Source organism: Schistocerca cancellata, chromosome 8 (assembly GCF_023864275.1).
Source record: "Schistocerca cancellata isolate TAMUIC-IGC-003103 chromosome 8, iqSchCanc2.1, whole genome shotgun sequence".
In the NCBI taxonomy this organism is placed as follows: Eukaryota; Metazoa; Arthropoda; class Insecta; order Orthoptera; family Acrididae; genus Schistocerca; species Schistocerca cancellata.
Window position 1 is genome coordinate 260,980,457 of NC_064633.1, and position 144,179 is coordinate 261,124,635.

A 144,179-nucleotide genomic window follows, 5' to 3' on the forward strand; every position below is an offset into this window, starting at 1 on the left:
GTAATATGTGGGTTATTTACTCTTCCTTTATTATACCAGCCCTAAGGAGCAGCTTGGGTTCTTGCCTGGATTAGCACCATCACTTTCTTATTGCAATGAACTCTGGTCCATGTGCAAATATTATACTTCAGGTGAAGTCACTGACAAGATTGCCTCCACATAATGCTCAAAGGCATGAATCACAAAGTAATAGAAACTACCTTAGTAGAGGTTACTGGTTATTTGTATGTTAACCTCTGCCAAATGGGCTTTAATGCATAAATAATCTCCTCTAGTAAACTATACCCACAACACCTGTTACACTGACATATTCTTAATTATTTCCATAACTGTCAGAGATTGATGGTACTAACATCCTCATTCATCCTCACATGCTTTACTATATGTAATCCATTCACTCTTATCTTATCTTTCACCTTGATTACGATTAACTATAGACACCATATTCTCTCACTTCCTCCTCAGAGTTAAATTATGCTTTTGAATTGAGAACGGCAATAATTCTGAATTCACTTCTTTTTATTTCTTACTTCCCTGCCTTTTTGGCATACTATTGGTTCCTCCTACCCTATTTCAGCTAACAGTTGGGATTAGCTGCTTAGCCGGCTGTATAGTTCCATGCTGGTACATGCAGACATCTCTCTCTAGACGTTTTTTAATTAGAGTCTGATTTCGCTAAAGGAATATACACCTATTTCTTCAACACTTGACATACTATTATTGGTCACAGTTTGGTATAACAGTACTTCTATGTGTGCATTCTATCAAACAAGATGATTCAGGAGGAAAGGTACATGCTTTGACGGATTATAGTATTTGTGATTCTGAACAAAAAGCTTCATATGAACATATGCCCTATTCCAAATGGTTTCTGAGATAGAGCACATTTAACGTACACTGATATTTATTTTCTGTATTATTTAAACATTGTCATTGTTTACAGTGTAACAGTATTATGAAAAGGAAAGCTGCTACTCACCATATAACAGAGATGCTGAGTCGAAGATAGGCACAACAAAAAGACTGTCACAAATAAATCTTTCGGCCATTACACACACACACACACACACACACACACACACACACACACACACACAAGGCAACTGAAACCATACTGCAATCAGCAGCACCAGTGCATGATTGATGGTAGTAGAGGCTGGGTGGGTGTAAGGAGGAGGCTGGGGTAGCGAGGGATAGTATGGTGGGGGTGGTCGACAGTGAAGTGCTGAAGGTTAGATGGGGGGCAGGGGAGAGGTGGGGAGGGGAGAGGAAGTGCGGAAAGGAGAGCAGTAAAGAGACTGAGTGTGACAGTGGAATGACAGCTATGTAGTGCTGCAATGGGAACAGAGCAAGGGGTGGATGGGAGAGTACAATGACTAATGAAGGCTGAGGCCAGGAGGGTTACAGGAATGTAGGATATATTGCAGGGGAAGTTCCCAACTGTGTAATTCACAAAAGCTGGTGTTGGTGGGAAGGACCCATATGGTACAGGCTGTGAAAGTGGCCATTCATACGGACACACAGCTTGTTGGTTGTCATACCCACACAGAATACAGCGCAATGGTTGCAATTAGCTTGTAGATAACATGACGCCAGCTTTTTTGAACTGCGCAAATGGGAACTTTCCCTGTACCAATAGTTCCAAACAATTTACTCACTCATTTTACATGATTTCAGTTTCCAATCAAGTTTCAATTTGCAACACCAATAAACAAGACTCAAAGGTTGAGGAGAATAATGACTGGAAGAGGGAGGAGGATGTGATCAACAGAGAATGGGGGAGATGGAGATTAGGACATACACCCATTTCGCATACACATGAAGCACTCCCAGGTTTGCTGGTAGAATGTAAGTACAACAGATCAAAATAACCATAACAAGTTCTAACAGATGTTAATACGAAATTTATGAAGGTTGCGTCACTCCAAAATATAATCCACTGAAACCAATGTTGATGACGGTTAGGTAAAAGTAAAAATCATCATAGACAGTATACCAAGAAATCCTAATTATTAAATGAGAAAAACCCATCAGTAGTCAGATTTTAATGCAAACAATGATTAAGTATGACCTATGCCATGAACGTTAATTTGTCACAATTGATCACAAATGTCAGCTATCAAGATTTGCTGAATGTGGAAAATCATTCATTCCAGAACAAATTTTCTTTAAACAAGAAAATCTTTTTCTCTTGTTTTGCACAAAAGCCCTCACACCCCCCCCCCCCCCCCACACACACACGATATGAATGTTTTTTACTGTCTCCACTGCCTCTCCCCCCCCCCCTCCCCCCCTCAGAAAAACCAAAGTGAATAATATGTTGCAAATTTTAGATATTTTCACATTTTCAGTTATTTTACAATGATTAAACAGTGCTAACAAATTTTGAGAATGCAAAATCCAAAATGTATCTGCAAGATAAATACTGTAAGTTCAAGTAAGAAAACGACAGTTGATAAATATGCTCATAGCATCCTGCCGCTGTCACCAGGTTGAATGGCATCAAACATCAGGCAGCAAGTGGTGTGTGGCCAGTAACTGGTAGCCACTCAATACAGGTAATGTTACCTTGTTTATCTCTGATAATTTGCCTCCAGTAGCAGTGCCTTTGTAGAATCTGACTGTAAAGTGACTTTTGAAAGTAGCCTATTTCAAATGATGCTGTCTACACCAGGCTACAGTTCAAAACACTTTAATTGTACTTCAATATTAAATAACCTACTGTTCATGTATATATTAAGTCTCATTTACTATTATTTATGTGTAGCTAATAGGTAAGCCACATACTACACTCAACTGATGTCCTGTAATTATTATAATTGTTCCCAGTGCTGTAAACTAATATACATGCAGATCTACAATGTGTGGCAAGTGAATCACTAATACATTTGCTAATTACATTGTCCTTCCAAGTAAACAGTCATATTGAAACATGAAAGAGCTGCACAATAAGCATAATTTGGAAATGACACCATTCAGAGTCCAATAACTATTGTCATAGTTTGAAGAATGAATTATTGAAGTTTGACACGGTTCTCAGGATTAATTGCAGTGCACAGTAAATCATTAAAAAAAAGTCAGTGGATTATAGAAAGATCTCTCAGACACAAAATTTAGATAAAACTTGACAAATTGTACAAGTAGTAATTTGTGCTAATTCAATATTTTTAAACAAAGACCTTGCTCATTTCATGACCGGCTGCAGACTGACTTAAAAGGCTCCCAGCAGCCTCTCTTTTATAATATTACAACAATTAATAATACTTTCAGCTACTGTTGCTTGGTGTCTTTAGCAAATTACAATTAAAGATTTATGCTTCTGACCAAATGAATCATAAGGGAAGATACTTCTAAGACCAGACTTCTCGCTAACACAATAATTGCTACTGAATTCTGCTGTCTTATTTGCCAAATGTTATATTCTATTTCAGTAGCAATGTTTTAATTATAAATGCTAATTACTCTGAAACTAAAAGACTGCAAAAGTCATGTACATATTTTCAGCATTGGCTGTATTAATATCATAATTACTGATCTGTGTTTTTCCTTTACTCTATCCAAAGGTTAATAACTGGTATATGTTTACATGTACACAATGATAACAAAGTTTTATATTACTGGTATCTTGCAGCTAGCACAGTTTTTAGGTAAACTAATTGCCTAAATGAATGTATTGGGTAATAAAGTCAAGTTGACTAAGCTCTGGGTTAATATTCAAGATTTCTGGTACTTGTTACATAAATGATATAATCTCAAAGATATTTGCAAAAAAATAAACAAACAAATAAATTAAACTGTTGTGGCCAAGAAAACATAACAATTGGAAAAATCCACCTGCTTTGTCAAACATGGTAGGACAAAGAAACTCATGAGCATATACTGATCTGATCTTGAGGCAGCCATGAGCTGTTTTGCACAATTGTTACTGGATTTTTTTTTATGATTACTGCTTGGCTAGAAAGTGAAGGATATTTGAGTTTCCATCACACTAATAACTTAAGCAGACAGCCAAAATGTAGTTGAAAAAATGTTAGAGTAGATACCAATTCACGACTTTTTGTTTACACTATGCAAGATTACAGCAAGCCCACAATGTAATGGGCTGTCTGTAGGGTAGGAGTGGGCAAGTGGTTTTCTGCTGAAGTTTGCCGATGGAGTGGGTGAAGGAGGCAGTCTATCAGTAAAAAGAACACTTTACCGATGAACACTAACAGATGTGGTTCAACACAACACAAACAGATCATGGGAGATGATTCTTAAACAGCAGCACAGTGGTGTGGATGTGCTAATGCAGGTGACCCCCATGGAAGGCACCCCCCCCCCCCCCCCCCCTTGGAGGCACCAGCACGGCCCGGCTATCACAGCATGTTGGCAGATGGATGGCAACATGTCAGCACGGTGGGCCTGTGTTAGATATTCAGGCAGCATCAGTGGTTTGTGCCCCAGCTGAAGCAGTATCACAGATGTGGTGATGACACACAGGCTGTGCATCATTGAAAACCCCAGCTCTGATGACTTGTTGTGGACTGGTCCTCGTGGCACAAACCCCTTTTCCACATGCTGACAGTTGTGTGATACCCCTGTATCAAGGTCATGTCAAAACATTTGGATCACAATCAATGGCCTGGCATCACGTAATCATTCAGTCAGTCAAATCATACACCAAGAGTCTGCTTGAACTCCTTCTTGCCAACGTGCAGAAAAGACAACTGCAGCTGTGTCTGCTGACCTGGCAGGGCATTAGCAGATGGATGCAAGCTGGGTTTGGTTCCTGGGATGTGGTCTCAGCTGCTGGTGTTTGAACCATTGCATTTCATCCCTCCTTAATTAATCCAGTCCTCCAGATTGCTTTGTGGTTGGTCTGACTGTAACAGAGACACTAACACATCTGTCAACATTCTACATTGCTCAAATAAGACTTCGGCATGTCTTCCTTTTCATTTTTATTTTATATTACATACAGTATCCCATTTCTACAATGATTAAGCACCGAGTTTTTCTGTGCACCTTTGCTTCCCAAAGCCCCCCTCCCTCCGTTTGTTTCTTTCACAACTTGTTTTTATTCAGTGAGATTGAGTCACTACTTCACTGGTGCCGTCAGGACTATTGTGGACACCCCGGTTGAAGGAAAGTAAGGGTGGGATTTGGTCAACTCTGTGTCTGAGATGGCTGTACACAATGCTTATTATCATCAAAATTACACGAATGACTGCTGTGCTCGCCCCTATGGTTATAAGTTGGCATAATTTGGTCTGACATTCTCTTATGGATTGAGTAGATGATCCATCAGTACACGACCATTTCATGCTGCTGTCATCTGGTTCCTGGTAGCCAGAAAAGTGGGGTCTATCCTGCAACTAGGAAAGTCAGGTTTTCCTTGAGCACATTTTTTACAGGTAGGCAAATTAACGAGTAGCTGATGTTCAGAGATGTGGTTCCGGTAATGGTGGCAGATAACCAGAAAATGGGACCTGAAACTTCACACACTGTACATTTCATTATCAATCCCTGAACTTATACCTCTATGTGCTAAGCACTGGTGAAATGTCCTTGGTCGTAGCAAGTGACAATGACTGCTATCAGTTTTGGTACAGAAAACAACCAGTATGACTCTATCTCCTAGAAAAATTAAGTTTCACTTCTAACAAAATCCAAGGGTGTGTGGGTGGGGAAGGGGGGCGGGTCTCAGAGCAATGCACAGTATATTCACATGACTCAGGTATGGCATGTATTCACTTTGTGGGACAGGAGACAACTTTCCCGGCTCAGCAGTGTAGTGACTCCAAAGTAGACATGTAGTACTTCCTCAAATCCCTCATCATCTTAAATGACTGACTTGACCAAGAAAACATACATCATACAGAATCTTCAACCTTGAAGCTACACAAAAAAGTGTCACATACACATACTCTCTCATTTTCACTTACTACCAACTTATTCCCTGTCTGCTTATCTAGTTCTATACCAACTACATGTAAACTAAAACAATTCATTTAAATTAGACATGCTAATGTTTTATTAACAGTTTTGTAATCTAGTACCTATAAGCAAATGTTCCCCGTGAGTCTTTCTCATGGAAAAACCCCAACATAGACATGACTATAAGACCAAATACCTAGTTAGTAAACACAAACTTTCAGCTCATGGAACTACTCATGGTGTTAAGGTATATCGGTGGGTTGGAACAATCTCTGATACACACTGTGTCACTGGCTTAGGTGGGAATAATCTTTTTTTCTTCTGTTTTCTCTACCCAATTCCCTTCCCCCTTTGGAAGAATTTGCTGGCAGTTGAGGCAGTACTTCCTGCTCAACTTGAAATGGGTGGGTTCTACTCTTATGGACAGCTGTGTTCTGGCTGGGGAGTTGTATTTTAACATTAACTGGGGATATCATTTCTACTGTCTGATAGAGTTCTTGATACAGTTGAATTAACTTCTTTGTCTTTTCCCTACAGAACATGAGGGTTATATAATATATTCCACTGCCTTGGATAATTTTGCTTTTCTTTATTGTGAGTGCTTTTCTGTCTTTCTAGAGCCTTTGTTTCACTTCTTTCACATGATGCCATATCCCTTGTAATGTAAAGTTCCGAATGTAGGTACATTCTCTCTTGGAGTAGTTTGACATAAATTCAGTTGTTGAGGGCATTTTCTAATCAAAAACAATCTCATAGAATGAAAGATCCACATTTTCATGGGATTGTGAATTTTACACCCTTATGACATACTGTAATAAGGCAGTTTACTCAATGTCCTGTGAACTCTTATCAGTTCTACTATTCACTTGAGAATGAAGACCACTTTTTTTTAACTTCCTAATGCATATGTTGACACAGCTGTTTAAACAATTCAGACATGAAGTTTGTGCCTTGTTCTGTTGTTATTGCTCACAGTGTGCCAAATTTCAATAGGAAACAATTAACAAAAGCTTGAGCCACTGTGCCTGCTTGTCATTTGGTATGGCAATCATGGCCACGAACATGAGAAATCATCAGTTATAATTAACTAACATCAGTTTTGGGCTGGTATTTGTGAAAAGAGTCAGGGATGTCAAGGCCGATCCTTTGAAAATGTTTCTCTGCCTTGGGTAGCCTTTCTTATGTGATTCACTGTTGATTTAGCTCAGCTCTAAGTGCAAGAGAAGCAGTTCTTCTTATAGCATTCAATGTACTGTTTCCTCTGTGGGTACCAGTAATTTTCCAAATCGTGGCAGTCTGTGGCTTGTCATCTGCTAGGTCCAGCTAACATGGTATCATAGGCTTGCATGAATGCTTCATCCTGTAAAAATGTTGGCACAATGATACAGTGACTACATAATGTTTGCTTTGAAAGCTCTCCATCATCAGAGGTTAACTGTCCTTGTTTCATGTGTTGCTGACAATCGGGCTCGGCAGCCTGAGTTCTGCACTGCTCTTCTGTGGTCATTCTAGTGTTATGGAGTATGTACTTTGTGAGTCAACCTGTCAGTGTTACCATTAGACTTCCCTAGACGATGCACAACCCAAATAAGGATTCACTAAACCTTAAGGCCCTGTGGGTTAGCCTACTTGTTGGACCCTTTAATCCCATAAGCCATTTTACTGTGGCACGATCTATTATGACCTTGGAATGCCTCCCATACAGATAGTAATGAAAACATGTGATACCAGAAATCGGAATCATCATTTCCTTTCCCATAGCTGAATAGTTGTTTTCTGCATTATTGAGCTGCCTCGAAACATAGGCTAAAGGGTGTTCCTTCTCCCATCCACATCTAGGATCAGAACACAGCTGACAGCACATTTTTTTTCAAATCATAAGACAGGCTCAACTGTTTTTTGATAGTCTGGAAAAATGAGAACATGACATGAAGTCAGTAAGTCCTTTAACTGTTGAAATGCTTCTTGATAGTCCGCAGTCCAGTTAAATTTTTCACCTTTTTTAGCAAATTCATAAGAGATCTTACCACCTTTGCAAATTTTGGAACATATGTTCTACAGAAATTTGCAATCCCAAGATATGATTGTACTTGTTTTACTGTGACAGGCATCGGAAAATGGTTCAAATGGCTCTGAGCACTATGGGACTCAACATCTATGGTCATCAGTCCCCTCATCCTAAAATCTTTCACAGCCTGCAGTAATGGTCAATTATGTGACCTAAATAGGGGACATCCGCGATAAAAAGTGATCTTTTTCTAAGCTGCGGGTGTTCTGCCAAAAGGCACACCATGTGCTCCTGGATTTCCTTTGGGTGCTCTGTTATACTGTCTAGAAGACTAGGCATTGCTTTGGTTTCAGGCTTCACAGGACTCTGCCTACTAAGCTTTGAAAAGTCAGTGACACCCTTCAGACTGAAAGACATCTGATAATAGTGGGTGTCCAAACGAGACCAAAAAAGCTGTCTTAGGTTGATCTTCCACTGCTACTTCAAACTGGTGATAGCCACTGCTAGATCTAAGGTCATCACATAATAGCATTGCCGCCGATTGTCTAATGTCACTGTGATATTATGCACAGGTACACATTGGTGACCGTTCATTGATTTAGTAATTGTTGTTATCGCAGAACCATCTGCAAACTTCTTGGGTATAATTACTACTGATACTGAACAGGGGCTAGTACTTCCTTCAATGATTCCATCCCGAAGCTGTTCATCTATGAACTCCATTACCAGTGGCAAATAGTAGGGGACATGGTATGGTATCTTGTACAAGAATACTGGCAACTTGTTCCCAGTGGGAATTTTGTGTTGTATCAGTGATGTAGCTGGTAGTGGTCCATGCGGGTTCAACAAACCTTTATATTCTCCCCCATATCTACATTATCATTTTCTTTCGAATTTGACATTTTACCCTCAGCGCAGTTAATTGACAAACTGTCTCGGCTTCTGGTATTCTGCATTGAAATCCCTTTCTAAGTAATCCTCTGAAACTTCTAAGTTAACTATCAGTATTCATTCTGACAGCCTCGCCTCCTCTGAACCAAAATTACCTATAGTGATGACACTACTCTGCTACTATCTGTCTTGCACATATGAACGAAGTATGTTGTACAAAACATTGCGCCCAGTCCAGAACCTCTTTCTCTAGCAAGCACTTACTACAAATACAGTATTAATCAGTGGATCAGATCCTATGTTCCTGTCCTCTTGGTACTGTATCTCAAGTCGGGTCTAAGAAACTATATACATCATTTAACTGGCGTACCCAGTGTCTCCGGTGCTCCATGAGTGTTTGGCTCTTTCAGCCATAAATTCAAGACTGAACAACATCCCATCCAGCTCTACCATTCACTGCTGCAGATTGACTTTGGTGTACATACCCAGAAGGACATAACTAACATCCACAGAAGGCAGAACTTCCACACATATTTGGAAGTCTCTCCTTCTCACTCAGAAACCCTATAACGTGGAACTGAGAAAATTCACACTTTTATTACCCACACCACTAAACCTAGATCATGGCAGGATCAAATTCAATGTATTCAATACACTCTGGTTAGCCACGAATACCTTGGTCCTGTATCCAACAGCAAACTACATGACTTTCCCTTTATGTAGCCAAAAAGACAAAGGTCTTCAACTGATTTTGCACTGAGGTGTTCATTACTCAAACTTACTGGAAGCATTGTACAATGGTCACACGGCTTCCTGTACCATTTAACACAGGGGAGCAAGTGTCACACTGATTACCCCAGCTAATGGTCATTTCTGAAGACAGTGCCCCACTTGCTCGCACCTCTGACATTGAGTTTCACACAAAAATGTTGAATGTGCCCCAGAGCACCATGCCTACATCACACAATCTCCGTATTAAACACTACCCACTTCTTTAGTCTAGTTTTTTTTTTTTTTTTTTTTTTGAGTTATCAGTCTTCTGACTGGTTTGATGCAGCCTGCCATGAATTCTTCTCCAGTGCCAACCTTTTCATCTCAGAGTAGCAACTGCTATTATTTGCTGGCTGTATTCCAGTCTCTGTCTTCCTCTACAGGTTTTATCCTCTACAGCTCCCTCTAGTACCATGGCAATTATTCCTGGATGTTCTATCAGCCTGTCCCTCCTTTTCCACGTTTTCCATATATTTCTTTTCTTACCGCTTCTCCGGAGAACCTACTCATTCCTTATCTTATCAGTCCACCTAATTTTCAACATTGTTCTGTAGCACAACATTTCAACTGCTTCTCTTGTCAAATCTTCCAAAGGTCCCTGTTCCACTATCAAACAATGCTGTGTTCCAAACGTAGTCTCAGAAATTTCTTTCTCAAATTAAGGCCCATGTTTGATACTAGAAGGCTTCTCCTTGCTAGGAATGCCTCTGCCTGTGCTAGTCTTCTTTTTATGTCCTCCTTGCTCCGTCCATCATGGATTAGTTTGCTGCCCAGGTAGCAGAATTCCTCACCTTCATGACCCCCAATTCTGACATCAAGTGTCTCGCTATTCACATTTCTTCTCATTACTTTTGGCTCCAATCTGCTCTCAACCCATATCCTGTAGTCGTTAGACTGTTTATTCCATTCAACAGCTCCTGTAACTATTCTTCACTTTCACTCAGGGTAGCAATATCAGCAGCAAATCTTAGCATTGATATCCTTTCACTCAGAATTTTAATCCCCCTCTTGAACCTTTCTTTTATATCCGTTATCGTTCTTCAGCGTAAGGTAGATCTGGTTACTGAACCAATCTCTGTAAAACTACTGCAGTTACAATTGCCTTGTCCAGGGTTCTTGTAAATTCCATGAGTACTTTCCGTGGGATTTTGGATGCCATACCCCACAAAAACCCATGAAGTGCCTATTGTTTTCTCTGGGAAATGGCTTTATTGGCATGATCATCATTTGTTAATTCATACATATTGTCACTGATTTGTCTGCTATTGTCCACAAAACCCTCTATTTATACTCCCTGCTAATGTGCTACATCATTAAGTTGTACTCGAAAATTCCATGAGGTGTTGTTCTTCCTGTACATGATGCATGTCCTGGCACCCCTACCAATATTAAATGAGCCACACTTAATTGTTCATCAAACCAATTCCCTAATTCTGCAGGTGTATGCAACTTATCCACGAATATAAAAATATCTTCCCCAGATTTACTGGAAAACAGTGCCACCAATGAGGCAGTACCAGCATCAAGGATAAGTGAAGATGCCTGAAGATACCCATTCTTTCATACTTGAAACTATTCACTTCCCTACACAAAACTTGTGTGTCATCTCTAACTTTAGTCACTTCATTTAATAGATGCTGAATTGTCTTCTGGGTTGCTGCTTTCTCCGGGATGGGACCGCCATTTTGCTGAGCACAACAACAACAACAAATGTATACTTTCTATTTGGGTATACTAAGGGGTGAACAGTGAGACAGGCCTGAAATAAAACACTTGTTGCTGGCACTTACTTGGAAACTAGTGCTGAATGCCACTGTTTCTGTACTGCCTTCTCTTCAAGGCTTCATTGGATGACTATTTCCAGCAGTTAGATGCCAATATTGAAATGTGTGTATACTGTAGGATAGGAGGGGGTGAGTGGTTCTCTGCTAAAGGCTGGTGGTGGAGCAGGAAATGCAGGCAAAGTTCAGTAGAAAGAACACTTTGTTGATGGACATGAATAGTTAAGGTTCAGCACATATGAAACAGGCAGACTACAAATGATGGGAGATTATTCTTGGACCCCAGTGTGCAGCTGCAGATGTGCCTGCACAAGCATTCCCTGTAGAACGTAGTGGCAGCTTAGTTACCACAGCATGTTAGTGGATGGTGGCTACATGATGGCACGGCAGGGAGGATATCTCAATATGCCCGAGTCAGACACTTGGACAGTGGTCACCAGTTTGTGGTCCAGCGGAGGCAGCGTCATAGATGTAGCAACGACTGACACAGGCTGTTGGCCATCAGATGGCCCAGCTGTGATGACTTACTGATCCCCTGGTCCTATTGGTGTAAATCCCATTTCCACATGCTAATAGTTGTGGAATACCCCTGTTTAAGAGACCATGTCATAAAATCTGGAGTGGGTTCAATGACACTGGGTGGTGTATCTGGTAGATTGGTCAAGCGTGATGTCCCTCTTGTCGACACACAGAAGCACTGGCTGTGAAATTTGTGTCTACTGAGCTACTGAGCACTGACCAATGTACTGCAGTATGGTTTCAGTGGCTGGGCTGTGGACACAGCTACCAGTGTCTTTACTGTTACAACAAGCTGAAGAAGAAGCCAACACTTTCTCCAGACACTACAGTGTTATGACATCGTTCCTATAGCCAGACTTTGAATTCTGAAGGGTGGCCAGTTTTTTTGGCTGCCATAGGTGAACAACTGATTTAGTCTTGTGGTGTCCAGGTTTTCTGACAGACTGTACCAATTAAGGTTCTGCGGGTTGGGAAAGGCACAATTGATTTTTTGTTTCTGAGGAGGCATTCTGGACAGACTCTCACAGTTACAGGCAAATATCATTGAAATTAGCATACTTACTTCATCATCAACATTAGCATGTTGCAGAATTTTACAACAAATTTCACACTCCTGTGTTATGACCAAAATCTCCACAAAAATATAAGTGAATTCCAAAAACTAAGCTTTCTCCAATAGTCCAGAAGATCCATAGGGGTTAGATATGATGCAGTCTTCCTACCAAATAGTCAAGAGGGAAGAGGGGGCCAAACTGCGATGTTATCATTGCCACATCCCAAGGTGGCAGAAACTAAGAGAGGAACAACACCAATAGCACAGTCCAGTTGATGGAAAAGGAAATGGGTGAACAAGAGACAGTAGAAATGTTGGGGCTGCAGGACAAATAAAAAACAGGAGGGGGGAGGAACGTAGATGGGGAGGGGCGAAAGCATAGGCTGCCACAGGAGCACTACACAAGATGTGGCAACAGCACTGCTGCCAACCCATTCCAATCCCCACACCATACCATGATCCTGCCAATGAGAACAACATCAGAGGAAGAAGACACAAGAGAAGGGACAACAGAATGGCATGAAAGACCAGACAAAACATAGGGAAGAGGAGGGACGGCACCTGGCTGATGTGGATGCATCTCCAAAGGCCTCCCCAAAGAATGCCAATGTTAACTGAGGGACTCTAATTCTGCAAGGAAATTCAGGTACTCAGATCCTGGAGGGTAAACCACTTTCATTGTGAAAGTAACAACATGAGAGCTGTCTGCTAACAATAGGCAAAAGGGAGTGGAAGGGCATATTTAATGTGAACGGTCTAAAGGCAGGGGCAGTCCAGCAAAATATGGATTACTGTCAGGGGAAGCAGCAGCTGCAAAGGTGGTGGTGGTGGTGGTGGTGGTGGTGGGGGGCGGGGGGGGGGGGGTTTGCTCATTATGAAGTAAACAACTATGGGTCACCTTGGCATGGCTGATACACAGACAGCAGAAGATTGTAGATCCCCACTGTGATAGGTGGAAAGAAGAATACAACACAGGATGACCCTTAATCACACACAGCTTATTAGACCCCTCCCAAGAGGGCACAAAACCAACTAGGGTCATACACACCCATGTCACAATTGTGGAATACTAAGAAAAAAGGAGTTAAAAAAGAGTACATGTGCATCCCAGTCGAGAAAAAAAAAACGAGAGAGAGAGAGATTAAAAAGGGACTTGGAGAAAGGACCTTAAAATATGCCACAGACAAACAGATGTCTTGAACTAAAGATTAAATGTCCTTTCCCCGTTGTTGTTGTTGTTGTGGTCTTCAGTCCTGAGACTGGTTTGATGCAGCTCTCCATGCTACTCTATCCTGTGCAAGCTTCTTTATCTCCCAGTACCTACTGCAACCTACACTCTTCTGAATCTGCTTCGTGTATTCATCTCTTGGTCTCCCTCTACGAGTTTTACCCTCCACGCTGCCCTCCAATACTAAATTGGTGATCCCTTGAGGCCTCAGAACAAGTCCTACCAACTGATCCCTTCTTCTAGTCTTTCCTGAAGGCAAGAGGGCTGAGAGGAGGTTATCTAAGCCGATGGAAGAAGGCTTAATTCCCCAGAGTTTGTTCCCATGATGGGAGGGCCAGTGGTGATGCCAAAGTTACACCACCTGCTGACAGGCAGCAACACAGAGATCATCAGAGGTAATGGAAGGACTAGTGGGCCGAGGTATGAGGAGTGCAGCCTCAGACGCAGTGTCAGCAGCCTCATTTCCCATCAGTCAGAGATAACCAGGAACCCACATAAACATCAGAGTGGCTCCATCGAGGGTGACCAAGTGACAGCTTTTCTGGACCCATTGCACTACGGGGTGGATGGCGTACAGGACACAGAGTGTCGACCAGATGATGTAACTGAAAAGCCTTTGTCTCCAGATGTGCAGCATGGCCTCATACAGGGTGAAGAGCTCTGCCGTAAATACTGAGCAGTACTCTGGAAGCCGATACTGAAACTTGTTGGTGTCAATGACTAATGCACACCCAACACCACGGTCAGTCTGAGAGCCATCGGTGTACACAAAGGTACTATCGCGAAGTTTCATGTGGAGGTCGTGAAACTGAAGGCAACAGAGCAAGGCTGGAGTAGTGTCCTTAGGAAGTGAATCAGGGCCAAGGTTAACATGGGCCACTTTACGAAGCCAAGGTGGTGAAGGGTTCAGACCCACCAGGAAAGTTGCACGTAGTGTGAAGTTAAGTTGCCGTAGCAAGTGCCGAAAGCGAACTCCAGCAGGTAACAGAGAAGAGGTATGCACCCCCATACTGGTGATCAAAGGAATCATCGAAGGAGGAGGCACAGGATGGGTGTCCATGCATGGTAGACAAATGGCATGCATACTTGCTGAGGAGAAAGTCACTGTAGTAGGTCAATGGTAGTTCAGCAGCTTCAGCATACAGACTCTCAACCGGGCTAGTGTAAAAGGTGCCAGTGGCCAAACAGATGTCACGATGGTGGAAAGCATTGAGATGGCATATGAGGAGTGGATGTGCAGACGCATAAACAAAGCATCCACAGTCGAGTTTCGAACCAACAAGGAACCGGTAGAAATGGAGGCAAGTGTTCCAATCACCTCCGCAGGAAGTACAGCAGAGGACACACAGAACACTGAGCGGCCACATACAGCTGGTGGCCACATACGGGAAGACCAACGAAGTTTCCTATCGAGCATGAGTCCCAGGAATTTTGTGGTTTCAACGAACAGAGGAGAAACTTGAGGAGAAACTTGATCAAGGAAACGGTGGAAGAAACCAGCTGTGCTGCTGGAAATTCACACAAACAGCTTTGTCAGTGGAAAATCGAAAGCCACTGTCAATGCTCCATGAGTAAAGATGATCAAGACATAGCTGAAGATGTCGCCCATGGAGACAAATCCGAGGAGAACTGCAATAGATGGCAAAATCATCAACAAAAAGGAAGCTGGAGATGCCTAGCGGAGGAGAGGACATTACATGGTTAATGGCGATATCAAAGAGGACAATGCTCAGGATGTAACACCAAGGTACACCGTTTTCCTAGATAAAGGTGTCTGACAAGGCAGAACCCACACATACCTTGAAAACTCGGTCTTTTAAAACTCCAAAAGGAAACAGGGCATGCAGCCTTGGAAGCCCCATGTGTAGAGAGTACAGAAGATGCCTGTCCTCCAGCAAGTGTCATAGGCTTTCTCCAAACTGAAAAAACATGGCCACAGTATGGTATTTCCACAGAAAACCATTCATGACAAGGTAATGAAATGGTCAACTGCAAAGCCACCACACCAGCCAGGCATGAATCACACGTTCCATCACCTTGCGAACAAAGCTGGTGAGACAAATGGGGCAATAACTAGAAGGAAGGCATTTGTCCTTACCAGGCTTGGTATGGATATGACAGCTTCCGGGAAACATGCCCTCTGACCAGATGCGATTGTGCGTGTGAAGGAGAAAGTGCTCGCACGTTAAGGGAAAGGTTCTTAAAAATCTGAATGTGAACATCGTCTTGCCCTGGATCAGAGCGTCAGGATGAAGTGAGAGCATGATCTAGCTTCCTCATAGTAAACACAGCGTTGTAGCACTCACAATTCTGAGAAGAGAAGGGTATCGCCTGAGTCTCCTCCATTCATTTCCGATGGAGGAAGGCAGGGTGATGGTGGGTGGAGCTCGAAATCTCTGCAAAATAGCGGTTCTAAGTGTTGGGGATAGCAGTAGGGGTCCACTACGACATCATCTGCTACTGTCAGGCAGGACCTTTGTCCCAGACAGCCAACAGAGATTGGCCAACATGACAGAAGAAAGAATGGAACAGTTATATGAAATGGTAAAGGAAATCCAGTTAGCTTTTCTGACATCCTGAAGAACGCAACAACACTGTGCATGCAACCGTTTGTAACTAATGCAGTTTGCCACAGTAGGATGATGTTTAAAAACATGGAGAGCACATCGTTGTGGCATGCCTCGGTCCGGCAAGGGACCAGAACATGGTTTGAGTGGAGTCTGGACAGAACGTGAGTGCTCCTGTGTTGAGGCAGATGAGGTTAAGGTACACTAAGAGGGCACCTCTCTGACAGGTTCCGGTTGAGCAGCAGAAAGGGGTGAGGGAGTTGCCCAACAAGCTGAAGGATATCTGTCCTGGTGACAACAAATGATGGAGAGATGTATACAGTACAACGGGAAAAGATCAAGTGAGGAAGGAAAATACAAACTGCAACAACTTGGAGCCAGGTAGTCAGCATGATAGGTTGACTACGATATCATCCCAGATGAGCAACATACTCCTCCATGACATGAAATGCCATCCTCAGGGGGTAGGTCAAAGCACAACGGTAGGAAATGCGCAAGCTCAAAGCGGTCATGAGGATGCAGTTTTGTTTCCTGGAGGCAGAGTACAAGCGGACGCTGAAATTCTAAGAGCAGCTGCAAGTCCTCTTTCTTGGACCAAAGACCATAAACATTCCATTGGAGGAGAGTCATGATGAGGAAAGAATGATAGGGTGTCACCTTTGTGGCTGCCGAGTGCCAGCCTTTGAAGACTCATTGCTACAGGGCGCAAAGGCTGCAGGATCGAGGTCTACAGAGGCATTGATATTCTCCTTCTGTTGGTCTATGGAGTCTAGGCCTGAAAACCTGTTGGTGGTGGGCACCAGTGATAAGAAGGTCATATGGGTGAGGGTATCACAGGACAACACCATCGAAGAGTTCTTCAAGTCGGTGAAGGGGAAGACCGTTTCCCATTGTTTGACTTCTTGTTTGCTGGCTGAAGGGATGTAGGAAGTCTTCACAGGAGTACTCCTCCTGTCCTTTCGGTTGTGTAACACATGACTTTGTCCCGTGAGGCAAAAATTTGATGGAGTGTTGCACAACTGGAGGAGGAGACGGGGATGCTAAATTTGAAGTCTCATGTCTACGTGGCCATGTCCTCTGTGGACTGAGATGTAGGAAGAACAGTACTGTAGGTGCCAAATGTAGAATGCACAGTTTTCCACTAGCCAACAACTTGCGAGCGACCGGGTAAGGCACTTTTTCCTTCACATGTATCTCCTAGGCAGCCCACTCATTGAGATATACAGGACAATCTACGGAGGGGGTGGCATAGTTGTCATTGCAGTTGATACAGCAGGGAGGAGGAGGCGGACAATCGCCCTCATGAGCATCCCTACAACATGTCAACACGACCTTCAAGTGTGATTGTCATGATGACACTGCTAGCAGCACATCAGGCTCGGCATGTATGGTCAGACTGTGATAACTTCATAGCCTGCTTTGATCTTTGACAGAAGCACCATATCAAACATGAGAAAAAGGGTGCTTGTAGGCACTAAGGATGCGTCTACTTTTTTCATCATCTGATGGATTGCAATGACACGCTGATCAGAGAGATACATTTGGATTTGTGCCTCAGTCAGAGCAATGAGCAGCCTAGTATAAATAACACCATGGGAAGAATTCAGTGTTTGATGGGCCTCGACATGAACAGAATAGCTGTGGAAGAGCGAAGCTGCAAGTAGTTGTTTTGCTTGAGAATCAGAAGTTTCCAAAAGCAAAGTGCCATTCCGTAAACGAGAGAAGGATTTCACAGGGCTGGCAATTGCATCAACACCTTTCTGAATAATAAACGGATTTACCGTGGCGAAGGACTGACTGTCTTCAGTATGTGAGACAAGGAACTGAGGTAGAGCGGGAAGGGTCTTTGAAACATTATCCTCATCACGTTTACAATTCATAGATACTGATTGTGAAGATGACTGGCTCATTACGAGAAATACCCCATGATGCCAGTGTCTCTGATGGTGTGCTCCTTCCAACTGCCCCCCCCCCCTCCCCCCGCCCCTCAAAAGGTGGTGCACCAGCATTAGGTGACCAGACAGAGGGACCAATCGGCAATTTAGGAAGGTGGCAACTCAGGCAATCACCCCTCCTTGGGCCTGGCCTGTACCACAGGCTATATGCAAACCCTACCTGTCAAACCAGGGCTGGGAATTTCGTGTTACCCAGTCAGCTGTTATGCATCAGGCGCATGGGCTGGCCTTTAAGAGCGCACAGGGAGGGAGAAGAAAAAGAGGAATCTCTAAAGTCAAAGCAGAGGAAGGATAGGAGAAAGGGAAAGAAAAAAAGAAAGAATGGACAAAAGAAATTGGAGAGACTGTTCTGATATCGGAGACTGATATGCACGACACATTTCCAACAACATCCCAGGAAATGTTCCCCAAGGGAGGGGGAAAAAGAATAGAATAGCAAGAGGATAGACATGCAGCATGGAAAGGAAAAGATGCTGCAAAGGCTGCATCCCTGTGGTAGCCAAGCACGAACCTACCAAAGAACGATGATCCCCCTGGGGGCAAGGACTTTGATGCTAAGTTGCAAATCCCCAGGAATTGGGGGTAGGTGGCAGTCCCCAGCTAGACTATTACCAAGCTCATTACCTGGGATTACCATGTGGCTGGGAACCCAAAAGAAATTGACTGAGCAAGCAGCACTTCAAGATCAGCGAGAAGCTCACGAAAGGCAGAGAACAATGGGTCACTCCGAGTCCATACATAACAAAATTTGGATAGGGGATGACCGTTTAATACAACAAAGGGCCCGGTAAATTGCCATCAGTTTCACAGTGAACAACCTACACGTGGCAGGCAAGAAATGGTATTCTGTGCCAACAGAAGACGTGATGGCATGCCCCAAGTGATTGGCAGATTAGAGCAATTGGTGCAAAAATCAACAGCATCCTGAAGCTCCCATAAAAGCAGGTCGAACAAGCAATGGATCATCATCATCATCATCATCATCATCATCATCATCATCATCATCATCATCGCAGAAGAGACTTTTGGACCCTATGAGAGATCCATCTGAATTCAGGCCAGACAACTAAACAAAGGGGTGGGGGTGGTCAGGAGAAAAATCTGGGAAACAGGACAAAGAGGGAAGATGGAAATCACAGCGAAGAGAGGTGAAGCAGAGCCCAACTGGTAAACCCACCCAAGGGAAGGCAGCAGGTGTGCAGTGTCCTGGAGCTGCAAAAAGAATACAGTAGGAGGGGTGAACAGGGAAAGAACAGATACCGATGGCATAGGATACTATAAGCTGGGAATGGCAAACTGAAAGCAGGGGGACGGGGAGGAGGAGGAGGAGGAGGAGGAGGAGGAGGAAGAGGAGGAGGAGGAGGAGGAGGAGGGGGGGGCGGGGGGTTCCAGCATCAGCCAGAAGACTATGGACAGGACTAGTGCGAAAGGCACTTTTGACCAAACTGAAATCTTGATGGTAGATGGGGTCCAAAAGGAAGTGTGGAAGAGGCAGGTGAGCTATAAATTTGACAACCATAGTCCACATGGCAGAAGAAGAATGGATAGCTTTGAGACATGAAATGGTGAAAGCAAAGAGGATCAAGTATGTAAAAGATGATGGCTAGTAGAAATCCTTGGTAACACAAGAGATACTGAATTTAATTGATAACAGTAGGAAATGTGAATATGCAGTAAATGAAGCAGCTGAAAGGGAATACAAATGTATAAAAAATGAGATTGACAGGAAGTGCACAATGGCTATGCACGAACAGCTGCAAGACAAATTTAAGGATTTAGAAGTATACCATTAACCAGGAAAATTAAACAGATCTTTGACAAAAAAAAGAATAACCAGTATGAATATCAAGATCAACCAGTCCTAAATGCAAAGAAGGGAAAGCTGAAAGGTGGAAGCAGTATATGGAGAGTCTATAGCAGGGAAATGTACTTGAGGGCAATACAGAAATGGAAGAGAGGAGAGATGAAGATGAAATGGGAAATACGATACTGCATAACGAATTTGACAGAGCACAAGAAGACCTAAGTCGAAACAAGGCCCCGGGAGTAGATGACATTCCTTTAGAAATACTGATAGCCTTCGGAGAGCCAGCCTTAAAAAAACTCTTCCATCTAGTGAGCAAGATTTATGGAATAGGAAAAATAGCCTCAGACATCACGAACAATATTGTAATTCCAATTTTAAAGAAAGCACATGCTGACAGGTGTGAATGTTACTAAACTATCAGTTTAATAAATCATTGTTGCAAAATACTAATCTGATTTCTTTACAGAAAAAGAATACACAAACTGTTAGAAGCCGACCTTGGGGAAGATCGGTTTGTTTTCCAGAGAAACGTAGGAACATACAAGGCAATACTGACCCTATGGCTTATCATAGAAGATACGTTAAGGTTCAAAATGGCTCCAAGCACTATGAGACCTAACATCTGAGGTCATCAGTCCCCTAGACTTAGAACTACTTAAACCTAACTAACCTAAGGACATCACACACATCCATGCCCAAGGCAGGATTTGAACCTGCGACCCTAGCAGCGGCGCAGTTCTGGACTGAAGTGCCTAGAACCACTCAGCCACAGAGGCTGGCATAGGTTAAGGATAGGCAAACTTATGTTTACAGCATTTGTATACTTAAGAGAAAGCTTTTGACAATGTTGACTGGAAATGTTAACTGGAATACACTGGAGATAGCAGGTGTAAAATACAGGGAGCAAAATCCCATTAAAAACTTGTGCAGAAACCAGATGGCAGTTCTAAGAGATGAGGGGCACGAAAAGGAAGCAGTTGTTGAGGAGGGAGCGAGACAGGGTTGTAGCCTATCCTCTACATTATTTAATCTGCACATTGAGCAAGAAGTAAAGGAAACAAAATAATAGTTTGGAGTAGGAATAAAAGTCAAAGGAGAAAAATAAAAACTTTGAGGTTTGCCGATGGCATTGCAATTCTGTCAGAGACAGCAAAGAACTTGGGAGAGCAGTTGAACAGAAAGGACTAGATCTTGAAAGGAAAATATAAGATGAACATCAACGAAAACAGAATGAGGATAATGGAATGCAGTCAAATTAAATCAAGTGGCGCTGAGGGCATTAGATTAGAAAACAAGTAGTGGGTGAGATTTGCTATTTGGAGACCAAAATAACTGATGATGACTGAAGTAGAGAGGATGTAAAATGTAGACTGGCAAGAAAAGCATTTCAGAAGAAAAGAAATCTGTTAACGTTGAGTGTAGACTGAAATATCAGGAAGGCCTTCCTGAAACTGTTTATATGGGCCGTAGCCATGTATGGAAGCGAAACATGGATGATAAACAGTTTAGACAAAAAGGGAATAGGAGTTTTTGAAATGTGGTGCCATAGAAGACTGCTGAAGATTAGATGGGTAGATCACATAACTTATGAGGAGGTACTGAACAGTCTTGGGGAGGAAAGAAATCTGTGGCAGAAACTGACTAAAAGAAGGGATCGGTTGATAGGACACATTCTGAAACATCAAGGCATCAACAATTTAGTACTGGAGGGAACTTTGGTGGGTAAAAATCGTAGAGGAAGACCAAGAGATGACTACGTAGATTCAGAAGGATGTAGGTTGCAGTAGTTACTCTGGGCAGAAGGGGCTTACATAGGATACAGTAGCATTACCAAGTGGTTCCTTGTAAACGGACTCTCACTGAATTTTGATAAGACCCAGTACATACAGTTCCGTACAGTGAATGGTATGACGCCATTAATAAATATAGACCTTAATCAGAAGCATATAGCTAAGGTAGAATATTCCAAATTTTTAGGTATGTCCATTGATGAGAGATTAAATTGGAAGAAACACATTGATGATCTGCTGAAACGTTTGAGTTCAGCTACTTATGCAATAAGGGTCATTGCAAATTTTGGTGATAAACATCTTAGTAAATTAGCTTACTACGCCTATTTTCACTCATTGCTTTCATATGGCATCATATTTTGGGGTAATTCATCACTGAGGAATAAAGTATTTATTGCACAAAAGCGTGTAATCAGAATAATAGCTGGAGTCCACCCAAGATCATCCTGCAGACATTTATTTAAGGATCTAGGGATATTCACAGTAGCTTCTCAGTATATATACTCTCTTATGAAATTTGTTATCAACAACCAAACCCAATTCAAAAGTAATAGCAGTGTGCATAACTACAATACTAGGAGAAAGGACGATCTTCACTATTCAAGATTAAATCTAACTTTGGCACAGAAAGGGGTGAATTATACTGGCACTAAAGTCTTTGGTCACTTACCAAATAGTATCAAAAGTCTGACAGATAACCAACAAGTATTTAAGAAGAAATTAAAAGAATTTCTGAATGACAACTCCTTCTACTCCACAGAGGAATTTTTAGATATAAATTAAGAAAAAAAATTATTTAAAAAAATAAAAATAATAAAAAAAATAAAAATAAAAAAACACACAAAAAAATAAAGTTGTTATATTAACTTAAGTATGTTGTTAAATTAGCCTAATTATGTCATGTATTGGAAAACTCGACTCGTTCCACATCATTACGAAATATCGTATTCATGATCCATGGAACTAGTATTAATCTAATCTAATCTAATCTAATCTAATCTGGAGAGCTGCATTGACTCAGTCTTTGGACAGAGCAGATCATCATCATCATCATCATCATCATCATAAACAACAACAACAACAACAACAGTAGTAGTAGGAGTAACAGTCCAGCCAGAACAGAACTAAGGTCAGATAAAGGCAGAGAGGAGTCTAACAGTCTGTGCTGTAAGGTTTGTGGGCATGCTATTAAATTTTAGGAAGCAGCCAATATTCAAATGGCAGATACAGAGCAACCAACAGGGTGTATACGGCCCGGGACATCCGGGAATTCCGGGAAAAACCCGGGAATTTTTTCATCCGGGACAAATCCGGGAAAAACCCGGGAATTTTTTAGAATTCCGGGATTTTTCGTTGTTTTAGATTGCAGTTAAAGTTTTGTAGGTGTGACGTGTAAGATCTGATACGCTGACAAAGAACTTTAGTCCACTACTGCTAAATAATATTGCAGCAATGAAACACAAATCAGAGAACAACACCAAAATAAAAGTTTAGTTGCGTAGAAAATGGGTAAATAGTGTCAAAGGATTTAGGTCGAAGATTATGCAGTACGTCCGTAACAACTAATATGAATTCGATGTGTGTGACGTCACAATTGTTTACATTTCTAACAGATCAGCAGAAAATATTACGAATAGTGGCTTGAGATGCGTTACTTTCGAAGTAAATTTCCACGCAAGATGATTTATGTTACGTGTGAGAATGTGCAGTGCATCTCTTAAATCACAGGGCGTTATAACTCTCATTCAAAACGTAACACTTTGAGGATCAGCCATTTGAAAAATGTCGGGCCCAGAAGATAAGTCATTTATTTAAAATTTTACCGGCACATTTGTATTTGATATGACTTAACGTGTAACACACGCTAAAAAAAGACCGAGCTTCAAGTTAGTTTTCATATTTAATGTTGTACTTTCATAGATAAAAAATTATGCAATCGATGGCAAAAAGTGTAATTGACCTTCAAAAAAATGTGCATAATGTGTTACTGAGCAATGTCACAAGTCCCTTCATGCCAGAACACTTCGACTTTTCTAAGCAACTGATAATCATTTTGGCACGATTTTAACTGCCAAATTAGAGCCTGTTAGTAGGCCTACGGACTTCCTATCATTGTAGGACTAATAACAGTGGATGCCAATAGAGGATGCAATTCTCGTTCGTACACACACATCTGCTTACGAGTTAACCGGTGTAGAAACGCACTTTGCTGAATTGAGCGAGCTCGGCCTACCTTCGTAACGTACGCGCCGCGAAATGGTTCAAATGGCTCTGAGCACTATGGGACTTAACATCTATGGTCATCAGTCCCCTAGAACTTAGAACTACTTAAACCTAACTAACCTAAGGACAACACACAACACCCAGCCATCACGAGGCAGAGAAAATCCCTGACCCCGCCGGGAATCGAACCCGGGAACCCGGGCGTGGGAAGCGAGAACACTACCGCACGACCACGAGAAGCGGGCGTACGCGCCGCGGCCTGTCTTTCTCGTAGGCCTCGTGCTCTGAATAACTGCCGTCATTCGCTGGCGAGGTCACGTGACATGAGCTATGACTGGCTGACAAAAGTGAATCGCTCAACGCAATCTTTATTTTAGCGTTGCGGAAGCTACCGTGCTGTAATTTGTGGAATTTGTGTATATACTTTAGCAATACGAAAATAAACTCTGTGCATATTGTCTCGCATCAAACAACTTTCCAAGCGCATTGTTTTCCTGGATTTCGTTTCCTAAAGTGCTGGGACATCCTCCGCCGGTATAAGACCTTTAAGATTCAGAGGACTGATAGGTTTTACAGCTCCGAGGGAAAGTATACTGTTACTTAACACAGATGTATTTTCACCCGCTTTATACGTAATTTCATCCGGGAGAAATTGTGTTTTTAACCGGGAAATCCGGGAATTTTTTTTTTTTTTTTGTCCACGTAGACACCCTGAACCAAGCAGGCTTTTAAGAACACCAAAGACACAAAACTGTGGGACCACGGTCAGGCATTGGGTATTGGTGTGGAGTTCTGGATTGAGAAGGACTGTAGTATTGTGACAAGAGCACCACCCACAATTAAGGGGAAAGAACTGAAAATTGTGTGAAAGAGTCCAAGCAGAACAGCACCAGATGACACCCTGGAACTGTCGCTCCATAGAGGCCATTCAGTGAAAACTAGCCCAGATACAGAAACCATCCACATACAGAGCAGGGGTGACCGACAGTCTGATTGAAGCCAAACTGTGGCCCCAACCAAAGCAGATGATTGATCAGAGACCATTCTTCCAGCAAACTGGACTGGTAAGTAAACAAAACGTCCCGAGATTTGACAAACCGGTACAGCCGAAGAGCCACCATAGTTTCAAATAACTTGCAGGGGACGCTGGTCAGACAGATCATCCAGTACATGAATCCTTAGCAGAATTAATGACAAGAACAAATAATCTGTCCTTCCATTGAGAGGAGAAAACATGTTGGAGCCAAACACAGTTAAATACCCAGGAGAGTACTATCACTGGGATGGAATGAGGTGTTGAAGCGATTGATTAAAGACTGAATTGGGCCAGGTGCTCAATAATGGAAAGAGGAGAGGCCAGAAGTGGTTTCAATTCAATGAAAGATCTGTTGTAGGATTCTGCCTGGCAAGGGTTAAAACGTAAGTGGGAAGCTTCCGTAGGAGAAAGGAGGCCAACACCGACGATGTTGCAAAATGGGTCACAAGGCGTTCTGTGAGAACTAACGCATCTGAAGAAAAGCCATCTGGGAAAGCAAGACCCGGGATATAAGACGGCTGTAGGCAATCCTGGAAGATGTGTAGTATAGCCCACACCCATGATGAAGGGACAGAAGAACAGAGGAAGGCGACAAAGCATTCCCAAGCCACCCACTTGCTCTGTTTGATTAAGTAAGGGACTTTGGCATAAAGATATTTAAAGGTAATGAGACCAGTATAGGATGGATGCTGCTTAGGGCGTTGCCAAGGCTCAACAGTGATCACATACGGCAATGGCAACTGCGAAGGTAATGGTAGTGGCTGTGCTCCACCACGGAACCAGCTGGTGGTGAAATGGGTCCGTCAAATGGGGAATGGTAATGCTGGCAGTGCAAGTAATCTTATTAGAGATATCATAGATGACTTCATATATACAACCTGACAAAGAAGGGGTAAACATGACCTGGTGTATAGAGGCCATCAGCAATCAGAAAGCCCAGCTAGGTAACCTGGCCCTCGGGAGGTGGGAAGGGGAAAAGAGAATCAGCTACTACAGAGGTCTCATGTGGTACCACTACAATGAACTGACCAGAAAATCAATAGCAAAGAAAGTGCCTTAAGCAGCATTAAATTAGGTAGGGGAATTGACATAAAGGCGGCAAAGGTTGTGGTCCACAAGAAACTGGTCTATGAGGTGAACCGCACAAGATAGAAAACCATTAACCCTCAAGGGGGAGGAAAGGGGCAGGGGTTCTGAATAACTGCAGTTAGGGCTGTAGGTGTAGTGGCCTGTCAGGAGAGAGACAGAAATTGCAACCATGATTGCATAGTCCAACAGGATCCCGACAGCTACTCTCTCCAATGTTGTACAAAGGGGGATCCATTTACTAATAATGTCCGTACAGAAAAATATGTGCACACTGCTGGAAGCCCTCAAACGGCTGTCCCAGTTCCGAAAGAAAGCACGGTACCATAAAGGGTCAGTAACTGAACATCAGTAAAATAAGAATCCTTTATTATGACACAAGCGGTGCAGGAAAAGGAAATGAGGGATTGCAACTACAGAAGCTGACTGTAGCATCCATTACAGTTCCACTGAATATGCACAGAAAGGGGGTCCAAATGGGAGGTGAACTGGCCAAAGCCAGTCACACTGTGGGTCATTGTCCATCACCAACAAGGTGGTGGTGATTGATTGATTAAGGAGGCATAGGACTAAATGGTGAGGTCACCAGTTCTGCAGTTCCAAAGTTATACACAGAAGAGAGAGGGGTCCACTAAAAGTGGAGAGGAGTCAAACTATAAAACGAGAAAGTTAAAACACACACACAGTAGAAGGGATAAAAGGGTAGCCCAAATCTAAAAAATGGGAAAAGAGAGGGATAAAAGAGCGGTCTTAGCAGGGAGTAGTCATCACGGGTCCCAGACCAAGAAAACATGACTAGTGTCCCCAGCCACAACCACCCTGTCCCTGATCCAGAAACAAAGCAAAGCTTTGTCTCTGAAAACAAAAACTACTTCCATGCAGGAAAATGAGGGCAAGTTCAACCATTCTTGAATCGTCTGCCAATATTAAATTTAAGGAATCTGGATGACGATACTTATGGCGAAGGACCAAAAGAAGAGGACATTCCACCAACATAAGAGATACCATCAGTCTGGTTCCACAACCACATCGTGGGGGGTGGTTCATCACGCAAGGGGGAAAACGTGTGAGCCTAGCATGAGCAATGAGTAAAAAGCGTAAGACAGTGGACTCCTTCTGAGAGAAGCGGAAGGAGTAGCACCAAACTGCCGTAGACACCTTGATTGTGCTGAGTTCATTACTGTGAGCAGCAGTGCACCACATGTCATTCAACTTTCGGGCGTAGAGAGATTTGATGTAAATCTGTGTATCTGCAGCTGGATTCATGAAAGGGAATAGGGGGTAAGTATTTGCTTCTCTAACCAGACAGTTAGTCAGTTCATTCCCTGGGATGCCCACATAGCTTGGGACCCAGAAAAAGACAACTGAGCAGGTGGCAGGCTCTAGGGCAGAGAGAAGGTTGGTTGGTTGGTTGGTTGGGGAAGGAGACCAGACAGCGTGGTCATCGGTCTCATCGGATTAGGGAAGGATGGGGAAGGAAGTCGGCCGTGCCCTTTCAGAGGAACCATCCCAGCATTTGCCTGAAGTGATTTAGGGAAATCACAGAAAACATAAATCAGGATGGCCGGACGCGGGATTGAACCGTCATCCTCCCGAATGCGAGTCCAGTGTCTAACTACTGCACCACCTCGCTCGGTAGAGAGAAGGTCACGAGTAGCAGAAACCAAAAGGTGCCAAGGACAGCATTGGTCAATAGCCTGCAGGCTGCTCACTGAGTCAGTACGAACTGAAACACTGTAGAGGGAGGCCTCAGAAACAAAATGTTGGGCTCTGTGAATGGTTAGCAGCTCTGCTGTGAACACACTACATGATCCCGGCAATAAATTGTGTTCTAAGCCAGTAGGAGACGTGAAAGAGTATCCCGCCTTATCTATCGTCTTAGAACCATCCATCAGTGTTGAAGATGGTACAACCCTGGAACTCTACAAGGATGGCACATACAAGTTGCTGAAAAACCATATGGGCGACAGCGACCTTAGGATTCTGGAATGGGTTGGTCCTAATCTGTGGTCTAGTTAACATCCAAGGGGAAGGGGGGTGGTGAGGGAGGAGATCCATGGGGCACGTTCCAAAGAGGGAAAATGGAGATCCCAACAGAGAGAAGTGTGATGCATTCCAACTGGCAATCCCACCCATGGGCAGTTATCAGGAGGGAGACATCCCTCGTTGGCAATGGGTACACGGGATGGTCAGACAAGTGGCAAATGGCAATTGCATAAGAAACCAGGACTTGGCTCCATCCTATTTCTAGAGGAAGAATCCCTGTTTCTGTGAGGAGACTGTCAACAGGACTAGTGAAAAATGCACCATTAGCCAGATGCACCCCACAATGGTGAACAGGGTCTAGTATTTGCAGAGTGAAAGGAGCCGCTGAGCCATAAACCTGACAACTATAATCTGATCTGGACAAGACCAGAGCACAGCACAGATGGAGAAAATAGCATGGTCTGCACCCCAGGACGTGTGTGTCAGGAGATGGAGAGCATCAGGCGAATATGGGGCAGCCACATCAACTTTTTATCAAAAATAAGGCCGAAGAAATGGGACTGCGCTACAACATCGAGGAACATGTTGCCTAAATAAAGTCCTGGATCAGGATGTACTGTGTGGCGAAGACAAAAATGCATAACCTGTGCTTTGGAGGGAGAAAACTAGAAGCCATGGGATGTGGCCCACACAAGAGGCCTGTCAGATGGTGCCTTGGAGCTGGTGATCAGCACATGCTACTGAGTGGGATCTGCACCAGATGCCAAAATTGACCACATACAATGCCAGGGTAACCACAGGCCCACAGAGGTTAGGAGCCCACCAATGGCTATGAGGAAGAGTGTTACACTTAACACAGAACCCTGTGGGATACCATTCTCCTGAATCCGATGGGTGCTGAGTGAAGTGCCAACTTCAACCCAGAAGACCTGGTGAGATGAAAACTTATGATAAAAATCAGAAGGGGGCCACGGAAGCCCCAGTCATGGAGGATAACTAAAATGTGATTACGCCAAGCCATGTTGTACGCCATATGTAGGTGAAATAAAACTGCGACAAGGTGCCGGCGGTTAGTAAAAACCTGTAGGATTGCTATTTCCTACCAGATTAAATCGTCAGTTGGAGATCGTCCTTCCCGGAAACCACACTGATACGGGGAAAAAGCCCCCAGAGATTCAAATACCCACCATAATCTGATGCTAACCATTGTCTCGAGCAGTTTACTAAGTACGTTCATCAGGCTAATTGGGCGGTAGCTGTTGAGAGATGTTGGGTTCTTCCCAGGTTTAAGGACAGGGATAACTATACTGTCTTGCCATTGCAATGGGAAAGCACCCATGAGCAAAATGTGGTTGAAGACCCTGAGGAGATATTGCTACCAGGTAACGTCCAAGTGTTGGATCATCTGGTTCTGGATGGAATCTGGGCCTGGGGCCGTGTCACGTGAAGAGCTAAGAGCCTGCAAGAATTCCAATTCAGTGAAGAGTTCATTATAAGGTTCAGCATGGTGTGGGCTGAAACAGAGGGGGGTCTGTGCAACTCGACATTTCTGCCGGAGAAAGGTAGTGGAATAGAAAGAGGATACCACTGCTGTTACAAAGTGTTTCACGATCAGTGCACAGAGCAACTTGGAGGTTAAGAACCTGGAGGGCTGACTTTCGCTGGTGGCCCAGAAGGCTACGGAGCTTGGACCAAACCTGCGATGAAGAGGCATACATTATCCAGGGAGGAAACATAGGGTTCCCAGTATTCCTTTTTACTCTGCTTAGTAAGGTAACGAGCCTTAGCATGGAGACACTTAAAAGCAAGGAGGGTAGTCTGTGAAGGGTGTCACTTAGATAGAAACACACGCCATTGATAAGCGTGTGGAATCATTAGATCTGAATGTATTGTCCTCAGTGCCCCAGTACACTTGATTTAGGGACTCCTAGTCTTAATAGGAGAGGTGCAAAATACAAACAAGAGTAACATGATTCATCACAATTTCTTTAAATGTGGAATAATTGGAGAGATCTGATGCTTCCCAATTACTGTTGACAAGCATAGGTGAGGAAACAAGAGACGTGAAGATGATAGCGATACCGAACCTACCCTCTGTCAGTAACTGCAAGGCAGCTTGTGAAGTGCTGATTTAGATGTACAGAGCGGCCCATTACATGTAACAGATGCGTCTAACATTTAAGATAGTAAAATATTAAAGATCTGACCCTACTATTGTGACAACGGATGTGGCAGCAATTCTCACATGAAATTGAGTGTGATTGCCACCTAACTGCAACGTCATTGCCTGGAAAGGAGAATTTACCATCCATTTTTCACCTTTCCGAGTCAGTGAAGAACAATGGTAGGTACCAGCAACCTCATTTTGGGGGAACATTAAGTGACAAGTGTGTGGATCCATGAACAGAAGCACAACAATGAATATACGAGACATGTGATCAATACATTTCACGAACAGTTCCGTGAAGAGCCATCAAGTTGTCAGACTTTGAGCATGTGGGAGAAGAAAGCTTTTCACCTACAATTTGCTTTTGATACCCCTTGCTCTTGTTGTCTATCAGCCAAAATGGAAACGTGCTGAAGTCAGTATGTCAATAACTCGTGTGAAGTACCTGCTGCATGTGATCAAAAAGTAAGTCCCAAATGTAGAAATAAATTCTATTTCCAATTTCTTGGCATAGTTAGTGCTGAAGTAGAGTACTGTAGGACCAGTAGGAGTCAAAGTTTACAATGAGAAAAATTTTCAAGCCTGGCAAAACTGAATTAAATGCAAACACTGAAATATTACAAATCTGCTGGTCGTTCGCTAGATTGCGGCCATGTCATCTTATGGATGGACCCATTGCTGGATCTAGGATGAGAATGTTGGCTCAGACAGCAGTGACAGCAGTATGCCGGAGGGAACTGATTGGAGAAATGCAAAATCACTCTGCCTGCTCCAGGGAGCTCACTCTGAGTGATTTGGCAGCTCACAGCGTGTACACCAGCCTAAGTACAGTTCTTGGTGCCACTATACAGTCAGTCGGTTTTCCTGTCACACGTCCAGCATAGAAAAGAAGTCTGCGGGACTCTGAATACCTGCTAGGGCTTTGGCCACCATCTGTTTGCTGTGTACAGCACGGCAGCTCTCTACTGTTGGCTGTAAGGAAGCTAGCTGCCCACGTACTGTGGAACTTCTATTTTACATCCTCTGATTTAATGTTTTTCACATTTCTATGCCATAAATTCGTAGCCCCTGTGAAAACCCATATAATCAATTCTAAGAATTACCTGATTTTAAGTTTCTTCCTCATAAGATTTACTCAATTCTACGTCCTTACTTGACATCTCATTCAATTTTGGCCCATTTTCTTCCTAATGACATTTGATGTGACTGAAAGAGTTGTAAGTGGCACTAAAGACAGATGGTTTGCACCATGGGTGGCAGCTGAGTTAAGGGAACATTTTAGGCTGTTGCGAAGAGGGGGGGGGGGGGGATGTGTGAGAGGAAATGCTATCTTAATCCATGAGTGACATTGCCAACAGACTGCAACATTTAGCTTCATCGTGCAAGTGTGATGGGTCGAGTAGGTTTCACACTACTTTTTGCAGGAACTGACATGATCATACCGTGGTGGTACTGTAAGGGCGACCAGGAACGAGGCTATCTATTTGTCGATCGCTACAGTGTGGAGTTGATGTTCATGGATGTCTTAGTCATAGGAAAATCACAGTTGCAGCAAGTACTCTTTAGGGGAATATGTGTCTGTATGCACAACATGTGAAATATTTGTGACATGGAAGTATGTCAATGAATTGCTCGTTGTTTACTGGCAGCAATTTAAGCTGTAATCTTTATTACTGCCCAACGACACACTGAAATCGCCACACATTTGGAAATAAACAGCCAAATATTTATTTCATCCTTTATCCTCTAATCAGACAGAAATGTTAAATAACATCAAATATTGCAGAACATACTGTATTACAACCACAACAAAGTTTCAGAATGTAAAAACAACATTGGTAACAGTGGAAGGAGAAAGAAAAAAGAAAAAAAAAATAGCATGCAGCAAGTTGTGAACATGTAATCTTCAACTCAGCTAACTACGACGTTATCCATTACATTGCATCTTACTCATCTGAATTTTGTATTGTGCATTAGCTGTCATAAAATCTCTTGAAGTCTTACGTCACGTATTTTATTAATTGATATTTAATGGTAAGAGTGACTTATCTATAATATAGTTCACTCCACCCATGGTCTAGGGGTAGTGTCTGATTAGTAATCAACATGTCCTCGGTTCAGGGTTCAAAGCCAGCCACCACTTAAATTTTGATTAATAATCAGCATTGGTGGCGGAAGACTTCCGGCATAAAAGGTCACCATCATTCTTGTCAGAGAGGGCAGAGGAGCAGACAGAGGTTCAGACCACTCTCTTGTCCTTTGGGTAGGAAACTGCCTCTAAAGGCAAAACAATCAGCAATGATCAACGGCGTGAGGATTCAGAAGGCAATGGAGACCACTGCAGGAAAGGAAAATATGTATCCACAGGACATGTGGCCCGTAATTGAGAAAGTGTGATGACGATCACTCCATTGGCAACCGATTCCAGAATAGTCCCCCATTTGGAACTCTGGGAGGGGACGGATAAAGGGGAAATGACCATGAGTAAAAGACTCAGTAACCAACTAAAAGATACTGTTCAAGTTCTCAGGAAGTGCAGGGAAGCTAAGATAAAATGGCTGCATGAAAAATGTGAAGAAATCGAAAAAGATGTAAGGGTGATAACATTAAGAGTGGAACAGTAATTCTACTATTAGATGCAGAGGACAGCAGATAGGTGGAAAGAGTACATAGAAGGCCCCTATGAGGAAGATTTGTCTGATGGGATAGTAGAAGAAACAGGAGTCGGTTGAGAGGAGATAGGGGATCCAAAGAGAGCTTTGGAAGACTTAAGATCTAAGTCAGAAGGGATACATAACATTCAATTAGAATTTCTAAAATTGTTGAGGGGAAGTGGTAACAAATTTACTATTCTTGTTGGTATGTAGAACGTACGAGTCTGGCGACATACCACCTGAGTTTTAGAGAAATATCATCCACACAATTCAGAAGACTGCAAGAGCTGACAAGTAAGAGAGTTATCACACAGTCAGCTTAACAGTTCATGGATCCAAGTTGATAACAATAATAATATACAGAAGAATGGAAAAGAAAATTGAGAATGTGTTAGTGATGATCAGTTTGGCTTCAGGATAGGTTAAGGCACCAGAGAGGCAATTCTGACATTGCAGTTGATAATGGAAGCAAGACCAAAGAAACATGAATACACTTTCATATGATTTGTCGACCTGGAAAAAGTGTTCGACAACCTAAAATTCTAAGGAAAATAGCAGTAAGATATAGGGAAAGATGGGTAATGTACGAGAGCCAATGGGAGCCAAGAGGGAATAACAAGAGTGGACAGCCAAGAACGGAGTGCTCAGATGAAAAAGGGTGCAAAACAGGGATGCAGTCTTTCGCCCCTACTTATTGTTCATTCTATATATCTAAGAAGCAATGATGGAAATAAAAGAAAGGTTCAGAAATGGAATTAAAATTCAAGTTGAAAGGGTATCAATGATACCATTTGCTGATGACATTGCTACCCTGAGAAAAGTTAAGAAGAATTACACGACATGCTGAAGGGAATGAACAGTCTAATGAGTACAGAATATGGATTGAGAGTAAATCAAAGAAAGATGAAGGTAATGATAGGTACTGAAATATCGACTGCCAATTACAGCTGTGTATGTTCATATTATGGAGTTTTTAATGTATTCCTTGATTTGGCATTGCCTTTGATGTTGCCTTGGTCTGGACCGCACAAAAACGTAAAATAGTGGTGCCACTGTAACTTGGATGAATTGTAGGTTTCAGGCAGAGTAAGCATAAGCCAATGATACTGCAGTGTTCACTCTCTAAGTCGATCGGAAAGTGTGCTGCAGAACTTAATTAAAAGCAGCACAATGGAACTCTGCACAAAAACAAATTTAGGCCTACCAGCATTCTGACCAATGGAAATCAGTGAACTAACGGATGATGACTTGAACACCCGGAGGTGTACCAAGCTGTGCAAGGATAATAATGATCAATATATGGACTTCTGGACAAATAACTGTAAGGGTTATTCAAGTTAAAATGAAATAATCGTACATGAAACGGGACTTTCTGTCCATCTTGTAGATGGAGGTTTTTGGTTCTTTGTGTGTGTGTGTGTGTGTGTGTGTGTGTGTGTGTGTGTGTGTGTGTGTGTTATTAAACCCCTGCACTATATACATGAGTTATTATCTAAGCTTGTCTCATTGCAAAAATTTACAACAGAATAACCGTTTGTCATAATAAGTTACATTCGATACCGTTATGTAGGTTAGTGTTACTAGATTTTTTAAGACCGCTTACATTATCAAACCTCAACTTGTGCTCTCTTTGTAGCTCTGAGAATGTTGAGGCGGTATTCCAGTTCCCACCACGTGTTTTGTGACATGCGTTCTTGCACAGTGCCCACAGCAGCTTGTATCCTATAGCCTTCAGTTTGTCAATGTCAGCAACTGGTGTGACAAAGACTCTGTCCTTGATATCGCCCCAGAAAAAAAAAAAGTCAAAATATCAACAGAAAGGTGAACGAAACACACTGACTGCATTATAAAAATTCCAAATTCAATATTATCAGGTTTCTTTTCAAGGGATCATCAATTATTTTCGTTTTCATTTAAAGGATTTAAAGCAATGTGTATGGGAAAAATTTCAACAGAAAATCATCTTTCCAAATCCCATTCCTTTTTTTCTATAACACTGAACTACTGAATTGTGAGCAAAAAATATAAATGATGTAAGTGTGAAGCATGTATCAGATCCATGTTGGGAATAAATATTGCTTCACAGTAACAGTTATCATAAAACATAAAAAGCTACTATTTCCTGGTTTATTACAATTAATTTGCTCCATCTGCAGTTTATGGAGAAATGCCTGCTTTAGGTAACTCAGTCTAGATCACATTCAGTGAACCTGAAATAGTGGGGATGATTATGGAAGTGACAGTAGTAACTTGTTAAGTTTATAATTTATGCGATTGTAACTTAGAATTACCAGTCATGGAGACAAAATGCACAAGACAGCATCATTATACTTAAATTTCTTCTTGTTTTATTGTCCAACTTGAAATGGGAACAGGCATTAAGCTAAAAAATTCAGTAACAACAAAAATTTTGACCATTGTATGCAACAAATAAAGTGAACACAACACAGCATATATTACAAAGTAGCAAACCCAACTTTTTTTTTATTCGTAGGTCATTAAGGTTTCAGTCCATTACCACACTTGTTCTATAGTTGTTAATAATGATTACATTCATAAATCCAGAGTGGACAAAATTACTACTCACTGCATCATGTAACGAATAGTTAAGCACCAGTGTTTGAAGAGTGGATGCACTGAAACTAGAATGCAGTCTTTTTAATAAAAAAAAACTGGATTGTACGGTCTGTGCTGTAGCATTTCTTTCTGGTAACTCTTGTCATCTCTGGAGCCAGACTCAGACAAGCAACACAATATGTTTATTATGTTTTGTTGTGTCACTGCCCAAATTCAACAACAAAAACTGTTCATGCAACACGATGTAGTCAGACAATCACAATCTGATATAATACAGAAAGCATATTGTTATTATTATTTTTTTTATTATTATTATTAATGTTGTTATGCTTGTTCAGACAGTCTCCTTCAAACTTTAGCATTACTTTCTTATGCTGAAACTTTAGTCTTGAATGAATTGTAGCACAATAGCAGAGTTTTATAATATTCAGTAGATCTTACTCATGTAGATACATATACATTATGACCATTATCTACAATGTATCCACAGAATGAACTGAAAATATGATCAATGGAATGAAATTAATTGAAATGTGTCAGTTAATATACATTCCTGCAACTACACACTACATTTCTGAGTACACCAACAGAAGGTATTACAAGACAAGACAATTCAAATTCACATATGATCAACAGAAAAGTTCACTATTACACACACATACTCATACACATGAGAATATTTATTTACAAAATATCTCTCCAAAACATAACTTTATATAATGATAGTTTAGTAGTACCGAATTACATAAAACTGAAAAAATAGGTGGAGAGGTACACGAGAAAACAGTAGTTTATGTTACATACATACACTTTGAGGATTCATACAGTAAGATTATACATACATAACGAAACTGTTAACTGAATAAAGAACATGCAGGAATTTCCACAGACTCCATCTTCACCTCAGCACCACTCTCAGGAGGTGGTGTTTCTTCAAGCGTGTCATTGAATGACAGGTAATGACGAGGTAGTCTTAAAGGATTGTAGCCTTGTAATTCTAGCAAAAAATCTTCCTGTTCATGTGATGCCTGCTGAGAAAAACATGAATAAGTACTTATAACACACTGCAATGTTTCCAAATAGAAATTGGATATTGTTTCTTACCATTTGTTTTTTACCCGGATACTTTCGAACTCTACCTGATGGTGGGTAATTAATTCTTGCTACATTCCGCAAGACATCAGATCTCTCTGCCATTGGTGATGTCATAACAAGTTTTGACAACTGATCTATTGTTTTGTTGAAGAACTCCACTGTTTCTTTATTAAGTTGCTTCCCAGGCAGACCACAAAACATATAATATAAGGTTTCATACAGACTTCTGGGAAAACAAAAACAACCAATAGAGAATGTTAGTGATACAATGCACAAAACAACTGTCACATTAACTATTAAGAATACTTTTCCATTAGCATGAAAACTCTAAAGCCATCAAGTACTGAAGCTGTAACATGATGCTACTTAAAGACACAGAACCAATGAACAAATTAATAATATTTATTTCTGCCTTTGTATTGCCAAAGTCAAGAACGTATTACGGCTCCAGTTAAACTGCGTATTTAACTGAATGTAGGGCTACAAAAGAATACAGGTGCCAAAGATACTGACAGCTACAAACCTCTGTTTCCAAAGCTTGCATAATCAACTGAGCTGCCATAACAATGTAATAACAGAGAAAAAAGCTATTATTATCAGAACTCAGGAAACAAAACTTTGAGCTCTAAGGCCAATTGGGAGGAATGTAACAGAAGTTGAATGGGTAAATTTGAGACATGGAATAGTGAAGCCAGCAGAGAACAAACTACACAGAAACTTGGGACCTGGTAGAAATCCTTGGATGACACACAATATACTGAGTTTGATCGATTAGAGAAGATGATATAAAAATGCAGCAAAAGAGCAGCAAAATCAGAAAGGTGGATCACAAGAAAGTGCAAAATAACATACCTATTTGGAACTGTTAAAGAGCTAATGCAAGTGATATGGTCCTACTCAAGTCTGAATTTATCATTAAGTAGGAATGGGAGTGGGAGGGCTAAGCCGAGTTCAGGGGGAGCGAGCAATACAGGCTCCAACAGTGATAGGGAAAGGCGCGCCTCAGAATAGGCAACTCACTCAACCCAAATACGCACCCAGCGTACAGGGTACAAGATCACGATTGGGTGAGGAACATTGGTTTCCAATGTCGGCCCTGATGATGATTATAAATACCGACATTACTTGTCTTCCCAAAACTTAAGTCTGAAGAATATATATGAAAGGATTATGGTCACTACATAATCAGTACCCAGAATTACTTTACCTTTTAAATGTTAACAGACATAGATAAAGGACTACAACAAAATAATCGTTGAAGCAACAAGTAGCAGGTGTTACCAACAACTGTAATACTTACGTCGCCAGACCTGCTGCAACCCAGCATACACACACATTAAAAATAAGGGAGTTTAAACAATACATAAAAGGGGCATCAAACAAAAAACTACAAAGAACGAAACTCGTCTAGCTTTAAGGGGGAAACAACATGGCGCTGCCATAGGTCAAATGGGTATCAACTGCGTTTTTTTAAATAGGAACCCCCATTTTTTTATTACATATTCCTGTAGTACGTAAAGAAATATGAATGTTTTAGTTGGACCACTTTTTTAGCTTTGTGATAGATGGCGCTGTAATAGTCACAAATGTATAAGTACATTGTATCATGTAACATTCCGTCAGTGCGAATGGTATTTGCTTCGTGATACATTACCCGTGTTAAAATGGACTGTTTACCAATTGCGGAAAAGATCGATATCGTGTTGACATATGGTTATTCTGATCAAAATGCCCAAAGGGCGTGTGCTATGTATGCTGCTCGGTATCCTGGACGACATTATCCAAGTGTCCGGACCGTTCGCCAGATAGTTACATTATTTAAGGAAACAGGAAGTGTTCACCCACATGTGAAATGTCAACCATGACCTGCAACAAATGATGATGCCCAAGTAGGTGTTTTAGCTGCTGTCGCGGCTGATCCGCACATCAGTAGCAGACAAATCGGGAATTTCAAAAACGTCTATGTTGAGAATGCTACATCAACATCGATTGCACCCATACCATATTTCTGTGCTCCAGGAATTGCATGGCGATGACTTTGAACGTCGTGTACAGTTCTGCCACTGGGCACAAGAGAAATTACGGGACGATGACAGATTTTTTGCACACGTTCTATTCAGCGATGAAGCATCATTCACCAACAACGGTAACGTAAACCGGCATAATATGCACTATTGGGCAACGGAAAATCCACGATGGCTGCACCAAGTTGAACATAAGCGACCTTGGCGGGTTAATGTATGGTGCGGCATTATGGGAGGAAGGATAATTGGCTCCCATTTTATCGATGGCAATCTAAATGGTGCAATGTATGTTGATTTCCTACGTAATGTTCTACCGATGTTACTACAAGATGTTTCCTGCATGACAGAATGGCGATGTACTTCCAACATGATGGATGTCCAGCCCACAACTCGCTTGCAGTTGAAGCGGTATTGAATAGCGTATTTCATGACAGGTGGATTGGTCGTCGAAGCACTATACCATGGCCCGCATATCCACCGGATCTGACTTCCCCGGATTTCTTTCTGTGGGGAAAGTTGAAGGACATTTGCTATCGTGATCCACCAACAACGCCTGACAACATGCGTCAGCACATTGTCAATGCATGTGCGAACATTATGGAAGACGAACTACTCGCTGTTGAGAGGAATGTCGTTACACATACTGCCAAATGCATTGAGGTTGACGGACATCACTTTGAGCATTTATTGCATTAATGTGGTATTTACAGGTAATCACGCTGTAACAGCATGCATTCTCAGAAATGATAAGTCCACAAAGGTACATGTATCACATTGGAACAACAGAAATGAAATGTTCAAACGTACCTACGTTCTGTATTTTAATTTAAAAACTTACCTGTTACCAACTGTTCGTCTAAAATTGTCAGCCGTATGTTTGTGACTATTACAGCATCATCAGTCACAAAGCAAAAAAAGTGGCCCAACTAGAACATTCATATTTCTTTATGTACTACACGAATATGTGATAAAAAATGGGGGTTCCTATTTTTTTAAAGTGCAGTTGATATCCGTCTGACATATGGCAGCGCCATCTGGCGGACCAACCATAGCACCATCTGGTTTCCCCCTTCAAGCTAGACATGTTTCATTATTTGTAGTTTTTTCATTTGACGCTTATTTCGTGACATATTTGACCCGGTCACGATCAATGGACCACCCAATAATCACAGAGCAATGACGTATTTGGTTATAACAGTAATTTCAACTGTATGCTCATTGAACACTCAATGTCACTCAGTCGAAAGGCTTCTCTCTTGTTGCTTGCCGTTAAACTGTCATTCAACAGTGCACGTTAACAACAACAGGAAAATTCGGGGGACACTACACGAAAGCCACGACATGAATCGGCAGATGCGAACTTACAAATCAAGCTGACAATATACTATTGAACGGTGAACACACACACGCGACCACAGGCAGATTCCAACTGTCCAACTGTGAGCATCGCTCTACCAGGAGGCAATCTCCTCCAGCGATTGCACGCTAAGCACTGTGACCCCCTCTGGCAATGCACCAGAGGAAGGAGAGCACGGCTCAACCTCCTCCTCCTCCTCCTCCTAAGATGAAGTGGTGTGGTGTGCAGGGAGGGGGGAGGTGACTTAACCCGATCCCCTACCTTTATTCGGACTGGGACCCTACAACAGTTAAGAGTGCTGAGCTTGCCGGAGGTGAGATCACTTAATATTGCATCTAGCATTCTCATAATTGCACTTAATTTGATGTCGATCCAAATTTGCTGGTATGAGTCTTTGATATTCCACAGATTGGCTAGGGGAGTATTAATTGGATAAGCAAGCATTAGGGAGGCAGGAGTCGCACTGGAAGTCTCATGCTGAGCAGTGTTAAAAGCAAGATTGAGGCACAGCAATGACGAATCCCACTTGTTCTGCACATTGGCATCATGAATAATTAAGGCTGCCTTTAGGTCCTGGTTAACACACTCAGCCAATGAAGGCTGGGGATAGTAACGTGTGGTGGTAACATGTTTGATGGCATTATTAAAGCAGAACCTGCGAAACCCTTTCAAAATAAAGCCGGGTGTATTGTCGCTAACCAGGGTCTTAGAGGGGGGGGGGGGGGGGGGGGGGGGGGGGGGGGGGCAAAAAGTGTGAAAACTTTAGTAAGATGGTTAATGGTGCTGCACATCGCAGTCTCCCTGCTAGGGAGGAGCCACGTGAAGAGGCTAAAGGCATCCACGATGACCAAAATATAGCAGTTCCCATTCTTGTTCCTGGGTAAGAGTCCCACGTGATCAATGAATATCTTATTCACGGGGGTAAACTGTTGGTCAGACTGCAATAATCCCTGACAAATGTTATTTCCCGGTTTCCCCAATTTTACAGGTCTCACATTGCATAACTAATCGACGGACATCCTTGTACATCGCGGGCCACATGACTTGCTGGCACATTCTGGTGACTGTTTTGGCCACCTCTAAATGTCTGCCTAGTAGGAAGTATGGAAGTACGTAAAGGTGGGCTGCACAAGGATCAGGGGCAAGCAAATCCTATCCTGATTGGACCTGCTGAACCGCCGACATAGGACTCCTCTGGGGCTGGCTAATATCCAGCTTAATGCCTATTTATCCGTCTCGAGGTCGAACTCCCTACGCTCAAGATAGAATTTAAACTTCTTGAGGGCGAACAAAACAGCGAGAGCTTCACATTCGTACATGGAGTACTTCAATTCGAGCTCTAACAGACACCTAGAGGCGAAGGCAACACAGCATGTATCCCCTTCAATTTGCTGCAGGAGGACGGCAGCAATGCCGGTATTTGACATGTCAGTCTGGACAATAAATCAGTGATTGAAGTCAAGGATGGCCAGGACCTGGGGGTTGGTGAGGGCAATGTTCAGGGCTTCAAAGGTGACTTGTTGGCTCTCCCCAAATAAAGCTCACCCCCTTTCTTGCATAAATTGTTAAATGGGGCAGCCTGCTGAGTGAAATTCGGGACAAACTTCCTGAAATAATTGGCCATCCCGATGAAACTTGCAACACCCTTCTTACTGGTGGGTAGGGGAAAATTTCTAAGACTGGTGGTCCTCTCCTGATTGATGCGGATTCCGTCATGAGAAACCAAATGCCTAAGGAAGTAAATTTTTCTCTGGCCAAGGAGATCTTGGATGGTTTAACTGTCAGTCCAGCACCCCACAATCTCTCCAGAACGGATTCCAAATGATTTAAATGTTCGTCAAAGGTCTTACTGTAGATGACTACGTCATCCAAATAATTATAAAGGAATTCATACTTGATATCATCACATACACTGTCCAACAGGCGAGGCAGAACAGCGGCTCCAGTCGACAATCTGAATGGGTCTCTTTTTGAATTTAACAGATTCCAGTTGGTACAAAATGCAGTAGCCTTTTAGGATTCTTCCACCAATGGAATCGGATTCAAGCCGAGGACGGTAAAATACCTAGTGCCAGCAAACCAGGTGAAGCAGTTATGAAAGTCAGGAAGGGGAACGGACTCCAGAACCACCTTCTGGTTAAGTTGCCGGTAGTTGGCAACAAGCTGGTAATCTCTTCCCTGAGCCTTTAGGACTAAGAACACTGGGGAAGCATAAGGCAGATGGTCTGATAACCCCATTGTGCAACATATCGTCGACCTTCTGGCGGAGGATCCACATTTTAGGAGTGGATAACTGATAGGGGGCTTGGCACACCGGGACATCATCAACCAAGCAAATTCTATACTCTAGCCTATCGGTTACTACCAATCTGTTGGTAAGAACGTCACGATAACATTGGAGCACCTCAAACAGTTTTCGAGCTTGGGGCCTATGGAGGCGACCATGCTGAAACTCAGATGTAACCTCATTGATGAGCAAGGGACGCCGCTGACCAATCTCACAGGAACAAAACTCCATTTTCTGGTCATGTCAAAATTTAAAGAAGAAGGTCCTGCTGTTGACTTCAAGCATAAGTCCAATGTGCTGAATAAAATCGCAGCCGAGCAACAGGGTAATGGCAAGTTTTCTCGCCAAGAGTAACTGTACCGGCCAGGAAAAACCCGCCATAGACAACTTGACCCATACCTCTCCTGCCAGGGGCAGCCTCTGTCCATTAACTGTTCAACACCTCTGAAAACTGGGGGATGGGTGTGGCAACTTACAAATCCTACAAAATTCAAGATACCAGTCCAGATCAAGCAGGGACACAGCGCTCCCTAAGTCAGGGAGAGAGCAAACGGGCTCCTGATTGAGTAGAGCACAGACAATGGGAAGTTTCGAGGAATTAGTTGTTCCGACATGAGCACAGGCATTCGGTAACCTAAAACGATAGCCCCCCCCCCCCCCCCTATTTCCTCTGGCGTCCTTGACCTCTTTTGGCCCCACGCTGCTCGGGGCAACTCCTGACGATATGGGTGTCAGATCCACACCTGAAACACCAGTCAGTTAACAACTGTTGAGGCAATTGTGCTAGCTCAGACGAAAATTCAGGTGCCCTGGTCGCAGTGCTACTAAGGCCTCTCTGCTCATCACCAACCCTAAGGGTCTTTATAGAGGTAGCCAACTCAGATAACTGTGCGAACTGTGCCCCTGATTGATCTTTAGGTCTCATTCCCTGCAGAATAACCTCCACACTAGCTGTTCGGCTACCTCCATACTTAAGGCGTTCAACAGTACGAACTCGGCCGATATATTGTACTAACAGTTCAGATGGTCCCTGAACGTGCCAATAATACCACGGCACTCCGATTCATTGCGGGCACGAGGTGAAGGCTTAGATGTAATAATAGTCCATTGGAGGTAGGCGAGGGTAGGTCGTTCTCACAGTACTTCCAAGGAGATCCCAGACAGGGTCCCCACACTGAGGGGACACAACCAACGCAAAATGATAGCTTCCGGCACCCCTAACACCTCAGCATGCAACTGGAGATGCACAAACAACCAGAGAAAATGTTGAATTTGGCCAATACTGTCAATGGCGCAAATGCACGACTGTGTTCGGCAAACCGCACAGTCACCTCTCCCTCCGGTACGCCAGCACCTTGCTGTTGGGGACTGCCTGGCTGGAGTGTTTGGTTATGCATAACTTCAAATTCTTCCTCTATCCCAATGGTGCTGGCTTTGGCTTTTAACTAAGTAATTCTACTAGCTAACTCTCCTATCTCTAACTTGGATTGTTTATCGGTTTGCACGGAGCTAACAGCACCTGATCAGGCCTGCCAGTGACAAAAGTTGGACCAGAATTATTGCCCTTTGTTCTGGAGTGACTTGAGTACTCTCCAAGAAAGTCAAGTTCTGCTCGAGCTGGTCATAAGCCTGCTCAATCACAGGTATAGCTTGGTCAACCTTTCCCAGGACATCAGGAGAAATAAAAATTGGTTCATGTAATGTAGCCCGCAATCTATTTACTAACTCTGTTACGGTCCCCGGAGTTGACTGGTGACAAATAGCAAGCTCATAACGCAGATGGCCATTTTTTAAGTATGATAACTCTGGACAGCTCCTAGTAGCCATGTTCGTATGATACCTGACATGCTCCGCTCGTAACCCAGAAACAACCAGGCTCTGCTATGTTTGCTATGGTCCTACTCAAGTCTGGATTTATCATTAAGTAGGAATCTGAGTGGGAGGGTTAGGCCAAGTTCCGGGGGATCAAGCAATACAGGCTCCGACAGAAATAGTGAGTGGCGTGCATCAGAATAGGCAACTCTCTCAACCCAAATATGCGCCAAAGATACAGGGTACAAGATCACGGATGGGTGCGGGAACATCGGAAACCAATGTCGGCCCTGCAATTATCACAAATACTGACGTTTCTTGTCTTCCCAAACCTTAAGTCGGAAAAATGTATATAAAAGGATTTACCAAAATTATGGTCACTATACAATCAAACCCAACCTTTTAAATAATAACAGACATACATAAGGGACTACAACAGGATAATCGTTGAAGCAACAAGTAGCAGGTGCTACTAACAACAGTAATACTTACTCACCAGGCACATAAAAGGGACTTAACCGCAACATATATTTCTATTTTAAAAAACTCAAACTACGTAATCAATCAAGTCACAAATACAGAGTACAACTACTAGTGGCTATAAAAAAATTGCTAATAACAGTATTTTCAACTATACACTGATTGAACACTCAATGGTACACGTTAACAACAACAGGAAAATTCGGGAAACACTACAAGAAAGCCACGACATGAATCCACAAGATGTGAGCTTGCAGATCAAGTTGACAATATACCTTTCATGGTGAACACACATAGGCGACCACAGGCAGATTCAAACTGTCCTATGGCGAGCATCGCTCTACCAGGAGGCAATCTTGCGGGCAGCAAAATAAATAGCAAACAACCGGCACATACTAGCAACCAATGCGGCCATCCATGGGGGGCCACCTCAGACGAACTGCCTGTACACTAGTACGTCCTCTCTCTCTGAAAGCCGCCAGCAATCACATGCTAAGCACCGTGACCCCCCTCTCGCGATGCGCCAGGGGAAGGAGAGCACAGTTCCACAAGGTTTTAAAAACTATCAAGAGGAAAGATGTATGCCATCTATATGAAAAATAAAGACAAATGTGAACATAAAGAAGTCAGATGGCAACCCAGTATGACACAAAAAAGGCTTAAATAATATAACAAGAACTATCAGTTATTGACAAAATTATTTAATTGGATAGATCAAAAATCTACTCACCAAGTGGCAGCAGAAGGCACACATAAAAGACGGTTGTATTTGCCTAGCTTTCAGAGCCACTTGCCGCTCCTTGAGACAGAAGGGTTGAAGGGGAAGGGGAAGGGCTGGAGAGGTCTAGGAAAGGGGGTAGATTTCAGAAAAGTCACCCAGAACTGCGGGTCAGGGGAGTATTACTGTATGGGATGAGGAGGAAAGATTGATTGTTGGGGACTGCATCAGACGAGATTTGAAAACCTGTGAGCTTAAATGTGGAAGACAAGGTAATATGCAGACAGAGATTATTGCTAAAACATCATGCACGAGTTAATAAGAGTGAAAAGCTAAGTGCATTGTACATAACAGAGGTGGGAGGGGGCAGTGAAAAATAGACGGGAAAGACAATGAAAGAGGTAGAAAACTAAAACAGAGTGAAGCAAGTAGTTGAACAGTGAAGAAATGTTGAGACAGAAGAAATTAACGTAAATTAAGGCCAGGTGGGTGGTGAGAACCAAGGACATGTTGTAGTGTTATATCCCACCTGCGGAGTTCTGAGAAACTAGTGTCTGGGGAAGAATCCAGACAATGTGTGGTGAAACAGCTGCGGAGGTCACAAATGTTATGTTGTAGAACATGCTCTGCAACAGGATAATGAGAGTTGCCAGTATACACCCTCTGCCTATACCCATTCAGCCTAACTGATATTTTGGTGGTAGTCATGCCGATATAGAAGGATGAACAGTATTTACATAACAGCTGGTATATGACGTGCCACTTCGCAGGTGGCTTTCCCTTTCATATTATATGTTTTGCCACTTACAGGGCTGTTATCGGTTGTGGTGGGAGGGTGCACAGGGTAAGACTTGCAGTGGGGAAGTCCATAGGGCTAGGAGCCATAGGGTAAGGGATGGGTGCAGGAGGAGCATAGGGTCTGACAAGAATACTGCGGAGATTGGGAAGGGCGACAGAAAGCTATTCTAGCTGTGATGAGCAAATTTCAGATAGAATGGATCTCATTTCAGAGGAAGATTTTACTAAGTCATGGCCTTGTCGAAGTAGCTGATTGACGCATTCCAGACCAGGATAACACTGAGTCATCAGTGGTGTGCTCCAAAGTTTTTTTGGAGGGATTTGCAGTACCAGGATTGGATGTGATGGCCCAGGAAATACGCTTTTTAAGTAGGCTGGTGGTGTAACTATGTGCAGTGAAGTCTGAAGTGACAATAGTGATTTACTGCTGTCACGAGTCTGCATCCAAACAAATACATTTGCCTCAAATGCCAAGGCTCTATGGGAGGGAACGTTTGATATGGAAAGGACGACAACTGTCAAAATGTAAGTACTGTTGTTTGTTGATAGGTTTAATGTGAACGGAAGTGTGTTGCTGGCCTTCGGTGAAGATGAGAGCAACATCAAGGAAAGCGGTATGGGATTCGGAATAGGACCATGTTAAATTTAATTGGGAGATATTCAGAGATTCCAGGAATTTTAGCAGGTCAGCCTCACCATGAGCCCATATGGTACATATGTTATCAATGTATCTAAACCAAACCAGGGTCTGAAGGCTTATGAATCCCAGGAAAGCCCCCTCCAAGTGACCCATGAAAAGGATGGCATAGGAAGGAGCCATCCTGGTTCCCACTGCCGTAACTCTGACCTGCTTGTATGTCTGCCACTCGAAGGTAAAGTAGTTGTTGGTAAGTATAAAGTTGATTAACGTGAGTACAAAGGTTGTTATAGGTTTGAAATCATGTGGATAGTGACTGAGGAAATGTTCAGCAGTAGACATACTATGTACTTGGGGGATGTTGGTATAGAGGGAGTTGGCATCAATAGTGACAAGCAAGGTGTGTGGTGGGAGTGGGACGGCCACAGATTTCAGATGATCTAGGAAACAGTTGGTATCTTTGATGCAGGGGAGGATTCTTTGTACTATGAGTTGTGTGTTTGTTGATCAACTAAGGCAAATACATGTTCGGTGGGTGCTTTGAAACCAGCAACTATGGGACGACCAGTATTAATGGGTTTGTAGATCTTAGCAAGAAGGTAAAAGATGGGGGTGCGTGGTTTGGGTGGGGTGAGATGTTTTACGGATTGAAGTGTTGGTCCTTGTGAGGGGCCTGAGGTTTTAAAAGGAGGGACTGCAGGTCAGTTTTAACCACAGGGATGGGATCTTTATGGCAGACACTGTATGTAGTGGCATAGACCTTCACTCACATACCCCTTTTGATCACGTACTATAGTGGTAGATCCTTTGTCTGCTGGGAGGATAATGATGGAGTCATCAGATTTTAGGGAACATAGTGCCTGGAGTTCTGCAGAAGACAGGTTGTAGGGACCTGAGGAAGGGTTGTGAAGCAATGCTGGATGTGAGCGATTCTTCGAAAGAATAATTTTGAGGTGGTAGTTGTGGATGAAGTTGGGATTGTGGTCTGAACTGTTAAATACAGGGTTCAATGTCAGGTTCGCTGTTAGAAAGGTTTTGGGATCGGGTTGCAAAGTGGTATTTCTAATGGATATTACATGAGAAGGAAAGTAGGTCCTTCACCAAAGCTACATGATCAAATGTAGGTTTAGGGCTGTAAATTGTTTGTTTTGTTTTGCTTTAGAGCACAAAAACATCTGGGGTCATAACAGTCCCAGTCCCAGTCAAGACTATACAACAGGAAGGCAGAGAGGAGTTAAACGACGACTATAGGTCAATCCCAATTGCCAAAAGAGAAGACAGCTAAAAACGGGCGTGGAGAAAGGGCTAAAAGAGACACCTTACAGAAATGGAGGTCCAAAACTAAAAATTAAATGGCCTTAGCCATGTTTCTTTGTCGGATAAAAAGTAAAACGCAGTTAACATCCTGCATGACATTTGCTAAAATTGCCAATAACTCAGATGGCAAACACGAGCAGGAACATAAACAGTTAAAAAATGGGCATTCCGTCAGGAACTGGCTGACAGTTAAAACTTGGGTGCAATGTGGACAAAGTGGTAGGGTAGCGCCACTTATCAAGTGACGATGGCTAAGAAGGCGGTGCCCAAAATGCAACCTAGTAAAAGTGACCTCCTCCCGGCGAGAGGGCCAAGCCGCTGGGAGAGGCTTAATGAACCAGAGCTTATTCCCATGAAGGGAGGACCATTGGCGATGCCAAAGAGATACCACCTCCTGACAGACAGCAACACAGATATCATTGGAGGGAATATAGGAACTAGCGGGCTGCGGTACAAGGACTGCAGCCTTGGCAGCAGCGTCAGCAACCTCGTTTCCTGGCAGACTTACATGACCAGGAACCCACATAAACAGCACAGTGACCCCACCAAGAGTGAGCAAGTGACAGTTTTCCTGGATCCGTTACACTAAGGGATGGGCGTGTACAGCGTACATAGACTTTAAAGGGTGATGAATGAGTCTGAGCAGAGGACACAATGGAAAAAACTGTGTCCCCCCATGTACCCCCATGCCCTGATACAGGGCGAAGAGCTCAGCTGTAAATACTGAGCAGTGTGCCGAAGTTGATAGCGAAAGACACAGGCACCAATGACGAAGGCACACCTGACCCCACAGTCTGCCCATGAGCCATCAGTGTACACAAAGGTATTATTACGAAGTTCCATGCAAAGGTTGTGAAACTGAAGGCAGCAGAGTGTGGCTGGAATTATGTCCTTAGGAAGTGAATGAAGGCCAAGGTTAACATGGGCCAGTTCAAGAAGCCAAGGTTGTGAAGGGTTCAGATCCACCAGGAAAGTTGCAGGTAGCATGAAGTTAAGTTGCCATAACAAGTGCCGAAAGCGGACTCCAGGAGGTAACAAAGAAGGACACGCCCCATACTGGTGATCAAAGGAATTATCGAAGAAGAAGGCATAAGATGGGTGGCCATGCATGGCAGACATACAGCATGCATACCTGCTGAGGAGAAAGTCACGGCGATAGGACAGTGGTAGTTCAGCAGCTTCAGCATACAGATTCTCAATCGGGCTAGTGTAAAAGGTGCCACTGGCCAAACGGTTACCACAATGGTGGATAGTGTTTAGACGGCGTAAGAGGGATGGATGTGCAGACGCATAAACAAAGGACCCATAGTCAAGTTTTGAATGAACAAGGGACCAGTGCAAATGGAGGAGTGTGTTTCGATCGGCACCCCAGGAAGCACCATTGAGGACACATAGGACATTCAAGAACAGTGTACAGCAGGCTTACAGGTAGACACATGGGAGGACAAAGAGAGTATCCTATTGAGCAGAGCCACAGGAATTTCGTAGTTTCAACGAATGGAAGGGCAACATGCCCAAGATGTAGAGATGGTGGGAGAAACCATTTGCACAGTCAGACATTCATACAGACAGTTTTGTCAGTGGAAAAATGAAAGATTGTCAATGCTCCAAGGGGAAAGACGATCAAGACATTGCTGACGACACTGTTCAGTGTGACATCTGCGGAGAACAGCAATAGACGGCAAAATTGTCAACAAAAAAGGAGCCGGATATGCCCGGTGGGAGACAGGCTAATATCAGGTTAATGGCAATAGCAAAGAGGACGACGCTCAGGACGGAATGCTGAGGCACAAGGCAGAACCCACACACACACACACACACACACACACACACACACACACACACACACACACACACACACACACCTTGAAAACTCTGTCTTTTAAAAATTCCTGAAGGAAACAGGGCAGGCGGCCATGGAAGCCCCACATCTAAAGAGTACAGACGATAGCAGTTCTCAAGCAGATGTCATAGGCCTACTTCAAACCGAAAAACATGGTCACAGTCTGGGATTTCCACAGAAAACCACTCATGACATGGTTGGACAAAGTAACAAGATGATCAACTGCAGAACGCCACGCTCAAAATCCACATTATGCATTTATTAGTAAACTGCGAGACTTGAGCCACCATACCAGTCGGAGCATGAATCATATGATCCATCACCTTGCACACACAGCTGGTGAGAGAGATGGGGCAGTAGCTAGAAGGAAGGTTTTTCTCCTTACCGAGTTTAGGTATGAGTATGACAGTGGCTTCACGCCAAAGTCCAGGAAATGTCCCTCTGCCCAGATACAGTTGTGTGTACTACGTAGAAAGAGCTTGCCCGCAAGAGAAAGGTGTTGCAACATCTGAATGTGGACAATGTCTGGCCCTGGGAAGGAGGATCGAGATCTACTGAGAGCATGGTCTAGTTTCCTTATAGTAAAGGAGGCATTGTAGCACTCAAGATTCTGAGAAGAGAAGGGTATCACCCGGGCCTCCTCTACTCGTTTACGATGAGGAAAGGCAGGGTGATAGTGAGAAGAGCTCGAAACTTCCACAAAACGGCGGCCCAATGTGTCGGAGACAGCAATAGGGTCTACGATGATATCTTCTGCTACTGTCAAGGCTGGAAATTGGCGAATGGATCTTGGTCCCTGAGAACCATCATAAATTGGCCCACACAACAGAGGAAGGGGTGGAACTGTTAAAAGAATTAGCGAATGAAACCAAGCTAGCTTGTTTGCTATCCCGAAGAACATGACAACACTTTGCATGCATCTGTTTCTAATGAATGCCATTTGCCATCGTAGGATGGTGGTTAAAAGCACAGAGAGCATGAGAGTGCGAATTGCGTCGCAGCATGCCTCAGTCCACCAAGTGACTGGGACACGGCGTGGTACAGACGAAGTGCGAGGAATGGAATGTTCTGCAGCGGTAAGGATAAAGTTTGTGATATATTACACCTGGTCATTACAACTGGAGAAATCTCATTCTTTGAAGGTCGCCAGGGAGAAGTAAAGCCATCAGACAGCCTTAGTAAGCTGCCATTTGGGTGTGTACGCAGGTGGAATAAGAGTCAGCATGTGGAAAATGGTCGCTCGTGTAGGCATCAGAAAGAATGGACCACTCAAGACGATGGGCAAGCTGGGCAGTGCAGAAGGATAGGTCCAAATGTGAATAGGTGTGCGAGGAGTCGGTAAGGAAAGTGGGTGCTCCAGTGCTAAGGCAGAAAAGGTTGAGTTGATTAAGAAGATCAGCCAAGAGTTTCTGGGAAAACCCCAAAGGGGAATGATGTGCATTAAAGTCACCGAGTAGCAGAAATGGGGGGGACGTAGCTGCCCATTAAGTTGAATTAAGTCTGCCCTAGTGACACTGAATGACGGAGTGACATAACTGGTAGAGAGGGAAAAAGTCAGGTGGGGAAGGAAAAGTCGAACTGCAACAGCTTGAAGATGGGTAGTCAGGGAGATGGGTTGACTATGAATGTCATCCTGTGTGAGCAGCATGACACCCCCATGAGATGGAATGCCGACCTCATTGGGAAGGCTAAAACGAACTGGGAAGAAATGTGAAAGCTCAAAGTGGTTGTGAAGGCGCAATTTTGTTTCCAGAAGAAGAGTCACTGCTACAGGGCACAGAAGCAGGAGGATCCTGCTCAACGGAGTCCACAGAAGCATCAGCTTGCTTGTGCGGTCAGTCTGTGGAGTCCAACGATGAAAAATGATTGGTGTTTCGTACTGCCGACACTGAGGCCGGCTAGGCTAAGGTATCATGCGGCAACACTGTCGAAGAGGATCTTCAAGTTAGCGAAGGAGAAGTCCGTTTGCCTTTGGTGGCCTTCTTCGAGCTTGTCCGGTTAGAGAAAGACTCAGGTGTCATTTGGCTGGAGGGGCGGAGGAAGCCTTCATGGGCGTACTCCTTGTGACCTTTCAGGCCTACCGGTTGTGCAGCTGGTGGCTTCGCCCCTTGAGGCAAGAGTCTGATGGCTTGTTGCACTGCTGGACGATGCTAACTTGGTATTGGGTGAGTTCACAACCTCAGAGCTGAATTTGAGGTCACATATCTGCATGGCCATGTCCTTCATGCAGCGAAGGGTAACAAGAACAGAACTAAAGGTGCCAGATGGAAGTATCAGGGTTTGTGACTACCCAATAACTTGCAAGAGACTGGGTAAGGCACCTTTTCCTTTATCCGGATCTCCTGGACAGCCCGCTCATCAAGTTACATGGGACAATCCCGAGAGGAGGGGGCATGGCAGGAGAAGGAGGCAGACAATCGTCATCGTGCACATCCCTGCCACAGTTTAAACATTTGGCTGGGTGTCAACAAGATATTCTAGTGTGGTTGAAGCGACGACACTGGTAGCTGTGCATCGGGTTTGGAATGTATGGCTGGATTGTGATAATTTCAAAGCCTGCTTTAATCTTGAACGGAAGTAACACTACCAAACGTGAGAAAAAGATTGCAGGTGGGCACTACGGAGGAATCTATCTTTTTCATCACCTGATGGACGCCAATGACAGAGAGGTAAGATAAGATTTCAGCCTCGGTTAGACCGTCAAGCAGCCTAGTGTAAGTAACACCATGGGAAGAATTCGAAGTTCTATGGGCCTTGAAACGAACGCGGTAGTCGTGGATAAGTGAGGCGCAAGCAGTTGTTGTGCTTGAGAATCAAAAGTAGTCTTCAAAAGCAAAGTGCCATTCCATAAATGAGAGCAGGATTTCACAGGATTGGCAATTGCATCAACACCTTTCTAAATAATAAACAGACTTCCCATGGTGAAGGACTGACCGTCTTCAGTACGTGAGACCACGAGGAACCAGGGTGCAGGGGGATGAATCTCTGAATCGTTAGCATCATTACATTTATGTTTCGTAGACGCTGATTGTGAAGATGATTGGCTCATTGCAAGAAAATCCCCCATGATTGCCAGCATTTCCAATGGTGAGCTCCTCCCAACTGGGGGACCCCTTCACAAGCGGGTGCACCCAAGTTAGGTGATAGTTCAGACCTCAGGTCACACCTCCCGAACACCTGACAGACGGACCAGTTGGCAATTTGGGAAGATTGCAGTGCAGGCAATCACCCCTCCCTGGGCCTAGCCTGTACCAGGGGTACATGCGAACCCTACCTGTCTATCCGAGGCTGGGAATTATGCGTTACCTTGTCACCTCTTATGTGTCAGACGCATGGGCCAGCCTTCAGGAGCACTCAGGGAGGAAGAAGAAAAAGAGGAACCTCAAACGTCGAAGTGGAGGAATGAGAGGAGGAAGAAAAGAAAAGAAAAGAAAAGAAAAGAAAAAGAAAAGAAAAGAAAAGAAAAGAAAAGAGAGCAAAAAACATTGGTGAGATTGTTCTTATGTCAGTGACAGACAATGCAGAACATTCCCAGTAACATCCTGGACATGTTCCCAAGGGAGAGGCAACAATAATAGCAAGAGGATAGATATACAGCACGGAAGGGAGAAAATGCTGCAAAGATGGGGGCCCCTGTGGGAGCCAAGCACGAACCCACCAAAGAGTGGTGAGCCCCCTGCGGGGGAGGGGGCTCATGATGAGGCTGACTTGCTAAAATTCCTGGAATCTCTGAATACCTTCTCCCCATTAAATTTCACATGGTCCTGTTCTGAATCCCAAGTCACTTTCCTTGATGGTTATCTCATCCTCACTGAAGGCCAGCAACAACCTTCCGTCCACGTTAAAGCTACCAACAAACAACAGTACTTACATTTTGACAGTTACTGTCCTTCCCGTGTCAAACATTCCCTCCCACACAGTCTTGGCATCCGAGGCAAACATATCTGCTTGGATGCAGACTCTTTGGAGCAATACACCACCATTCTCACTTCAGCCTTCACTGCACGAAAGTATCCCACCAGCCTAGTTGAAAAGCAGTTTTCCAGGGCCAACACATCCAATCCTGGTACTGCTAAACCCTCCAAATAACAACTTCGGAGCGCACCATTGGCGACTCCGTATTATCCTGGTCTGGAATGTGTTAATCAGCTACTTTGACAAGACCAAGACTTCCTAAAATCATGCCCCGAAATGAGATCCATTCTATCTGAAACTTTGCCCACCACACTTTGAACAGCTTGCCTCACCTTTCCATTCTCTGCAATATTCTTGTCAGACCCTACGCTCCTTCTGCACCAATTTCACTACCCTATGGCTCCCACCCCCGTGACTGTCCTCACTGAAAGACTTGCCCTATGCACCCTCATACCACCACCTTTAACAGCCCTGTAATTGGCAAAACATATACTACCAAACAAAGGGCCACCTGCGAAACAACACATCATTTGCCAGCTGGTGTGTAAACACTGTTCAGCCTTCTACAGTGACATGACTACCACCAAATTATCAGTTAGGATGAATGGGCATAGGCAAAGGGTGTATAATGCCAACTCTTAATATCCTATTGCAGAGCATGCTTTACAACATAAGATCTGTGACCTCTGCAGCTGTTTCACCACACACATCACCCCCAGGCACCAGTTTTACAGAACACAGATGGGAACTAGCACTACAACATGCCCTTGATTCTCACCATCCCCTTGGCTTTAATTTACGTTAATTTCTTCCATCTCAGCATTTCTTCACTGTAACTACTCTTTGCTTCATTCCATTTTAGTTTTCTACATCTTTCACTGTCTTTCCCATCTATTTTTCCACCACCACCCCTCCCACCTCTATTACAGCTTTTCACCCACCTCTGTTACAGCTTTTCACTCTTATGAACTCATGCTTTATGTTTAAGCAGTAATTTTTGTCTGCATGTCACCCTGTCTTCCCCCTTTAAGCTCTCAGATTTTCAAATCTCTTCCGATGTAGTCCCCAACACTCAGTCTTTCCTTCTCATTCCTACGTTAAGTCTCCTGTGACCTGAGGTCCTGGGTGACTTTACCACAATCTACACCTTTTTCCTAGTCCTCTTCAGTCCCTTCCTTCCCCTTCAACTCTCCTGCCCGAGGAAGGAGCCACTGGCTCTGAAAGCTTGGCAATTACAACTGTCTTTCGTGTGTGTTCCACCACCGTTTGGTGAGTAGATTTTTTTATCTATCCAATTAAATAAATAAGGCTGAAAGGTGGAAGAAATATACAAAAAAGCTATGAACAGGAAATGAAGACAATATTGTAGGTAAGGAAAAGGAATTAGATGAAGATGAGATGGAAGATACAATACCGTGAAAGTAATTTGATAAAGCACTGTATGTTGAAAAAGAGGACTGAGGTCCTTGGGCGAGTGGATGAACACACCCAATACATGAGCCATTTCTCAACTTATAGCTTATCTACGAAGCTTTTTAGCACTGCCATACAGGTTTCAGAAAACAGTTGGAATTTTTGGATTTTGTTATGTAGCTTTCTTTTTTTTATAATTAGACTCTGTAATTTGCAAAGTTAATGATATCCAGTAAATATACACAAATGCTTGGTGCATCAATGTTATAAGGAACAATGAGTTTTCATGTAAAAATAATGTTCATGGTAAAAACAAGCTGCGCACAGCAATGTGTAATGAATGATTGCTGAGCATGTGCAGATAATGTATGAAGCGTGGTATACCAATGGAATTTTTTAGAAGAAATACAATATTTCACCACATGAGAAACATCAAATATTTTCATCAGAAAAGTGGTAATTATGGCAGAATAAGAAGTTAATTTTACATGAAAATGTTAAAAAATATATGAAAGTCTCTTATAAAACTTTGTAACTACAATGAAACTTTCTGTACCTCAATTTTCAACAAAGTTAAATACTATAAATACAGGTAACAGCAACCAGTTGATTTATTGTAGTAAGTGTTTATTCCAAAACCAGTTTCCAAACCTTTTCTGTCTTGTCTTGCAGACTTGCTAGCGGACATACAAAGTAACAATCTTGAAAATAACACTCTTAGATCTCAAAATCCCTGTGAGATTAGTTGCTTTATTACAAATGCTTTGTTAACGACACTCTTATCCTGTTTAATGGAACAACAGAAGAAATAGAATGCCTAGCAGGAGAACTTAATTGATTACAACAAAGAATTGAATTCACTGTAAAACATGGAACTCGTTATTGATGGTAGGGGTGTAAGAAGATTTTAAAAAAGGCTGTAAAAGAAGCAGCAAAATGGGAATCCAGAGATCTAAAAAGTGAAATCAGAAAGAAAGTACAAAATGACAAATCAGGAATTGTTAGACAACTAATGCAAGGTTCTAAAAAATAAAAAGAGGAAAGATGGATGCCATACGAAATATACAAAAGTGCTATATAATGGAAATGAAGAGAATACTGTAGGAAAGCATGTTCATACATGAATCATTTACGGACAACAGACAGAATCTGGTTTCACTAATATTCCAGACCATGTTAATGTAAAGTTTATGTTCATATAAATATCTGCAATTCTCTGCGAATATTGTAACTTTAATTTGTTTTATTTTTGGGCATTCAAGCTAAAATCGGTTCTGATCGAAGTTTTGTCCAGACACTGACTGTATCATATGCTAACAAAAAACAGTATGTTATATCTTTGTGTCAAAATCTTTGTAACGAGCACCAGTTGTACACCACACGCTGAATGCTGGCTATGCTTTGTGGCAAGTCATATAACCAGCGAAAAGTGGGTTACTGAAACCAACTGGCAAGCACAGTGGAAGCTGCCAAGTGGATACTAATTTAAAAAATCCGAGCATACTATCACACTAAGTACAGAACTCATTTCTGGATAAAAACACCATCTAAACATAACTCATTGTGAAACATCAAAACATTTTTTTATCTTCTTGCCACTGAGCCAGTACCCAGCCCTATGCTATGGAATCATCATTTAATTTCCTGCACATTAACTGACCATTTCGATGAATGTTACAAAGCTTACATGAAGGCTTACAATAGAACACTAAAAGCTGCAAAATTTGTGGGTAACATAACTGCTCTGTTACTGAACAATGTCAGGAGCACATGGGAGATAACTGACAAAGAAACAGGAAAATCTTCAGGCAGTAATAGCATATGTCTAAAGATCAAAGTAAACAAAAAAATAATAGTTTCCACAGTAGTTAGTAGTACTTTAAACAAATATTTTACCAACCTATGCAGACACTGACACAAAATAACAAATGATCCTCTGCAAGCCCTGCACCTGCTTAAAAATGAGGAAGACCCCATCACTAATTCATGTTCTTTGTATCCTATAGCAGAGCAGGAGACAGAAAGTTATAAAGAAATTTGTTATATAAAACTCCCCAATCAAATGGGCTATCAAAATTTTAAAGTTAATCACAAATGAAATGGCCATACCACTTCACTACCCACTTAATTCATGTTCATCTAATAATATCTTTTCAGATAAAAAAACAACAGTCTTACAACAACACAAAATGAAGATCCAATGTGCTTTACCAACTACAAACCAGTTAACTTATGGCCCATTTTCTCAGTTCTTAAAAAAGTTACATTTATATCAAATATTGGAAAAATGGAGTATTAAATGGTTTGTTTTGTTTTAGGGCACAAAAACAGATAGGGTCATGTGTGTCCAAGTCAGAACTGTAGGACACACAGAGAAGATAGGAGCTAAAAAAGACTAGGCCTACTCATTGTGCCCAACTGACAGAAGGAAAGGCAGCTAAAGACAGGGACTTAGAGATGGGACCATAAAATACACCGTAGAGAAATAGAGGTCCTGAACTAAAGATTAAATTTCCTTCACCATATTGCTATGACAGATAAAAAGTAAAATGTGGTCGACAGCCCGCGCATCATTCGTTAAAACTGCCAGTAATTCAGATAGCGAACATAAATGAAAACATAAATGGCTAAAAAAAGGGCATTTTGCCAAGAAATGGTAAACATTCAGATGTTCAGGGCAATGAACACATAATGCAGGGGGAGCACCACTTAACAAATGGTGATGGCTAAAAAGACAGTGCCCAATATGCAACCTATCTAATACGATCTCCTTGCAGCGAGAGGGCCAAGAGGAGGTCGTCCAAACCAATGGGAGAGCCTCAATTCCTTGGAGCTTGTTCCCATGAAGGGAGGACCAGTGGTGATGCCAAAGTGACACTGCCTGCTGAGAGGAGGTGAAACAGATCATCAGAGGGGGTGGAAGAACTAGCAGGTCGAGGTATGAGGACTGCATCCTCGACAACAACATCAGCAGTCTCGTTTCCCATCAGACTGATGTGACCTGGAACCCACCTAAACATCACAGTGACTCCATCAAGAGTGAGCAAGTGACTGCTTTCCTGTACCCGTTGCACTAAGGGATGGACAGTGTACAGCACACAGAGGCTCTGATGGGCAACGAGAGAGCCACAGCAATTGATGCAAATGGAAAGCCTGTGTCGCCAGATGTACTGCGTGGCCTTGTGCAGGGTGAAGAGCTCTGCTATAAACACTAAGCAGTGTTCCAGAAGCTGATACTGATAAAAATTTGTGCCAATGATGAAGGCACCCCTGACACCACAGTCAGTCCGAGAGCCATCAGATACTATCGCAAAGTTCTGTGCAAAGGTCATGAAACGTACAGCAATAGGGTGTGGCAGGAGTAGTAGCTTTAGGAAGCTAATCAAGGCACAGGTGTACATGAGTTGCCGCACGAGGCCAAGGTGGTGAAGGGTTCACACCCATCGGGAAAGTGTCAGGAAACGTAAAGTTACCATATTTACTCGAATCTAAGCCACACTTTTTTTCCTGTTTTTGTAATCCAAAAAACCGCCTGCGGCTTAGAATCGAGTGCAAAGCAAGCGGAAGTTCTGAAAAATGTTGGTAGGTGCCGCCACAACTAACTGCTGCCGTCGAATATATGTAGCGCTACACAGGCATGCTTTGTAGGCACTGGCGCCAAAACCTCTGCGTCAATAAATACATTTTAAAAAAAGGGTGGAAGACGAGCTTTTTTTCTCCGCCCCGAGTTTCGACCATTTTCATACATTATCCAACGAAGTAAATACAAATTCCGAATTGTTCATCTTCGAATGTAGCAGAATTTCAATGTACTACGAAAATCCGACTGGCAAGACTGTTTGGGATGTTTGACAATGCGGCCAACTCTACGATCTGAATTTTTTCCTACCTGTGAGAAGAGATGGTTGCTAACAGGAACCTGATGAATTGTGAATCACATGCACTATTCTCTTCACCACAAGAATAATACGAATATAAACATTTTGCCATGTATTCTTTCGTGTTTGCTGCTATCTCATTTAAATCCTGTCTGCCTAATAAACTACGAAACTAGAGTGAGACAACAGCAAACGCAGAAGAATATACGTATCGTGTCATGTTTATATTCGTATTATTCTTATGCCTAATAGTGATACAGTCAGAAATGAAGCACGGCAACTGACTAGACTTTTAAATCTAAGATGACTAATTTCTGTACAGAATTTGATGTACTAAAGAAGCGGCCACAAAGATTTTCAAACGGAGAAAAATTTTCGCCTAACTCTCGTTCAAACATGTTCTGTCATACGCAGTCTATTATTTGGTTCCTGTTGATCATTATCAAAGAAAGAAGCAGTGTAAGTAACACCAAATAGCAGTCACTTGCCATTGTTTTGCTAATAAGACGATTCCTCTCTCTCTCTCTCTCTCTCTCTCTCTCTCTCTCTCTCTCTCTCTTTTTAAATTGTAAGCGGCGGCAGCGCGCACAAAAGCAAGCCATGCTGCGAGCGGTGACAGGCCGTAAACACTCATTATCAGAATGCGACAAACAATGCATGACACAGTACAGTAATGCATTTTCAGCTTAGAGTGGTGTGAACACCTATAACAAAGAAAACGGGACTTATCAAATCAAAGCAAAATAAGCAATCGATTCAAACCAGAAGAAGCACGTGAAAAAGGAAGGGACCCGTATAAATACGGACGGAGAGCCTGACACGTAGCAATGGCTACCTGGTAAAGCTTAATTGCTAAGCTCAAGACTCGAACCAAACTACTGTAGCTGTACCGTCATTCATTCGACCTAAATTGTGTCTCATATTACAATGGACCAACTTTGTTTCGATTTGGAGGTGCGGCCTAAAACTTTTCTCTCTCCTTGAATTTCGAGTCTCAAATTTCAGGTGTGGTTTAGATTCGAGTAAATACGGTAAGCTGCCAGAGCAAGAACTTCAGCAGGTAATGGAGAAGAGGGAGTGCCCCATACTGGAGATCAAAGAAGTCATCAAGGATGGAGGTGTAGGATGGGTAGCCAGGCATGGCAGACAAGCGGCGAGGAGAAAGTCATGGCTGTTTGACAGCGGTCCTTCGTCTGCAGGTGTCTTAGGCTTTCTCCAAACTGAAGAACAAGGCCACTGTATGGTATTTCTGCAGAAAATCATTCACGACATGGGCTGACAAGGTGATGGTCGGAGCATGGATCATACATTCCCACCACCTTGCACACACAGTTGGTCAAAGAAATTTGGAGGTAACTAAAAGAAACATGTCTGCCTTGCGAGGCTTAGGTATAGGAATGACAGTGGCTTCACACTACCGTTGGGGAAACGTGCCCTCTCCCCAGATGTGAGAGCATGATCTAGCTCCTTGATAGTAAACATGGTGTTGTAACACTCACGATTTTGAGAAGAGGAGGGTATTGCCGAAGTCTCCTCCACTCGTTTCTGATGGAGCAAGGCAGGGTGATAGTGGGTGGAGCATGAAATGCCTGCAAAGTAGTGGCCTCAGGTGTTGGAGGTATCAGTAGGGTCTACGGCACGATCTGCTACTGTCAAGCTGGAAATTGGGCAACAGACCTTGGTCCCAGACAGCCGTTGGAGGTTGGTCCACATGGCGGAAAATAGTGTGGAACAGTTACAAGAACTAGGAAAGGAAATCCAGCTAGCTTTTCTGCTAACCCGAAGAATGCGACAACACTAAGCATGCAACTATTTGTAACGAATGCAGTTTGCCACTGTAGATTATGGCTAAAAACGCGGAGAGCACTTCTCCACACACAAATTGCACCGCGGCATACTTCAGCCCACCAAAGGACCAGGACACAATGCAGCACATCAAAGAGGAAGTGCGAGGAATGCAATGTTCTGTGGTGGTAATCATAATGTTTGCAAGATATTCTATCTGGTCATCACAACTGGGGAAATGTTTTTCATCAAAGGCCTCCAAGGAAGGAGTAAAGCCTCCAGTCGGCATTAGAAAGCTGCCATTTGGGTGTGCACATAAGGGAGTAGGAATCGGCAATTGGGTAGCACACACGAAATGGTCACTTAAGTGCGTGTCAGAACGGACCATTCGAGATCATGGGCAAGTTGGGCAGTGCAAAAGTGGGTGCTCCCGTGTTAAGGCAGATGACATTAAGGTGATTGAGAATGTCAGTCAAGACGGCATCTCTCTGACAGGTTCTGGGGAAGTGTGTTGCCCAATAAGCTGGAGCAAGTCTGCTCTGATGACAGTGAATGACAGCGGGATGTGAGCGGTACAAAGGGAAAAGGTCAAGTGAGGAAGGAGAATGTCAACTGCAACAGATTTGAGCCCGGTAGTCAGGGAGATGGGTTGACTATTAACAGCATCCCGGAAGAGCAGCACGACTCCCTATGCTGGCCTCATGGGAAGGTCAAAGCAGACTGGGAATAAATGTGAGAGCTCAAAGCAGTCATGCAGCTCAGAGCAGTCATTAGTCCTCTTTGTGGACACTGGAGGAGAGTCCTAACGAGCAAAATGGAGGAGGGAAAAAATTAATGGGTGTCACCTCAGTGACTGCCGAGAGAGAGCCTTCGAAGACTCGCTGCTACAGGGTGCAGATGCTGGAGGATCTTGCTCCACAAGGTCTACAGTGGCGTCGGCATTCTCCTTGTGCCGATCTGCAGAGTCCAGGGCAGAAAAACGGTTGGCAGTGCGTGCCATTGACACAGAGGTCGGCTGAGCGAGGGGCTCACTTGGCGACACTGTCAAAGAGGGTCTCCAGGTCAGCAAAGCGGAAGAACGTTTGACTTCTTGGAGCCTTTCCAGCTGGCAGAGAAAGACTCAGATGTTTGTTGGCCAGAGGAAAGTAGGAAGTCTTCGTGGGAGATTCCTTCTGTCCATTCCGGCCCATCAGTTGTATAGCAGGTGACTTCGCCCCTTGAGGTGAAAGTGTGGTGGCTTGTTGCACAGCTGGAGAAGGATACGGGGATGAAAGCATGACACTGGGCGATTTCACAACCGCAGTGCTGAATTTGACATCTGTTTGACCACATCCTTCATCCTTCATGGAGTGAGATGTCACAAGAGCATTACTGTAAGTGCTAGATTGTAGAGAGTTTCTGACTAGCCAACAACTTGCAAGCGAACGGGTAAGGCACTTTTACCTTCACACACATCTGTACAGCCTGCTCATCGAGATACATGGTACAATCTCGGGAGACGGCGACATGCTCACCACTGGAGTTGATATAGCAGGGACAAGGAGCTGGACAATCGCCTTCATGGACAGGTTAAACATTTGACTTGGTGTTGACAGGACATTCGAGTGGGGTTGTAATGATGACACTGGTAATAGTGCATGAGGTTCAGAATGTACGATCGAACTGTGGTAGCTTCACTGCCTACTTGGATCTTCGACAGAAGCACCACTCTATCAAACATGAGAAAAAGAGTGCTTGTAAGCACTAAGGATGCACCTACTTTTTTTGTCACCCAATGGACTGCAATTACACACTTATCAGAGGGGTCCATTGAGCAGCCTAGTATAAATAACACCACGGGAAGAATTCAGTGTACAATGGGCCTTGACACGTACAGGATACCTGTGGAGAAGTGAAGCTGCAAGCAGTCGTCGTGCTTGAGAATCAGAAGTAAGAGTGTGGTTTGAAAAGTTCTCAGAATCACCACGAGAGGTCAGTGCTAGCGCAATGAGTTGTTCACGTGATATTCACTGGACTGTTGCCTGTAAACATGTGCCATGTCAGTGCTCTTGGAAGAGAGCTGTGGCGGTACAATGGCTCTGGTGTTGTTCGCATGTAGTTATTTGCAAAAGAAAAAAAAAAAAAAGAAAAAAAAAAAAAAAAAAAAAAAAACAACCACATATCGAGGTTCGAGCAAAAATTAAGTACTTCGTAAAGAACAGTATGAAAGAAAAGAACATTCATGCCGATTTCAGGAATACTAGACATTGATGGTGAAAAAGATGACTGGACCATTGTGAGAAAATTCCTCACGATTGCCAGCATCTCCGATGGCGGGTTCATTCAAACTGGGGTCCCCTATAAGAAGGTGGCACACCCGCCTTAGGGGACTGTTCACACCACAGGTCACACCTCCCTAACAGGTGACAGAGGGACCAATCAACAACTTGGGAAGGTTGCAGCTCAAGCAATCACCCCTCCCTGGGCCTGGCCTACACCAGGGGGTATGTGCAAACCCTACCTGTCGCCCCAGGACTGGGAATTACACCTTACCCTGTCACCACCTATTGTGCGTCAGATGTGTGGGCTGGCCTTTCAGATAGGGGAAAAAAAAGAGGAACGAAGAACAGTGAAGAGATGTTCTGATATCAGCAACTGAATATGCAGAGCATACTTCCAAAACAACCCAGACATGTTCCCGAAGGGAGGGGAAAAGACTAGCAAGAGGATAGACATGCAGCTTGGACGGCAAAAGATGCTGCAAAGGCTGGAGGCCCGTGGTAGCCACACACGAATCCACCAAAGAGTGGCGAGCCCCATTGGGGGTATTAAATGGTGAGCAATTTGGATTCCAGAAAATAAAATCAACAGTTTCAGCAGCATTTGGATGTATACGTATTATCTCAGAGGGATTAGATCAAAGCCCAAATCCTCTTGTCCCATTTTGCGACTTGCCGAAAATTTTTGACCTTTCTGACCATGACTTTTGATAAGGAAACTATCAACTATGGAATTAAGGGAACAGCTCTTGGTGTAATTAAATCGTACCAGCAAAACAGAGAACAACCAGCAGAAGTACAATTTGAAAGAAAGCAATATTTAATAGAATTTCAAGAAGTCACAGGATATTAGCAAAGCAATATGTTGGTGAGCCGTGCATGGCTCGTGTTTATGCCATTTATTGTTTGTCATCTTCTATTACAGTACTGCCTCCTCGTTTTCTTATTCCATTTACTGGAGTCACTAACTTCCTGCCTTACTTGCCCATGAGCGACAGCAGCAGCGCGTATCGATAAGTGCCCTGTTGCACCATCTCTGGAGATATCTATAGTATTTCCGGGTCCAGTTGGAGACAGACCAGCAGTGCAGTTGGGATGCAGCAGCAGAGAAGTCGGGGACAGAGCGACGGCGAGGCGCAGACAGCCAGTGCTCGCCAACTGCTGGTGACACACATGAACTGATGGAGGGAGGTTGGAGCGGGACGAACATTGGTTGGTCATCTCATGGGCCAACGTATATTTGCTCCTTTCACCGTTTGGGCCTGGGGAGTTGGTCAGTTGGCGTGAAGCAGCGAGGAAATCTCCATGGGGCAACTTTTGGCCGAGGCCACTGGCGACGTCCATGTGCGGTCAGAGTGTGTGGTGCTGTGCACGTTGCTACGAGGTCCGTAGCTCACCAGCCCTGGACACAAAACTTAAGTTTTGGCTTAATCTACCAGTAAGTCACAGCTGCTCACATTGTGTCATTCGGATTTCGTTGTTGGCTGTTGGTACATTCCCGGAGCAACAAGGTGTGTTTTCAAGTTGGCAAATTTTAGTTACCTTCTGGTGGAGTTTAACTGCAATTGGTAATTTTGAATTGAAGTGCATCAGCGGAATCTTCTGCCTTGTGGCCGTTAACGTTTCGGTTACCTGCCCTGGCCGTTGACGTAAATTTAAGCAGTGTACTTCGTCATCATGTTGTTGCCATCCAGCACGGTGTGTAGTTTGACAGCTCAATGTATAATTAGTTGTGGGCACCAATACTTTCAACGTTGTTCTATTGAACTCTCTGTTGTGTGCTGGTTGGATGAAGTGGAAGTTATCCTGTCAGTGGGTCCGCTGACTGTCTGTCTGTTGGGTTGTCATCGAATCGAGAATGGTTGGGCCGAGTGCGTGTCTCACCTAAGTGAGCATTAGTGTTTGAATTCCAGGCCGACCCTCGGAAACTTCTGAGTGCCATTGCATGTACTGCCTTGTCTTATTTGTTCTTGTTGTTTGTATTTGTATGGCTTTCACGATTTTTATATTAAGGTTGTTTTGTCCCTGAAGGCATAAGATTGATTGGGCCTTCAGCCTAATTTAAAGAACAGTTTTAACTGAGGACTTTGGACTTCTTCAAAATTTAATTTTATCAAGTCTTAAGCGATGGGCCTTCAGTCGATTTTGAATTAAAGTACTTTTGCTCTTAAGGTGTCAAATCGTTTGGGCCTTCAGCCTAATTAAAGAACTGATTTAAGATGAGGCCTCCTGAATTTTAAATTTCTGATTTTGGTTTGCATTTTAAGTTATTGGCTTTCAGCCGATTTTTAATTAAAGTGGTCTTGCCCTTAAGGCATGAGATTGTAGGGCGTATTCAGCCGGTTATTAAGTTCCAAAAATTAATGCTGGTTTTTTTTCCTCTTGTAATGTTTGGTCAAATGAATAAAGTTATATGTTCAAGTGTAACTAATAGCCGCTTATTTTGGCCCCTTCCAGAAAAACTACCTGTCCTGTTCTGCGGGTTTAGCAGGGCGTCTCATTTGGGACCCCCGTTGTTTTTGATGTACAGGGTGACTATAATTAAACTTTCAAACCAGTGTAGAAATAACACCACTGGTCAGAATGGTGTCAAATTGCAACGTAATATTGTCAGAGAAGGGGGAAAATGTACGGCAGAAGAAAAATAAATAGTTACTAAATGTAGCAACAGATGGCATTGTAAGCATCATAATTTAATAGTGGTCGACTACAAAAGACAAATAAATCATACAACAATGCCTAAGGTGTACGTCTGATGTTAAACTTTACTACTCAGAGAGCATGAGTGTACAGGTGTGATACTGTTAGTTACGTAAGCACATCTACCACAGCAAGTCATATATATCAGATGGGAAACATCAGTTTTTAACTGTCCTGAGGCCAAAAACCGCATAAAAGGCATCAATCACATTGGTTTTTAATTTTCCTGAGGCCAAAAACCACATAAAAAGTAACAATCGAAATCAGATTATTAATTTCCATGTGACTGGTGCAAAACAAGTTCAATATGCTGTCCACTGTTCACTGCAACAAGATGAAATCGAGAAACAGCATGTTCCGCAACTGACTGACGTGTTTCCGGGGTCACGTTCAGAATGTGTTGCACAACGTAGTTAAGTTTGCAGTCGAAACACTGAACAGAACATCTTTCAGATAGCCCCACAGCCAGAAGTCACACGGATTAAGATCAGGTGATCAGGATGGCCAGGCTGTAGGGAAATGGCAGCTGTTAATTCTAGCATTTCCGAAATAGCACTTCAGCAGCTGCTTAACTGTATTTGCAATGTGCGGAGGTGCACCATCTTGCATAAAAGTGCTGCTGGAGAGTTGGAATAACGTGCTTATCAGTGACAGTACAGATAACATGGCCAGAAGCACCTGTCTCTTCAAAAAATATCCCCTGTGATAAATGATGCCATAAACCCGCACCACACCGTGACCTTTTCATGATGAAGTTGTACTGGTTGATTTATGTGTGGATTTTCCTTTGCCCATATTCAACATTTCTGTATATTAACATATCTTGTCAGATGGAAGTGGTAACATATCTTGTCAGATGGAAGTGGGCTTCGTCTGTCCACAAAATTTTCCACAGCTGATCACTTTCCACTTCCATGTGAGCAAGAAATTATAAAGCAAAGGTCTATCTTGCTGGCAGGTGAACAGGAAGCAACAGGTGCACATGGGTAATTTTTAATGGATAGCAAAGAAGGATGTTTAGTAGGATTTTATGCACCATGCTCAGGTATGTCCAATGTTCAGGCAATTCTCCATGCACTACATGTTTGCAAACCACCACTTGTCTCCTCCAGCATTGCTGTGGCCACTGCTTCCACTGATCTCTAATCATTTCGTTCCCTCCCACTACCAGGCTGCACACCAAAAAACACATGTCTTTTAGAATTTCCAAAACATTTTCTCCAGACCTACAGCAGCCATCGGACAAACGGCTTTGTTCAAACCCTCCAATGTCTGGAACTTCTGCAGAGCGACGTGTGCAGTGATCATTCTCGTAACACAGCTTTACAAGCAGACCATGATCCTGCATTGAGACAGTTATGGCGAACATCGCAGACGCGAAAGGAGGAAAAGCCGTGGACCCGGCATGTTTGTACCAGCTTCAGTGGGTCATGGACATGATAGGTGTTTCCATTTACATATTCCGACACATACAGCGCCACCTATTGATCAATTTTCGAACTTTCTTTTCCTTTGGCCATACATTTCCCCCTTCTCCAATAATATTCCATTGCAATTTGATGTCATGCTGAACAGTGGTGGTATTTCTACAGCGTTTTGAAAGTTTTAACTTTCATCATAACCACCCTGTATGTAAATGACTTATCTCTTTACATTGAAAATGATTGATTGATTGCCTGACTGAGAGGGATTATGTGACCAAATGGCGAGGTCATCAGTTCCATGATTCCGAAGTGAGTCACAGAAGAAAGAGGGCCTGCCAAAAGTGGACGAATCCAGTCAGGGAGTCAAATTATAAAATAATGAGCATTAAACACACACAGCAAAAGCATAAAAGGTGAGACCAAATCTAAAAACTGGAAGAAAAGGGGGAGGGAGGCGGTCATGGGGTCACACACCGAGAAGACTGCGAAAGATGTCCCAACCACAACCAACCTGCCCCTGCTCCAAGACTAAAGGTGAACATTACATCTGTAAATAAAAACTACTTTCACAGAGGAAACCGAGAACCAGCTGAACCACTTGTGGATCATCTGCTAATATTAAATTTACGGAATTGTGAAGACTATACTTAACATGAAGGGCCGAAAGAAGGGGAAATTCCACCAATATGAGATATCGTCAGTGTGACTCCACATTGTGGGGGTGGGTCCTTCCTTAGGAGGAAACAATGGGTGAGGCAGGTATGACTAATGTGTAAACAGCGTACAACAGAGAACTCCTTACGAGAGAAGCAGAGGGAATAGTGCCAAACTGCAGTAGACTCCTGGATTGTGCAGAGCTGATTACTATGAGCAGTAGCACTCCAGATGCCATTTCACTTTTGGGCAAGGAGGGATTTGATGTTTATCTTCATATCCATAGCTGGAATAATGAAAAGAAATGGGGGGGGGGGGGGGGGCGCAAGTATCTGTTTCACTAGCCAAACGGTCAGCCAGTTCATTCCCTGGGATGCCCACATGGCTTGGGACCCAGAAAAAGACAACTGAGCATGCGGCACACTCTAGGGCAGAGAGAAGGTCATGAGAAGCAGAAACCAGAGGGTGCCGAGGATAGCATTGGTCAATAGCCTGCAGGCTGCTCACTGAGTCAGTACGAACTGAAACACTGTAGAGGGAGGCCTGAGAAAAAAAATGTTGGGCTCTGTGAATGGCTAGCAGCTCTGCTGTGAACACACTACATGATCCCGGCTATAAACTGTGTTCGAAGCCAGTAGGAGATGTGAAAGCGTATCCCACCTTATCGATAGTCTTAGAATCACCAGTGTGAAAGATGAAGGCACCCTGGAACTCTGCAAGGATGGCACACACAAGACGCCGGAAAACCATAGGAGGGACAGAGTCGCTAGGACCCTGGAATAGATCAGTCCTAATCTGTGGTCTAGGCACCATGGGGGGGGGGGGGGGGGTGTATGGAAGCAAAGACACGGGGTGCAGCCCAGTGAGTGGAGATGGAGATCTCGCCAGAGGGAAGTGAGACGCATGCCAACCGGCAATTCAAACTGTGGGCGGATGTTAGGAGGGAGACATCCCTCAATGGCAACGAGCACAGGGTACACAGGATGGTCATGGAATTGGCAATTGTGTAAGAAACAAGGAGTTGGCTCTGTCGGATGTGTAGAGGGGGAATCCATCCCTGGTTCTGTGAGGAGATTGTCAACAGGACTAGTGCGAAAGGCACAAATAGCCAGACGCACCCCATGATGATGGACATGGTCAAGGAGTTTCTAAGTGGGAAGAGCTGCTGAGCCACAGACCTGACTACCATAATCTAGTCTGGACAAGATGGAGCACGGTAAAGATGGAGAAGAGTGGAATGATCTGCACCCCAAGATGTGTGGGCCAGGAGGCGAAGAGCATTACGCTTGCGCACACATATAGTCTTCAGGTGGCAAATGTGGGGCAACGATGTCAGCTTCTTATCAAAAATAAGGCCCAAGAAATAGGACTGTGCTACAACATTGAGGAGCTGGTTAATTAAATGAAGTTCTGGATCAGGATGTACTGTGGATCGATGAAAAAACGCATAACCCACATTTTGGAGGGAGAAAACAAGAAGCCATGGGCAATAGCCCATGCAGAGGCCCATCAGATGGTGCCTTGGAGCTGGTGCTCAGCCGATGCCACTGAGTGGGAGCTGCACCACATGCACAAATCGTTGATGTACAATGCCGGGGTAACCATGGGACTAACAGAGGTCACAAGCCCATTGATGGCAACGAGGAAGAGTGTGACCCTTAACACGGAACCCTGTGGGATATCTTCTCCCGAATGTGAGGGGCGCTTAGTGAAGTGCCAACTCGAACACGTAAAAACTCGCGGATAAAAATCGAAAGGGGTCCACAGAAGTCCCAGTCACGGAGGGTAACTAAAATGTGATGGCACCAAGCCATGTCATATGCCTTATGTAGATCAAAGAAGACCATGACAAGGTGGCAGCGACGAGTAAAAGCCTGTCGGATGGCTGATTCTAATCGGAGTAAATGGTCAGTTGGAGAGTGTCTTGCCTGGAAGCCACACTAATTCGGGAATGAAAGGCCCCAAGATTGAGTACCCAACATAATCTGAGGCTGACCATCCTTTCGAGCAGTTTACAAAGTACATTTGTCAGGCTAAATGGGTGGTAGTTGTCTGGAGATGTTGGGTTTTTCCTGGGCTTAAGGATGGGAATAACTATAGGGTCATTCCATGTCAGTTCAACCAGGGGCTGCAGCTGTCTCAGATTTGATTGAAATTCAGTACACTAATTCTACCATGTGTGGAACACTTGTGTACAAATTATTAGCTTCCCCTGCCAATTAGTTCCAGAATTATGACTTGTGAAAGAAAGTGGCATGATCTGGAAATTGCAACCCGCATCTGGTAATCTATCTTCAGACCCAACTTCAGATCTTAATAACTTAGGACCTATTCTACACAGTCCAGTGAAATTTTTACAAACCAGTAACATCCATTTAGAGAACACACTCCATGAATCAAAACACCAACAACTTATTTCTGAGGAAAAATAAAAAATTCCAAAATGTGATTAAAAAATGTAATACGTTAAAAAATATTGTAGGTGCCCTCTACGCCAAATATAATTAACTCAAACGGGTATACATTTTTTTTTCTGGTAAGCTTAATGTGGTCTAAACACACACAGAACTCATAATACCCATATCATCACAAAAACAGAGTTACATGCACACGAAAAAACAAAAATTTGAAAAATTACCTGAAAAACATGGATTTTCGAAGTGTGGTAGCACAAAACTGACAAGTGGTATCCAAACCAAATATCACACACTGCATAAGTAGACCATAATGATATATCTCTCAAAATTTTAGCATGTTATTGCAAGACATTTGTGTACAATGGAAGTTAACAGATGTATTTAGTGATGTGGCCATTGTCCCACAACACAATTTTGTAGAAACATATCTTAAACTGTTCTGCCTCTTCTTATCCTCTCCCACAACTGTTTAATCACTAAGCAACAACATACAGACAGATTAACACAACCTATCATTAATGTTTACTGCACCTTAACTGCTAAAAACCAGTTGATTGTGCTTCAAACAGAAGTTCTCCCACACTTTAGCTACTGTACTCTGTACATTGAGTGACAAACTGTACTGTCTTCCTGACACTGTGGTAGGAACTGGAACTGTCATAAGAATATGTTCAAAAGGAATCCAACACCTGTCTGCCAAACATGGCCAATGAAATGATCTTGCTGGTCCGGAAATACGGAAGCGTCCGATCTAACCCGTCGGCTTTGACCCATGACGTCACAAATATAGCGGAAACGACAATTCCAATATGGCGGATATAGAAACGTTGCATACGTATCACAAAGACGAAAACACATAGAAAAAGAACACACACAAAGGTTTCACAAGAACAATCTGCTAACATTGATAGCAAACAAAGATAATAATAAACAAGTGGTACTCAAGGCCAGGCAGGGGGGGGCTGCGCCCCCCCCCTGACCCCCCCCCGCCAAAAAAAATCTCCCAACCTAACCTCGTATTCAGGGCTACGCTACAGATCAATGTGTAGGTCAATCAAAAGATAAAAAAAAAGAAACAAATAAAAAAAAAGAAAAAAACAATATTGATTCATTAGACATAACGAGTAGCGACAAAACATATAGACCATAAAGACTGAAATGACGTCACACACCACAACACCCTTACGTCACGGGTCAAAGCCGACGCGTGAGATCGGATGTTTCTGTTGACCCGCTGGTCCTGCTGGTGCCATGAAGTTCACAAATACACCACCTTCTGCTTCACAGAACTCTGCAACACATCCTAAGTACCATTTGTCGTCATAAACAGCAATAACATAGCAATCTGGTTGTATGTTGCTGCTTTTGCTTCTGAATCCTGAGTCAAGACACACCGTGAAGACACATGCTGTGCATGAACCTATAGTTATAACCAGACAGTCTGCTCATCTGCACATTGTCAGAGTCCGCTGGAGAGAAGTGATGATGGCTCCTTGTGCCTACAACAGTTTTAACGTGTTCTAGTCTGCTTTTTAGCAACTCTTCGACTGATTTCACCTCATCTTTCGAAACATAGAATGATTGTATGTCAGATATTTTTCTGTACCCACGTAAATAACTGAAGAGGTGTTAGAATGTGACCTCCTGTAGGGTGCTGCAGACTAGCTCGTGATGCCATGCGCTTAAAGGTAGCACCAATACCATCACATACATTTTTAACATGACTTGTTGCGAAAAAATTCCATTCTGCATGAATCTGAAAACCATGGTAATGCATGCATAAATTTTTGAGATTTTTACAGTTTTTGTACTGACTAGCTGCCCCATCACTGAAGTATTTCGCAAAGTGTATGTGAGGCAGCTCGTTTTTCACATATGCCACGACAGTGCGAATGTGAGCATGAATTGCAAAGGCATCATGAATTAAACAGTCACTAAAAATGCACAGGTTCATGACAGACACATCACCTGATTCACCTCTATAGTAAATTGCAAATGGTTGGAGAGTTGCTTGACAGTTGTCCCAATGATATCCTTGGATGGCATCTTGAACTATAAATGCACAATTTTCAGGAAAGTCTAGTATTACTATAATTTCACCTTGTTTCAAATTATCCATACAAAACTGGAGATAAGTCGATTGCGCTGTTGCTGTGAAACTGTGTGGGGTCAGTTTGTCCGTTTTTTGACAACACATTTCAACGAAATCTTCCACTGCACTTTGCTTTGTTTCAAGACTTGTGCGATCCATGTGTGTCCATTGTTTATAAGAAACAAGTTCATCGTCATCCATAAGGAGTTCACCATAGTTTGTTATTCATGTGTTCTGCAAGATCTGCCTTCCCGGGACACTTTTCACACGGGTGTATCATGCACTGGTAGGAACTGACATCACACACTAGCAGCTTCATTGCACCTTTGTAATCCAGACCAGAATCCTTTATAACAGCAAACATCAGCTTAGCATTCTGATGGGTCTCACATACACAAACATCGTGTGTGCCCCCTGCACTTACAGGCACAACCCATTTTAGCCAAAGATTGAAAAAAGATGATAAACCTACTTCGGTAATGGGATACTTTTCCTTGAATTCTACATATAGTTCTGATATGTTGCATAGCAACTGTCTTTTTTGCATCTGTACATGAACATTTCCCATTTTCACCGTTACAGTCTTTTTTCCAGGCATTATCTGTCTGTAGTCATTATTTTCATAAAACTCCGACACTAGCACCTTTATTTCTGAACTCAATTGCTTACCCGGAGCCTGCTGAAGTTGTGGAAGCACTCCTTGGGTTGCTTTTATTTTCCTAGCTTGCTTTACCATATATGTATAAACATTGAATTCCTTTGCAGTGTAGTCAATAGACCAGCTGGAAGGTGCAAGGATAAGAATAGCTACTTTTTCCTGGTGTGTGGATACGGCACATTTTTCTTTCAAACATGCACAATTTTGTCCAAATCAGAGCATTTCTGGCACGATTTCTGTTCCTTTGGAGCAGATAGTTCTTCCTCTTCCACCATTAGTGTGTCAGCTATTTTGTGTTTTAATTCCATTTGAGCTTATTCTACTTTTCTTCTACCATAGCTGGGCCTGTCTCTTTCCCAACTTTGTGTGTCTTCATGGGAGACAAACCAAGAGCAGTCACTGAAGTATTTAATTGCTCATCCGCTGTGGTTGTAGGTGGCTGATAGTCTTCGTCACTTATCAGAAATTTCTTCATTTTTAGCACCTGGAACATAACTTCTGTCCTGGTTTCACATTAAGTCCCATGCACTGATTCACTTTCAATACTGATTTTATATCAATTTCTCTGAGGCTACACTTCACTGTCTTCTTATGAATCCGAAATGGATCAAAACAACTTCTTTGTAAGAAAGAATACTTACCCAGAAACACTTTCATATGATGATAACAACCACTTAAGTTTCCTGGAACTGTATTTCTTGTGCCCACAGGGTGTATCCTGGATCTCCATAGGAACAAATCTTGGTCCAATTCATACAAATCATACAGTACAAAGCAAATTCCACATTTTGTTCCATATGTTGTTTTATGGCATTCAGATGCTTGTGATCTACCAATACTGCAACTTGTTTGAACAAAAGCACCACTAGTACACTCTTCTGCCTCCATACTGACTTTCCACAACAGTACTGACCAGTCTGAACTAGAATCTTAAAAACATGAGTAACATGTAATTGTTGCTTGTTTCCTTTGTTGTTCTTGCCTAACAATGACTCAATCTGTCCCTGAAAACTACCATTGTTTATGACTCAATCTGTCCCTGAAAACTACCATTGTTTAACTTTCTGTTGCCTAATGGTTCCCAACAATTGCTGCAGCTTTATCTGAAACAAGCTGTCTGCATCATCACTATTACTTGCTAAATCATGTCAAAAGAAACATAACCGAATACATCTCTGTCAACTTTTATTGTACACAAATGCCTTGCAATAACAAGTTGAAATTTTGCCATATATTATATTATGGTCTACTTATGCAGTGTTTGAAATTTGGCTTGGATATCACTTGTCCCTTTTGTGCTACCGCACTTAGAAAATCCGTGTTTTTCAGGTAATTTTTCAAATTTTTATATTTTAGTTGTAACAATAATGTACCTATAATAATTTTTTCTTTATGCATTTAGATAAATGTTTCTTTCTGAATTTATGTAAAATAATGTAAATATTAATTTGAATTTTTTTTCTTTTCGTGTCATGTTAAAGAAACTGTACACAACTTTTTAAATGAATGTTATTACTTATGTTAGATTTTTAAGCGATTTGATAACCAAAGGAAAGTGTATTTAATGTTAAATCTATTGTATGATGTGAAAATTGTAATTTAAACACTTGGTCCATACGTAGGTAATGCATTAGAATATGTGTAGTAAAAAACCTGTGGTGAATACCCTACCTGTAGGGGCGCGGGAAAAGGTGGATGCAGGCGAGCGCGGGAAAACGCACACTGGCGCGGTTCGGCACAACGGGCTCAGTGAAACAGTCGGAGTCGAGCATCGGTCAGAGGAACATGTACTGTACCGAGGAGGCTATCTAGGAAAAGTGGATTCCATTGAGCCTCGGATGGGCCGATTCCGACGACTACTTGGCATGGCTATAGTCTCAGGCACAAAACTGGAAAGATTACGACGCTAAGAAGAATGAAAGTGCCGATACTGTGAGAGCTTTAGCCGTGCTTGTATGTGTGCTGTGCTGCCCGCTATCTCGCTGCCCGCCATCCGCCGTACCGACGTGCACAGGTCAAACATTTATTTCATCTTTAGAAGTGTATCTGTGTGGACCAGTGTTGAAACTGTTCTAACTGTTCAATAATAACGTGACTTTTACCAGAATTGCCTTAGCCATCACTTATCCTTATCATTGACCTAGACAGGGTCCTTACCGCATATTGTGCAACCCGAGTATCCCAAACTGAAAGTTACAGTTAGTACTAAATTATCTGCAGACCAATCTATACTATAAAGACGTTCAAGGATAGGAGTGCAAATGTAAATGTTAGTAAAGAATATCAGTGTGATTAAATTGAAAGATAAAATCTGAATTGAGCTAGCAATGTTAGTTAATTGATTTGTGACTGAAATAATGATAACTAAGTAATTCAAAAAAAAAAAGTAAGAAAAGAAAAGTAGTTTTTCACAGATTGATAACTTTGAGTGTTAATTTACTTTCAGGACTTGCTAGTTTCAGTGTAACTACCATAACAGTTTCAGGCGCCCCCCCCCCCCCCTTTCTCTTGCCTATTCTTGCACATTTTGAAGTGTACTGATCAGAATTGAACAGTAAAATTAATTTCTATATTAAACCTAAGTATATTAGTGTTTTTTCCAATTTTAATAGTGACATTGTATGTGTGTTTTCAAAATTGCTGATTCTAGGGTAATCTATGCCCGATTTCGGTCTGATCAATATACGAAGTGCAGCTTGTAGTAATCATTGCTGTGTGGTGTTGTGTAATTTTAGCTCGTACGAATTAATACAAAAGAAGAAAACCTTAGTTCAGTAGATTCTTTCTGGTTCTAAATTTGCTATAAAACGCAACATTACTACGTTTCATTATGCTTGAATATGCTACAACTTGTACAGGGAAAAACTCACTCAATGCCTAATTAGGCTGGCGACCGTACTATTAATTATTGGTAGTATCTGCTGTCTGTACTTCTTGTCCATGTGAACGCGTAATTGTACTTTACATTTGCTTGACGCATCACTGTAGTTACTGACTGAATAAGTCCGAATTGCTTCCATTAGGTACACGCGGTCAACTTATGTACTAAATCCTTGTTTACAAGGTGAAGCCCGTGAACTTATTACAGTACAGGCTTTATTGAGCTAACGCACGTCCGGCAGGGAGGTAGTGTTACATAGTGTGCATGTAACTCTGTTAGTGTGACTGATATGGGCAAGATGAATTCTGTGTATGTTTAGGCCACATTAAGCTTACCACAAAAAAATTTATACTCTTTTTTAGTGAATTATATTTGGCATAGAGGGCACCTACACTATGTACCTTTTAACGTATTACATTTTTTAATCACATTTTGGAATTTTTTATTTTCCCATCTGAAATATGTTGTTGGTGTTTTGATTCATAGAGAGTGTTCTCTAAGTGGATGTTACTGGGTTGTAAAAATGTCACAGGACTCTGTGCGGAGTAGTTCCAAAGTTATTAAGACCTGAAGTTGGGTCTGAAGATAGATTGTCAGATGCAGGTTGCAATTTCCGGGTCACGCCACCTTCTTTCACAAGCCATCATTCTGGAAGTAATTGGCAAGGGAACTTTAAATTTTGTACACGAGTGTTCCACACTTGGTAGCATTGGTGTGCTAAATTTCAGCCAAATCTGAGACTATCAGCTGGAACATTTTCTCAAGTTGGTTGAATTGACATGGAATGACCCTATACTATTTTACCATTGTAACAGAGAAGCACCCATGAGCCAAATGTGGTTGAAGATCCTGAGGAGCTGTTGCCTCTGGGGAACATCCAAGTGTTGGATCATCTGGTTGTGGATGGAATCTGGTCCTAGCACTGTGTCCCCTGAAGAGCTAAGAGCCTGCACCAACTCCCATTCAGTGAAGGGTGCATTATATGGCACAACGTGGTGTGGCATGAAACAGAGGGTGGCCTGTTCAACTCTGCGTTTCTGCTGGAGAAAGGTAGTAGGGTAGGAAGAGGATAAGATGCCATCACAAAATGTGTCACAAGGTGTTGTGCGAGGACCAATGGATTTGCATTGTGGAGGTTCAGACTCTGGACAGTTGACTGTTAAAGAGTGGCCCTGAAGGCTACAGAGCTTGGACCAAACCCGCGATGAAGAGGCAAACGTCCCCAGGGAGAAAACATAGCGCTCCCAGCATTCCTGTTTACTCTGCTTAATAAGGTAATGAGCCATAGCGCAGAAATGCTTAGAAGTGAGGAGGTTGTTCTGTGAAGGGTGTCACTTAAATTGCTACAGCGCCCTTCGGCAATCCTGGGCAGTGACTGCAACTGCGACATCCTTGATCCACCACAGTACCGGTCGACGATGAGGGGGCCTGTGGATTGGGAGACATCAGTGCCAGCAGCTTGACGAATAGTGTCAGAGACGCCTTGCACAACTACATCAATGGAATTCGAGAGGGAGGTGTCTAAGTTCACAGCAGACGTATATGAAAGTCAATTAGCCCTGAGGAATGCCCAACATGCACTGGCGGCAGCACAGGAATAATAGAATCACCGAAAAGTGGTCACTGTCACAAAGGTCATCATGAGATTATGAATATAGGAAAGGCAAGAGGGCAGGGAAGGAGATCGCGAGATCGACAGCAGGGAAGGTGCCATGAGCACCACTGAAGTGGGTATGGGAACAATCATTGAGGGGAGACAAATCGAGGTTTTCATATGAATTGGGTTGGTCAATTAGGATATGCCTACCCATTGAAGTGACACTCCCCCACAGTGGATGGTGGGCATTGAAGTTCCCAAGAAGGAGAAACGGGGGCAGGATTAAGGTAGACAGTTCAAGGCAAGGATGAGCCTACCTAGAAGGAGGCAGACACTGAAAATGTTGATGCAGGAGTCTTTTGCACTCTAACCACTATCACTTCCAAGTTTGTATGTAGAGGATCGAGTCACTAATGACATCAGAGTGAACCGAAGTGCAGACTCCACCAAATGCTACCCTGGGCCCAGCACAGTTCCGGCTGAATGCCCGATAACCATGAAACTGGTCATCACGGACGTGCATTTCTTGAAGAACAAGACAGAACGCAGAATAGGAGGAGACAAGATGTTGCATTTCCAGTTGGTGATGATAGTATCTGTTAAATATTCAAATTTAATACATATTTCGGACAACACAACAACACATATAAGTCACTGAGTAAGTTGACCTGTGTACAAGTCGGCATTCGATTAAACACTGAGTCTCAGTCTAGCGGCCGCTGCTCGGCTGGCCACTTAGGTGGCGCAGCTGCTGCATGGCTGGCAGACAGTGCCGCACGTAGAGGACGTGCGTAATTGCGCGGCGGCACTTTGAATAATCGGCGAGTCACAACAGTATGTGTTGCAATTCCACTGGATGATCATGTGACGGGAGTACAAGGTAGACACGAACAAGCCAAGAAGGAGATCAGGTCACTTGGTCAGCAGTTGTCACTGACAAGGATGGGGTGACATCCATAAATAAGATGTAAGACTCAGGGGAGATGGCACCACCGGGGGGCACCCTGTCTTTGGATTTATGTTTCTTCTTCTTTTTCTGAGGTGGAGGAGGGCAGGCACAGGGGGAGTGCAGACTTCTCCTAGATCAGGAATGGAAAGAGAGCAGGTGACCTTGAGGTGTACGGATGGTGCGCCTCATGGCCAAGTGGTGATACGAGTCTTCTGGCCTCAGAGACACTGAAAGCAAAGTTGTTATATTTGCAGACAATACCACCAGCTTAATCGCTAGCACAAACTTACAGGACACTGCAACAGAAAGTAAAATTATACTTTACTTGACTCCATAAATCGATGATGTGGGACCAGCAGGCTAATTCTCAACAAAGAGAAAACTAAGATGAGTAACTTACAGGTATGTAGCCAGGTAACATTGACAACTGCCGATATTTTGATATGTACACACTCAATCATTTTTGAGTCAAAATAATATCACGAAAGCAATGGACAAGGGAATTAAAGCTTTGCTTTGCAGTATGCTCTCACAGGCTGTCCGCAAATTGTAATTCGTAGACACAAAACTCGACACATTTACAGATTTGAAACAGATACAATGTACAGAACTTATTCAATGCACCTGAATATTCGTTTCACAGTGGATGTGGAAAACGAAGGTTGCTTTCCATTCCCTGATGTGTTGGACAAGAGGAAGATTGATGGTGCACTGTGACATACCTTTTATAGGAAGCCTAGTTACACCACAGATTTGCCAGTTATCATCTGGGTTGGCAAGAACAAGTCCTTCATACCTAGAGAGAGAGAGAGAGGGGGGGGGGGGGAGACTTCAGCAAGATCTGGAACAGAGAGCAGGTGACCTTGGGATGCAGAGACTCAGGGTCCCCCAGTCAAAGTGTGGCAGGGAGGAAGCCCCGTGAGGGGTCCCTTAATTGGCAGATGCCAAAGAAGAGGGGCACTTCTTCAGCTGGGTAGGGGAAATGGCACCCATAAGTGACAGTCTGGGAATTGGTGGGGGTTGGAGGAACCAGACTACAAAGGCCATCGGTACCTTATTCCACGACCAAGAAACACCCACAAGGAAGAAAAACAAGCAACTGAGACGACAAGGGACGACACAGAACAAGACAGACATAGACAAAGACCAGAAAAGAGGAATTAAAAGCACACAAAAGTGTTACAGTGGTTGGCTGACCATGGAAACAAAAACAAAAAAAGGAAAAGCCAACCACCAAGAGAGACATTAAAAACCTCAATCTAAAACCGTAGGCCAAAGGCAAGACTTAACACAAAAAAAGACACAAACACTCAAATCGAGCGATAAAAGCCCCATGGGTGAATACAACTCAAAACGAAGCCTGCGATTGCAGTGTCATCTGTTAAAAGTGCGCAAACGTCTGCCTGAGCACAGTTTAAAAGCGGACAGGCCAACAGGGTGTGGACCACTGTCAACGCTGATCCACAGTGACACAGAGGTGGGTTCTTGCGGCGCAATAAATGACCGTGCATCAGCCTGTTGTGGCCAACATGTAGCCAGCAGAGAGCAACTGAGTCCTTGCGAGAGGCTCGCAAGGAGGAGCGCGACACACCTGTAGTCTCCTTGATGACCCGAAGTTTGTTGGGGGAAGGCAGGGAGCGCCATTCATCACCCCAAGTGCCAAGGACTTTTTGCCGCAATACTGACTGGAGATCACATTCCAGAACGCCAATCTCCAGGGCCGGTGCACTGATAGCCTGTTTGGCCAGCGTGTCAACATATTCATTACCCAGGATGCTGACATGACCTGGGATCCACACAAAAAACACAGAGCGGCCGCAACGGGCAAGAGTATGTACGGACTCCTGGATAGCCATCACCAGACTAGAGTGAAGAAAACACTGGTTGATAGCTCGGCAACCGTTCAGGGAGTCACCACAGATAACGAAGGGCTCACCTGAGAAGGAGTAGATGTACTCTAGGGCGCGAGAGATGGCGACAAGCTCTGCAGTGAAAACACTGCAGCCATCCAGCAATGAGCATTGTTCAGATCGAACCACAAGAGTAAAGGTGTAACTAACTCGACCAGCAACCATTAAACCATCGGTATAGACTACAGCAGAGCCGGGAAACTCGACAAGAATGGAAAGAAAGCATCGGCGGAGGGCCTCAGGAGGGACTGAGTCTTTCGAGCCTTGTGCCAAATCCAGCTATTTAAGATAGAAAGGTCGAGCTGTGCCAACATGTTCTCAACGGCAGCGCCTCATCCTGTTGCCACTAATTCACCCCACAGAGGGTTATGGGCTTTAAAGTCATTCAGTAACAAAAAAGGCAGAGGCAGTTGGGCAATCAGCACAGCCAATAAATGCTGTGGGGCACCACCATCTGGTGGAAGAGGGATACTGCAGACGGTAACAGCCTGGGACGTCTGCACCATAACAGCAACTGCCTCTAAAGGCTGTTTGAAGAGGCTTACACTCGCTGTAAAGAGAGTTAAGGACTTAGACTCCACCAGATACTCTCTCATAAGATGCCCGATTCTTATACTAGCCCTGATAGCCACAGAGGGTGGGGGTTTGCAATGCCGGAAACCAAGTTGCTGGAGAGCAATGCAAAAGAAAGGGTGAAGGCTGAGAAGTTGCCGGAGCTCAGCAAGGTGGTGGAAAAAACTACCGCAATTCCACTGAAGAATGACATCTTCCGCAGCCAAAAACGGCGTGAAGGGACAGAGGAGGCAGATTATGGTGCTGGGTCATCTACTGCCAGTGAAGAGAACCTGAATCAAGAACCACTGAGCCTGAAGTAGAGGCGAGATTGAGGTTGTCAAGGGATGCCAAAATCAGCAAATCGTATTCAGATGCAGAGCTGGCAAGGACAGGTGGCACAGAGGCAACTGGAATCTCTTCCTTCTTACCCAGCTTTGTCTTCTTCTTCTTCTTCTTTTCCTCCTCCTCCTCCTCCCCTGCTGCTCCTTAGGAGCAACATGGGAGGGAGTCACAGAAGGAGGGTCCGGGACACACTAAGAGCAGGAAGCTCTTCGATCTGCTGCTCGTGGCTGCTTGAGCCACTGACTGACGTCAGCTGTCGAGCTGGAGAGTGCCTGCATGGACAGCCGTCGCCAACAGGGCAACGAAGTCGCAGCATATGATGCAGTCATTGGAATAGGATAAAGGTGTTCTTATTTCCTCTTTGCATCTTAATAGGCGAGCTTGTCCAGGGTTTTGATTCCCATTATCCGCCGCTCCTTATGGAGAACAGGGCAGTAAGGCGAGCAGGGGCAATGGCGCTTCCTACAGTTGACACAAGAGGGAGGAGGCATATACGAAGCGCCCAGGTGCAGAGGACGACCGCAATCCTGCCAGGTGGCACTGGAGTTACAGCAAGATGACGTGTGGCCAAACCTCCAGCACTAGCGGAGGGACGTAAGGTTTCACACTGCAACGGCAAACCATCACCTTGACCTTTTGGGGTAACGAGTCACCCTCAAAAGCCAACATGAAGGCACCGGTAGTAGCCCTGTTATCTTTGGGTCCTATGTACATGCACCGGACGAAGTGGACACCCCATTGCTCCAAGTTGGCGCATAGCTCCTCATACGACTGCAAAAGGAGGTCACGATGGAAAATAATACTGTGGACCATGTTAAGGCTTCTATGGGGGTGTAATCGAGACAGGGGTGTCACCCAGCTTGTCACAGGCAAACAGTGCCCTCAACTGAGCTGGGGAGGCCGCCTGGATCAAAATTGGCCCGCTACACATTTTGGACAATGCTGCCGCTTCCCCAAACCTACGTTCAAGATGGTCGACAAAAAAACTGGGGCTTTGTTGCCTGAAAGGTCTCCTCACCAGTCCTGCTGCAAATGAGGTACTGAGGTGAATATGGCTCTCGAGACCTGGTCACCCAACAGTCCTTCCAAGACATAGCCAGGGAGAGGAAAGATCGGGAACCATAGGTCGCAGCATCGAAATCATTCGTGACACGCTTTGAGACTGCTGGAGCCAATTGACCACCAGCCTGATTTGATTTAACCCGTTTCATTGCGGGTCATCCACCCTGATGCCACTCAGTCCGACTAGGGGCTCTCCCCACGGGCGTCACTCAGCCTCAATGAGGGCCAGCTGGTGGGATGGCCATTGCTGGGAGTCCTGGTGCCCCAGAAGGATGGGCACCTACTCCTTGGCATATGCGGGGGTGTCTCAGCTCTGGCATCAGCAGTGCAATTCCTGCCTGTGTTGTCAGGGGGCTACCACCAAGAGGGTACATGACAACCCCATCATGACGAACTGGCTACAGCACTGGATGTCGGGTGCTGAAATGGTCCAGAATTGTCATGGGCGCAAAGGATGGTACGGCGTAGGAGATGAGAAGTAGGCAACCCATAAGACGTTTGGTGCAAAGCCCGCTACATGACAATAAGTAGCATGCAAGATCTTGGTGCATGATGGAGGGGGAAAAAAAAGAGAGAGAGAGAGAGAGAGAGAGAGAGAGAGAGAGAAGAGAGAGAAGAGAGAGAGAACCACGTAAGGCGTCCTTCCCCAAATGGGATGCACTAGCAACAGAAATTTGGAAAAAATATGGAGGTCAAACCCGAGAGGGGACCATTGCAGAAAAGCCGAAATGTTGGAGACTCCTTTTAGTTGGCTCTTACAACAGGCAGGAATACCACGGGACAGTTCTAACCCCTGAACCCACAGAAGGAGAAAGGGGGGGGGGGGGGGGGGGGGGGCAGGACTGAGTTAAGGAGGAGGAAGAAAGGACATATCAGACAAAGTTAGATGTAACAGGCACAGGGTGAAGACAGTCATATTTCTCATGAGCCTCAGTGTAGGATAAACAACCAAGGGACTTACACTCCAATATCTTCTTTTCCTTCTGATAAACCAGGCAATCTGCAGAGTGTGGAGAGTGGTGATTGTGACAAAGCACACAGGCAGCACAACAGAGCAGCTCCCCTCAAGGAGTAGGTGTTCACATTCACTGCATAGAATGTCTATGGTACAGCGGTAAGCCACGTGCCCACAATGCGAACACTGAAAACAAACACCTAATGGGTGGCAGGATATACAGCTCCACGAGACATAGATAAGTGACAACTCTGATCTCTGGGACACTTCCACTGAAATGCCAAAGGGCACCAGAATTGATGCAATTGTCATTACAACCTTTGTGAATACTCCAAACAAACTGAACATCTTGCCATTCTAGATTGACTCCAAGTTCCTCATCATTTGAAGGATGATATTCCTGTGAAACATAACACCCTGAGCCAATATTCAAAGAGTGGTGAGGAGTAATGGACACAACAATGTCACCAAGATAGCCACAGACATGAATGGATGCAGAAGATTGAACCCAATCTTACTCAGAGTCCACTTCACCAAAATTGCCTTCAATAGTAATGTAAGATAATGGTCAGCTTTTGGAAGCTTAATACTTTTCATATACAAAGCATCTGCCATGATACCATCCACTTTGATCAGGGGCTCTCCCTGTGGGTGTCACCTAATCAGAGCAAGAGCCGCCAGACAGCTGCCACTGCTGGGGGTTCTGGTGCTCCAAGATGACAATCAACAACTCCTAGGTACACACGGGATAGTAGAGAGAGAAAGAAAGAGAGAGAGAGAGAGAGAGAGAGAGAGAGAGAGAGAAGGAATTAATCTTTCCGGTACTGTTGTACATGTAGTTTTTTGGATTCCCTTGCACAGCATATATTTGCTGAAGTTTTGCCTTGAAAAAGGCAAGGCATGCACTTGTTGAAGTATCGGCGGATGGTGACTGCTTTCTTGCAAGTTATTTGAACATCGTGTAAGCCGGGAGAAACACAGGTCTCACATAAAACAACACTGTTTACAAAAACTGGATGTAAATGTAGTTCGAAATGAAGTTCTTGGAGCTCACCATTTATAACAGTTTACTGGGGAAAGTCCATATTACTACCAAAATGGTTCAAATGGCTCTGAGCACTATGGGACTTAACATCTGAGGTCATCAGTCCCCTTGAACTTAGAACTAGTTAAACCTAACTAACCTAAGGACATTACACACATACAGGCCTAAGGCAGGATTCGAACCTGCGACCATAGATATTAATACCAGAACAAATTATATTTGTTCCAGCGAACATTAAACTACTAGTTCCAGATGATGCTATGTGAATGGCACGCGTCTATTATTGTAATGCTATCGCAACCTATGGAACAGAAATATGGGGTCAGTTGTGTGATGCAAAACAGATATTCAAACTGTGAATAGTAATCATCAAACAAAAATGTAGACAAACATCACCATAACAACAAAAAATGCAAGAAGTTAAAGAGTTCCACACAAGATAACACAGCTAATCTCTCAAGTAGTACTGCTTAATAGGCACTGTAACTGTACAACTATTTTTCCTCTTCATATTTCAAGTATCAGCTTGAACGAGAAATTTACGCAAACAATAAATTACTGCTTATAATAAATCCTTTCTATTCAGTTAATGAATTAATAGTAAACACAGAAAACTGGAAATAGGTATATAGTGCAATACAATTAAAATTTGTATAGACAGATACGTAGTAATTTCAATGTGTGTTCTTAGGGGTATGGAAATAAAATGTGTGTAGCTGAGCTACACTCAGCTGGCGGCTACACGGGTAGCGGAGGCTGTGTGGCGTGGACTGGGCGGTTTTTTAGGTTAGAAGGCCTCAGGAAAGTACCCGGTGGGCTGCAATCTCAAAGGGTGCATGGCAAATACAGGACGTGCTTGGATCAAGGAACAGTTGGAATTGTAGTTGTAAATTGTTGTAGTTGTGCTGGGAAAGTCCCTGAGCTTCAAGCACTAATAGAAAGCACAGAAGCTGAAATCTGTTATAGGTACAGAAAGCTGGCTAAAACCTGAAATAAGTTCTGCAGAAATTTTTATGAAGTCTCAGACGGTGTTCAGGAAAGATAGATCAGGCAGAATTGGTGGTGGAGTGTTTGTGTCTGTCAGTAGTGGTTTATCTTGTAGTGAAGTCTAAGTAGATACTCCGTGCGAATTGGTATGGGTGGAGGTTATACTTAACAGCCGAACAAAGTTAATAATTGGCTCCTTCTGCCGACCCCCAGACTCCGATGATATAGTTGTTGAACAGTTCAGGGAAAATTTGAGTCTCGTAACAAATAAATAACCCACTCATATGGTTATAGTTGGTGGGAACTCCAACCTTCCCTCGATATGTTGGCAAAAATACTTGTTCAAAACCGGTGGTAGGCAGAAAACATCTTCCGAGATTGTCCTAAATGCTTTCTCTGAAAATTATTTCGAGCAGTTAGTCCACGAACCCACGCGAATTGTAAATGGTTGCGAAAACACACTTGACCTCTTAGCCACAAACAATCCAGAGCTAATAGAGAGCATCATGACTGATACGGGGATTAGTAATCACAAGGTCGTTGTAGCTAGGCTCAATACCGTTTCTTCCAAATCCACCAGAAACAAACACAAAATAATTTTATTTAAAAAAGCGGATAAAGTGTCACTAGAAGCCTTCGCAAGAGACAATCTCCATTGCTTCCGAACTGACTATGCAAATGTTGACGAGATGTGGCTCAAATTCAAAGATATAGTAGCAACAGCAATTGAGAGATTCATACCTCATAAATTGGTAAGAGATGGAACTGATCCCCCATGGTACACAAAACAGGTCCGAACGCTGTTGCAGAGGCAACGGAAAAAGCATGCGAAGTTCAGAAGAACGCGAAATCCCGAAGATTGGCTAAAATTTACAGGCACGCAAAATTTGGCACGGACTTCAATGCGAGATGCCTTTAATAGGTTCCACAACGAAAAATTGTCTCGAAATTTGGTAGAAAATCCGAAGAAATTCTGGTCGTATGTAAAGTACACAAGCGGCAAGGCGCAGTCAATACCTTCGCTGCGCAGTGCCGATGGTACTGTTACCGATGACTGTTCCGCTAAAGCGGAGTTATTGAACGCAGTTTTCCGAAATTTCTTCACCAGGAAAGACGAATTGATTATTCCAGAATTTGAAACACGAACAGCTGCTAGCACGAGTTTCTTAGAAGTAGATACCTTAGGGGTTGCGAAGCAACTCAAATTGCTTGATACGGGCAAGTCTTCAGGTCCAGATTGTATACCGATTAGGTTCCTTTCAGATTACGCTGATACAATAGCTCCCTACTTAGCAATCATATACAACCGCTCGCTCACCGATAGATCTGTACGTACAGATTGGAAAATTGCGCAGGTCGCAACAGTGTTTAAGAAGGGTAGTAGGAGTAATCCATCGAACTACAGACCTATATCATTGACGTCTGTTTGCAGTAGGGTTTTGGAGCATATACTGTATTGTTGTTGTTTTTTGGGGAAGGAGACCAGACAGCGAGGTCATCGGTCTCATCGGATTAGGGAAGGACGGGGAAGGAAGTCGGCCGTGCCCTTTGAAAGGAACCATCCTGGCATTTGCCTGGGGTGATTTAGGGAAATCACAGAAATCTAAATCAGGATGGCCGGACGCTCGATTGAACCGTCGTCCTCCCGAATGCGAGTCCAGTGTTTAACCACTGCACCACCTCGCTAGATATACTGTATTCAAACATTATGAATCACCTCGAAGGGAACGATCTATTGATACGTAATCATCATGGTTCAGAAAACATCGTTCTTGTGCAACGCAGCTAGCTCTTTATTCGCACGAAGTAATGGCCGCTATCGACAGGGGATCTCAAGTTGATTCCGTATTTCTAGATTTCCGGAAAGCTTTTGACACCGTTCCTCACAAGCTACTTCTAATCAAGCTGCGGGCCTATGGGGTATCATCTCAGTTGTGCGACTGGATTCGTGATTTCCTGTCAGGAAGGTCGCAGTTCATAGTAATAGACGGCAAATCATCGAGTATAACTGAAGTGATATCAGGTGTTCCCCAGGGAAGCGCCCTGGGACCTCTGCTGTTCCTGATTTATATAAATAACCTGGGTGACAATCTGAGCAGTTCTCTTAGGTTGTTCGCAGATGATGCTGTAATTTACCGTCTAGTAAGGTCATCCGAACAACAGTATCAGTAGCAAAGCGATTTAGAAAAGATTGCTGTATGGTGTGGCAGGTGGCAGTTGACACTAAATAACGAAAAGTGTGAGGTGATCCACGTGATTTCCAAAAGAAATCCGTTGGAATTCGATTACTCGATAAATAGTATGATTCTCAAGGCTGTCAATTCAACTAAGTACCTGGGTGTTAAAATTACGAACAACTTCAGTTGGAAAGACCACATAGATAATATTGTGGGGAAGGTGAGCCAAAGGTTGCATTTCAATGGCAGGACACTTAGAAGATGCAACAAGTCCACTAAAGAGACAGCTTACACTACACTTGTTCGTCCTCTGTTAGAATATTGCTGCGCGGTGTGGGATCCTTACCAGGTGGGATTGACGGAGGACATCGAAAGGGTGCAAAAAAGGGCAGCTCGTTTTGTATTATCACGTAATAGGGGAGAGAGTGTGGCAGATATGATACGCGAGTTGGGATGGAAGTGATTAAAGCAAAGACGTTTTTCGTCGCGGCGAGATCTATTTACGAAATTTCAGTCACCCACTTTGTCTTTCGAATGCGAAAATATTTTGTTGAGCCCAACCTACATAGGTAGGAATGATCATCAAAACAAAATAAGAGAAATCAGAGCTCGAACAGAAAGGTTTAGGTGTCGTTTTTCCCGCACGCTGTTCGGGAGTGGAATGCTATAGAGATAGTATGATTGTGGTTCGATGAACCCTCTGCCAAGCATTTAAATGTGAATTGCAGATTAATCATGTAGATGTAGATATACAAAATGTGGACTTGTGTATGATGCTACAGTATTTAAAAATGATATCCCTATGTTAATTAAGAAGTATGTGATTATGATTGTCTAAATTTGACATTGCAAACGTGTACCTTTATCTGGTCCATGTTTGTACATCCAAAGCTAATAATTTATTAATTAATTTAATTTAACAACAACCCATTTTGGTGACTCTCCATCCAGAATAATATGCTGTGTCCTCACTACCATGAAATTCTCAACAGAGTCAAAAATTCTGCCGAATACCGCGTATCACTGCACTTACGTTAAGAAATACTGGTGTGGTACCACAACAAATGCTTCAGTAATATGAATATGGCTCTCAGTACACCAGAAGAAATGTCCCCCATAAAATCAGTAACGTCTATGATTAAACAGCAACAAAGCTAACTAAAGAGTTTGCTTCTGAGTAACAAACGAAGTATTCTTTGTAACCACTCATTTATCAATGGGACATTTCCCAAATGGTTGAAATATGATGAAGTTAAGCCTCTGTTTAAGGAAGAAAACACAGGAATACTGTTAAACTTCCATTCAATTTCACTTTAGCCAGCAATCTTGAAAATTTTACAAAAGGTAATACATTATTGGTTTCTTAACAATCTGACAACAAATAATATATTGTTACAGTCACATTTGAGATTTCTAAAGGGTTCTGGTATTGAGAAGGGAGTCTACATAAAGCAAGAATAAACTTAATTCGTTACACACAGTAAATTAAGGAAAAAACTTAATTCATTGGACACACTAAATCACAGTATCTTTTAAGTAACTTAGAATATTAAAACGTAACAGAAAAAATTATGTGGTTATGGGAAAGATAGATTGCTGCTCACCACATAGATTAGATTAGATTTACTTTCATTCCAATTGATCCGTAGTGAGGAGGTCCTCCAGGATGAAGAACATGTCAGAAAAACAACAATACATGACATATATTTACAACTAAAACGAATAAGCTAATGTACCATTCCACAGGTCCTAAGTGGAATGATCGTCATTTTTTAATGAACACTACATGAAAGAGTCATTTTACAAATACTAATGCACTGAATTTAAAATAAAAGTTTTTTTATTTATTTATAAGGTAATAAATGTGTAATATAACTACTACAATACTTATTTACAATGAACACATTACTGCACTGAAATGGTGCAGAAGTTAGATTGTACTTGCACACACACGACTAAGTGACTTTAAATCCTTGTGAAGATTATTCTTATTTCTAGTATTGATTCCATTAATTGAGCTGCTGGTTTGAAAAAGTGATATATTTTTAATGACAAATTTCATTAAGGAGTAAATATATTGGGAAGAAGTAGTTAATATCCCTAGTTCCCTAAACAGGCATCTGCAGGATGTTCTTGAGTTCAGACCACATACTGCACGTTTTTGTGCCTGGCAAACTTTAGCTTGGCTTGATGAATTACCTCAAAAAATAATCCCATATGAGATTATGGAATCAAAGTAAGCATAGTATGCCAGCTTTTTCATTTTTATATCCCCTATGTCTGACAACTCGCAGTGCAAATAGAGATCTGTTAAGACGCTTCAGCAGTTCTGCGGTCAAGCTGTAATCCCAAGAATTTAACACTGTCCACTTCTATCTGCTTGTCATCGTATATCAGGCATATACTCTGAACTGCATGTAGTGTGTTTTTTCAAAGTTTAGTGACAAAAAATTGGCTAGGAACCAGTGATTAATGTCCACAAATATATTATTAGCTGATCTTTCTAAGACTACACTTGATTTGCTATTTATTGCAATGTTTGTATCATCGGCAAACAAAACTTACTTGGCATCTGGTAATGTTACTGATGGAAGATCATTGATATACACAAGAAAAGGTAAGGGCCCAAAATGGAACCTTGTGGGACCCCACATGTAATCAGTTCCCAGTTGGACGATGCCTGATAGCTTGATACATTTCTCTTTCCTAATAACACCCTTTGTTTTCTGTTAGAGATATAAGATTTGAACCATTTTGTAGCATTTCCTGTTACACTATAATATTCTAATGTACTTAAAAGGATATTGTGATTTACACAGTCAAATGCCTTTGACAGATCACAAAATATACCAGTTGCCTGCAATTTTTTGTCTAATGAATTAAGCACATTTTCACTGTAAGTGCAGACAACCTTCTCAATATCAGAACCCTTTAGAAATCCAAACTGTGACTTTGACAGTATGTTATTTGAGATAAGATGGTTATAAAGCCGATTGTACATTACTTTTTCTAAAATTTTTGAGAATCTGGCAACAGTGAAATTGGATAGAAATTTGATGCTATTTCTTTCTCTCCCTTCTTAAACAGTGGCTTAACTTCAGCATATTTCAACAATTAAGGAAATATTCCACTGATAAACGACTGGTTACACAGATAGCTTAGTATGTTACTTAGCTCAGAATCACATTCTTTAATTAACTTTGTTGATATTTCGTCATACCCACGAGATGGTTTTGATTTTAAAGATTTTATGATGGACATTATTTCTGCTGGGGTAGCGAGGGTCAAATTATGTAAGTTACTTGAAATGTCTGGTCTGAGGTATTCCATAGCAGCATCTACCGAACCTGACAACCCCATCTTTTCAGTGATAGTTATAAAATGTTTGTTAAAAAGTTCTGCAACTCCATACACATCTATCACCAATGTATCATTTACTCTTAATGCTATCTGTCCCTCTTCATGTCTGGTTCTACCGGTTTCCTCCTTCACTATATCCCATATTGTCTTTATTTTGTTATCAGCTATGGCTATCTTTTCCTTTTAATATATTTGCTTTGATATCCATATTACAGTCTTCAATATTTTGCAGCATTTCTTGTAATGTGCTATAGCAACAACATTGGAACTGTTTCGGATTGACAGATACAGTTTTCTTTTTGTTTTACAAGATAGCCCTGTTCCTTGAGTAACCCATGGCTTCTCTGTAAACTTTGCTCTAACCTTGGTAAGTTTAGGGGGAAAACAGTGTTTGAATAAGGTAAGCACTTTATTAGCAAAAGTGTTATATTTTTCATTCATGCCATGAGCACTGTAAACATCAGTCCAGTGAATGTCTCTGAGGAGTGTCCTAAAATAATCAATTTTTGACTTTTTGATTACCCTCTTGAGCTCAGATTTAACAGATTTCATATCCTGTTCAGTATTAACATTTAACAGAAGGAACTGCACGACATGGCCTGAGAGGCCCTTGACTATTGGTTTTGTAATATAATTTTGTTCATTGGACTTTTCTATAAAGATATTATCAATGGCTGTTTGTGAACAATTGGCTACCCTAGTGGGGAACTTTACAGTGGGAATTTAAGTTGAATGATAGTGTTACTAACTCAAATAAGTTCTTATTGGGAGAGTCTTTAGGAAATCTACATTGAAATCACCAGCAACCACTATTTCTTTGTTTTTGGTTGTTAAATGGGCCACTACAGCTTCAAGGTGGTTTACGAACAGATTAAAGTTACCTGCAGGTGCTCGATATACACTTAATATTATGAAGGATTTTTTGTGAAATTCTACTTCTGTTGCACATGCTTCCATACGCTGTTCTAGGCAAAATTTATGAGTGTCTATGTTCTTAAATTTATGACAGTTCCTGATGAATATGCCAACTCCTCCTTTCTCCAATTCTGATCTACAAAAGTGAGATGCTAACCTAAACCCTGTAACACTTAAAAGTTCTATACGAGTGGTCACATGATGTTCAGCGAGGCAGATTATGTCAGCTGGGTTTGAAGACTCTAATTCATCTAAGCAGATAGTTAATTCATTAATTTTATTTCTCAGTCCTTGAATATTTTGATGCAATAAAGATAGCTGATAATTCACACTGACCGAGTTAAAATTGGGTAGATTTAAAATATCTGGGGACAGTTGAAAATTCTTAACCAATAGCAGTTTATGCTGATGTAATAAGCTAGAATTATGTTTTTTGGTTTCTTTCTCAAACTCAAGGTTTGTCTCAGTTCTAACCTCTCTTAGAATTTGGTGTCTTTCTGTCCTCCCCACCCTAAAAAAGGGTCTTTTCTGAACCCTATAACCACTGGTATTTTACCACTCATGACAGTGCTCCCCCTTTAACTTTCCTGCTATTTTACCCAGCCAATTTACCCTTCCACTTCCTGTTGAGGGGGAGGCCATGCCTAGTATAATCCCACCTATTGAGAGAATCAACAGGAATCACACCAATGTGTGACCTTGCACCCAACATAAGCAGCTGTTCCAGTTCCAAATTAACTCTCTTGACAGAAGAGTTCAAATGAGATTGGTCATGGCACCCAAGAACAAATACAAATTCAACACTAGTATGCTTCGATGCTGATGCAATCTTTGTCAGGTCAAACACTATACTGTACCCAGGATCTCTGTCAATACTGTTACCTGCCCCACCCATTATAACCACGGTGTCTTCCTTAGTGAAAATTTTGCAAAGTGATCCTAAAGCCTCTGTCACCTGCTCCAGACCAGCACTAGGTTTAAAAAAAATTGGTGACCTAATAATCTGATCCTAGTTCATCCTGCAAAAGTTGACCAACACCTCTTCCATGGGAACTACATAACAACAACACTTTCTTTCTCTTTACTGGTTTCCCTACATTCTAACTTTTCAATTTGCTGCTGAAAATTTGTTGTGCCCTGTCTACACCTGCAACTGCTTGAGGCTCACCACCTTCTAACTGAAGCAACAGGTCAAATCTATTTTCCACATTCACCATGAAGCTATCAGACAAAATTCTGGGCCTGTTCCTCCTGTTGCCACTTCCCACCTCTCTTTACCCTTCTCCCTCCTTTACCTGTCAAGATCTCCCCTGGCCTTGTCTAACTCAGCCTGAAGGATGGCAATTTTCCCCTCATGTTCTAGTATCTTCCTATCTCTACTACAAATCCTACAAGACCACTGAGGAGTCTTATTTACTTCCCCTATTCCCACACCACTACAGTCACCCACAGGGGAAAAAACTACAGCACCCATCACACCAAAGCCCCCACCTAACAATTCTACGGCAAGTCAGGCTCTTTTCACTCATGATAAACATAATAGTTTATTAAGAATATGTCAGTTAAATTACAGATACGGGGTCACTGATAGGCACAACAAAAGGACTCAAGTAAGCAAGCAACAAACTTACAGCATGCTTGAATAACTGCGAGTCAGCAACTTCTGTTAATCAGTACAATGAAAAACCACACAAATTTTACTTTTTCATTCACTCTAAGATCAATTTTGGGCTTCAGCTCAGAACTAGAAATCGAGAGAATAAAAATAGTATAATTTGCAACTTTGGATTTGTTTTTTGTTGTACTACTTACGCAAGCTTTTGGCCAAAACACCATCTTGCAAATTAGACAAAAAACACACACACACACACACACACACACACACACACACACACACACACACACACACACACACACACACACACAGAGGTACTGTCTCTGGCTGCCAAGGTGCCATACTGCGAGCAGCTGTACATCTTGGAAGAAGCAATCTGGGTGGTGGAGGTAAGGAGGAGGCTGGGGTGGGGGTTGGTGAGAGGGGACAGCAGGTTAGTGAGGGGAGGATGGTAAAGAGCTACTTCTGGGAGCATACAGGAAGAAGGTGGAGAGATGATTGGGCAGCTATGATGCAGTCATGACGTTAGTCATTGGATGGAATAAAAGGGGGCAGGAGAGGGGGTGCAGAAAAGGAGATAAGTAAAAATAGTGGGGTTGCATTGGTGGGATAGAGGGTTGTGTAGTACTGGAATGCGAACATGAAAGGTGATATGTGGGTGAAGGGTAACAATGAACGAGGGTTGAGGTCAGGAGAGTTACATGGAACGTAACATATATCTAATGACTGTGTCACAGCATGTGCCATCTGGATCTTTCCTACTAACACCAGCTATTCTCAGTGGTGCAGGTGGGAATTCTCCCTGCAATGTATCATATATTCCCGTAACCCTCCTGACCTCAGCTTTCATTAGTAATTGTCTTTCACCCACCTGCCCCCTTTCTCTGTTTCCTCTGCAGCCCAACACAACCCTCTATTCCACCAACAAACCCACAATATTCTTACTTCTCTCTTTTTCCAACCCCTCCCCTCCCCCCCCTCCGCATCTCACCTCCCAGCTGCACCTAGCTTTCCTATTCTTTCTCCATATCGTCCCTGTATGCTCCCACATGCAGCACTTTACACCCCTCCCCCCCCCCCCCCCGATGCCGCAGCCGCCTCTTTACTGCCATCACACAGAGTGTTTCTCCCATCATCATGAGCAGCTGCTCCTGTCTGGCCTCGGGGCAGCGAAAGACAATGGTCATGTGTGTGCAAGCTGCATTTGCATGAGTGAGTGTGTTTTCTAATTCTGGAGCAGGCCTTTGGCCTGAAGCTTACTTATTTGATAGTCTACAACAATGTAGGAAAAGAGATTGCTACATACCGAAAAGAAGACACATCAATCTGCAGACAAGCACAATTAAAAAGTCACTTACACAAAGCTTTTGGCTACAGCCTTCAACAGTGAAAGAGAAACACACACCATTCATACACACAAGCACACCTCTCATGCGCACGCAACCACCGACTATGGCAGCTAAGGCCAGAATACAACCCTCACATGGAATGGCAGAAGGAATGTGGAGGTGTCGGATTAGGGATAGTAGTATGCGGGTGGGAGGACAGAACGACACTGTCTGGTGGAGCATGCAGGAACTAGAATGCCAACAAGCACTGAGCAGGAGATTGCAGGGCCAGAAGGTGGAGCAAAAAGGGGAGGAGTGAGGAAAGATGCGTGGTTGTGTGGGCAGACAGTGGCAAAGAAAGAGGCTGAGAGATGAAAATGAGAAGGAGCTGATAAGAGAGAGGCTTGGGTGGAGAGTGTGTGGACAGTATGTTACCACAGGTTTAGGGAGGGATAATTATGTGAGCGGAGAATGTGTTGTACGGGGTAACTTTGATCTGCGCAGTTCATAAAAACTGGTGGTGAAGGGACCTGCAGCCACAAGGATCACTTCACTTGGCATTTGTTTAGTATCCATTAGCATATTTGTTTTTCTTTGAAAAATTTTTGACTATTGTGTATTTTTGGTATTCTGATCTTCTCGCTATGGATCTATTGGTACAAAAAGAGTAATCTAATCTTCGAAGTCAAGAGATACTGCATTCTGTTGGATTTCCTTGAACCATACTGTTTTGTATGTTATGTGTGAAAAGTGGAAGTTAACGTCTGAGAAAGGAAAGAAATAACAATAATATTAGCAGATTTAAAGGGTCTGAACATTCATATTTTCTAAATGTTTGCACAGAGTATATCTCAGGTGGGGCAAAATTTCCTAGGGGATGCAAGAAATCACCTAGAAACTACATCCAGGCCTGCTGTCTAACCAGTCCTAATCATTAATCTGAAAGACAGATTCAATCCAGCTCAGAGTTGTCTCTTTGTGTCCCAAAGGCGAGATAATGCACTTGCCTATCCATGTGGGTAATGTTTGCTTTGCATGGAGGAAGTCATTTTATGTGAGATACATTTTACATTTGATCTCACAATACGTTATGGAATTCTACAACACAGGTCAACGAGACAGGATGCTAGTTTTGTATGCCACATCTATGCTTTTTGTAGATGGGTGTGGCCTGTGCTTTCTGTGATCACTGGCAGTCTAGTGATGTAATATGGCTGGGCACCTACAAGTTGGGGCAAATGCCCAAGATAAATGCATGGGCAAATGCTCAAAATTAATAAATTCTCAGGCATTTATGCATTTTAATGATAAATTGATAAGTGGCACTCATAAAAAAATTAAATTGCTATTTTATTTTCGGAAACGTGTTTCCCGACATTGCTTTTGTAGTGGTTGGTTAACCAAGTTAAAAAAGGTGCTTGACAGTTAGGAAGAGTTCCTAGTGGAAATAAATTGGACTTTAAACATAACTATACATTTTTAATGAGGTCCATTCTTGGGGTAGTACATAATAAAAAAAAGAAAACAAAACTGAAATTTAATGTAATGCTTGAAATAAAGTTAACTAAGTACGCAGCCTGAAGGCATTTTTACTTATAGGCCCTACTATACTACAGAACAAAGTTTCCCCCATAAAGATTTTAATTAGGGATGACTCATGTGCCAATTCCCATTCCCTGAGTAGAAGAATCGCCAATTCTCTAGGACTCTGCTATTAGCCTATAGGGATGTAACCATTACAGTATGTTCGGCATCAATTCCTTATTATTAGATCTTTTTTATGATGGTGTTCTCACTTTATCTTCACAGTAGTGCAGTTGTATGAAAGTAGATAAAGAAAGGAGCAGTATAGCAAACTAGTCCGTCTCAAATGTCAATACATCTGACAAAGCATTTTTTGGTTTTTCACTGAAAACAGAGTAACATTTAAGAATACATTTATTATCAACTGACACGCATTACAAAACACTACACAGCTGTTTAGCACTGTGTGTGTGTATGTGTGTTAGAGAGAGAGAGAGAGAGAGAGAGAGAGAGAGAGAGAGAGAGAGAGAGAGACTGGTGAAATAAAAAAAATATTGTAAATAAGCAGCTGTGAGTAACACACATCCTTCTCTTTTCCTTTGGGTCTTGGTAATAAAGGCAATGAATGACACTCGTATGTTCACATTTGCTAACTCTGGACATCACCCTGCTTTATTTACCAATGTCTGGAGTTGAAAGAACTTCAGCCATTCACCACAAAGTGCCCAGTTAAAAATGTTATTGGTGTATTACAACCCTTCCTAGGGAAGGTTCTTGTTCTAATTCAGTTTACTAGAAGACATTGTGTCTTTACTGCTGTCCACTCGTTTGAAAGAGAGGTAATACGTAAAAGAAAGTTTGCTATTTGTACTCACTTGAAGTCAACTCCTTTACAATTCTTTGGGTCTGGATGCTCCTCAAATTTTGAAATATACAGAAACGCTCTTGCTATTGGTAAAGCCTTTATTTCAGTATAACCAGGTGGTTCTGCAGCATGAAAACGCTGAAGCCACTGATCAATAGCTTCATCAGTAACAGCAGACTTCATTTTCTTGTGTTTACAACACACTGCAAAACTTTTGTTTTTCTTTGAATATGCGTCTGAGCGTTTTTCCATTAAGTAACGCGCATTCTTACTACAGTGACTAATAAATAACTTAATGCTCTCTTCGCTTTTCGTTTGGAGTTCTCTCTGTATAGCTGTTATATTTAAACATCCATGTTTCTTAAGTGCCTTCAGAAAACGAGATTTTTCTTCTGTTGTCCACGTTCCTTTCTGTGGATCGTAGTCGCGTTGCGGTTTTATTATTTTCCGCTTGTGGCGTGTCGTATTAGTCTCAGGAAGCACCTGAAATAACAGTCAAGCATTTATCAACGAAAAACGGTTTCTTGTGAATTAACTAACGCCAGTAACATTCAGATAGAAGATACGGTATGTGAGCACATAACTGGATTTTTCGCCTGTAAGCATACTGCAATTATTATGACAACATAATCTTTTCAAGATTTTAATGCTCCTATTTCTAAATATATTTTTAATATTAGGTAACAGTTCTGAGGCGTAACTTAACACATGTACGGCAGACCAAAGAATGATTAAAGCACAAATTGATGTCACGATGAACATAACATCTGCTGAGAAATCCCTGCAGCTCATAGTTTGTCTGCCACGGTTTTAAACTTCAACTCCTATACTTGGTTGTAGTTTAGTTAACGTAAACAAATAATACAATGACATTAAATTTACAACTACTTCGTAAGTATACATTTGACATAAAAGCTTTAATATCAATAGTAGTATGTTTACTAACATCCTCCCTACTTGATTGCTGACATCCTTCGCTTTCTTCCATATTTATAACTCTAAGCCGTTATCTGACCACAGCAAAGACCACATATTCCTTCGATTCTTTAAATGTTTTTATGTTTATGTCTTTCCATAGATGTACCGCTTTACGAGTACTCGCTATGCGCATCTCTGACGTACATGCTACCAACCATTCAAAGTAAAAGCCTGGTCACACGCAACGATCAGTCTGCGCAAATGGACACATCATACGTGCGCAGACAGATCGTTGCCTGTGAACTGGAGATTTGCGCACATTTATCAGTTAGAATAAGCCTTACGAGGGTACGATAAATCATTTTTGATTTTGCTTCTTCGTGTTTAATATTCCTTGCTCCAAGACTTCCTTGATTATTCGAGATCACCCAAGCCGGAGACTTTAACGAGACAACGCTGCGCATCTGTCAAATAGGAGGCAGGCTTTCTAAAACGGAGTACGTTTAAAATAAAAGTGCTGTTCCAGCTGTCATCAGTAAAATTTTGCTCCAAATACACATCACAGTCTTTTAGTTTTGTGACACAATCATGCTCAAAACTTTCACTGGATGATTACATATCGCCGTAGAATGTTTCCTAGCTGTGACCATTGAGTTATTTTCATGTTTAGAGGCACTATCCATATCAAATCGTGAGAGCTTCCAGTGTTATTGCCAACACACACTTGAATACACACGCAACTGCAGTGGCAGCTCGTGAATTTGCATTTTGGGCGTTCACAAATTATTAGATTCAGATAAATATGAGAGTGTGAAATCGTCTAATGTACAACTGTTTCAAGAAGTTTATACAACTACATCCCTTGCCAATAATAATAACAATAGTAATAATAATAATAATATTTTAATTGAATCGAGTGTGGGCTCTTTGTGAAACATTGTAAATTAAATAAGCATACACTCTTTTTTGCCTCGTTTCACAGATTTTATTGTTGTTACTGCACACCTTAGGTTTCTAGTTATGAGCCCATTTTCAAGAACATTATTGATTCCAAAAGATGACAATGTACAGTAATGTACTTGAAAATGGGCTTATAACCCGAAACCTAGGTTGTGCAGAAACAACAACAAAATATGTGAGACAAGGCAAAAAACAGTGTTTGTTTAGTTCATAATACTGATGATGAAAAGATGCATAACATACCTAACAAGAGAAAGAATTGGTTTTGTAGAATTTTGTTGTTATGTATGTAATTAACTACAGTATAGGGCAATAACGAAATAATGTGTAAGCTTTCACAACTCTCCATTTCGCAGTTTTGTGTAAGTGGGAGTCTTCGCGTTTTTCCTTTTTTCTTTCTTTTTTTGGGCAAATGTACAATATCCCTAACAGGTGAACTCATGAATTTACTTGCGGGGTGAAAGTCAGATATTCTTACGCTGCACCCCCACAACTTGTGCTAACTGTACACTTCCTTGTTAAATGTTCACTTGTAGTCACGCTTATTTGATTTCATCACTTTCCCAGTTAAAGGATCTGTTGTCAGCCCTGGTTCCTTTGCGGTACACCGGTAACCGGTACAAAATATTAAATCGCTCGCCGACAAGTGGGACACAAAACAAAGCAAAATGAAATTTGTATAACTTTAAATTATTGAAAATATCAGGCACAGACTCTGAAAATGAGCGTGTAATTAACTGTCAGAACGGTAATTTGCAATGAAACGAAATGATAATGAAGCAGAAGACTCAATGACTGTATAGAATCTACGTAGCAACGTAATTGTTCTTTTACTCGCTGGTGCAAGAAACCAAAAAGTCCGGCGTTAGTAGACACTCTCTCTGTTCTTGACTTGAAGAAACGCACGCTACGGCGGCCATCTGGCATTGTAAGTTATGAATTTTTTAGTAATATATCGTAATTTATCCTAATTGTGCGTTTTTCTTTCATGTGTATAGTGGCCTTCATGCAGAAGTAAAAATATTATTATCAAGGTTTTCAGTATACTGGATAAACAACAAGAACGACGAACACTCGATCATTCTTGGCAGACATCTTGCGTAGGAATAATTTCATTGCGGTCCTTCATCAACGAACGTTTTAAAAGACTTGCATCATAATAAGTAAAGAAGAGAATGTGCATAAATTAATTTATTTCGTGTTAGAGTAAAATTTAAGAACATTCAGTTCATTACAGACATTGGCCACTTCTCAGCAAATAAAGATTATTCTGTTTAAAAAAGGAAAACTTCATTTAATTCAAAGATTTCTTTTAATTAAATTTCGCTTTGTTTAAGATATCCTGCAGCAATATTTTAATGTGATAACACGAAATATAATCCCTGAGATTACGTTTACGTTTTTCTCTCTATGAATGATCCACATAGACAGCAACTCACGCATTCCTATATTAACAAGGCGGTGTGTCGCATGCTGTTAAATAATCAGAGCTCAGAGAACTATTTTAGAAAAGTATAGCTTCTGGTCCCCCATATTACCATCTTTCTTTCTTGTGCCCACTCTCCCAAACAAGTGCTCTATTCACGCTCTTGCCAGGCATAAATATGAATAAAGTTAGGTGTTGAGGATACAGAGTACTTTTCCAGCTCAATATTATATAAAAATCAACAACTATTTCTTTCAGGCACTGTTTATAATGTACATGTTTTCTACCTATTATGTATATTACAAGGATAAAAAATATCACATCTTACATTTTAATTTTTATAGTTTTTTTCCTAATAAAAATATTATTTTTTCTACAATTTAGTTGATTCTGCAATAAAGCTTTAGTCTACTACGTAAGTATAGACTATTGCAAGTTACAGAAAAAATTATACCAATGCTTTATAAACTTCAGGAAATATTTGTACTTGAACTCTGAAAAATACAACTTGTGGGAAATTGCAAATGAAGATATGAGTCCAAATAGACTGTGCCTCAGAACATTCATGGAGTATACTCTTCATCCTGCAGCATTTCTTCGCCTTCAAGACTCCTCTTGGTATACCTTTTAGCACTTCTTGCTTCATTGGTAAGTTGAAGAGCGAATCTTTCAGCTTCATGCACCTGTTGTCAGTCACATGCAAGCAATTGCTCTTCCATATCAGAGCCACATTATATGCCTAATTTACCCAGGACTTCCAACCTTTCTATCACTCCATCATTGAAACATATCACTGCATTTAGTACACCAACTTTTAATGTATTTAGTGCTACAAAAACATTCTTCGGTAATCTTTCTCATATGCAATCGTTGAAACTTTCATTTGTATTCTGAGTGCCCCCATGAAGACATTTACTAAGCAAAACAAGGTCACTCAGGTCTTTAAAAACTGGTTTTATTTCATTCATAAGAGGCTATCGAGGAGAATGCTTATGTGGTATATTTGACCACTTTCTTTTGCTTTTTGGTAACCACACCAAGAATCTGCTCCTTTCAGGCAAAGTCTGTGAACAGGTTTCTCATCTGTGGACAACTTACGAAAGTAGGTGGCCCTTACAGCTTTTCGCATTGCTGTAACATCATTCAGAGGTGGAGTTCGTCTAATGGCCAGTCCATAATAACTCTGAAGAAGGTCGATTTCAGTTTCTGTCAATTTGCCTCGCCGAGACAGAGATTTTCCATCAGCAACTTTCCTTTCATTTCTATTCATAGCTTCCTTAATCTATCATCCATTCTCATTTGCACATGTCCACAAAACTCTACTTTTGTTACCAAGGTATCACTATAAACATGGGAGTCATTAATTGTATTGAAAGCTTTAGAGTCCCTATCACCTAGGTACTTCTCAGATCTAACTTTATGAACGGGCACCAATCTCTAAAATATTTTTAGAGCTCCATCACACTCCATAGCTCCACTGTAACCATCATAATTCTTAGAACACTGATATTCAATATGTCCTTCAGTGTTACCATGGCAGGTGTGGCAGTACTTAGATACGCACTCAACATCAACAACTTTTCCATTCTCCAGAGAAGTAGCACTTACAACACCATTCAAGGAACGATGTCCACGACATTGCTATGTCCCATCAAGTGCAACAGCAATGTCCCTGGTTCCATTAATATTTACAGTTTCTTCTACTGCACGTTTCATAGATGCTTTAGACACAAAAGTCAAGGCAACTACAACAGGGTGTATACGTGGACAAGGAAAAAAATTACCGGTTTTTTCCCGGATTTCCCGGTTAAAAATACACTTTCTCCCAGGTGACAGTATATTTTCCCTTATCGATCCTATGAATGGTTATGGTTTTATACACAGGTGTACAATTTCCCGGCACTTTAGAGAACGAAACTTCGATGCACTTTTGTAAGCCGTTCGTAGCTCATCTCATGTGATCTCGCAATGCCACACCTCTTCATAAAGCATTTTTCTACCGCACATCAGGAGAGTGGAAATTGAAATGTCCTGTTGGGCCTCTCCTTCACCCAGTCGGCTGGTTTGACAGCTTGCCCCTCTTTAAAAAAAATCTCGCAGTTAATAGGTGATGGCATTATTTATAATCGAGAGAACAAGAACTTTTCAGAAAATTGAACTCTTTATTGCCTATTAGTTAATAACTTGCTGTTTTGTGTGGCGTAAAATTAGATATAGGATATATAAAATAAATACTGACAAGAGAGAAGCAAGAAATTACACAGTTCTTCAAACCTTAGCTCGTAGCATTTCTCTCTCTCTCTCTCTAATCTTGCTACAGCTTTACATGGCGTGCTTTTCTTTCTGCAAACGAATCTATTACCTCATCGAAGTTATTCAACCGTTTTGCTACATGAAAAATCGAAATGTCGTTATCCAGTACTGAAAAAGCTGTTAATACAAATAATACCCAAGACTGATGTGGTTTCTCGATCTGATTTCGTCAATTTTGTCACTGTCTACTAGATAAAGCAAAATAGGCCTTTCTAAAATAGTAGCAATTTTGTAACACACCAAGTAAACGAGACTTTCGGCACAAATGGGTATTTTTATAACGTGACAGAATATAATCCACGAAGTACCAATAACAAATGCCTATTAGTCCTACTACAAGCAAAAAGCTCTATGTTAGGAAATAGTTTCAGATTTCATTCATACACACCAGCTTCTGAAGCATGAGATCGAAAAGTAGTATTACGAAATTCTTATAAAAATTTGGAATCGTCTTATTCCTCCATAATTTGTGTGATGTCCCCATTTCTTCTCCTTCCTCGTTCTAACAATCTTGTCATCATCAATTCTGTAGCTATTGCTGCCATTGTCAAAATTTGTTCGCCGATTAACTTCACTTACCCTGCCAGATTCACAGGTTTAGTTATCCCGCGATTATTTTCTGGTTAGGTGTTATTACGTATTCGAACAACACGTTTTCCGCGTTACTTCCAGAATAGAACTTACGCAGCTGCTATCCGGGGACTGTACTACTGGTCGTAACTAGTGTAGCGATCGGGCCAAAAATTTTCTGTCAAAATTTCATTTTCTTGGATACACTGAGAAGATAATACGTAATCTTTCTCACCTATTATACCTGTCAGTCGTTTATTTCCATTCTGTTGTCGGAATCTGTATTATAGATCTACATTATAGCCCAATCAACCACATAATCAGACAGCGATTGGCATTGATCTGTTCGGCTTTACTCCATCAGCTCATATAGCCCCGTCCCCTTTTGTCTGCGGAAAGTTTATTTCTAGATGCGACGAGGACTCTCTTGACAGAGACATCACGTACACTATGCATGCATTCAAAAGTCAACTTATGATTCATTCAGAAATCAACTTAAAATATGTTCAAAAATGTTCAAAAACCAACAGGGAAGCGTTTCAAAATCATATGAATAATCGATAGACAAAACTGCACTGGATGCTAGGTGTGAAACAAGTTTTTTCCTCAAGAATATGAATTTGGCGCCCCCTTTTCCCGATAGCATCTAGCTGCTTGCTGCGAGTGCTTGCACAGCCAACAGCCACATTCCTGTAGCCAGAAGTGGGAGTATCTACTACTCAAACGCGACTAACTGTGAATGCTCATGAGCCCGCTCGTAACTGCTAAAACAAATCTATTATAAAGCCGTTTGACACATTTTGCTGTTGGCAGACGTTTGCATGAGCACTGTGTGTCGTTGTTGTATAAGGCGCATTTCCTTTAAGTTATTCCTTTAAGTTATTTTCGTTTATTTCTCTCGTTTATGTTTTATTGTTGAAGTATTATTCTGCAGTAGCGGGATACAGTAATATCCTTTGTTAGAGCATCGGTTCTTACCAGTCAAAATTACAAAAATTTAACTGAAAACTAAAACAGTGAAAAATTCCCTGCATTCTAAAAATATCCAGGGTTTTCCCCAGTTTTCTCCCGGATGAAAAAATTCCCAGGTTTTTCCCGGATCTCCCGGTTGTCCCGGGTTGTTAACACCCTGTAAAAGTATTTTTATGTACTTGCTGAACCTACTGGGAGGAGGATGAAGGTCCATCAAATCACAAAACGTTTGAGCAGCCTTTTTTCCTTTTCCTATTGCATGCATTGCATACACTAACTTCAAATGCACATCATATGAATTATGCACAATGTTCAAAGTCATTTTTGAGGTAGATTTATTGCAGGATCTACACAGAACAACTAATTTTGACACTGAACCCTTCCTGCTACTTTGTTGTTCAGTTCTTCCCAGACAGCATAAACCATCACATTGTTTACATTTCGCCACTTCCTTTATCAAAGAAGATAAGATGCCCGCATTATCAAGAACAAATCAACTACTAACAGCGTCATTGTAAACACAAAAATCTGAATCACCAGGAGGTGTGCACTGTGGGAGTTTCTTCCTTGAAGAACTGATACGTAGGCTATTTTCAACAATGTGGCGTCCTTTGTTTGAAAACTAGTTACCACGGAATTTCCTTTAATTGAATTTCTTGATGTGTGGCATAGTTCGTATTTATTGCACACTAAAGGATATGTACTTCCACAAATATATGTAGCACTTGGGCAACAAACATTAACATGTGAAGAAAGTACTTCAGCAGAAAAAAAATAAATACTAGCAAAGATAATCACAGACACTAGAAACCTGCACTGTTACCGACATATACAATGTATCATACGTATAATCAATGGAAACAGAAAGTTCACAGTTCTTTTCGAAATAACACTGGTTTCTGTAACAGAAATAAAGGAGATGTGGCGGCATACAACACTGTAACTTTAAAATGAGGTATATGTATGTCATTTTTCATTTGAAACCCTATAAGGTATATATCAATGTAATCAGGAAAGACTATAGAATTTAAAAGTCATAAACAATTTCTATTTTTCCACCATTTATAAGTACCCTGTATCCTTAAGTTTTTCTTTCACTCTTTTCGTCACATTCGTTGAGGACGCCATAAGTATATTTGAGACGGTGTCCGGACCTGGGTGGTATTGGTACAGTGGGTGACATTTCCTGGTAATTTACATGTCTGTTCCCAGAATGAGGTTATCAGACTGCAGTGGACTGTGTGCAGATATGAAACTTCCTGGCATATTAAGGTTGTGTACCAGACTGAGACTCGAACTCAGGACGTTCCCCTTTTTGGGCAAGTGCTCTACCAGCTGAGTTCCCCAAGTATGACTCATGATCTGCCCTCATAGCTTTACTTTTCTGTTAGCATTTAAATAGATTCAACATACGTCATGTTTAAATTGCACGCAAAAGCCGATTCCCACACAGTAACCAACCAACTCCAAACACAGGGTGCCGTTTCTGGAAATGATTAAACTCAAGCAGTAATGTCTACCAACATGGTCACTTGACTAAAATACAAATAAGGCGCTGAGACCCATAAAGGCCTAAAGCTCACCCCATCGATCCCACATTTAAGTGAATATAAGAGAAACCAGTGATACAGTATTTTGTGAATTTTAATATATACAATGTGAGCCTACAGCACAGATAAACTGACTCACAATACGATCAACAGATTTCAGAAGCATGAATAACTTCTACAATCTTACATTCGGCAGTGATTTGCTTTAGACCCTTACGATTCTCAGTGCCTCAAATGGATTACTGAATGACAAAATTCAAAACTTAATACACTATAACTCATTCTGAAACTCACAAAATAGGGTTACTGTCTAATTTTACTATAGTATATAATGAGTGAATTAGCATATCTGAGGAGTGTGCCATCATCTAACAGTATTTATGCCAAGCAATGGGGATAAAAGTCTGCTGCAGTGTGCTACCACCTGGAGTCACTGGTGTAAACTTCAAGGGTTAGCTGTGCACATAATGAACCATGCACGCTGTGTATCAAATGCGTATGTATGTGGCCCATAAGGCAATTGCGCAATTGTGTCATGCAAGATGTGCATGAGCAAAAGCTCCTTGAACCATGCTGTACCGACAGTGTGCTCATGACGATGATGCCAAGTTTCATGGAGTCCAGATGAACAGCACTGTGGTAGATTTAAGTGCCCCATCTTTCACACTGCAGCATCTATGTTACTAATAAATCCACACAGTGTCGAAAGTTATGGTGTTCACATGCTCTGTGCTTTTCACAGCAGCTGTCTCTATGCAACTGTCAGTCTCTACATTAACTTGCATTATGCATGCCTTCCACTGATATCCTATAGAAACACATAGACCCGTTGAGTACAGCACGGCACCACACACCACTTCACACAGTTCTATCTATGTTTTCACACAAGACTGTAAAACTTTTAATAACACCTTCTGCAAGCCATTCTTCATTTCTGTTAAGATCTTCCTCTTACTTTCGTCTTCTTTCATCTGGATAATTTCTAGAGTCAGACAGGGTGCTTAAATAATGCGCCACACTGGCGAAAATTTTTGGTATTGTGCTGTCTCTTAATTTTAGTCGAACTCTTCGCGTTTTTAGCATATCTTTAAATGTATCAAAGTTTATTACATCCCCATCTTCGATATGCTTAGCACAGACCACAAATCGCATGGAAGACGACCAGTCCTTTCTTGGAATGGCATTTAACCATTCACAGAACATATCTGTATCTGCTGGGAAGCAGAACACTGTGATATAACTTTTACCGACACTGGATCGTTAACTGCTTGACCATCCTGGGACACAGCACTTGTCTGTCATTTGAAAAATATCATTAAATTCATGGCAACGCGCATTTCGTGTAGATAACAAAGTACACTGTACTAGTATGTTTATTATGTGGCTCCACTCACTTCATTATATTTACATTTCGTTTCTATAAAAAAAATAGTCAGAAAACAGACCAGCGATCTTTCGATGTCTAGAGAAAAAGTTTATAGTAACAAAAGTAGCAGATATCATAGCAACTGAATCCAAACATTCACAATGGACACAAAACTGCATCAGTTCAGTAGGCTTTCTTCACAGTGTTGCCACTTCTCAGACTCCAGCTTGTGTAAAGTGGGTTAGAGTGTCGTTACTTTTCTTTGTGGGTCCTTTTCTTTCCTTTTGCAGAGTAGTTTCTTGAAATCCTGCAGTTTACGTTTCTTTTCTAAAAAGATTTCTTTTATCTATTATGTCCATTATAATTCCCCCTGTGAATACTTTTGTAGTAAACAATCCTCAAGGGTACAACCTAATAGAAAGCTCATATGTAAACCAGGAACTATTGTTGTTAACGGAAAACTAATAAATATAAAAGTTTTAACCACATTAAATGTATTGAAGCAGATAATTCATTAAGGGAACAAGCTATAAGACATGCGATGCATAGGAATTCAAAGGAGGAGACAGGCAGATCTTAAATAATGTTGCTAATACCAAAGCAGAATAACATGAGAAACATTGCCAGAAATACTAACACTCAGACCATCTAAATCGGCATATTGTGCAGCATATTCAACGAAAGGTTCCACTGCTTCATTACTCTCTTCAAAACAGATAAAGGAATTAATTGACACCACGACACAGCAGTACTTACAAAAGTTCTACTACAGTGCTAGACACAGTGTTATCATTATTATTAGAGTGTTTAGATACAAAGAAGCATTGTCAGCCTGAAGTCGTCCAGTTGCCGCCAGTTCAGAGGTAAGCAGTGCAGCAATGAAGTGATTTACTTACAATAAGTGTAGGGCACACATCTGAACTCGTTTCATTTTAAATGGGTTTTTAATGCGCAGGTCAAGCAAATGCCACAATGGAGAGGAGTAATGCAGGGGTTGTATGTTTTGTAACAAGTGTGTGCCCTCACTGTGGATAGTTATCTTTCTTTTCTGAGAAAGTGTTGTGGGTAGGACTTGCAATGCACCAGGAATTCCTTTATCATTCATTCTAAAACACCTACATACACACAAAAAAACTAAATATCAACCATCTTTCATCATTTTAAGAAGAAAAGTGCTCCAAGAAAAGTCTTTCATTTTGTAGTTTAGTTATGTGCTAACAATGGTGATAGTATGGGGGGGGGGGCAATAGATGGCATGGGGGGGAGGAAGGGGATACTAGCTAATGCCTGATTGCTCTCGGGAGCAATGGTCTTCTTGGGAACCACTGCACTAGACAGTCAGAATTATTAGAATCTCCAGCAGCAACCACAAGAGTAATGAAGCTAAGAAGAAACATGCCTCTCACACTCCAAGAGGCTTTTATGTATCCTTCATTGCAGAGGAGGAGGGTATGGCAGAGGATTACAATCAGAGACCACAAATGCATGGGCTCAGTGCAGTTACCCTGATACCAAATCAGTGCAGTTACCCTGATAACCCAATAAATCCAAAAATGGTGCAAATTTAAACAAATCTAAATCTCAAGCAATTTTCTACAAGAATATAAGAGGGTCTGAAAATAAAATAGATCAGTTAGTAATGAATCTAAATGATACTGAATCTGAAAGCCAAACCTGACATAATACGTTAAACCAAACACCATGTCACTAGTGGAATGCACGTGTTATGCATTGACAGATTCAGTGTAGCATCTCACTGTTGCAGATCAACCTCAGAGAAAGGTCGATTAGTGATTTATTCTAGAAATTAAGTAGTATTTTAAAACCCTAGACGTAAGTAATTTTTGTAATGAGCAAGAATTTTAAGTGTGTGGCGCAGAAATGACAGCAAATAGCGCATCAGTTATCATATTATCAATTTACAGGGCATCTAGGAATCTTATTCAAACAGAGTGAAACAGTCTTCTCCAAATAATTCAAAAAATGTTTCAATCATATTAATGAGTGACTTTAATGTAAATTTCTTGGGGAAAGCATTAACAGTTCTTACAGTTCAGTGTAAGCAATAGATTTTCCCCCTAGGGTAACTGACCATCATAAATAAAGAAACAACGGAGACATACAGACAGGAACTGCAGCTAGTTAACTGGTCTGAAGAGTGTGTATATATATAAAATTTGATAGCTTTATTCAGGCTACAAGTTTTTCTCAGGATGTGTTTCCAAAGAAAGAAGACAAGAGAAATGTAACAGTGCATTGAAGCCATGGATTACTCAGGACATACAAATCTCAAGTAAAATGGCAAGTAAATTTTATGCATTAGCTAGAATGTCTAATAGTTCTACAATGACAAGGCAGTGTAAAGTGTACATCAAAATACTAAAGAAGGTGATACAAAAAGCCAAGTATGTGTACTTAGAAGAGGAAATTGATAAATCTAATAACAAAATGAAGATCATTTGGAAATATAAGAAAAGTGAGATGGGGACTAGTTCTGCTGCCAAAGAAACGAATAGTTTAAGAAATGGATGCAACAAATGGATGACCCTCAAATGGTGACTAATATTTTCAACAATCGCTTCATGACACGTTACGAATCCAGTAGGGTGCTTGGGTTCTGTAAATAAAGCTAACAAAATAGATGATTTGCATGTTCGCAAACTGATGGTGAATGAAATAAAAAAAATGATTTAGCCTTTAAGAAGTAAAAATTGTGATGGTGTTGGTAATATTTCCAGTAAATTATTAAAATTTTGCTGTAGAGAAATAAATGAAGTCTTCTGCCTTATTTATAATATGTCACTTGAGGAAGGAGTAGTTGCCGAAAGATTAAAATACGGACTCATACTGTCAATTCATACAGTGGAAGAAAAGACAGACACTACAAACTATCGACCAATTTCACTACTCTCAGTTATTTCTTAGTGCTGGAAAAATGAATGCAAAGTGGAGAGGTTGTGCATCTTACTAAATACAACATCCTCAGCAACAGATAGTTTGGTTTTCAGAAAGATGTATCAACAGGAGATGCAATGCATGCGTTTGTTGACAATGTGATGGAATTCAAAAATGACAGTATTATGACAGCTGGAATATTTTGAGACCTGAGAAAAGCTTTTGACAACATCAGACACTATGTTCTCCTGAATAAAGCCAAAGCCTTAGGAATGAGTGGAATCCTACTTGTATGGCAGAAAGCAGAAAGTAATCATGGAAAGAACGTACAGTGGCAATGTCTCTCCAGGCTGTGGCTCATTTGACGATGGAGAGCCTCAAGGCTCAGTATTAGGCCCTTTGCTTTTTCTAATATTTGTAAACGATTCGCCACTGTGAACAGAATATTGTAAGGTCACTATGTTTGCTGATGACACTACTATATCGCTTGACAATTCTTCAGTAAATGTATTAAGTGAGATAATAAATTAAGTATTTGTGGTGTCTTTCAGTCAATCTAAAAAAGACAAATTATGTTCTTTTCTAATTCTAATGTGCAGACGAAATAAATCTAAAATGGGTGAGTATGAGGTCTCAAAGGTTGAGTCCTCCAGGGTTTGGCATCTGTATACAGACAGTAAACTGAAGTGGGACTACTATATTGAAGACTAGTGCAAAAGATTAAGTACACCAATATTGTATTTAATTATTATATCTGACAGCAGTGAGATGAGCACAAATAAAAATGGCATACTTTGGCTATTTTCATACACTCATGACCTACATTTTTTCCCTCGTGTGCTTTGTTACTCAAAACCAATCATTCATACCATAATTACAACACTCAGAGGAGACTTGATATCGACTATGATCCAAAAAAATAGTGTGCTGCAGAAGGAGGTTCTGTACAGCGGTTCTGTACAGCAGCACCAAGATTTTTAATGCCCCCCCCCCCCCAATCACAAATTAAAGATCTTATTGAAAACATACCTAAGTTTAAATAAAAACTGTGGTATTTACTTCTAGATGGACGCCATTATAGTATGGATGAATTTCTTAGTCACAATGCATAATATAATTCCTAGTCTATGTGCAGCACAACAAATTTAGGTACATCTGTATATTCCTAACAAAGAACGTATGCTAGCTCATATGTTAAACTACTCACATATTATTTACGTTTTTAATATCATAAAATCAATATAATTATGTACTAAGCAATAACTTGTAAAAATTTAGTCATTTTGTATCCTGTGAACCGATCAAATAAGGATCTATGGAACTCAATACAAACAGAAATTTTCATCTGTCTGTCAATTTCAGTGAACCATGTGGATTTGGATTTGTAGCTGTTAGTAAGTTTTAAAACTGGGGAGACAGGGTGGGGATCACCGATATTTATATATATGTATATATATGTGGTGTCTGTTCTTTTGGGCATCTCCATTGATTTAAATCAGTGCCTACTCACAGCTAATGTCTGGAACTCCTTTGGGTCTTCATTCATAATGGCTGCTGAATCAAAATGGTGTCTGTTCTTTCAGACACATCTGGAGAGCAGACACCACATACGATTAATGAAGTGAGGATGGTGAATAATTTCTTCAGAGCAGATGCACACCAGGCTCGAACTCTTAAAGGAATTGACAAAATGCTTCGAGTAATAAAGGTAATGGCTGAAGGGTACTACATTAATAGTGTGTGGATAAGTTGAGATTTGAGTCTCGTGAGAGGCAAGATAGGGTAATCTGTACAGTTATGATGGCAAATGTGTCCAGATGGCTCAGTCGTCAGAGTATCTGTGTAGTAAGCAGTAGACCTGGTTTCAGACTCCACCCCAGCACAAATTTTCAACTTCTCCCATTGATTTAAATTGACGCCCACTCACAACCAATGTCTTTAATTCCTTCATGTCATAGTAATTGGTATTTCTATGGAGTTTTTAAAAATAATATTTTATTCCTCGTTTGTCTGCTTGTTTCTGTAGTTCTGTGAATTGTTCTCTGGCACTACATAGTGAGTCAGTAATTAACGACTGGTCAGCTGCAAAATCTAGACACTTTATTCTGATTCAATCTGGGTTTCTTCCTAGCGAGATACCCTTAGTATTAATGCATTTCCTCCACTGTCTCCCTGTCTTCTTTAATGTGAGGTTGAAAAGCAGAGGTGATAAACATCTCCCTGTCTCACTGCTGATTTCATTTCTAAATGTCTTTAAAGTTCCCCTCATAAATTTTACTTTTGATGTTGTGTTTGTTATAGTTCCTCTAATTATTTCTGTTATTTTATTGTCAAGTCTGAATTCCTTTATACTGTTGATTTATGTATGTCTATCAATTGAGTCATATGCCTTTTTAAAATCTACAGAGTTATCACACATTTCACATTCCTGACTTTTCTAATTTCTTCTTCCTCCGTTTTGGCCATCTTAGGACCACGTTAATTCGCTTCTGCTTCGTTTCTTCAGGTATTTCTTCATCCCCAATATTCTTTCATTCTCATATTTTTCAGTCTTCGTAGTTCTTCTGTCCAAGATGATTTCTTCTGGGTCTCGTTCTGGTCTTGAAAGATTTGAAGGCCTGAATTTTTTATTTAATAATCACCCTGTTGTATATCTCTGGCTCCTGTATTCTCATTTCTTCCAGATCTCTTTGTATCTCTTGGATCCATCGTACTTTGGTTTTCTTGTTCATCAGAAATTGTGTGAATCACTGTGTTAACCTCCCTTGGTCCATTCTGAGGATGTGTCCAAAGAACATGCTCCTTCTTTTCCTGATGGCATCAGAAATTTTTTCTATTTTTGTATACAGTTCCTCAAGGTTTTAATATTCTCCTGAGAATCTTTCATTCTTTCATTCCTCTTGATCACTCCGATTCTTGCCAAGCTGAGAGTTTCTGCTGCATATAAAGCTTCAGGGCGGATCACTGTTTGGTAATGTTTCAGTTTGGCATTTATCGAAATATTCTTCTTATTGCAGATGTTGATAGTTTATATGCTAAGTTCATTTTGTTTATTCGTGCTCCCATCGCTTCTTTTTCGGTCAGTCCAATTTCTGTCTATTCTCCAAGGTATTTGAACCCCTCCACCTTTTGAATTTTCCGTCCTTCTATTGTCAACCACGTAGGAGCTGTAGTGATGTTTGTCATATATTGTGTCTTCTCGATAGAGATCTGTAGGCCTGCTTTAGCTGTCCATCTCTGCAGTTCTGTGGTTTGGTTAGCTGCCTCTTCTAGTGATTTGGTCAAGATCACAATGTCATCTGCGAATGCTAGACAATCTACCCCTTACTCCTTTATTCTTACACACAAGTCATATTCAACCCAGTCCTTACATTCCTTGTCGCCACTCTCTGATCACCTTATCGATGACACAATTAAAGAACAAGCACCCCCAGTTTTAATCTTAAAGGCCTCTGGCAGCTTTCCTCTGAATTTGACCTTGGATGTTGTATTGGTTAGTTTCTGTTTAACCAGGTCACAGAACAGTTTGTTGTCTACGGAATTACAGGCTTCCTTGAAGTCTATGAATGTAAGCACAAACTTTTTGTTCCTCTGTTTTTGATAAGCGATTATCAGTTTTAGGTTCAGGATCTGTTCTGCGCATTATCTCCCCTTTCTGATGCCTCCTTGGTACTCATCAATTTGTTGATTTACTTGTTCTCCTGCTCTATTTAGCATTGCCTTTGAGAATATCTTACAGGTCACAGGCATTAAAGAAATTCCCCTATAGTTCCCAGGATCTGTCTTATTGCCTTTCTTGTGTATAGGAAGTGTTAGTGCCGAAGTTCAACCTTCTGGGAGTTGCTCTTCTTCCCACACTTTTCATATAATTTGTGTTAGTTCTATGATCACATCCTTGTTCGCATACTTTTAGAGTTCTGCGATGATCCCGTCTTCCCCAGGGGCTTTGTTATTTTTCAAGGTTCTTATAATGTTCTTCTGATTCAAATGCTGCTTCATCTGTATGTCTTGTTTCTTGTAATGCAGCTACAACGATTTTTTGCTTGGCCAAAGTATCAGTAAGACTTTTCAATTTTCCAGTTTTGAGGAGTGAGTTAATATTGAAGGTAGCAAAGTATAACACTTTCTTACTTTTCAATCTCTTGCATGCTGTTGTGAGCTCCTCAGAATCCGTTGGCTCACTAACATTGTCATTGACAACGGTGGATTGGTTACCACCTGAGGTAGAGCTTTCTATAAGCGAACTTACCATCATGCTGAACACCTACGCATTGGCAGGTTTACAACTGGGGTAGTTAGTCTCAGAGGTGCCTTGAGATGTGACGTGGCTTTTCTTTTATGGCTTATTTGAGTGACAAAACTCCTTTATCTGGGCTTAGGAATGGCAGCAGCACTTTCACGTTACTCAGTCCACCTGTTAATACTGCAGGTGGAGTCTTCCTCATTTCTATTATGTTCTTTAAATTTAGTAATTGCTCTGGACAAGACTTTCCATTTCTGAATCCTGCTTGATATTCTCCTAAATGTGGTTCAAGTATTCCTTCAGCTTTAAAAGTGCCATGGAGGAGATCTTACATGTTACTGGCAAGAGGGAGATTCCTGTATAGTTGATAGGATTAGTTTTCTTTCCATTATTATATAGTGGATGGTAAGATGTTTGTTGTCCAATTTTCATTAATGATTTCTGTTAGACATAGAATTATGTTGACACTAGAGTGTTTCCACAATTCAGTAGCTATATTGTCTTCTCCTTGATGCTTTGTTATTTTTAAGATGTTTCATGATTTCTCTGATTTCCTCTATTGTCAGTGGTTGTATTTGGATTACGTTATCAAAATAAAATTCTTCTTTTAGCAGATCACAGTTGTGTAGTTCTTTGAAGTAGTCCACAAGTACTCTGCAGTTATTGGTGTTATTATATGCAATCTTCTGTATTTTTGGAACTGTAAACTTCAAGTTTTGTGGTGTGTACTTCTTTTAACTAATTTTGAATGTTTTATAAATCTCTCTTGTGTTGTTCTTCTAGAAATATGCCTCAATTGACGTAAGCTGATTGTTTATACGGTGTACTTTGATCTTTTTGAGAACTTTTGATGCCTACTTCCTTGTTTCTGTAAAATTTTCCCTGTTCTTATAATTTTAAATGTATTCCATGTATTCCAAGTTCATTATCTCTATTAGCTACCTCATCACAATCTTTTCACAAGGCGTGTTTCTATTTCTTGTTAAGAGGCTAATTTCTTCTGTAGTCTGAATAATGTGTTTATGAAGTTGTTCCCAATATTTAGGTACTTTTTATTCCATCTCCATTATGTAATCATTTTCTCTAGATAACACTTTTTGGTTTGGTATTGGTACTTTTTTCTAAATACTGGTCTAACTTCGAAGTTAATAAGAGATAGGTATTGGTCTGAATATAAACTGACACTCTCAACAGCTTTTACATTGAGTGCCCCCAGTGCACAGTGTACTCAGTTTGTGCATGTATGCTAACAGAAAGGTGCAAGTTGGAGATCTGAGTAAGATTGCTCAAATCTGTCAGCACCAACCACATCTGTGTAGACAAATCATAGCATGTGAACAGATCACTGCAAATCTGGTGCATGAAACGCACTACAGTCGGCTGTTTGGTCAAAATGGTTCAAATGGCTCTGAGTACTATGGGACATAGCACCTGAGGTCATCAGTCCCCTAGAACTTAGAACTACTTAAACCTAACCAACCTCAGGACATCACACACATCCAAGCTCGAGGCAGGATTCGAACCTGCGACCGTAGCAGCAGCGCGGTTCCGGAGTGAAGCGCCTAGAACCGCTCGGCCACAACGGGCGGCAGCTGTTTGATCTATTTAGTGTTTCTCATCAGTGTGTGTAGAGAGAACTTTAAAATGGCATGTAGAGCAGAGACTTTTCTTTAGCCTACCACAAAGTGCGCAGTAGGAACGACTGTTACCCTGTCCAACCTTTGCGATAAAGAGAGTGTCATAATAAGAAACATTTCAAACTATGAACAAAGTTACGAATCAATTTATATATCAGTAACGTCAATCACATTAATATTCGGAAAGTCGATGAAATTAATCGTTAATTAAACCATATCAAACTAATTTTCCCTGGCAATCAAATAACCAGAGGACCGTTGCCTCATGCGGGCGGGGTAATTTTCCTAGTAATTTGCTATATGGCTTCTTCTCAGCGGAGGGACAACAGTCTGTCCCATCCTTTTCGCCGAATTGCCGCTACTCCAGGGAACTCAATTTCAGAATCGTGAGACCAGACCTTGCGGGCTGGAATAAATTTTAACCGTCACTACGGTTAGGTTGGCTACGGAGCCCCTTTCTGTGCGGACGCTTAATGGGTTGCGATCCTCTCGGTAACAAAACTGCGAGAGAGGCTCTCACGTTCACAGTTGCTGGCAGTTATTAGTTGGAATCGGTCTGTGAACTTCATTAGTTCAGAAGCTGCCGCCATTTGTATGCTTTTGCGCTTCCTTCCCCTTCTCAGTAGCACCCATGTAACTTACAAATCCGGTTAGAACTGTTTCGCATTAAAGGTAATCCAACCACGATCTTTTCGGTGGTGAATCGTCACAAATACGTTTGCATATACACTATGTGATCAAAAGTATCCGGATACCTGGCTGCAAATGACTTACAAGTTCGTGGGGCCATCCATCGGTAATGCTTGCATTCAGTATGGCGTTGGCCCATCCTAGGCCTTGATGATAGCTTCCACTCTCGTAGGCATACGTTCAATCAGGTGCTGGAAGGTTTCTTGGGAATTGGCAGCCCATTCTTCATGGAGTGCTGCGCTGAGGAGAGGTATCGATGTCGGTCGGTGAGACCTGGAACGAAGTCGGCGTTCCAAAACATCCCAAAGTTGTTCGATAGGATTCAGGTCAGGACTCTGTGTAGGCCAGTCCATTACAGGGATGTCATTGTCGTGTAACCACTCCGCCACAGGTCCTGCGTTATGAACAAGTGCTCGATCGTGTTGAAAGATGCAATCGTCATCCCCGAACTGCTTTCATCAGTGGGAAACAAGAAGGTGCTTAAAACATCAATGTAGGCTTGTGCCGTGATAGTGCCACGCAAAACAACAAGTGGTGCAAGCCCCCTTAAGGCAAAACACGATCACACCGTAACAAACAACACCGCCTCCGAATTTTACTGTTGGCACTACACACGTTTACCGGGAATTCGTCATACCCACACCCTGCCAACGGATCGCCGCATTGTATACCGTGATTCGTCACTCCACACAACGATTTTCCACAGTTTAATCGTCCAATATTGACTCTCCTTGCACCGAGAGAGGCGTCGTTTCGGCATTTACCGGCGTGATGTGCCGCTCAACTACGAAATCCAAGTTTTCTCACCTCCCGCTTAAGTGTCATAGTACTTGCAGAGGATCCTGATGCAGTTTGGAATTCCTGTTTGAAGGTATGGATAGATGTCTGCTTATTACACATTACGAGAATCTCAACGGTCGGCGGTCTCTGTCAGTCAACAGACGAGGTCGGTCAGTACGCTTTTGTGCTGTACGTGTCCCTTCACGTTTCCACTTCACTATCACATCGGAAACAGCGGACCTATGTGATAAAAAGTATCCGGACACCTGTTTAGGAGTGTGGAAATCTCGTGCATGGACCTATGACATAAGTGACACCCAAATACCTGACCACGTTCGAAGTCCGTGAGTTCCGCGGAGCGTCCCATTCTGCTCTCACGATGTCTAATGACTTCTGAGGTCGCTAATAAGGAGTACCTGGCAATACAATGCACCTAATATGAAAAAACGTAAGTTTTTGGGGGTGTCCGGATACTTTTGATCATATAGTGTTGGTCGGGTAGGAGTGACATAGCTAATTGTGCTTACACGATAACTTCGTACTGGCCCTGCCTGGGCAGCAGTCTATTAATCCCGTGAATAAAAATAATTACAGTTTATCTCTCAGTGCTCTCTCTCTCTCTGATCAAGGTCTTGACAAGTAGAAAGACGCTCGTTTATGTTGCATAATTTTTACATTTGCCTTGTCCTGTAGCAAGACGTTTTTTGTGTCAGGTTTGTGCTAATCCTGCGTGTGTAGTATCCTATACTTTATTTGTAACAGGCTACCTCGCGTTTCCCTGTGTTTGTTTATAGAAATGTACGCAATATTTTACCAGATCTGCAGTATTCCGCTATTGCCTACTATAACTCTTTGGTTAATAATCAGAGACCACTGCAAGATGAGATAAATTTCGATACTGGCCGCAGTCAAGACAACGGAAGATTAGCAGGTAAGGTTAAAAGTATCCTTCATTTGGGAATCGGAAGTCACGCAACAATTTTAATTTCTTCTGCCCATATCGCCACATTCATTCTTTTAAAAGAGCCGGCAGAAGCTGCAACAGCAGATACATTCTTACGCTCACCATTAGTACCTGCTGTGGCATGACTTCTTCGCCATTATTATTCCTTTTTCTACAACAGAAGTGTCTTGAAAGAAGTAACAAATGATTCCTTTTTTACATAAAGAATAATGTCATGTTTGTAATGATAAACGTAAACGTCTTCTTCTTGAGTAAAATGTTGCAGGTATAATTATAAAACAAACAAAATCCTCCATTTCTAGAAAATAAAAGAGGAATTTCCTCTTATATATATTTTTTTTCTTGAAAAAGTTTATAAATACTTTTACAACACTCTCACTGGATGTAAGAAACAGCTAAAACCAAAGACTTCTTGCTACTCCCTGAAACGAAGGAGCTTGTTTTCGTTGTCCGTTCGTTCGGAGCTTACTTGAAATTGTCACTGAATACTTAGTTGAAACCGTGCCCGGCTAGCCGCGCAGTCTAACACTCTGTTCCCCGAGCGGGAAGGCGGATTAGCGTCGGGGACCGGCGTGCCGGCCATTTTGTGGATGGTTTTTAAGGAGGTTTTTCATCTACCTTGGCGAATGAGGGCTGGGTCCCGTTATACCGCCTCAGTTACACAATGTCGGCGATTGCGCTCCGCAAACACGGTCTCCACATACACATACATCATAATTACTCTACTACACAAACAATGGGGTTACAAAAATGGTTCAAATGCCTCTGAGCACTATGGGACTTAACATCGGAGGTCATCAGTCCCCTAGAACTTAGAACTACTTAAACCTAACTAACCTAAGGACATAACACACATCCATGCCCTAGGCAGGATTCGAACCTGTGACTGTAGCAGTCGCGCTGTTCCGGACTGAAATGCCTAGAAACGCTCGGCCACCGCATTGGGGTTACATTCGTCTGGAATGAGACGTTTTTAAATGAGAGTCAAACGCTCTATGATATAAGAAATTCGTCGTACAATCTGGCACATAGTTCATCTTGCAGGTAATTTACTTTGAAAGTAACCCTTTTCAAACCATCATTCACAATAATTATCCCGCGATCTGTTAGAAATAGGTTCGTTTCAGCAGTTGCCAGAGAGCGCCAGATAACAGGCGTCACCGCGCTTGCGCAGCAACGATGACGTAGAAAGACCATCTGTTCGTACTTGTAAAACATTAAAAGATTTGTCCGTCCCTGATATATGAGTGGTCAGCGCGACGTATGTCATACCTAAAGGCCCGTGTTCGATTCCCGTCTGAATCGGAGATTTTCTCCACTCAGGGACTGGGTGTTGTGTTTTTCTCACCATTTCATCCCCATCGACACGCAAGTCGCCGAAGTGGCGCCAACTCGAAAGACTTGCACCAGGCGCACAGTCTACCCGCCAGGAGGCCCTAGCCACATAGCATTTCCATTTCCATTAAAAGATCTCACGTATGTCATAAAAGAAACAAGACATCAGATATTACTCCAAGAGCATCGGAATTTCGTGAAGCGAACTAAAATGCATAATTCGGCTTAAAGTGCACATTCGTTATGCTCAGATTCCCACTGTAGTAGGCCTCGACCTGATATTAAGCTTTTCAGTGTGTTTTTCGGAATGTAAAAATGGGCAAAAATAACTTCATTGTCCTGCATGGTGATTAGTGCTTGACTGTTAGAAAGGTGGAACTAAAATAAGATCTGAAACTAATAACATATTTTAACCTTCCGTAATTATGTTAATGTATTTTAATTCACTTGATAGCTCCCCGGCCACAGAAATCTGTTTTGTTTTCATTTGATGTGAGGACAGTAAACGAAGAGGGCCGGCCGGAGTGGCCGAGCGGTTAAAGGCGCTACAGTCTGGAACCGCGCGCCTGCTACGGTCGCAGGTTCGAATCCTGCCTCGGGCATGGATGTGTGTGATGTCCTTAGGTTAGTTAGGTTTAAGTAGTTCTAAGTTCTAGGGGACTTATGACCACAGCAGTTGAGTCCCATAGTGCTCAGAGCCATTTGAAGCCAAACGAAGAGGAAATAGCAAAATCACTAAATGTTAACACGGGTCACGTAGGACTACCCACCTCGTCACTATAACTCATACTGCTTTGCGCATCAGCCTCGAATCTACGATATTTCCGAACTGGGGCAATACGTGGCGCACCCGCTCGCCCCCCCCCCCCCCCCCCGCGCTCGAATCTACGATATTTCCGAACTGGGGCAATACTAGATAGTGGCGCTCGCCCCCCCCCCCCCCCCCGCGCTTCCCCCTCCCACGAGCGTTTGAGATAAGACGTGAAAAGTTTAAAAATCGATTTTTCAAATAATATGCATTTTGTACAGCACATCTTTCTGAAGAATCTGATACATTTTAAAATATACGTTCAAGGAATGTATGACATGTTATTTAGTCTTAAGTGTGCCAAAGTGCAGAGCCACGCCTCTTCACATAGCATTCTTCTATCGCACGTCACTGTATTTCGCTCAGTGGAATTCAAGCGTGTATATTTCGTAATGGATGCTAATAAGCTATATTCAGGGCAGTGGAAATTGAAATGTCCTACGGTGCCTCCCCTGATCCCAGTCGGTCGGTTTGACATCGTGGCCCCTTTTATTAAAAAAAATTGCAATTAATAGTGGATGGGATTATTTGTAACCGTGAGAACAAAAACTCTTCAAAAAATCTGTTCTCTTTATTGCCTACTAGCCAATAACTTGCTGTTTTGAGTGACATAAAATTAAATATAGGGTGCACAAAACCCGTAAAGACAAGTGACGGAAGTTAGTATACATTTCTTCAATCCTTAGGTCCTAGAATTTTTTTTCCCTCTAATTTTGCTATAGCTTTACATGCCGTGCTTTCCTTTCTGCGAAAGAAGTTCGTCAAACATTTTGCTACATCAGTCAAAATTTCGTTGTCATACACTGAAAAAGCTGTTAATACAAATAGTACCCAAGACTGGTGTGGTTTCTCGACCTAATTACGTATATTTTGTCACTGTCTGCTAGATAAAAGAAAATAGGTCTTCCTAATATTGCAGCAATTGTAACTCGTGTTATTTTATAACACGACAGAACATAATTCACTAGGTACCAATATCAAATGCCCATTAGGCTTATTACAAGCAAAGAGCTTTAGGTTAGGAAATAATTTCACATTTCATTCATAAGCTCCAGTTTGCCATGCACCAGATCGGAAAGTAGCAGTACGAAATTTTTATATAAATTTGGAATCGTTATATTCTTCCATAATTTCTTCTCCATCCTCAAGCAATCTTGTCATCACTAATTCTGTAACTATTCCTACCAATGTCAAACATCTTCGGCAGCTGTGGCCGAGCGGTTCTAGGCGCTTCAGTCTGCAACCGCGCTGCTTCTACGGTCGCAGGTTCGAATCCTGCCTCGGGAATAGATGTGTGTGATGTCCTTAGGTTTAAGTAGTTCTAAGTCTAGGGGACTGATGACCTCCGATGTTAAGTCCCATAGTGCTTAGAGCCATCTGAACCATTTTGAACCAATGTCAAAACTTGTTTTCCGGTTAACTTCACTAACCCTGCCATAATCACTGATCTAGTTATCCTGCAATTATTCTCCGCTTAGGCGTTATTACGTGTTCGTAAAACGCGTCTTCCGCGGTACTCCCAGATAGAACTTAAGCGTTTGTTAGCCGGGGACTGTACAACTGGTTAACGCTAGTGTTGCGATCTGGACAAAAATTTTCTGTCGAAATTTCATTTTCTTAGATACACCGAGAAGATAATACTTAATCTTTCTTACCTGTTATTCATGTTAGTCGTTTATTTCCATTATGGTAGTCTGAAACTATGGATTTCGCTAGTAATTATAACAACGCTGATCATTCGCAAAACCAGTCAACCACATAAACAGTGATTGGCATTAATCCGTTCGGCTTTATTCCTCTCAGCTCATATAGACCCGTCCCCTTTAGTCTGCAGGAAAGTTTATTTCTAGATGCGACGAGGAGTCCCCTGACAGAAGCATCGCGTACACTATGCACGCATTCAAAAATCAACTTACGATTCATTCAGAAACCAACTTAAAATGCGTTCAAAAATGTTAAAAAACCAACAGGGATGCGTTTCAAAATTGTACTAATAATTGATAGACCAACGTGCGCTGGATGCAAGGCGCTTTGTGAAACAATGTCCGTCCCCCCCCCCCCCCCCCCCGTGAATCTGGCAGCTTGGCGCGGCGCAAGACTCAAGTTTCACACGGAATTTGCACTCTCCCCTCCACAACTGCCAAAGGCCGGTCACGTGATTCCACCTCCACACGAACAGGTGGGGGGGGGAGGCGTGACTGCCAGCGCTCCTGGTGTTACTTGAGTGTACTATGTTGCCTTTCCCGCCAGAAAACAAACACACACTCGCCTGCTTTGTGTCTGTAAGCAAAACCAGCAAAGTGCACTACAGCCAGATTGCACAGATTCTTTTCAGGTTTTTACTACGAGTTGTTTAAAAACGTACAGCTCAAAAAGAGCCTAGGAGATTAAGTGACTTAACAAAAGTTTGCACTCTTTTTCCGTTTTGTTTCTGAAAATAAATATTTTTTTCTTATTAACATTCGTGTGTAGCGAACACAAGTTTCTACTGTGATGTTTTTATTGCTCAAAATAAAATGTCTGTGACAAAGTATCCGAAGGAGTCGGCTTTAATTTCGTGTACGGCAATTAAAAAAGCTTAAGTTCGCGAAATTTCCACTTTAACGTGCTGTAACGAGTTGGCTATTTTTTTGTACATAAACATTTAGCAGATGCAAACAGTTCACTGTTCGTTTCGTTTCTTTATTGAAGTTGCTGTCTGCTGGTGTTCTTGTGAGATTTTATTCCGCATACTTCAAGCATTATGTTCATAATATATCCGTGTCTTGGGCTGATATAACATTTAATGCATAGTTTGACAATACATGGGATATGACTTTTCACAGTTTTACAGTCGGCTGAAGAATGAGTTTCCAACATTTTGTCCATTTGCTGCTCAAATAGGATACAATAATTACTGAACTGTCAATATTTTCCATACAGTCGCTCTCAGCAAACTGCTGAATAGGAGCACTGGCAGTCACGCCCCGCCTCCCGTCCATGTGGGGGTGGAATCACGTGACCGGCCTTTGGCCGTTGTGGAGGGGAGACTGCAAATTCCGTGTGAAACTTGAGTCTTGCGCGGCGCGGCAGGTAAAATTTTTCTGGTGACATCCAACTGCTTGCTGCGACTGCTTATACAGTCAACGGCCACATTTCTGTAGCCAGAAGCGGGAGAAGGCACAACTCATACTCGACTCAATTGCTCATGTGCATGAGCCCACTCGTTACTGCTCAAACGAATCTAATGTAAACAGTTGTGACGTCACGCTCATCGGAGACAATTTGTCGTTATGAAGCACTGCACAGTCTTCGTAAAGCCTTTGACACATTTTGCTGTTGGCAGCCGCGTGTATGAGGACTGTGTTTTGTTGCATATGGCGTATTTTCTTTGCAGTTTTAAGTTTTATTTTCATTTTTTTCTCTCGTTCATGTTTTATTGCTGTAGTATTATTCTGCAGTAGCGGGACACAGAAATATCCTTTGTTAGAGTATCGGTTCGTACAATGTCACAATTACAAAAATTTAAATTTAAATTAAAATGTCTAAGAAATTCCCGGGTATTTACCGCATCTCCCGGTTGTCGCGGGTCGTATACACCCTGCTTGTCGGTGTGTCTTTCGGCGGAGCGATCGATAATTGCCAGTCTCCTGGATAAAAGATCAGTAATTTGTTTGGCAAGCCCAAACGTGGGTCGAGAATTAAAGTGTCCACAAAGCCACAGGTATTATAGGTAGGAGAAGCCGACAGATGGGTTTTGAGCAGCTTGTTGTTAGGAAGTATCTTGTTACTGGCCTCCATGTACCACGTGGACTTGCCAATACTAGGTAGGATGTCACTGAATATGTTCCTCCAATTAAGGTACCATTTGTAATGTGGCCGTTCCTGCTCCACTGTTGTTTCTTCTGCTGGTTTTTTTTTTTTTTCAGGAAGTCAAAAATGGTTCAAATGGCTCTGAGCACTATGGGACTTAACATCTGTGGTCATCAGTCCCCTAGAACTTAGAACTAATTAAACCTAACTAACCTAAGGACATCACACACATCCATGCCCGAGGCAGGATTCGAACCTGCGACCGTAGCAGTCGCGCGGTTCCGAACTGAGCGCCCAGAACCGCGAGACCACCGCGGCCGGCTTCAGGAAGTCATAAACTACCTTGTTCGTCAGGCCAGCGGAACTTGAATGGGAAGGACAGTCTTTATAGATGTAACTGAACTTTAAACAATACTCTTTTACGTATGGAAACTTTCGAGGAATCATTGATACATCAGGGGGAGGATCAGGCCGACTTGGGCTCCATCTGTCTAACCAGATGCTGGCTGTGTTGTTTTTAGGGGTCCCAAGAGACATCCTGAAGCGATTAGTTAAGAGGACAGTACTTTGTGTTCTTGCATCGAGTAAATTGAGACCTCAGTTCGTCTGTAGCAAAACCAAGGTCTCAACATCCTGGAGTGATTGATTACGATGACAGTACTTTGCGTTCTTGCATCGAGTGAACTAAGACCTCCGTTGGTGTATAGCAAGACCAGGGTCTCAAAACCTGGTACACAAAGCAGCCTCAAATGCTATTCCACGAGGGTCAAGGAAGGAATACACCGCCTGCTGGACGACAGAGTATGAAACACTAATGGAGGAATTTGAGAAGAGTGGGGACACCGAGACTACGGACCAACTGATAAACGCTATGAATGAGGAGCGAAGGAGCAGATGGAAAGAGGCAATGAAAAATCTAGATTTCACCAATTCTAGCAGAAAGAGCTGGGATCTGTTTAGGAAATTAGGCGGTGCTACAGTATCTCAGAGGCCATCTCTTGGCACAAGTGCTTCTGAGATTTCAGCTGTCCTGAAACACACTTCCATAATCCAAGTAAAGGCATGTGAAAAGACAGAGCTTTCCAGAAACCTGAACAATTTATTAATCAATAATCCAACCAACACGGACATTGTGAAAGAAGTGGAGGCAAGAGATTACCCAGGCTCTGAAGTTAATGAAGAAAGGAAAAGCAGCCGGTCTTGATGAGATCCTACCACATTTCTTGAAGGAATTGGGAACTCTAGGAAGAAGGTGGCTCGCCAAACTCTGTACGGAATGTATCTGTAAGGGTGCTGTCCCCAAGATCTGGAAAGGAGCAAAAGTCATCGCTGTGCTGAAACCCGGAGAGACTTGAGTTAACCCAAAGAACAACAGACCAATAACCCTGCTACGTACCTCCTATAAATTATTCGAGAGAATATTACTGACTAGCCGGCCGCGGTGGTCTAGCGGTTCTGGCGCTGCAGTCCGGAACCGCGGGACTGCTACGGTCGCAGGTTCGAATCCTGCCTCGGGCATGGGTGTGTGTGATGTCCTTAGGTTAGTTAGGTTTAAGTAGTTCTAAGTTCTAGGGGACTTATGACCTAAGATGTTGAGTCCCATAGTGCTCAGAGCCAAATATTACTGACTAGATTAACTCCGTAAATTGATGCCAGCCTTCCGACGTACCAAGCCGGTTTTCGAGCAAGCAGAAATTGTTGGGATCAAGAGCTGTCCCTTACAACCTACATAGAGAAAAGCTTCCAAAACAAGATGAAAACTGAATTGGTTCTTATAGATCTTACATCAGCTTACGATACAGCGTGGATCGAAGGGCTGTTATTCAAGTTAATTAGAATCATCAAATGCAAACAGGCCTGCACACTACTCAAGAAGATGTTAAACAGGCAGGAAAATCAAAGTCTCACTTCATAGCACCAACAGCAAGAGCGTGGCTCAGAATAATGGTCTGCCACAGGGCACGGCACTAGCAGCCATACTCTTCAAACTGTATACTGTATAGGTGACATGCCAGAAACCAAATCACGTAAATTTGCATACGCTGACGACCTGGTCATCGCGTATCAAAGTAAAAATATCAACGATTTCGACGAAACAATGAATGCAGACCTGGAAGTCCTGAACACAAACTACTCCAAGTGGCACCTACACCCAAACCCCAACAAAACAACCAGCACAATAATGCACCTTAACAACATAGAAGCAGATAGAAAATTACAGCTTTATATGATTGGGCAGCAAATCAGACACGAGAATAAGCCTAAATACTAGGGTTTAAAACTAGATCGCACTCTAACTTACAACGCACACCTACAAGACACAAAACAGAAGCTAAAATCCCGCAATGCTATCCTTTCGAAACTGGCTGCAACGACATGGGGATGTGGGGCGAGCGTTTTGAGGACATCAGCACTAGCTGTTGTCTACAGCGTAGCTGAATACTGCTCACCAGTCTGGACGAGAAGTGCACAAATAGATAAAGCTGGCGTCCAGCTGAGGGAGACAATGCGAATTATCTCGGGAACAATGAGGGCCACTCCCTGTGCCTGGCTCCCTGTCCTAGCCAACATATGAGCCCCCTGAAATCAGGCGATCACAGCTAGCCCTAAGAACATACCAAAAAGTCCTATACAACCCGGACCATCCTATCCACGAAGATCCAACGGCTACAAACAGGCTCAAATCCAGGACAGATTTCTGGAAAATCGGCGAAGAGCTTCAAGGCTTCAACTCAAAAGCAACCTGGACTGCACTATGGGCTGCAAGTGCACACAAGAACTGCAATTTGGTGGACGACCACAACAAGAAGATTGAAGGACTCAATCTCCCAAGGAAACTGTGGACAACTTTGAAAGGCCTAAGAACAGGTGTCGGCAGATGCAAGCAACTAATGAGGAAATGGGGCCTGTCAGACAGCTCTGAATGTGAGAGTGGTGACATCCAAACAGTGGACCATTTACTCGTGTTTGAAATGTACGGATATGATGGTGATTTGAAAGACATACACAGACTCAGTGACTCGGCCTTAAAGTGGCTCGAGAGTATTTGTAATATTGTACAGTATTATAAGAGCACCTGTAAAGGGTATTATTACCATAGGTGTTTTGTATATGCCGAACGAGTAAACAGGGTCTCAAAGCCGATCTTGATGATGTTATTCCTCATGACAAACTAACGAAAGGCCTTCTGAATACTGGAAACTACAGGGCATGCCGCAGGGAGGAACTAAATTTGTCGGCAACTGAAAGTTTAATAGTTTGAAATTTTTGCAGTATATTAAGTTGCCTGTACCCGTGCTGCCCTAACCTGGTTTATCATGTCTGCGCAGTTCCTGGTGTTCAACCTGGCTGGGTCTGTGTCCAGGTGTATACCCAGTTACTTATGTTTACTGCTGGTGCAGTACCAATCCATGTCCTCAACATTGCCGACGCCCATTCCAATTTGCATAAGAACGATTTTTGTTACGTTTAACTTGGTCACAGATGCTAATGCAAATTCCTGAGTGGTATGGCCAACTGTTATAAGGTCTTGTTGAGTTGTGACTCCAATGCATATGTCATCTGCATAAGCTCTACATCGATGCCTGATACTTCCTATCACCAGCGCTGACGTCTCCACTGTTAATGTGGTCGGGATGTGTTCTACAGTGATGGCATACAAAGCCATCGATAAACTGCGTCCCTGGCTGATAGATCGTTCGACTGTTACCAGTTGGCTTAAGTGTCCGTTAATCACAATGCGAGACCTGCTTTCGTAGTGACCTTTCAGATTGTGTTCATGAACCAGAGACTAGAACCCACAGTGTGCACGGTAGTATGTAAATAATCGTGACTGATGCAATCATACACTTTACCAAAGTCCAAGAAGAGGAATGTAGTAACCAGGTTCGAATCCTGCCTTGGGCATGGGTGTGTGTGATGTTCTTAGGTTAGTTAGGTTTAAGTAGCTCTAAGTTCTAGGGGACTGATGACCTCAGATGTTAAGTCCCATAGTGCCCAGAGCCATTTGAACCATTTTTTGAATACTCCGTTAGTTTTGCAGGATATGTCACTATCACTGGTTTCAATCGCGATATTTTACGAGGACCCATGAATCACTTGGTGGTATATGCACAACTGTCTTGAAATCATTTACACTAGATTGGAAGTTGTGTCGTGTGAACACATTTGCAGTGATTTATTGCACGCATAGATATCTGTGCTGACAGACTGTTGCGTATGAACCGGCTTTTAACCCTCTGGATATAGGCCACTGGTACGATCGAGAGATATATCCAGGAATAGCTTATTCCTGGAATAGGTTAACTACAGTACAACTGTAAGTACATGTTGCAAGAGACCATTTTATACACAGATTAGTAATACTTTGAATAAATTTCTGATTCAGGTAGGTTGGCGATGCAATCCGAACTTGAATTTTATACTGTAGCCTAAAGGGTATGAAAATACACTCCTGGAAATGGAAAAAAGAACACATTGACACCGGTGTGTCAGACCCACCATACTTGCTCCGGACACTGCGAGAGGGCTGTACAAGCAATGATCACACGCACGGCACAGCGGACACACCAGGAACCGCGGTGTTGGCCGTCGAATGGCGCTAGCTGCGCAGCATTTGTGCACCGCCGCCGTCAGTGTCAGCCAGTTTGCCGTGGCATACGGAGCTCCATCGCAGTCTTTAACACTGGTAGCATGCCGCGACAGCGTGGACGTGAACCGTATGTGCAGTTGACGGACTTTGTGCGAGGGCGTATAGTGGGCATGCGGGAGGCCGGGTGGACGTACCGCCGAATTGCTCAACACGTGGGGCGTGAGGTCTCCACAGTACATCGATGTTGTCGCCAGTGGTCGGCGGAAGGTGCACGTGCCCGTCGACCTGGGACCGGACCGCAGCGACGCACGGATGCACGCCAAGACCGTAGGATCCTACGCAGTGCCGTAGGGGACCGCACCGCCACTTCCCAGCAAATTAGGGGCACTGTTGCTACTGGGGTATCGGCGAGGACCATTCGCAACTGTCTCCATGAAGCTGGGCTACGGTCCCGCACACCGTTAGGCCGTCTTCCGCTCACGCCCCAACATCGTGCAGCCCGCCTCCAGTGGTGTCGCGACAGGCGTGAATGGAGGGACGAATGGAGACGTGTCGTCTTCAGCGATGAGAGTCGCTTCTGCCTTGGTGCCAATGATGGTCGTATGCGTGTTTGGCGCCGTGCAGGTGAGCGCCACAATCAGGACTGCATACGACGGAGGCACACAGGGCCAACACCCGGCATCATGGTGTGGGGAGCGATCTCCTACACTGGCCGTACACCACTGGTGATCGTCGAGGGGACACTGAATAGTGCACGGTACATACAAACCGTCATCGAACCCATCGTTCTACCATTCCTAGACCGGCAAGGGAACTTGCTGTTCCAACAGAACAATGCACGTCCGCATGTATCCCTGTGCCACCCAACGTGCTCTAGAAGGTGTAAGTCAACTACCCTGGCCAGCAAGATCTCCGGATCTGTCCCCCATTGAGCATGTTTGGGACTGGATGAAGCGTCGTCTCACGCGGTCTGCACGTCCAGCACGAACGCTGGTCCAACTGAGGCGCCAGGTGGAAATGGCATGGCAAGCCGTTCCACAGGACTACATCCAGCATCTCTACGATCGTCTCCATGGGAGAATAGCAGCCTGCATTGCTGCGAAAGGTGGATATACACTGTACTAGTGCCGACATTGTGCATGCTCTGTTGCCTGTGTTTATGTGCCTGTGGTTCTGTCAGTGTGATCATGTGATGTATCTGACCCCAGGAATGTGTCAATAAAGTTTCCCCTTCCTGGGACAATGAATTCACGGTGTTCTTATTTCAATTTCCAGGAGTGTATATAGATGTGATGGGAACATGAGCTCTAGGAAACCAAATCACAATCTATCCAACAAACACAGAGTAGGTATTTTTCACTAAGAAGAGGCAGCCTCTTCTTCCAAATCGCCTCCAGCAAAGAACGCCACCAGCAACGATATGCCTGAGTGTCATAAGCGACAAGTCACTTACATCTACAATTCACGTCCAAGAAAGTGAGAAGTATACTTACAGAATGATCATTGCCCAACGGCGTTGGTAGAGATGAAGATCCAACTCCATAAATACATGATACAACCAGGAACACTGCACAGGTGTGCAGTATGGGACACGAAATGTGCGTCGAACTCACTCCCTAATTTACAGAATCCTTGCCAGAGGTGAACAATAGGGGCGCTGAAGTGGGCCAGAACACGAGACATCCACACTTTCCTTGAAGAAAAGTACTGTAGCGAACTCAGCAATCGACACATCGGTTATAACAGTGAAATCTGATTCAATGCAGTCTTTTAGTTCTTTGTGTTGTTTTACTAAGTGCAGAACTCTATTTTGGGCACGTATTGTAAAGTGCGTATTAACTGAGAGTGTAGTAAAATGTGTGACGTTCTAACTACTCTCGAATAGTTTAATGTCGAGTCAAGCTGACCAAACAAGAAAAGAATCCGATAATGGTGATCCCATAAGCGAGCCTGGCGTTAATTCAGACTGCAGTGTCTCTGACTCTGATGACACCTCGCCGCAAGCAACGGCTGCAAGCAGGAGCAACCGCTGCAGAGCACGCCAAGTACAGGTGATTCTTATTAACATTTAGAAACACCCGAAGCGACATACATGACACTGAGGTAAGTAATTTAATATAAGATACATAGCGCCGCGAATGTCGGGAAATACCCCAAAAAAGTGGATTACAAATGCTGAACATGTGAAGTCACCAGATGACGTACCTCACAGCATGTTGAGGTTGAGCCTATTTGTCTGTCGCACCTCATCATTCCAACCCAAGTCAAGTATTCACGTCGGTGTGCTCTGGGCCTACGTGCGCAAGTTCAGCTTGTGGGGCTTAGTGCTCGAGTTCTGCATGTGGTAGGCAGTATCTTTATGCACTGCCTTAGACATTTGTGTGTTAACGTTGATGTAAGATGTAATATTTTATTTACCGGTCTCGCGATCTCCATTAGGTTATTGCAAAGTACAATACAACAAGAAACTGGCGTATTGCGTCACAAGTAAATGAGTGTAAGCTTTCGAATTGTGTCGCTACCAGTGAATGACCTAAGTTTTCTGCGCTAAATAAAGTTCGTAAACAAGAAACGAATTTTTGTAATTTTTACGTTTACAACAGATCACATTTACAAAAGGTGTTCGAAGAAAGAGTAGCCTAGTGGAGCGATGTGTAGCACTGCCCCCTACCGGCGAGGGGAGGGTCGACAAGCCGAACCGTTGCACGTGTGGCGAGGAACATCAGCTGGTGACTGCACATGTTTATCATACACTTTTGAGGTATTTCTCCACATCCGCGGCCTCACGTGTCTTATATTAAATTAGTTGTCTCAGCGTCATCTTAGTCACTTCGAGGTTTTTTAAACGTATATGCCCCTAACAAATGTAATAAATAAATCTTCCACATCAGGGACATTTGCAGAGCAGTTAAAACAGGCAAGAGTTATACCTCTGCTTAGGAAAGGTAACGCAGAAGACAGAAAATTACCGGCCCATTTCCCTGCTGTCAACATTCTCAAAAATATAGAAGCAATTATGAAAGACAGATTAATGAATTACCTGAATAAATATCATCTTTTAAGCGAATCACAGTTTGGTTTCCGAAGTGTCAAAAATATGGAGTCAGTCATAGTAGAATTCACAAAAGTTGTACTTGGATGCTCTTGATAAAGATGAGTGTGTCACAGGCATATTTTTTTATCTTTCTAACGTCTTTGATACAGTCGACCACAAGATTATATTAAATAAATTAGAAGCATTAGGAATAAGAGGGGTACCTAGCAGATAGGGTACAAAGAGTAGAGATAACATATACTTCAAAATAGATCTAAACAGTTAGTAAAACACTTATCAGAACTAAAATACATTAATATAGGGGTTCGGCAAGGTAGCATATTAGAACTAATACTATTCCTGACGTACATCAATGACTTTCCCAGTAGTGTAACACATGGTGAAACAATTCTGTTAGCTGATGACATCAATATTATAGTCACTAAGAAAGCAAGAGAACTTCTCGCATAGAAAGCAAATGAAATTATCAAGGAATATTACGACTGGTCAGCAAACAATAAAGTGACATTGAACATACAGAAAACGAATGCCATGAATTTCAGTTTGAAGAGGGAAAACGATAATGTTAAATTAAATATAGATGGCACCTCTATGGACTGTGTAAAAATGAAAAATTTCTAGGAATGAATATTGATTCTCAGTTGAAGTGGTGTGAACACACAAAGGTACCTGCAAACAGAATGTCATCGGTATGTTATGCCCTTAGAATCCTATCATCAGTGTGTAACATTCAGTATGTTCTAGTTACATACTGTTCATATGTACACTCAGTTCTTAGCTATGGCATTCTGTTTTGGGGAACAAATGCACAACAGATGAACACAATTTTCAAACTCTGGAAAAGAGCCAAAAGAATAATGACGAAAAATAGTAGTCGAGCTCATTGTAAAGATCTGTTCCAAAAAGTGGGGATTTTAACTGCACTATGTGAATACATTTACCAGTCAGTTGTACACATCAAAACTAACATTGGTAATTACTGCACAAACAGCTCTGTCCATGACCATGGAACAAGAAATAGACTTGACTTACATTTACTAAGAAAACATAAACATAAAACTCAAAACAGCATTTTGTACCAAGGAGTAAAACTGTACAATAAATTACCAAAAGAGATTAAAGAAATTGCAAAAATATACTTATTTAAAAACAGAGTAGGGGTTTGGTAAAAAAATGTTACACAAATAAATAATACTAATAATGATTATAAAACATCCAACATTCCACATAACACCTTCACACTATGTTTTTCCCTTCTCTTTTTTCCTTACCACCAAGCTATGTATAGCACAGCACTGACACCTCTTCCTCTTTCTGAACTCAACATCTCATTCATTATAGAGGGATGCTGACTCAGTTTTTCAGGTTAGCAAATCGGAAGTTGTGGTACATAAAATGGCCCAGAGATCACAGATGTGTGTGTGTGTGTGTGTGTGTGTGTGTGTGTGTGTGGTATAGTGAGTGAGGTGTTACAGAACAATGTGTGTATAGTGTGTGCAGTGCCTGATAGTGAGATACGAGTGAACAGTGTGGAATTATATTATTTAATAAGTTATTTGCAAAAAAAGTAATGTAACCAGGAGTAAATCTAATGATTGTCTCAAACTAGAAGTTTTAAATGTATGGGTGTACGAATTAGCTTATTTTAAATTGGTCTAAACTCGTAAATACTTTGAAATGTCCTATATCCTTGTAAAAAGAAATCCACGGATGAATACAGCTACTACTACTACTACTACTACTACTACTACGTACAAGCATCCATGATGGCAGCTTCTGAATAAAGATTAACGTTTTCACTACAGGAGATAAATTTTTGATTAGAAGCAACGTGGTACATTTCGACGTCTAAGTCTTTTCATTATAACCATTACCGAACGACCTTCAGTAAAAAAAATTATGTTTTTGTACTATATGTTTCCTATAAGTGATGGTCGTTGTGGCCGTGAGGTTCTAGGCACTTCAGTCCGGAACCGCGGTGCTGCTACGGTCGCAGGTTCGATCCCTGCCTCGGGCATGGATGTGTGTGATGTCCTTAGTTTAGTTTTTAAATAGTTCTAAGTCTAGGTGACTGATGACCTCAGACGTTAAGTCCCATAGTGTTTAGAGCCATTTGAACCTTCATGATACGAGATCCAAGGCTGTTCCGGGCATAGGGCCTAAATATTTAATTATACATAAGTATACATGTAAAATAAGATACTACAATGTCGATCACACTGTAAACTCCATTTTCTTGTTGTAGGAAAAGATATTACTTTACTTTCTTGTAAACTAAACCTTCAATATCTTCCTGTTCCATGAAGAAATAGTGGTACGTTCATACAAAAACTGGATCGGAGACGAGGAAGACCACAGGGAAATCGAATGGCAGATGCAGAATTAAAATGTATTTGTAGAAATTAAGGCGACTTCCAGAGAGGGACCTATTAAAACTGTCAGTCCATTCCTTAACTAATTCACATTTATCCAGGCGCTTGCACGTATTTCAGCACTCGTTACAGTAAAGAAATAGAAATGCTTTTTCACTCAAAAGTCTCATCTTTCTACTTATGCAGTCCAATCTTCGGATTATTAAAGTAACTGATTTCATTACTGCCTTCTTTACTGGCGTAGGACATTGATTCTAAATGGGAGTTTGTCTTCTACAAGCTCCGCTCTCACTATTGTAGACTGCTTTGTATTTTGACATTCATTAATCTTGTGCAGAGATAAATGACAGAGATGCGGACGCACAGCTTACTGAAGTTGAAAATAATCAGGCTGCTGAAGTTATCGCTGCAAATAAAGGGCCGGCAGCGGTGGTCTAGCGGTTCTGGCGCTGCAGTCCGGAACCGCGGGACTGCTACGGTCGCAGGTTCGAATCCTGCCTCGGGCATGGGTGTGTGTGATGTCCTTAGGTTAGTTAGGTTTAAGTAATTCTAAGTTCTAGGGGACTTATGACCTACGATGTTGAGTCCCATAGTGCTCAGAGCCATTTGAACCAGCCATTTTGCAAATAAAGATCGACATTCTGTTAATGAAATTGAACAGCATGAAATATCAGAGGGAGTAACCTGCTTTAGGTTGTCGTTGAATAAATTTGTCGTTGAAAGAGTTGTAGAATTTGACGCTCATTGTGACGGGAAGTCGAAAAATCTCATACCGAAACTGGTATAGTGGGACAACGAGTCGTCGCAAATCAAGGTAAGATCCCTGACAGCCATATCAAACTGCATTCCACTTTTACGAATATTACAGCAGCACAGTCTGGGAGAAAAACCCATGCACGAATATTTCCTATAACGGACTATCCAAACAAATTAAACAATTAGCAGATGAACAGCAACAGTTTACCGCTCAGCAACAGCAGCATACAATGCTTTCGCCGGAAATGTGTAGCGGGTAACTCACGAAAAAGAATCCATTGTCACCGAGGATGTAGAGGGGAAATGCAGCTCTTGGCATGGAGAGACTGGCAGTAGTGTTCAAAGGAAGGACATGACTACTTTACTGAGCGTGTAGAAATCCGCAGAGAAAGAGAGATTGACATAGTGCAGTTTGGTACTACAAGAAATGATGTAGATAAAGCAAGACATGGATAAAATTAAGGATGAGCTATAACCACTTGATTCTTCATCGAGCCGGCCGCGGTGGTCTAGCGGTTCTAGGCGCTCAGTCCGGAACCGCGCGACTGCTACGGTCGCAGGTTCGAATCCTGCCTCGGGCATGGATGTGTGTGATGTCCTTAGGTTAGTTAGGTTTAAGTAGTTCTAAGTTCTAGGGGACTGATGACCACAGATGTTAAGTCCCATAGTGCTCAGAGCCATCTTCATCGACTGATATGCGGAGCGTAAATAATGGCATGAGCTGTGCATCAGTACCATAAGCCGGATTGAGTTGACAGACAGAAACTGCCTCTGACTCTACCAATAATGTAGTGTACAGACTCAATATGCAGCATATAACAGCAAATTGGTTATTAGAGATGAACGTTCTGTGGAACAGACAATTTAATGTATTCTTAACTGACAAAAGTATCGATTCACTCGGTTGCTTATATAAGGGCTTTCCATGGTTTACTGCCGCTGTCTTGGAAAGAATAACAACGCATATGTCAACAGATATCCAGCGATATCAGTAATTATAGGCCACAGAAGCAGTGGTACAATGCCATATATACAACGAACTCGAACTACCTGAACTAGCCAAGAATTGGGATGACGAGTCAAAGAAAAGTCTACGAAAACAAATCTTCAACCCTGAGACATATTAGAGAGACAGGGTAGTGTCAGGAACTATTTCGAAAAGTACTTAAACGAAATACTTGGACAAGTCAATGTTTGACAGAGGTATCATACACATCAAATGAATTCGCAGTTGCGAATAAGTGCTACCATCAATTGTAAAATGGAATGACGATAATCAAAAGTTGTACCAGACCGGGACTCGAACCCGGATTTCTCGCTTATCGCGAGCGGTCGCCTTAACATTTGGCTATCCATACACGACTCCCGGCCACACCCAAACTTCCACAGATTGTCAACCATGAGTATAAGACCTGTACTCGTACATCTATTATGCATATTCCCATACAGGTCAGACGTTGTACTGTGAAGTCGTTTGCCCGGTATCGGCAGATAAATACGATATTGCAGTGCCTGTATTGTTCTGATTACAAATCAAAGTTCCTTTCGACTTGCATGTATGTCGAAATGAACAGGCGCTGCGGAACCACATCCGTTACAAAACACATCAAATGAATTCGCAATTGGCAATAAGGGCTCCCATCAGCTGTAGAATGGAATGACGACAATGAAAATTTGTACCGGACTGGGACTCGAACCCGGATATCCCGCTTATCGCGAAGGGTTACCTTACCAGTTGGCTACCCGTGCACTCTAAGGCACGGTTGTGTGGTGGAACTCGACTCGGAAGTTAACCAGCTGGAATCCTCGTGGTGGACGAAGTTTTGGTTGCCATTATTTGGCCGGCAAGGGGAGGAGAGGTTGTGGCTTAAAGTTAATAATCACTAATCTTTACGTCAATGTCCTGGATTAAATTCCAAAACTTTCTGCTGTGTCTCATAAAATAAGTGCCTGCGAGATGGTTATCATTCGGATGGGGAACGTTAAGTTCAGCAGCCTCCTCGATGGCTTCATGAGCAGTAGGCTACGTGTCGGCACTGGGTTTCACCCTCTCCCTTCTCCCTCCCTTCCATCCATAACAACACAAAACCAACACTACCTTGTACAAACGTTCATTACAGTCATCCACACGCTACTTACATACTTCTGACACTTCATAACAAGTTGGAGGAAGGAAATGGCAAACCAGCTCCACCGGGACCTTGCTTGAACAGCGATGCAGGATTCTTGAACCTGCTTTCCTACGTTCATTTCTTGCATATGAGGGAGGCTACCTTGCTTTTAATAACCAGAATATTCTGCATCTAAATACTTCCGAACAGTGCATAGCTTATAAAGAATGGACAAACTCCGGGCATTAGTAATAAGCTATAATAAAATGAAATGAAGCTATCAATCGACTAGGTGACGAAAGTACTTCATGTGTACACCGTCCCAATTAGAAGGATGTTCATGGGTGTTCGTCGGGTGAATGTGCCTTGCTAGGGACAAAAACGTCACCCTCCCGGTGCCCATGTGAGATCTTCATAAAACTCAAGTGGTTATTGGTGTAACAAAACAGTTGCATGACAAAACACGCTCGCCAAACCTCACTCCTTCAAAATTCAAATAATATTTAATGACAGTCAGCCACTAATTGAAAGTAGAATTTGTGTTATACTCCTTTCCATTTGATTATGGGGTTTTCATCTACACTGTGTGGCCGTTGACTGATACTTGTTGGTAAAACTAGGAAGTCGTCGGCACTGGCATTACGCTTAACCTGTGCAATGTAAAAGTGTATGGAGCTCATTGAGTAATTGATATTCAGCCGACTTCATTTCAATAATTTCATAACCACCACCGCCAATAAGCACCACTTTTGAACTTGAAAGCCTCTATAATGCTCTGTCAGGAAACTCAGTTGATCTTTACGGAGCAAGAGTGTTGTCCAATGAATGAAGTAATGTCAGTTTTTTCACAGTCAGCAGTGAGAGGTGGATGAATGTGGTTGCCACTAAGATAAAAAAAAAAAAAAAAACGTCATGGGATACCTTCTAATGTCGTGTCGGACCTCCTTTTGCCGCGCGTAACGCAGAAACTCGACGTGGCGTGGGCTCAACAAGTGGTTGCACGTCCCCTGCAGAAATATTGAGCAATGATGCCTCTATAGACGTCCATAATTGCGAAAGTGTTGCCGGTGCAGTAGTTCGTGCACGAATTGACGCCTCGATTATGTGCCATAAATCTCGTGCTTTCATACTGGAAACATCCCCCAGGTTGTGGCTAAGTCGTGTCTCCGCAATATTCTCTCTGCCAGAATTGCTAGTCTTGCAGGGTTCGCAAGAGAGCTTCTGTGAAGTTTCGAAAATAGAAAACGAGGTACCGGCGGAAATACAGCTCTGAGCAATAATCGCGAATAATGCTTGGGTAGCTCAGTCGGTAGCGCACTCGCCCCCGAAAGGCAAAGGTCACGATTTTGAGTCTCGGTCAGACACACAGTTTTTTAACCTGACAGGACGTTTCATATTAGCGCACACTCTGCTGCAGAGTGAAAATTTCATTCAGTAAACAAGTTGCCAATTTACGTCACCACCTACACACCTGCTGATTTACTGAGCGACATCGAAGAAGCAAATGATTGGCACGTCTGCAGAAAGAGGATATTACTATACACGAAAAGGGAAGAAATTCACTGCACTGAACACGCCAGAATGCGGAAGAAAACACGATAAAAAGTTTGGACGATTTCGGCATACACTCTGGGGGAAACCATTTTGTTAAAATTACGTCCGAAATGTTCTGCTCTGCATAAATGTAATAGTAAATGGCAACTCCTTTACATCAGCCTATAGAAAATCAACATACTTTGTACCTAACCCTGATAGTTATATTTTGGCTTTTACAAGATCAGAGAAAATTAAGATCTAAAGAGATATTCACATATTTAGTTTTCAAGGTGAGAATCATCGTAAGATATTTCTCATTACTACAGGTAGATTATGAAACGTTATGACGGATTTACGTTTTTGTACATGTAACTACATTCAGCAAAATGTCACTGATGTTGGCATACTGAGTATACTCGAATTGAAATATTACCTATCCGAAAGACGAGTGTAATCTGATGACTAAACATCCATTTTGTTTTTCCATTACTTAGTTGAGCATCGCAAGAAACGCACTTATGTTCAGAGACAGCAATCTCATTTAAACTCTGTTTGGCTAGAAGAAAGATAGGCTATATATGTGAAAATAATTTATTTTTTCCATGATACTAATGTATAACCAATGTGGACATATGGAACAAACAATTTAACTGAATAACAGGCGATTCCTATGCTCTGTGAACAAGTGAAAATGAGGCATGAACTGTACTGTCTTCAGTAACTACTACGATTTTAAGTTAAAGAATAATATGAATTTAACTGTACATACAAGTTTATACGTTCTTCTATGCATCTAATGCAGACTCAATTGCTACACGTCCATACTACTACGGTGAGCGCGGAAGAGATTTTCTTTACATAAACATTTTACGTTGAAACAGTATTTTAAACATATTAATTTCCTTCTTATGTTAAATTCATGCAAGAAGCTACGAAACCTATTTATGGTACTATTCTGAAGCTTTATGTAGAATAAGAAACTAGCAGTGTCTCGTGGACGAACGTTTTGGTGAAGTTAATTGTATGTACACTGGCCAGTGATACTCGATGTTTCAGCTTTTTTTTGTTTTCACTTAGCTGGCATGTGATTTAACCACGTTTTCGGTTTTTATTGCTTTGTCGTGTGCATGTTTTCTGAGTGATATAGGGTATGCCCTATGTCTTAATTTTAAATAGTGTTGCGCCAATATCGTAATGACTATTCAGAAAACCATATCGGCCTAGCTGCTATTTATTCGCCTTTTCCTGTTATAATGAGATACAAATTTGTAAAGTACAAGGCCAGACTCAAAAATGCAAAGGAAAACTGTTAACGTTTCTAAGTAGAAAATACAGTAAAAGTAAATGTGTTTGTAGCCGAGATCCGATGGTAGAAAAATCTGAACTGTTATTGTGACATGTAAAAACCTATGGCAAGCTACGGAGTGAAAGTATTACACAGGAACTGAAGTGAAAACTATGGTAAACCATTTTGCTAGTGTGTGTCTGTCGTGACGTGTTCGTGAAAGCAAAGTTTTGAACTTGGGCAGGGTCGAGTATTTGGCGTAAGTTGCTACCTGTGAAGTACACTCAATGAAAGGACAAAAGTTTTGCTTACCTAAACTACAGTATTTCCGGTGAGAAGTTGACCATTTGTGGCCTATAGTGTCAGATGCTGGGTGCAAGTCTTCGTAGCGGCATCATGTTGCATTTATCACTCGGGATTCGAGAAGACGTTACGCACTCCACGGCTACACTTATCTCACTACTTCGCCACGTGTGCATGTTCGCCGACAATCAGACTGCCCAGCTACGTTCCACAGACTTAATTGTCGAGCTCACCGCTGCGCCGTTGCGCAAGTAGAATTTCAAACAACGTAACGTGTCAATGAACGTAAAGACAATGAATAACATGGACGTAATACGTACTGCGTGTCACGAACATTTGTAGTGAACTGAGGTGATAAAGACTGCGTTGTGATGCACAGGAATCACAGAACTTATTTGGTTACGCCGCAAAGAAATGTAGTAAACAAAATAAAGCAAATAAACGTTAAGAAAAGTCATGTTCCTTGGCAGAAAACTTAACAGATCTGGATATAAATACAAAATATAAAAACATTTTTACTGTTTACCCTCAAACACGATGTCGAGAAAGACAGTTCTGTAACTTTATGTCTCACGTTTTTCTTTCAGTTCAAATATCGAGCCTTGTGCTGAGGCGTCACTGATTCTCTCGTGTGAGTGTTTCATAATTCATAAACCTGTTGAGCACCTGAAGCCTACCTGAATGACATTCTGATCATTCTACAACGCCATGTGTCAGTCAGAATAGACAGCTTCTTGCTTGTGTCCTACTTCTTCTTGCTTGGGTGCTACTGCCTGGACTGATACGACTCGTCTCACGTGGTCTCTATGCTGACAACGGTTTTACGTCTAGGCACATGATATACTGCGATATAGAATCAGTGAAAAATCTAAAATTTAAACCCTTACTCTTTATATAAGCTCTTATTTTAACCATGAAATGACTGTGTTTTGAGAACGCCAAACTAAAACGACACCACACGTTGAATGGTGTCTCCGATTTAGGCAACAAACTACGTCAACTCCATTCGAATGGACTGGGTACCCCTTCTTCAAAATTAGTTGCACTGTCGGCCATTCATTAGATAGAATAACGCGACAGTACTGTCTGTGAAACAAATTTCTTTAGCGAGAGATTTTACCCCTTTCGCAGAGGTGCTCTCTTTTTCTATCTTGTGGAAGACGCACGCTTCAACTAGGAGACGCGCAATTTTTCCAAGCTTGTTCATTTTTTGATGATGTATACGTCAAAATGGAAAAATACGTTTGTAACATATTTATATTTACCTTGTTCTAACCATTTCTACTTCTTTCAGAATCTGTAACACGAGACAACGTGGAAGTCTTGATACGGTGACGTGATTGATCGGCCGCCCTTATAGTCACCTATATCCAAATTTGTATGATGAATCAAAGAACCTGCCTTCATTATCTTTTCATGATTTACAAGGTCCAGTTATGAGTTCTTAAATACATTTTTATGCACGCTAGCATCGGCGATTCAAACCGTTATTACTGATACACGGTCTTGGATCACCCTATGAAAGACTGTCCACGAAAACTAGCTACGCCAATCATTTTCTGTTCTTTCAAATGGTTCAAATGACCCTGACCGCTGTGGAACTTAAAATCTGAGGTAATTAGTTCCCTGGAACTTAGAACTACTAAAACCTGACTAACCTAAGGACATCACACACATCCATGCCCGAGGCAGGTTTCGAACCTGCGACCGTAACAGCAGCGCGGTTCCGGACTGAAGCGCCTAGAAACGCTCGGCCACGGTGGCCGGCCGAAACTAGTTGTGGGCTAATGTGATTATTACAGAAAAAGTGGAGAATGCCACATTCTTTTAATCAATTCATTTCCGCGGGCCCTCTTTGAAGGAAAAGAGAAAGATTATAAGTCAGGGGGTGCACTCTTTTCGCCGCTACTCTTCAACATATACACCGGAGATGCACTGATGGAAATGAAAGTACGATTCAGGAATGGGATTAAAATTCAGTATAAAAAATATCAATGATAACATTCGCTAATGACATTGCTGTTCTTGGTAAATATGAAGAATTGTCCGACCTGCCAAATGGAGAGGTATACTGAGAACATACTACAGATTAAGAGTAAACTGAAGAGAGTCAAAATTAATGAGGAGTACCAGAAATGATACTAGCATTAACATCAAAACAGGGCACCCCAAAATATGCGAAGTAAAGGAATTCTTCTACTTTGAAAGCAAAATAACACACGATGGGCGAAGAAGGACAAAAAAACCAGACCAGCAAAGGCAAAGAGGGCATTTATCGCGAAAGGAAGTCTACTATTGTTAAACATACTGCATAATTTGAGGAGAAAAATTCTAAAAACTTACGTTCGAATCTGAGACTGTGGGAAAAACGGAAAAGAAGAGAAACGAAGCGTTTGAGACGTGATGATACGGAAGGATGCTCACAATGGCAGCAACTGATAAAATAAAAATAGAGGAAGTTCTCCACGGAACCGACTAATAGAGTAACATGTGGAAAACATTGACAAGAAGAAGGGACACGAGTATAGGACACATGTTAAGACACAGAGGAGTTACTTAGGTAATACTGAGTGGCTGTAATTAACGTGTGGCTGTTCACGGAACTTCAGTGTGGGTTGTAATTATCGTATGGCAGCGAAACTTGGTAGATATGATAAAGCATTAATGCGAACCGATTTACCCTGGAAAAAATTAGTTCCAGTATCGACAACTAGGTGCAAATCTGGCGCTGTAGAGCACTTGGTCGATGACTCCGGTGTTCATACACTCCTGGAAAAAGAACACCGTTAATTCATTGTCCCAGGAAGGGGAAACTTTATTGACACATTCCTGGGGTCAGATACATCACATGATCACACTGACAGAACCACAGGCACATAGACACAGGCAACAGAACATGCACAATGTCGGCACTAGTACAGTGTATATGCACCTTTCGCAGCAATGCAGGCTGCTATTCTCCCATGGAGACGATCGTAGAGATGCTGGATGTAGTCCTGTGGAACGGCTTGCCATACCATTTCCACCTGGCGCCTCAGTTGGACCAGCGTTCGTGCTGGACGTGCAGACCGCGTGAGTCGACGCTTCATCCAGTCCCAAACATGCTCAATGGGGGACAGATCCGGAGATCTTGCTGGCCAGGGTAGTTGACATACACCTTCTAGAGCACGTTGGGTGGCACGGGATACATGCGGACGTGCATTGTCCTGTTGGAACAGCAAGTTCCCTTGCCGGTCTAGGAACGGTAGAACGATGGGTTCGATGACGGTTTGGATGTACCGTGGACTATTCAGTGTCCCCTCGACGATCACCAGTGGTGTACGGCCAGTGTAGGAGATCGCTCCCCACACCATGATGCCGGGTGTTGGCCCTGTGTGCCTCGGTCGTATGCAGTCCTGATTGTGGCGCTCACCTGCACGGCGCCAAACACGCATACGGCCATCATTGGCACCAAGGCAGAAGCGACTCTCATCGCTGAAGACGACACGTCTCCATTCGTCCCTCCATTCACGCCTGTCGCGACACCACTGGAGGCGGGCTGCACGATGTTGGGGCGTGAGCGGAAGACGGCCTAACGGTGTGCGGGACCGTAGCCCAGCTTCATGGAGACGGTTGCGAATGGTCCTCGCCGATACCCCAGGAGCAACAGTGTCCCTAATTTGCTGGGAAGTGGCGGTGCGGTCCCCTACGGCAGTGCGTAGGATCCTACGGTCTTGGCGTGCATCCGTGCGTCGCTGCGGTCCGGTCCCAGGTCGACGGGCACGTGCACCTTCCGCCGACCACTGGCGACAACATCGATGTACT

General features: G+C 42.3%; 1 protein-coding gene across 3 annotated transcripts; it reads right to left on the reverse strand.

Annotated features, from left to right (window-relative positions):
• Positions 1-35,266: 35,266 nt before the first annotated feature.
• LOC126095043 (uncharacterized) lies at positions 35,267-98,249 on the reverse strand. Of its 3 annotated transcripts, none has more exons than XM_049909716.1 (4): positions 98,094-98,249; positions 97,158-97,630; positions 36,623-36,839; positions 35,267-36,546 (listed from the first exon to the last, which is right to left on the reverse strand). In XM_049909716.1, the coding sequence occupies exons 1-4, from the start codon at positions 98,133-98,135 to the stop codon at positions 36,373-36,375; spliced, it is 906 nt and encodes a 301-aa protein (XP_049765673.1). In that variant the 5' UTR covers positions 98,136-98,249; the 3' UTR covers positions 35,267-36,372. The 3 variants fall into 3 exon arrangements, with proteins under 3 accessions (XP_049765673.1, XP_049765672.1, XP_049765674.1); XM_049909715.1 differs by having other exon boundaries at positions 35,267-36,549; XM_049909717.1 differs by having other exon boundaries at positions 35,267-36,549; positions 98,105-98,225.
• Between the last annotated feature and the right edge of the window lie 45,930 nt (positions 98,250-144,179).

Coding starts and splice junctions, on each gene's coding strand:
- LOC126095043 (XM_049909715.1), bottom strand. CDS start 98,135: ATGGAAGAAAGCGAAGGATGTCAGCAATCAAGTAGGGAGGAT. Junction 97,631..98,093: donor AGCAATCAAGTAGGGAGGAT/GTTAGTAAACAT, acceptor CTGTTATTTCAG/GTGCTTCCTGAGACTAATAC. Junction 36,840..97,157: donor TGTAAAGGAGTTGACTTCAA/GTGAGTACAAAT, acceptor TTGTTTTCCCAG/AAGTCTGTATGAAACCTTAT.